This window comes from Plectropomus leopardus, chromosome 11, assembly GCF_008729295.1.
Source record: "Plectropomus leopardus isolate mb chromosome 11, YSFRI_Pleo_2.0, whole genome shotgun sequence".
In the NCBI taxonomy this organism is placed as follows: Eukaryota; Metazoa; Chordata; class Actinopteri; order Perciformes; family Serranidae; genus Plectropomus; species Plectropomus leopardus.
In genome coordinates, this window is record NC_056473.1 from 27,900,241 (window position 1) to 28,005,477 (window position 105,237).

A 105,237-nucleotide genomic window follows, 5' to 3' on the forward strand; every position below is an offset into this window, starting at 1 on the left:
TGGAAACGTGGTACAAATGTTAATACCACAAAAAAAATCCAAACTGCTGATTATACATCAGTACTAAGATTGTGCTGAAAAACTCTTGTTTTGATACAAAAACATTACAAATAGATAATCACAATCTTGAACTTTAGCAAAAAGAAAACTTAATCATTTGATATCTGAACAAATCACAGCAAGCACAAACATTTTCCAATATACACTGAATGAACAAAAGCAAGAATGTTACCGAAGCAAAAAATAATTAATTCCACCAAAATGCCAAAACATAACTAAGAAGTCTAAGTGTAACCACCACTGTGAAACTCTAACATTAAAAGTTTTGTGCAACAGACTTTCGCAGTTACACCCCTAGACTCAACATTAGAGGAGCTGCAGGCGAAGCGTCTCGATGTGAAATCCACTCATTCAGGTATTTATGATGTCTCTCTGGAGAGCCGGCTGATCCAACAGCATTACTTGGAAGGCATGTGGACCAACGGTGGCTAGTGAATACATTTTTACATATTTAGAATGAATTTCCTCCCACTTTGAAGATCATTTGGAGGCTGAAGTGGTGGTCTGTCTGCTGACAGTCACAGCTGATCTGTGAACCGATGCCAGCGGCTGGGCTAATATTAGCTTCGATTTGTATCATGATTTCATCCTCTCTGCCTCCCACAACTCGTCTTTACTCCTGATCCCTTGCTGGACATATCTTTATATCTTTTTTTTTTCAGTCATGATTTATATTTTTATCTTATCCCTCCTTAGTTGCTCTTTCTGAGGCTTCCACAGTTTTTTCCCTGATAAAGGGGATTTTTGGGTAAGTTTTTCCTTTTTCGCTGTAAGGGTCCAAGGACAGAGGGATGTCGAACATTTTAAAGCCCTCTGAGGCAAATTTTGATTTGTTATAATGGGCTTTCTAAATAAAATTGACTTGAGTTGAATTGACTTATACTTCCCATGACCTCAGAGGGATTTTATCGGCACTGAGCTCCTCTAAAACTGAGGCAAAAGGATTCCTGTTGGATCCTACCTAGCACAGGAGCTCCTCTTGTCACACAGACAGAGACACTGGAGGCAAAGAAAAACCCAGCGCTGCCCTGAGAGGTAACATCAGTCCACACTGGCTCTGTCCTTTGAGGCACTCGGAAAGAGAGAGGAGAGCAGCAGCTCTTGGAAACAACATTTAGTGCATTTTGGGAGCACCTGTCAAGTGATGAGTTCACTTTTCACTACACCACATTGCCTCTCCACGGTGTCTCCGAATAGAGCAGCACACATAATTAGACACACATAATTACACGTACACACACGCGGGCGCATATGGTCTCATCTGTAGTCTGGCTATGTTTTTACTGATTAGAAGAGGGGAGGTGAAATTAAGGGAGGATGGGAAGAGGAAACAAAAAGAGGTGGACTGAGAGAAGAGCTGCAGTCCTGAGAGAAAAATAAACTGTTAGAGCACTTAAGTTTGTTTTTTTTTCCGCTGTGTTTGAAATGGTACCAAGGGAAAGTTTCATGCCAGAGCAATTGTCTTCCGCTTTTTTTGTTTAGTCCAACTTGTTATTTTAATATGTGGAGGAACTGAGTGTGTACGTGTGAGAGTGTGCATGTGCATATCCAACAGTGTGCACATATGCTTTGTGTACACAGCACTTGTGGACATGCATAGAAAGCTATGGTTCTCTAGGTGTGTGTGTGTGTGTGTGTGTGTGTGTGTGTGTGTGTGTGTGTGTGTGTGTGAGAGAGAGAGAGATTTTTTAGTGTGGATTTGAGTATTATCCATAACACTGCAGGGCAATTTGAGTCCCTGAAGGGCACTCTGTGTTGTGAAAGAGCAGAAAAAGCTCTGCCATTGCCAAGCTCTCACCTGGACAGCTCTTCAAAGCACCCCTCTCAGAGCAGCCATCCTGGAGCGACTGGCATGGGCAGAAATAGCAGCATGATGGCCGGGAAGACATAGCCAGTACCAACCGAGGCATCCACTTCTTAAAAAAAGAAAGAAAAAGGAGGGGGCTGGTCATGTAATGGCAGAGCTATAGATTCATCCAGTGTCACTGTCTACTCTGGACGGAAGTTTTGGACATGATCCCAGACATTTTTAATTAATTTGTCCTAACTAAGCTTCCTGTTTATTTAAAGTTTGCTGTGCAACTGTCATGTTGCCATGTTGCAAATGGCAACATAGAAAAGAAGGGAGCGGGAATGGAGAATAATAATAAGGGAAGGAACAGGCAGAGGAGGTCTACTTCTGTTGAGAGGTTTGTAATTAGTGACTGTGATAATTAACTAAATGGGAAGATTAATGGACAGGGATGAAATGACTTCTGTGCTATTTAAAGCATACATGCACAAACAGATAACAAAATCTCACGCTAGATAATACTGATTAGGAAATATGCTAAAAACACATGTGGAAAGGTAGAAAACAACATCTCTGCGTAAACCAAAGCATGAGAAGGATGTAGAAGTTTCAGTGCTGCGCTGGTTTGGATGACTCTTGATATCTGGGGATGGATCACCTCATTAATGAAACATCATCTTTTATCAAATCGCAAAATTAAATATTAAAACGTGTGATAATGAACTGTTCTGCCTGCTTAACTGCTCTGAGTGTCAGGAGCCGAGACAGACAAGACACACTGGTATGAGCGCAGGCGTGCAAACACACACACACACACACACACACACACACGCACACACGCGCACACACGCACACACACGCACACACACACACACACACACACACACACACACACACACACACACACGCACACACACAAACATGCACATGCATACACACACCATCAGTTGATTTAAAGGGGTGAGCCTGCCCCCTATTCATCATCAAGCACCTCTGTGACTGGCCCCTGCCAAGTCCTGGCGAGTTTCATCAGCGCTGACAGTGGACATATCTCACTCTATTCTCTCTCTCTCTGATGAGCTCGTGCTCTCTCAGTTTGACTCCAGTAAGGAGACATCCCGCTCTTATTTTTGCAGCTAAATGACTGTCATTGCCCTAATTTTCACTACTTGAGTTTCAGCATAAGTACTGCATGCATGTGTGTGTGTGATTATGTGCACTGTGTCCTTTGTCTGTCTTGCAGATCCAATTTTAACATCTCAAAGAATGTTTTCAGTAGATGATGACTGAATCGCTAAGAAGCAGTAAAATTATTTGTCAAAATTACTTCTTTTTCACCAGCATGATTGAATCTGTTGTTAACAAACTTCAAAATATCAGCAACATTACAGTGACTATTCAGCACTTCTTCTGTCATTGTCAGTAAAGTTAAAACTTCATTTGTATTATCCTCACGCTTTGAACTGGCCTTGTCTCTTTTGAACGTCCAATAAGCTTAATGACAGATAACTTTAATGAAACTCTGTCTAACCACCTTCAATGAGAAATTCCATCACTCGGGATGCTTGAAGGCTTTTTAAGGGCCAAAAACAATCAACGATTTAATGTCATTAGAATCGGCCAATTTGATACCAAGCACAGATTGCTTTTGTTGTTAACGTGCACAAAGTACCAAAGAGACACTTACAATATATGTGCATTGTGTCTTTGCCTTGTGTTTGTTTTTAAATAGTTTCTGCCATTGAAAAATATAAACATAAAATATTAATCTATAGTACTTATTTCACAAGTGTTCCCATTCCTAGGAGCCGTGATTTATTACATTTTTAATTACATTGCACCCTCTGACATCATCAGCTGCATCCTTCCTAAAAGATAAATTATAATCATCAACCAAAAGCCAGTTTTCATTAGAAAGACAGTATCTGCGTTGGATTAGCGTGCTGTCACTTTCTCAAGGTCCACATGGACAGTCATAATCAGGACGTGGTGTACTGAAAGACAACAACATGTTGACCAGCATACAGGATGCACGCATGGTACATGTCAGGTCAGATGGGTCAACAAAACTTTGACATGAGAGACCAGTATTTACTACCTGTTTCCTGCAGACAGTTAGTATTGGTGTCTTTTAACCATGAGCACACCTATACCCAGGGTCTCCCGGGCCTTTACCTGCAAAATAACAGTCAAATTCACATATAACTACCAGTAAGAGATACAACAACAAAGAAACACAAAGGCCTATAAAAAGATGCAAAACAGCTGCAAAGAGACTCACAATGTTAATGAAATTGACAAAAATAAAAACTAGACACAAAAGTCTAAGAGATGCAAAGCAACTACAAAGACATTCAATACGACCACAAAGAAACAAAAAAAAAATCACAAAGAGACTGAAACAAGTACAAGAGATGCATAACAGCTGCAAAGACACACAAAATGACCAGAACAGAGTCAATATGACTACAGACGCAAACCCAGCTAGCAGGGAATGTTCCCACAACATGTTACTAATGTTATCCTACAAGCTGAAATAATATTTTAAAGAAAACATGTAATGTAACGGTCAAACTACATTTTAAGTTTGACTAATAATGTACTTGTAAGGTTAAATACTGACTAAGACATAACGTTTTAACTGCAACATTTTGAGGATGTTTTGGTGATGTTGAAAGGTGAGAACAAAGGAAGTACATTTTCAAAGCAACATTCAGAACATGTTATTAAGGTCTGAGATTACAGAACTTTTTTTAATGAAAATGTTAATGTAATGTGATATGTTAACAATACAAACAAACAACAACAAAAACATTTTTAACAGAAAACTTGCTGTGGAAAATGTTACTAAAACATTGCATTGGTTGCACTGTACCATTCTCAGAATGTTTTAAGAACCACACATTGCTAGCTGTGAAGCAATTAAGAGTTTCAAAATGAAAACAGACACAGAGTGACCATGAAAGACACAAAATGGCTACAGAAAGGGCCAAAACAACCACAAATAAACAAAAAAATACTTTTGCAGCAGTGATTTGTGGGGCGTTTAAAAGGCACTGACAAATGATATTGCCCTGGTGATAGGGAACAGTTCAATTCTTGGTTGAGGAGGTTGTGTACTCATCCTCCATCATCCTGCCTTTTTTGCCACAACCTTGCAACCCATCCACAATTTCACACAAAAACACACGAAGGCAAAAAAAAAAGAAAAGAAAAAAAGCTGCAAATACAACTGCAATATTCGGGCCGCAATAATCACAAAACCACACCACGAGCTCCTGTTGGGTCTGACAAACGGCAGAGTGTTTGCTCAAAGAAATTGGGTTAGCGTTCTGTCTAAAATGAGATACAGCATCAACCGACTGACACTGGCTCTAAAACTAAGATTGATAGAAATCTTTAGGAGCACAAAGGTGGTAACATTATTCTTCGACACCTTGTTCCAAATGAGGTTATCAGTCAATAAAATGGTATTTAAATTATTATGCACAGCACAGTATGTTTACACTTGCCAAAAAAGTATCTGCACTTGACCAGTGAGCGAAAGAGAGAGTGAGTGAGTGAGTGATCCTGTCTGTGTGTATGTGCACATGTATTTGTATATGCACGTGCACGTGCTTACATCTGTGTCATGTGCCAGGGCCTTTGCTCAGCGTCGCATTGATTCGGCCTTTCCTTCCTCTCATCCATGCACACTTATTGTCAGAATGCTGCTGCAGATCGCCTCATATCATTAATCAATTATTCACCACTAGCCTGTTAATGTTTAATGAGTGAGGCTGCTGCGGTCAATTACTAATGAATTGTGGTCGTGGTGAGAAAGCTCAGTGGAGAGGCCACATCAGATACTGTACACAGTCTGTGTGTGTATGTGTACATGTGTGCACACATATATATATATATACATATACAAACATTGGGATGTTTCTGTATTTGCATGTCTTAAGTATAATTTTATCACTTGCTATAATTGAAGCTCACTTTTTTTCACAGATTTTCACAAAACCGCAGTTTTGTTGTTTTTTTGTAGAGCATTGGCCTGCAGTAATTTTCAACCAATTACAAAAGGTTGTTGTGTTTGCTTTAACAAGTAACAGTTCTCTTGATACCAGACAGAATTGTCAACTTGTTAACAGTGATGGACAGGAACGAAGTACGTTTACTTAAGTACTGTACTAAAGTACTGTTTTTGAGCATCTGTACTTTATTTGAGTATTTTTTAAACTTATTACTTTGACTCCACTACATTTGAAAGACAAATATTGTACTTTTGACTCCAATAAATTTTTTATAAAGACTCTTGTACTGAATTACATTTGCTTTGAAGTCAGCTGAGTTTTTTTTCTTTTCTAAAATGCAAGTCAAGTCCATTAACTGTGATCATGCGCTTCTGTGGTGGTTTGTTTGTCAAAGTGGTGTTCCCGTACCTCTACTCCATGCATGTAAGTAAGTAAGTAAGTAAGTAAGTAAGTAAGTAAAGCTTTTATATATATATAGCACTTTTTAAAACATGCAGTTACAAAGTGCTTCACAAACACATGTACACACACTTAAATTAAATGAGTGAATGAATAAATTAACTCACTTTCAGTAAATTACAATAGGGAGCACAGTGCAATGAGGGACAGACAACATTTGAACAAAGAAAAAGATGGAGCTGCAATAGGAAGGCTTGCTGATAAAGGTGGGTTTTTTAGTGGACAGTTAAAAAAGCCGAAGGACTCAGCAAATCAGCCGGACTGGGGAAGATTGTTACAGAGGATAGGAGCTAAAACAGCAAATGCACGATAACCTTTAGTTTTGCTGCTTAGATTGGGCAGCTTATCGGTAGTGACAAGTGGAGAGCGGAGGTCAAGCTGTTTCACATTTCTGGCAATGCTGTGTAATAGAATTTGAAATAACGTATGTAGTCGCCATAGCAGATGACATGTTTTGGCTGATCGTTAAAAAGATTCTGCTGTGAATCCTGCAGTTGTTAATGTTTGTTTCAGTGTCAAGTTCTCTTCAGATTAAATAACATAAAATGATGAGAAAAACAAAAAGTTGAATTAAGCTAGCCTACAACTTGGGACTTGTTTACTTGCTTCTACAAGCGAGTCAGTGCATTTTTTAAGTTCTGTAAATGTATTCTGACAATATAACAATGTGTTGAAACAAATAAATTTTTTAAAAAAAGCACACTATATACTTAAGTTTTCTTAAAAGCAAGTATTCCAGTACTTTGACTCAACTAATAATTTGATGCAGCAACTTTCACAGGTATTGGAGTAAAATTTGACCAGGGGTATCCATATTTTGACTCAAGTAATAGGGTTGTGTAATTTGCTAACCACTCCTGATGACATTTCTTAAGATTGCATCTTCAGTCTGATATTACTTTCACTTGAACTGATTTCAGTGGGGGAGGGTTACATTTTCTCCAAACAATCACAAGAGACCAACGTATCATCCTGAATATTGCATAATTTCTAAGTCCACACTGATGTGTAGTCATGCCAATGTATGTCTTTTTCCAGGGTTTTAAGAGTGGAGTGGAGCGAAGAAAAAACATACTACAATGTTGGAGAATATTGAGAAGACATGTCGATTTGAAACAGCCTTGACAGCAGTGTCTTGCCATTGTCGTTATTACTCATCGTCATCATTCCAGCAACACAGTTTGACAAGATCTTTACAATTATGTTGGCCCTTCTGATGACACTGATCGAGTCCCACTGCAACGCTCATTGTTTATTTTTTATTTTAACCAAGAAAACACTGTTTTATGTCACGATGCCAGCCGAATGAGTCAACCCGAACTCAGTGGAGTGGGCAGATTCCAAGGTCTGGACCCAGGCAAACAGTTCTCTGCTGTTTACAGTAAATGTGATGCTTCTGCAACAAAAGCTCTGACAACACAACTTGTTAGTAAAGACAAAATTTAGGAAATGCAAATTAGTTCCTGATTTTGCACAAGTCCTTCAAAGAGAAAAGATAAGATGGTGACACAACCCGGCTCTTAGGATAGAAAAGCAGAGGAAGACACATTAACCAATAAAATAATGTATAAACTAAAAGTAAGCAAAATGAGCCAAACAAACTTCATAAAAAATGCAAAGGAGTGGTGAGGAGGTCTGGCAGCCAAAGACTGGCTGCTGCTGATGCTTCTATGTGCATGGGGCACACCATGACCAGGTGTGTCCAATAACACTGATTGAGCTAATCAAGTCTGCTGCACTGGAATAAAAAAAGCGCACCAGCACAGGAAGCAAGCAGAGGATCCTGGCAAGGGTTAAACTACAGAATATTTGTGTTACATTTTCTTTATGGCATTGTCATTTAGATTTTGGTATAATTATACAGTTTTAAATTAAAAGTTTACGTGTTTTTTGCATTCAAAATATGTCACAGTATGGAGAAAAGCTAAACTTTTATTTGTATTAAAAAAACAACAACAGTAAGTCGATATGATCCTACATTATAGCAAACAAGTTAAGGTGTAAAGCACTGTGGACAGAAGGTTATGTGAGGTGAGTCATAGCTCAATAACAAAGCCTTAATTTTTTGTGCATGCGCGCGCGTGTTTGTGTGTGTGTGTGTGTGTGTGTTGGACTGGCGAGCAGACGAACATGAGACAGGTCAGTGCACGTCCTGTGAGGAGTGTGTGGCCTGCAGTCTGTTGGCCATGCCTCTGTAACCAAGATAATTAGAGACCAACCCCCTGTTAGGAGCCATAAACAGCTCAAAACAACATTACCAACCATATGATACTCACACACACACAAACACACACGTTGTCAGTCAGCCATCTAAAACACATTTAGGGCAAATTTGATATGTGTCATACTTAACTTCCAAATTTAACGATAGTTTTCAACTGTGAGCCACACACTAACAGGAGGTCATTTCCCATTGTGGTGGTGAAATTCAGAGATTGGTTATGCAGCTCTCCTGAGACTTCAGCTCTCCTCCATCTGGAGTGTGCCCAAGAAAATATTTTCAAAAAGCCTTCAACCTTAAAACTTGACCTCAGATAATGAAATCAAAACAATTTTTGATTATTTTTTTGTTAGCTGCAGGTGCAGGAACCACATTTGGGATTTTTTTCTTCTTTTACCTAAGTCAAGCACGTTTTTTGTTTCCTAAATCTGGTTAATGACAGAAACAAAACACACACACACACACACACACACACACACACACACACACACGCACTCATCTCACAATAACTAAATATTTCACCCTTAATTTTCCATGGTGCACACTAACTACAGTTCAAGTGACGCTGCCTGTGCGCGCAGCTTGCGGATGCACTGTGTCAACACAGTCTCACTCTGAACTTGTCACATGGTGACGCTTGGTCAGTGACCTTCCACGTCAACCTATGACGTTGTATGGCGTATAATAACATCACTGGTTCTGTCCAGCCATGTGGACTCAAAAAGGTGGCTTTTGGCATTATGCTTGTACGCTGAGAGCACTGACAGAGCAGACGTATTTGACAAGTTTGGAATGAGAATGGGCTGGTTTATTTTGAGTCAGTGGTGGAGTATTGTTTGCTTCATTGGTCTGCCCACAGGAGGGGTGTAACACACTGCACTATTGGTGGATCATAAAGCAAATGCAAAAATACAACAAACCTAAAACAGTATTTTTGTCATCATAAAGAAGTCCTTTTGTCCACTTGGCCACCTCACAAATGACCACACCGAGCAAAGCAAATGGTTGTAACTGGCCCCGTTGTCTGACCAACACTGGGCACACTTCTAAACACACTCACTCCTCTGTGTGGAGCTCCATCAATCACGAGGCCAAGACAGGACAGAAGACCATGGGAAATGAAGCATGGCTAATTCTATTAGCGCAGGGACACAAACAATCTGTGGGGAATCAAAGGAGAAGGAAACATAATCCCAGTGGACCCACTTCCTGCTGCATGAGCTGGAGCAGTTCACCATGATAAGGCAAAACGCTAAATTCCTGCACACTGGCTTTTCATACACACACACATACACCAGTGCACACATACTCTTGTCCTAATGCCTGAAGATGGTTTTATATAGTGAGGTTTAAGTTGTCCATATTTACCCTCTATGACATTGGTATCTCCCTCATTTTTTCTTTCTTTCTCTCTTTCTTTCTTTCCTTCTCTCTTTCTTTCTTTCTTTCTCCCTTTCTTCCTTTCGGCTTTTCGGCTGTGCTGTGCCTCTAGAGGCCGGGCACAAAGCTCTCTCGCTGAGGGACCCTTATGGGACAAAGCTGGCTTTCTGGGCCTTCTGCATATATGCATGCCATGCAGACAATGAGGCCTTTATTAGAGTGGCCAGCATCTCCGAGCTGGAACGGCAGGGATGAGGGATGAAGTTCGGGAGAGCTGTGACTGACACTGGGCACTAGTGTGTGTGTGTGTGTGTGTGTGTGTGTGTGCGCGCGCGCACTTCCCACCTCATGCCTGTGCTTGCTTGTGTGTCACAGAGGTGTGAAGTGGATGCTCTTACCCTTACTTCTCCAGTCAGCTAATCAATCTCTGCCCATCCGAAGCTCACCCTCAGAGACAGCTTTTTTTTCTGCCATATGGTGTCACACAGTAGATACATGGAAAACATATGAGCCAGTCAGAAACTTCAGCCTCCTGTCGTCATACATCTGCATATAAAACAGGCAAAACAACGCCCTGTGGCCTGTAGCCGCAATCAGAAAACTGCTTTAAGCAAGCTCTCAGACAGTGTATCTCTATGCACTTGACTAACTTTACAATACTGAAATCAGGCCTCTAGACCGAGTGCCCCTGTGTGTGTGCAAGTGCATGTAGCGTGCATTTGTGTGTGTGTTTGTGTTGCGTGGAGAGAGGACGCTCTGTGACTCAATCATGCGTGAAGAGGATTTTCTGTTCAATAGGAGCTGCACACTTGCATACTTGCATTCTAATGACTCTATGTGCATAATCATACAAACAAGTACAGATGCACAGATGTGTGTGTATGTGTGTGTGTGTGTGTGTGTGTGTGTGTGTGTGTAAGTGTGTGTGTGTGTGTGTGCCTGCACTCACCCGGGTGCAAATAAACCACTGAGTGCCACCGTTCCTGCTCTCATGATGTTTAAAAAAAGAGAAAAACGATGAAAGACAGACACCTAACTTATGGAAAATAGAGTGTATATGTCGTAAGGTTGCCATATATCATGCATACTGTTAGTGTGATGTATGATAAAGGCTTCGGATTTAGACTTTGAGTCAAGCTCTGAGGGTGCTTGTTTCGATGTGCTGTATCTCTATCACTGAACCATGCAGCCAATGCTGTTTTTTCATGTTTAGTGCTGCTCTCACAGTTTTTCTCTGCAACTGACATCATAGAGTGTAATACTGTGTTAAAACATTGATGGAGCTTGCATGGAATAGAAAAAAAGGAAGTCTTTTTCTCTGTTTCGAGTCAGGTTGCAAGGACAGATGAATGTAGATGAATTCTGTACGTCATTCTGCACCTCAAACACAAATGTAAAACATTCATGTGGGATCATCTCTCTCTCTCTTCTCTCTCACTCTCTCTCCCCCCTTTTCTTTCTTCACTCAGTAAAGCCAGAGTTGTTGTTCTGAGTGGTAAACATGTGCTAAGGGGGGTGAATGGCTAAGTTTTCTTTTTATCCAATAAAAATGTCTCCTTGCCAGATCGATTGTTGTTGCTAGGAGACTGAAGCATCCTTTGGCAAGGGGCTACAGCTCTCCACGTCTGTTGTTTCTCCCTCTCTCTCTCTCTCTCTCTCTGACATGCACGCGCACCGTCACACACACACACACACACACACACACACATCCACGGAGCTGGCGCGCAGAGCAGTGGCGCCCATCCTCTCTCTCAGTGCGACTCCTCCGAGGGATCAGGAGTAGACTAAGTCAAACTTCCAGCGGCTGGAGATTTGTGCGCAACCTTTGAAGGATCCAAGTCGTCAAGGTAGGTCAAATATAACATATTCCTTTTCCGGTGGGCAAATGTGTTGCAGTGCTAGATTTCAGGTTAGGCGACAGAGTGCAGAGAAAAATTGTCAGTCCGGGACCGTTCGAGCGCGCGTCAGCCAATCCTACGGTGGGGAACAATTTGCTTTGAACTTTGCGCAGGATTTAAACACCCAGTTGTGCTGCATAAATGTGGTTCCTGTGTATTTTAATCAGATGCTTGTGCTGATCGCGTTTTGTGATATAGAAAAAAAAGCCCGGGCTGCTAATCTCTGCAGCAGATGCATGATAAAGATCCAGAAGGTGAAACAAAGAGTATCTGCAGTTGCGTATTTTACGCTGCGTGGAGAAGTTATTTGGGTTCAGACAGACCGCAACAAGGCATGTCCCGCGGCTTGAAGCTTCCTGGGAGAAGGATGGGCGGGTAGTGCGTCTCTGGAAACAGGCATACAGGTGGATCTGATAACCGTCTGTGGTCACTGTGTGTCAGTGAAATGACTTTCTGTTCGCTTCTCAACAACCACCCCACACCTTGCGCCAGAGGAGAGGCGCGTGGACCTGTACTACAGCAGGACCAAAATACCTATATCCACACCAGATGTTATACACAGACTTTAGACAAAGACTTTTTACTGATGCATTAACAGTTTTATGGTTTTCTCAGACAGACGAGCTCTTAGGTGTCACAGAACTTCTCTCCTCTCTAAAATGATTTTACCATGTGAGCTTATAGTGACCTCACATTTTGTACATAGTGTTCAATTATTTCCTATTATTATAAAACATATACATTCGTTTAGTTATGCTTATATATTAAGTGTTACAGTATATTTCTCTCTGGTGATCACATTGGCGTGAATTGTGTGCACACTTCAGATGGTGTTAATACACCATATTTCCTACCAAACACCACCCACAATGAAGTGTATTCATCGATAACTTTTTCTGGTGTTCTCTTTTTATAAATCAAAAGATATAACTTTGCTGTAATAGTGTGCAGCCGACAACATCATGTTCCCGTTGTATCAGAGTCAAATATTTTCATGGAGTGCTAATACTAGAATTATATGTTACAAGATTTTACAAAATAATGGTGCAGTTTCATTCTGTGATAATTACTTACTTTGTAACTGTATAAAAATTGCAATATCTACATCAGAAGACAGGCTTACAGTGAGAGTAACGAGAATTTTAAATCAACTCTTGTATGCTATATTAGAGAGGAATGAAAGAATAAAAGATTTACTCAGAAGAGAGGTGGATAGTACCTGTACTGCTAGGTATCTTAGAGGAATTGTCTCAGTGGCAGATATATAAATTATACTATTAATAGTAATAATAATGATAATGCATTTGTTGTGCAGAGAAAAAAAAGGTATTTAGTGAATGAAGAACTTGCAGGATTTTGTCTTTTTTTAGGGGAGGGGTCAACAAGTTAAATATATTTTACAGTTTTGAAATCTCTGCACATTATGTTGGTTCTGACTCAACATGTTTGCGTGTATATCCAGATTTCATGTGTTTGTGCCCAAGTGGGTGTGCAACCTGTTGCGTAATGAAGTGTAATTTCGTACATGTGTTAACTAACACATGCGCAATAAGTAGAGTTTGAACACTGATGAGTGTCTGTGTGTGTTTGTGTGCATTGGAGGTTCAAACACCGTGTAGGAGGGGGTCGCCAGTGTGAGTGGACAATTTGGTGACATTAAAAAAACATGCTTACATACTTCATTATAAATATGTTTGTGTCCATGTGTGAGTCAGGGGACAATAATGTGTCAGTGAAAAGATTTGGTTGCGAATTTCAGCTTTTTTTGTGCAGGTGAATGTGCACACATGAGCTTGAGATTGTGCATCTTTGTGTGTGTGTGTGTGTGTGTGTGTGTACAAATGGCCTTGTAGCTTCCACACAGCACCACTCACTGGACTGCATGCAGTACAGATCCTCATCATTAGTAGTGTACTAGCACAGTGCATAGGAAAAGGAAGCCCCTGCACCACTGATGTCCTCTCATCTTATTGGATTTGTGAATTGGCAGAGGTGTTATGTGTGGATGTAAGTGTGTGATGTGACATAGATTTTGGAAGCACAAGCAGTGCTGATTGTAGAAAATCACAGGTTTATGGGCTTCCTGTGATTGATTTGATGTGTTTGGTAAATACAGCATCTGGTGACTTGCTTCAACATCACACAGTAAGCTAAACTCAGTGATGTCTTATTGACTCCATACAGCCCAAATGTAAATCCTGTGAGCATAGAGTTAAGGTTGGAAAAAGACTTCAGCCAGCTCTGGGGTAATGCCATAAAAATGTCTATGTAAAGGCCACATGTTTCTGTGCAAGACAGCACTCTGGACCCAGCCATTTACATAATACTCTGTCCAGTACCAGAAACTCTGCTCCTATAAACCCCAAAAGGTACCTGTAAAAACACTGTTGTTTTATCATTCATGAAGGACGTTTGAGTAAAACGTATCTGAATATCTATAGAATTTTCTGAAATTACACCTGCAGCTTAGTCCACTTTTCTGCTCTCCATCTATAGTAGTGGTTGTCTGATATTGGTTTTTAGGGCTGATACTGATACCGCATATTAGTAGCTAATGAGGCCCATAACGGATATTTGGGACCGATATACATTTACAAAAAAAAATGAAAATCTTTTTGTCAATATTTAGAATACGGAATATAACAAGCTCCAACACAAAACTGTTTAAATGCCTTTAGTAAATACTTAATCAAAACTGAGATTTTTAACATCATATACAGCAAGTTCCCAGCAACTTTATTATAAAGACAAGTGAAAATTTAAATAGAAAATGAATAAATAAAATTGCACCCTGGGGTTTTACAAAATAAAAGTTCCGCCCACGCTGACACTTTCTTTGCACTTTTTAATTAAATGTTTTTATCACTGATCAGCAAAATACAATGCCATTACAGATAATCGGCAAAATGCCAAATATCGGCCCTAATAATTGGCCAAAGGCTCTGTAAGGCAATCTGACATATATAAACACACCACCTCATAATATGCATTAGGACTGAAATGTGTGTGTTTAATCATTTATTCTGTGTCTGGAGCATACAGTATGCACTGAATGTATGGGTAGACTGCAGAAGTGTGGATAATGCTGCAAGAGTGCTTTCTAAGGACACTTTGTCACTATTGGAATTAACTGTATCCATTACTCGCTGACCACAGCCTCCATGCTGCATGAAGGACAAAACCTTTTACTTTTCAAGCCTACAGGGTGTGATTTATATGTCCAAAAAAACAAAAAACTTGGATGGAGTACTTAATAATAGATCAGCCCTACAAAATCTAACATCTGTTTTTGCACTTAGATTACTAAATATTGAAAGTAAAAGTACAAGTAAATGTTGTTAATAAAAAAAGCAAGTGGTCAGAGTTTATTTCTTCATAACGCACACCATCTTAAAAATGGTGCCTGCATTGCAATTGAAGAACAAGGTCATTTTATAATTTAAAGGATTTGAAGAACAAAATTCAGTTTTTTCTTCCTTTCTTCTTTTTTAATTATCCGTCTCTCCATTCCTTTCCTCCTCCCTTCGTTCCCTATTTTGTTGTAAATAACCATAATCTATAGTCAAGTGGCCCATCTTCTGAGCCACCTGACACCCCACTCCCAAGCATACTTAAGTATCGTAACTAAGTATTTGATACTTTGTTACATTACACCACTGCACATATCCCCAGAGCTAATCGCCGCCACTGTGCACTGCACTCATACAGTGCTTATTGTGACACTGCAAAAGCATAGTGCCCACCCTCCAGTCCCCCTCATGTGGACACTGTTAGCTCTGTTAGCACTGTTGTTAGCATTGTTCACACTGTTATCACCATTAGCTGCTGGATGCCAGCTCATCCACCTCCAAGTTTGTACTTCTTGTCACTACCTTTCGAGTTTGTAAACAAAGTAGTCACATGTTTGACAATTTCTGTTGCTTTATGCTTTTAATGTTTGTAATTATTTTTTCTATCTGTCTGCTTGTTTGTATGATCATTTCTCTTTTTTCATTCTTTGCATGTTCAAAATAAATTTCCAAAATCAAATCAAACCATGTGCAGTCTGCCTGAATCAGACGATGAAATATAAATACGCTCAGATTGCAATAGAGAGCTCCTTTAGCTCTGCAGGTGTTCCTGTGAACGACATGTAAGAGCGTCTTTGTGTTGCTATCCTTGGTGCTGAATAATTTTAAACTAACATGACTGATTTAACTCTTTGTTAGCTGTCTTTGTCAGCTGTTTTAACAATCAAAGAAAAATGAACATTACATTAAACTCGATGGTCAGACTGAATACATTGTAATAAAAAAGAATGATAAATTGTCCTCTTTCACTTTATTCTTTCTCTTTCTGGTTTCATGTGTTTTTTAGGAGATGGAAACATGGGATCTAATCTCAGTAGGGTCAAGAGGAGTCTAATACACTGATGAAACAGGTAGGTAACTCAAAATCAGTGTCTGGTTTTGTGATTTTATGGAACCAAGTATCAACAAATATATAAACTGAAAACATGAAATGCCATAACTTTCTTAAAATGTGGAAAAACAAAAACTCACCTCTAAGGTAATTCTAAATTTGTTTGCAGAGTATGAAAAAATTCAGGTAAGAAAATACTGATGAATACCAGATTTCTTGTAAAATGTTCGAATGAGGCCCATTGTTATAACCTGTCGGTAAATCTGCAAAAATAGTTTTGGGTTACGTTATTTTGACAAGGCTTTATCATAAAATATAAACCTTTGTTACATACAGCTGATTTTTCGGGTAGTAACAGGTGTATAGGAGCTGAGGAAGCCATAATGCAGCTATGTTAATCACAATTCTGAGATCTGTTTTTAGATTAACATTCACCAAAAAAATCAATTGAGATTCGAAAGAATTAATATAATAAGTGGGTCCTTCATTCTGGTCCTGAGGGCCTCCTAAAGTTTTTGGCTTTTTAAGTTGTTTTTTTTCTTTTTTTCTTTACTACAGTTGCTCCGCTCCACATATTTCTTCCACTGTTATGCTCTGGTGAGAAAACAGGGAAGAGTTTGGAAATCACTGCTGCTTCCCACAGCTCACCTCTCATCAGCAACAGCAGTCGCAACACACACTGAGCCACACACACACACACACACACACACACACACAAACACACACACACACACACACACATCTGCGCACACACACACGTAGAGCTTTAGCACTGCACTGTCTGTTCACTGACATCCATCCATCCTACATGCACAGACGTTCACACACACACACACACACACACACACACACACACACACATACATTCACTCAGGGGATGAGGCAGTGAAAGGGCAGTGGGATGTACAGCTGTGATGGTGTGTCTCAGAGAGGGATCAGACTCTTTAATAAATGATGAGCTTGAGGATGGAATCAGTGTGTGTGTGTGTGTGTGTGTGTGTGTATGTGTGTGTGTGTGTGTGATGAAAAGTGAAAGGTGGCTTACTGGTCATGCAGTGGCTATATCTATACAAAGTGCCATTCTGAGTTCAGGTAACTTAACAGCGACACTCTGAGATGCTCATGTCTGTTAAAATGATAGTTTGCCTTCTATATCAGGTATCAGCTGTTTTAAGTGACTCGGTGCAACAATTGGGATATCGTATAATTCAAAGTTTTGTCAGCTCAGTATGATAAAATCCGGACAAAGATGCAAAATTGGGTCAGTGTTTGAGATGAGCAACCTTAAATTGGAAACTAACAATACAAATCTATACCTATGTGAGTGTGTTATTTGGTGGTGGTGGAGCTTTTTTCACTTGTAAGCGTATGTGTGATATTGCACCAAACAAACAGCTCCCATTTGGTATATTTCTGATCCACTGCTTCAGCCCCGAGGCACTCCACTAAAACAGTAAATCGCGCACATACTATCCATGTGGAGTTCTACGTCCTTAGGTCAGATGTCACATGTAAAATTATTTTATCCATATTAGTTGTTAACTGTTGCATGTGTGCATGAATGAATTTGTTTATTTGTGTGTCATAACCATAGAAAATGGCCAACAACACAAGGGATCACATAAAAATACATAACATCCAATACAAATAAAGCCTTCCGCTTCACATTCAGTACCACATGTGGTCTCAATTAGAGGAAAAAAACAGTAAACATGTGTTATGCATAAACAAAATAGACATTTAAATGAAAAAAAAATGGTTCTCATGAATTTCCCTTATAATCTGACAATAGAAAGTTCTCTGTCACACAGTGTCTTGCAGCTATTTAAATAACCTCTTACGATTACATTACACATCTAATAACCTTGTCAATCTTCCTCCACTATTGCATCAGGTTTTGTAACTAAATTCACTCCTGATGCTCAGGTTAAACCCTCTCAGTCCGACCACACAGCTTTTCCCAGCTCACTGCTGTGTGAGCATCTGCCACACACCTGAGAGCTACATGTCAGCTGTGAATGTCACAGTGGAATAATCAATACTATACAGCAGTCTGCAAAACATTTGCATTTTTTGTTTTTTGTTATCATTTTTTTATTATTATTTCTCATATTCAGACTATCTTGGGATTTAGCATTGCAAACAATGATCAGTAAGTTATCAAATGTACACAAACTGCAATTGATACATGAAATACTATTGCTATTTTTTCTGTTTTTTGCAAAGCATGAACTAAAAAATTAAACTGAAGAAGTTTGCTGAACATAAGTTCTCTTACAATATGCATTTCATAATTTATAACTGCCAAACATGTATCCATTTACATAAAAGTAAGGAGAGTGAGACAGATGTCTGTGCTTAAGTGCCAAGCATAACTCTGAGCAAATTGGCTTGATTTATTTCAAAAGCATGGGAGGCAAGGCAAGAAGGCAAGAAATAACAAAAAAAAAAAAGCAAGAAATTAGTAAAAGGTTACAAAAAATTACCTGAAAATAGTTAACAATTCTTTCTTTAAAAAAAGAATAAAGAAAATTACCTTAAGAAAGTACTAAAATATATCTAGATATGTTTTTATGTAACATAAAATTTTAAAATCTATGAAAAAAAATTGTTCCCTGGACATTTTCCCCTAGTTTTTCGATAACATCTCCCTCCCAGGTAATTTTCAGGTAATTTCCCTGTTACTTTGTCCTATTTTTTGGCAAATTGTAGAGCATTTTGTGACAAGATTAACCATTGCCTTTTTTTCCTCAGGTTCTTAAAATAAATAAAACCAATTTTCTTAGGTTTCAGAGGTTAAAAAAACTTGTGAAAGGCATCTGAATGCAGCGAAGGAAACTGATGTCAATCCAAGTGTCAAAGGTTTAAAAGCAGACATATCGAACTTGTATAAAGCACTTTAATACAACATAAATGTGTGAACATAAGTCGTGTAAACTTTGACCATTGGTCTATCTTACACAGGCTCTGCCTGCTAATGAAACTCAGCATAAGCTCATTCAGGAAGACTTTCTTCATGCTTCATTCATTCACGATTCTCTGTCCATCTCACTCCCACTGCTTCCTCCTATCAGCTGATTATACTCTCAGCTGACGCAGAAGGTGGCTCTTGGCATCACGCTCATACGCTGAAAGCACTGACAGAACAGACGTATTTGATGTCATCTAAATGAGAACAGTCTGGCCCACCACAACGCTCCCTGTTTTTTTTCTCTCTTGCGACGATGATCTGCGCGCTGATTGTCTTTCGAGGCCATGGCTCCACCAAGTTTGGTTGGATACCACCTGGTGCACTTACCGGACTCTGTATGTTCCTTTTTGAAAATCCCAATTAGACAGTCTTGTAACTTTGACAGTTGAAGTACTGTTGTCAGTGTTTCAAAACAATAGGTTGAGCTGCAATTAGTCTCCCAATTATGATAAATCCAAGGCTAATGTAGGAGAGCAAATCAAAAAGTTACTACATCACCTAAATTAGGATAATTAGTGAGGAATGACTGCAGTAATTGGTTTTACACATCACCACCTAACCTGAATCAACCAACATTATTTCTACTTAAGGGTCTTGTGTCTCTGTCCAAACCAATTATATTTATTCTTCAAACTGTCAGAGCTATACCGTGGTCAATACTCTCCATTACTCTCTACCTGTCCATTGTAACGCTCTGTACACCTCATGTATCGACCGCAGTGACGACAGACTGGTGGGGTGTGAGCATGAATTAAGTAGGATGCAGCAGCAGCAGTGTCATAAGGAGGTTGACTGATGCTCCATGATGACTCCCAGGGTCATTACATGACAGTTAAGTTGATAGATGTCATCCACAGAGAGGTAATTCTCCTCCTGACAGGCCCGCCGTCCTCTACAGTGATGGAATGCGGATCTGATGAATGCCTTCACGCATTTTCCAATCCCGGTCTGTTTTTAGGCTGAACAGCCATTTTTAATCAGGCCATGTCAGACGAGCCGTGGACCACCAAAACACACTGAGGCAATGAAGACAGAAACAACTGACTGAAACTCAATAGTAGGCTTGCAGCTGACAATTTTTATATACTTTATATTAAGGATATGCAGGATTTTCATTCCAAAAAATGTAATGTATAGCCTCGTACAGAAATAATCCCTCTCAATCATCACTTTGGGGCTTCATTTTCTGCAGAGACTTTGCCCTCTGCCTAGGACTTTTTCTTTTCTTTTCATATTTTGTGTTTGGGACGTGGTATGGTGAGGTTGGGGCTTTATAAAAAGGAATCAACCACATGGCAGACCTTAAGAAGTCGATGTCCAAGAGACACAGCACTGAAAAAAACCCTCCTCAAATATAATGAGGTGAAACAACCAATGAGAGTCAATTTGGGGTTGGCTTTAACTCTCACTTTTATTCAGGAGCATGTTTATGAACAGTAATTAACTCGCCCGCATAGCATTAACTTAATCTTTTGGTCTATAAAATGATGGAAAAACCATTTTCCAGAACCCAACTGGATTTATTCAGTTGCTTGTTTTGTGCAACCAACAGTCCAAAATGTCCTGAACATATTCAATTTTCAATGATAATAACAGGAAAAAGCAAAAAATCCTGATATTTGAGATGCCGGAACCAACAGAACCAACATATTTATATATGTAAAATTGAATCCAAATTATTGATTCATTTTCTGTCATTTACGGCAACAGTTCTTTTGATCCAAACCATTTTTGGTGGTCATATTGTAGTAAAATGCATTGCATGGGCAAATTAATTGCAGAGCACTCCTGCTGCAGAGTTTGTGTGCTGCTTAAAGGTTAAAAGCTCTTTTAGTGAAGAATCCCTTTGGAGTACGCACTGCACATGAGAGCACAGTTTAGTAGAGTGTGTGCCCCTGAAGCACACTACTTCTTGTATGGGTTAATCCAATTTTCATTGTAAATGTACCTCTTTATCTATTACAGCCTGTGGATTGTGTGCTACAAAACGTGGAGCCACAGTTCTTCTGTTTGGCGAAGATTAATGGTTTTGCAGTTCATTTATTTATTTAAAAAAAAATTCAGCTGTTTGCAACGTCAAGGAAATCCATTTCTATGTTTCCAACATGATATGCCCTTTACCCTTTGAACCTAATGTACATAATTGACTGTTAATCAATACAGGAGGCTGGTTTCTATCTGACTGTGTGAACAGAACATCAATAGTCATCTGAGATCTGAGTACTTGATTATTGATTTTGATTGGTAATTGATAATATAGGTAGTTTAACACAAGTTATTGTCACCCTGCACAGGTGTTTTATCCAACATTTCTGGACTCTGTTTTCACTGAATGGATTTTTTTTTGTACGATGTGGATTGGTGTGCTTGCTTTAAGGGGATTGAGGGATGTGCATCATATCTGACTGGATGTTTGGCTGTTGTGTTTTGTGATAGCTTTCTGTCCTATTTATGGATCATCAGTCTTCCCTGCCTAAAACGCACTTTGTAAATAATTCATGGTCACAGCCCATTGCAGCCGTTATAACTGTCAGAAGTCTGGGACACCATGCCTACACACACGTTTATTGTTATGTGAGGGTCAAAATAAAAGTAGTGCTCTTTTCACACATTTCTAAAAGGACTACACACACACACACACACACTGACTCAAACAATTCATGAGATTTCAATTTCACATTCCCTCAGCACTAAAGACTGTACTTGTTTGGCATTAGAGAGTGAGGTATAGAAGAAGAAAGAGATGTGAGTAAGTGGATAAATTAACTGATATACTTATGATAGTGTGTACATCTAATAAGGGATCTGTCGTTCTGTAATAACAGATAACTTCTGATACCCCAATTCCCAGCTAACAGGGAACAGCATTGTCTAATGTTACCTACAAGTTGCAATAATGTTTTTAAGGAAATATCTTAATCTAATGTTCAAAGAATGTTTTAAGGACTTTTATCATTTCAAATAATGTCCCTATAAGGTTTAATGTTGATGATGATTTGGTGATGTTGAGAGATGACAGATCACAGAATGTCTTTTTTTTTATCAAACGATCCCACAGTGTTACATGAGAGCAAAGGAAGAACATTTTCAAAACAACTGAGATCACAGACCATTTTTTAATGAAAATGTAATGTAATGTTTTGTGTTGACAATAAAAAAACAACATTTTTTCATGTTTATAGACAATGTTACCCTAACTTAAAGAAGAATGTTCTGGGAAGTAAAAGAAAACTTGCCATTAAAAACGTTACTAAAACATTGCATTGGTTGCATTGTACCATGCTCAGAATGTTTTTATAACCAAAAATTGCTAGATGGATTCTCTCTCTTAAAAATGTACAAAAATTCATGCAGCGTTTGCCCATACATGTGAGTTTCACGTTGATGTTGCAGCTATGGGTCCTATAAGGTATATTATAGACAGATAAACAAACATACACATGCACACAAAGGGAAAAAACACAGAAAACACACACAAAGAGAGGGCTGGTTTGAGGGGCTCTCCTCTCAGTATACTGCGGTCCATCGACCCTGCATGGCTGCTCTCAGCTGGATACGTGTCATCCACAGCAGCCCTGCCTGTTAGGGGGAGAGCGAGGGCTGCGGAGGGTGTAAGGGAGGTGGAAATAAATGTCGAGTGGAGAGGAGCACCAGCGAGGATAGGGTGGGAGAGGATGCAGGGGGCGAAACAGGGGATGAAACATGAGAAACAAAAGAGGAGTGCAGTGATGTGTATGCAGCCTACTGACTGACTTTAGATTTGAACAGGGTCAGAGGTGAAATGGGGTTGTCTGTCAGATGTTACTCTGCATCATAGCTCTCAGGGAGAAAGGTCACTAGTCAGCCTCCTCCTTTATCTGATCCTCTCTCCTCTTCTTCTTCTTCTGTTGTCAGTCAGGTTGTTTTCTGGCGGCTCTTTACTCACCTGGTGTGTCCTCCATGTCTCTTTAATAGGTGTCTGTGGTGATGTTGCCATGTGCCAGCTGCCAACTGCTCTTATCCTTCGTTATTCAGGTAAGACATTTAAATCTTGTATGTGGTATGTATAAACTGTAACAAATTGCTGTGAAAATATGGAAAAATTCTTGTAATAATGTACATTTTTTTTGGGGGGGGGGGGTAAAGCACTGTAAAGCACTGTAAATCTACACTGTAAACTTCACATTCTACTGTACAATTCTGTAATAAATTTAACGATAACATACTGATGACATCATTTGTGGTGGTGACCATGTAAAATTACGGTAAGGAAGCTGGCAACCACAGCTGCAAGTAGCTGACCATAATTTTACAGGAAAATTTGTTACAGTGTGTGTAGGCTAATAAATATGTATGTATATCTTTTTCTTTTTTTGATAGAATTTACTGGTGGGATATAAAAGTACAACTCTTAAAAGAAATAGTTAAACCATTGGGGAAATATGTTTATTCCTTTTACGCCTAGAGTTAGAGAGTAGAGTGGCACACTGTGAAATCTGATAATAAATTGATCTTACTTAAAATAATCTAGGAAACTGACTGCCTTGAAACATGTAAGTAAATATAACTATTTATCCTAAATAATGTTTACTTTATATCTAAATAGTGTGCTTAAAATGCAGTTATATTTACTTAATTTTGTGAAGTTACTTAAAAATAACCTTGTCACTGATGAGTTTGGATGAGGATCCAAATGCAGAACAAAAAAGTAGAGGCAGGTGTACAAACAAACAGCAAGATTTTAATGCTGATGAATATGTCCAAAAAACAAAAAAAACAGGTCGCCAAAAACACAAAGTAGGAAGAACACAGACATTAGCAAACACAATGGACACAGCAGGGAGGATAACAGACAGACTGACAAGGAACAAGGGGAAACACACAGTATACACAGGGTACTAATCAGGACAACGACACACAGCTGAGGTGGGTGAACACAGGGAAAAGGAGGGAAACACAGGGAAAGGCAGGGAGAGCTAAGAACACAGGGAAATCATGAGGGAAAGTGAGAACAGGTGAACCTAATCAGGAAAACACAAGGGCTGGAAAACACAGAAAGACAGGGAGTAAAACCACACGTGACACATGAGGACAGATACTACAAAATGAAACCAGAAACAGAACATGAGTCACAGAAACAAGGAAAATACAAACAGAAAATCCCAAAACAAAGTTCACACTATAACACTGACCTAAAATCACAAAAGACCTGTTTAATTAATCTTAAGTTTTAGCAACTTCAGTAAACCAAGTTTACTGTGCTGTATAACATGTAACAGAACTCTGCTCTTTGTCATGATCTATAAAAGTCAGATTAACTTGGTTTATTGAAGTTAAGGACACTTAGAAAGAACAAGGTCATTCCACTTGTCATTTTTAAGTTGCAACAACTTCAGACTAACCCTAACCCTAACCCAAGGCAATCATTTTCCAAGATTATTTTAAGTCAGATCAACTTGTCAGATTTTGCAGTCTAGCATAAAAACTGGAAATGGGAAAGCAGCTCGCCAGGCCAAAGGTAATAAAAGCTGCCTATCAAAACCCGAAGATCAAGCAAACGGCCACAACGCAACAGGCTGAAACGTACAGTAGTGATGCAAGTTAACCATAAGCACCACATCAGCCTGATCTCACTTCCTAAGCATCAAAATACACCAGCAGTACTGTAATCATGGCAGGGACATTGTTTTGCATCCGTGTCAAGGCTCTTACACACTAAGTCCGCTTCGAGTGGGTGGGAGTCAAGGGGGATAGGTAAAAAAAAACCGCCACAAATTTGACTTTGGAGAGTGGTGTATGAGACCAGCAAACAACATCACTTGAGGCGTTTACCGTGTGTTTTGTTGCGACACATAGCCGCCTTTTTGGCTGCATTTATGCATCTTAAAGTATTTTTTAACAACACTCGTGATCTTTTCCCAAACAGAACCAAGTATTTTTATTGTTCCAGTCCCTGATCTCTTACATTAATTGCCTAAAGTGACTAATGTCAACTGCGATCTTTTCCAAAACACAAAAGGCTGCACCCAGCTTTATTTTAGTATGTCCTTGGGCTTCTGTCCAAGTGGTAAAATATGACAATAAGATCATTTTGACCACAGAACAAACAATGTGCCGGTAACGACTAAGGCAGCACTAATTCTCCAGTTGTCTTCAAGGTAGGAAGCTCTGACATTTGAGGTTTAAGAGCTGTCCGCCAAACGGAAACTTTTCAAGGTTGTTCCAATGTCACATTCTGCGTTTGATTTCCAGACTGCACAGCTTGTGAATGTGACGGTGTTTGTGAGCCAAACCTCAACCTCATCTCACCTTTTTAAATGCTCCTTCTCTGAAAAAACAAAGACTATATGTCCACTTTGGTGTATTGTGTGTCTTGAGCAGTCTGTTTTCCGTACTCCGTGACCTCACATGATCTGTAATCAATGGCTGCCCTTTCTAACAAAGCGGCTAAAACGCACAAAAATACTATGAGCCTTAAAATGGCTGCAATATATTCTGTCCTGTATCAGTGTGCTTGGTCCTGCAATATTTTTGATAATAAAAAAGAAGGGACAAGAAATGAAATACTTTCTGTTTCACACTGTGTGCTTTGCTTGCTCAGTTGCTCTTGGGACAGGAAGCTGGGTTTGGTCACTTTCCAAGAGGTTATAATGAAGCAAACATTCAATTTCAGTGGACACCGTGACAGCGGTGTAAAAATGCTGGGAGATATTATTTGGCACATTTCTGGGAAATTGACTTCAAGAGACACCAATTACATTAAAGCATATCGTCAAAGTAAAGCGTCGAGTGAAACTGTTGTTGGAGTCTCAGCTCCATAAATACACAATTTTATATGCCACAACACACACATCCATGCATGTGCACTTGTACACAGATGCACGCACACTCAAAACAAACACGCAGCCACATCTGCAGCCTTGGTGCAGTGTTGTCCTCAAAAACTGAGCTCATTACAAAGTTCCCCTTTGTGTTAGTTTAAAAAGTGGCCTCTAATAATGATGTAAGTTTGTTTAAGGAGTTTATTTCCAGGAACAGATATTTCACTCGAATACTGGAAATTATTCAAAGGGGTTCTGCACTTTTTCCCTCAATGCACAAACACACATACTATGGACACACAAACACACACACACACACACACACACACACACACACACACACACACACACACACACACACACACACATCTAGCATGTGTGACAGCTTGAAGAATGGATATAAATCTTTCATAGATGCCATCAATTTCCTTTCCAAAAAGAACAGGCATTAAGTTGAATTATATATTTATCAAATACATGTCAGGTAGTCTCCTGTGGGATTGTGACAGAAAACAACTTTTTCAAAAAAACTCGTCGGGTAAAAGAGTGACAAGACCATATCGGAGAACATCGTACAATTTTAATTGCGGTTCAAATGAGGTAGTCTGTTATCTGTAACAATCATTCTGTGCGTCTCCAACATCTTTCCTCAACACAATAATCCAGATCTCTGCTGTTTGAGAGCGAAGGGAGCTAAGACATAGAAATAGTCCGCTTTTAGGTCAACCCCTCAGAGAAGCAGAGGTGTGTGTTTGTGCATGTGTGTCTGTGTGTGCGTGTGTGGGTGGGTGTTTGTCTGGGCTTGTGTGTTTGTCTGTGCGTGTGTGTCATATTACAGAGCAGAGTGGTAAAGTTATGGCAGCCGCCTGCAGAAAAATCTGAGCTGCCTGCATCTAAGGGAAGCTTTCATCCTCCTACCTGCCCACCAAAGAGGGGAGGCATACACTTTCTCTCTCTCTCTCTCTCTCTCTCTTTCACACACACACACACACACACACATGCATGCACAAACCAGGGTTTAGTCCGGAGATGCCAGCAATCAACAGAAATTTCACTACAAGCTCACTCCTTGGTCTAGATTGATTTTCATAGTGAAAACATCAACCTCCAGCTTCTGTCTTATCTCTCCTGAGGACTGGAGGGAGACATGAGAGACAGAACTTAAAAGAAAAATGCTATTTCCTTCTTAGGGCTTTTACTGACTTTGCATTAGGTAAATAGTTTAAAAGATATAAACACAGACAGAGAGAGAGAGAGAGATAGAGAGGGAGACTAGAGTAAGAACAGGTTATTTATTATATCTTTCAGCTGAATCTTGGAATCCTTGGACATCTAGTATTCAACATTTGCATAAATCTGTAGCTCTTGCTAGAAAAGAAAGGTCAAAATCAATGCAGTGGGGACTTGGATATGCTGACTTTAATACCCTGTTTTGACCTGGTATTAATGTGTGATATATAACTTGATATCTGAATAAGCCGAGCGCATTGCAATCAGAATGCTATCAGATGAGCCGGACCACATCTGGAAGTGGTATTATGACCGGATCTCTTAAACGTTTAAATATGCAAATCTGTATTTTCCCACATTCTTAAGAAGACCAGCAGCCTTCTGCACCAGCTGTGCATAAGTTCTTTCTTAAGTTAGGATGCAAAGTCTACACTAAGCACTACACTGAAAGTAGTTAGTTTGATACTAAAGCTGTATGGATGTTTGGTTGCACCACGGAGACATAAGGTTCAGCTTAGTTACATTGATGTTAAGTCCACACTAACCGAAATATTATTGCAGCAAATGATATTTTGGCTTTCTGTAACCAATCGAGGAAAAGCACTATTCTTGATGTGGTGTTTCTTAGTTGATTTTTACTTTACAAATTCATCCCTTTGTATTTTTGGTCATGTTTAAGCTGATATAAGGTCTGCAGCCAGTTATTTGTTGTATCTGCTTGGCAAAATTGAAATCAGAAGTGCATATTAACATCATTATAAATAGTAAAAGCATGTAGTCTGTCATGCAGAATGCACAGCTGGGGAAAATGAGGAAGAAATTGGTCATCGTCATCATCAAAAACCCACTCTCCTAAAAATGTAGCTGTTATGTCATTGGTGAGTTAGGAACGACTTTACACCTAGTAGGGGGTAGGCTTAAATTTTAATTTACATCTTAGTAGTATGTCAGAACTAGCTTGTATGGTGCAAACTCCGAAATTAAGTTATAGCGTAAATCATTATAACTTAAGCTACATTATGTGAATTTACACACATCTGGTGCAACAAGCTACAGGAATATACAGCGAGCGACTCTAGGACCCTGTACTGCTTCAAACTAAATGCTAAATTCGCCATGCTAACGTACTAGCAAAGACCATCCTAACACACTGATTTTTAGCAGACATAATATTAACACTCTTATATTAGCATGTTGCCATGAACATTTGCTAATTAGCTTGAATTTAAAGCAGATGAAAGTGTTAAGTGTTAAAAAGTGTTATGTGCCCATACATGCCTAAAAGAATCAAGCCCATATAAGCAGAGAAAAATTTAGTGTAGAAGAATAATAAAAGAACAAAATCTTGAATTTAAAGCAGATAAAAGTGTAAAATATAACAAAGTGCATATATTATGGTGACATGGGGATACTAAAACAAAACCACTAGAAAATAAAATGACAATAAATCCGCCTCTGTTCATGATTATTACAATGATTAGTGAATTGAATTTGACATAAAAAATCGCCGTAATGCCACTTTAAAAAGAAGCGCAAACCCCTTTATATTATTTCTTGTAATAGCTGAGGCAGAAAGTGTGCATGGTGAATGTGAACAAGACAGTCAAAACACACAGTGATGGCTCTAATTGAGTTGTAAGCTGTTATAAGTAGCATCAGCTGTTGTTGGCCTCATTGTTGTCAGTTAGCTTCTTCATGGTGAAATGCATTCAATCCTCACACTGTAATTATGCAGAGGAGAGGGGGAGCAATAAATCTGATAACACACGCACACACACACGCGCACGCACGCACGCACACACACGCACATATACTTCGGGGTATAAACTCATGGACGAGCGGAGAATTGTTGGAACAGAGATCAGATTAGAGAAGCTTTTCTGATCTGTGGCATGAGAAGGCTGGGCTCATGTATCAACCAGCCATCTAAGCTGGCTTATCCCGATACAACCAGGGGCAAACACACACACACACACGCACACACTTACAAGAAGAAAGTTGGGTGATGTAAGGAAGGGTGGAGGCGTTGGAGAACATTGGGGTACAATCTCCAAACAATTCTATATCCCTTTTAGTCATGGCCTGGCTCTGGCTGTGAAGCGGAAACGACTTTGAGCCCTTGTTAACAGTGTCCCCAAACTTCACTAAAGGTCTACTGTGCTGTTTTTTATACTTTATAGTAACTTACCAAAGTATCTCAGTGTGCAGCTCCTGACAGTTTTTCTGGTTTGTCCTGTGGCACGTGGATGACTTAGGTTATGTCTCCTTTTCGTCTCCAAACAGGACTGATGTCCAGATGGTGTGCCCCTCCATGTGTGGTCCCGTTCAGCTCTCCCTGACCGTTTCATGGGCCACAAACCGACCCAAACATCCACGGCTGCTGCTTGACTCAACCCCGCCGCGCACCACCCTTAACCCCTCGTCCCTAACCTTCACCCTCAGCCCCCCGCCTCCCTCTGCCTCACTCTCGGTCAAGCCTCTCCTCACATTTTGACAATCCTCGCCCTCCTTGAGCCCAACATGGTGGCCTGCATTCCCGCTCTAATCTTGGTCATGATGTGCCGGGGCGTCTTGCTCTCTGTCGGAGACCCGCCTCAGTCCCGTCGGGAGATCCGCATCGAGGGAGATCTAGTGCTCGGTGGTCTGTTCCCAGTGCACGAGAAAGGTGCTGGGATGGAGGAGTGTGGGCGTGTGAACGAGGACAGAGGGATCCAGAGGCTGGAGGCCATGCTGTTTGCGATTGACAGGATCAATAACGACAACACTTTGTTGCCTGGGGTGTCTCTTGGGGTCCACATCCTGGACACCTGCTCCAGAGACACCTATGCACTGGAACAGGTGGGTTAGCAGGGTCACTGTCCATAAAATACATGTTTCTCAATAGAAAATGATCCCAGACAGTATTTAAATACATTTAATTAGTTAAAGGCCATGCACTTAAAACACTTGGCGGGTTTCTATTACAGATTTGCGCAAACTTAAGCGATATTTTCAAAATGTCAATAAAACACAGTTGTGAGATGACTGCGTTTTTGAGGTGTTTCCATTAGGCTTATTTTATATTCCCAAATTCATTTTGCGCAATTTGAGGATTAGTGGAAACCACACTATTGTCCACATGCATATAGAGTATAGCAGATGTTAATCAAATCACTTTACCCCCAAAATGACCATTTGCATATGAGTTACTCAGCATGTGTTATGTTGAATTCATGAAGAAAACTTTGTTTTTCTTGCATGCCTCCACAGTGAATGAAGAATCCAAAAAAGGCTAACTATCTGTATAAGCTGAGGTAATTGGGGACCACATTCAAGAGCAAAACTTAATCAATCCATTTTCACACAACTTGTGCAGTATAATCCAAATCGTATTTATCCACTTGTATGATAAGTGCTTCCCAAACACATGCATTTTCACTGAAACATAAGAATATCAAATACCTCAGCGGAACGTTTTGGCGAAAACACACGTGTTTGGGAAGTACAAAATAAACTTTTAACTTAAAAAATTTAGTGTTCAGGCTGCCTTAAATTTTCAAGTTGACCGAAGTGATGAAGCTAAAAAAAATAGTTACAGTTGTAGTTATTTTTACAGTATACTGAGCATATTGTGTGTGAGTTGTGTGAGCGTTTGTAAGAAAGGACACAGCGATGTAGTTTTTTTGCTGTTAAACACAGCCCAATTCAATTCATGATGAAGGCCCACCTTTTTTTCTCTTTTTTTTTGAATCTTCGTTCACCGTGTAGGCATACAAGAAAAACAAAGTTTTCTTTACAAATTCAATGTAACACATGGTTTGTAGTTAATAAACAAATGTTCATTTTGCAGGTGAAGTATTCTTTAAGCTTTCACTTAGACAAGATGCTGCTGACTTTAAAACTCAAATATATAATGATATATCATTAGTAATTTACCAAATTACAAAAAAACAACTTTGAAAGCTAGTTTTGTGCTCTTTGAACTGTATCTCTTGCTGCTCTTGCATTTGTTTCACTACTAATATTATAAATACAACTATTATCTGCTATGCACAGTATATATGATACTGTTGAAAGAAATGAAATCCTCAACAAAAGTAAGACCACGTCACATTAGCACATTGCTGAAATAACAGCTCAGTTAGAGCATTTATTCTCCAAGACAGTCACCTATTTTTGAGTTGTACAGTGTTGAGTTGTCTCTGCTCTTCCCTGTGAATGCTGATACAACTTTTTAGATACAGCAAAGTTGAGATACAGTTTGTTTAATTAGCTGTCTGTTCTCTTGTGCTGCCGGGCGACTTGAACTTTTGCTAGATTTTATATTTAAAAAGTTGCTCCGCAAAGTAAGTTGTGGTGTTAGAAATAAAAAGTGCAGTGTTACCAGTTTAAATGGAGTAAAAAAAAAGAAAAGGTCTCATTAAAAGGTGATATTCAGGTAGAGTAAATGTACCTCGAAATTCTATTTTATCCATGACAGGTAAAGGATCTTGCCTCAAATGATAACAGCAAATCCTTGATGAGAAATAGAGATCGAAGCTATTTGCGATGAGTGAAATGAGCCGGATATAAAAAATGAAAAAGGCATTTCCCCTCAGGGATTGTTATCTTCAAACAATATATTGTAGCTTATTGCTGAGCTATTTGGGGATGATGCATCCAGTGATCTTATACAATGAGCTCTTTGACTGATTGCATAAACCCTGGATTTTTGACATTTGGTTTTCCTATGTGGGTTGCAGGTTCATTGCCTGTTTGTCCACAAACCAGCAATATATTTTGGTCTCAGGAGAGTTCATTTGCAACTTTGGACCCTGATCTAAAAGCATTTAAGAGCCCGAGTGTAAAGCAATCAACTTTTATAGTACCTTTATAAAGATAGTAATAATTATAACATTATTAAAAAGTATCATTAGTCTTTTTAAAATAACATATTTCAAACTGTGTCAAGCTGATTAAGAATAAATAGATAATGTAGACCATATGGTATCCCGTATGTTGGACAGCATTTGATATGAATATCCGTGTGTGTGTGTGTGTGTGTGTGTGTGTGTGTGTGTGTGTTTCCCAGGCTCTGGAGTTTGTAAGAGCCTCCCTCACCAAGGTGGATGACACAGAGTTCATCTGTCCAGACGGATCTTACGCTCTGCAGGACGACAGCCCACTCGCAATTGCTGGCGTCATAGGCGGATCCTTCAGCAGCGTCTCCATACAGGTAACACACAGCATGCACTTTCAGCAGTATTTATGCAAACACGTTTTACCACTGTCAACTTTCTTGGTGGCCTCCCCTCTCATCTTTAACTCATGACCGAGCATGCAGGAGCTGACTCCCAGCAAAATGCCAGTACAAGTCCATGTGTGTTGCTGTGTGTGTGTGTGTGTGTGTGTGTGTGTGTGTGTTTGTGTGTGTACTCCTTTCTCAGAATCAAGTTTTCTATTGGTGTGTTCTTGTGTGTCTCCTCGGCTCTTGTAGCTCTTGTCACAGAGCTGGCTAATTTGCATAGTTTAGCATAAAACCTCCTTCTCCCTTACTCCTCTGTGACTGCACAAAAGCATCCTCCTATCAGTCCTTAAATCCCTAATCTCTGCAACTGTCTCTCTGTCTTCTTACCCTCTTTTACTCTCTCTCATTTTATGTATTTCTCCCTTTTTTTCCTGTCCCTTAAATCTTTGCTCTCTTCCTTCTCATCACTGCCTACTTCTCTTTTTTTCTCCTTCTTTATATGCACTCAGAGGCATCCCTCGCGGCTATTTGGGGAGAGCTCAGTGTATGCTGACCTCAGCCCCCTTCTTCTCCTCCTCCTCCTTCCTGGGGCGGCCATTGTTAACACATCTGCTCTGTCTCTTGTCCTTCATCACACATAATTATCCCTTGTTTTCTCGCAGCTCATCCCTGTTGCCCTTTGTTTCCGTTGCTGTTGTTTTTACCTGTCTTTTCTGAGGGCAGCACTGTTTACGAGACCCGAGCTGCGCTCTGCTTTCTGATCTCTTGCCAGTGAAGCTAATCCAGCTACTCCTTCATGCCTCTCTCTACTTGGCCGCTCTGTCTGTTGCTTCTAAATGAAGTAATAGGGAATTATTTTATGTTTAACCATGCACAACTAAACTCCAATGTTTTGAGGGCATTTACATAGCGGGCATCATTTCTCCCCTCCGTTCGCACACGTGTGTGTATGTGTCTGTGTGTGTCTGTGTGCGCGTGTGTGACTTGCATTCCAAGCAGAAAACACACAGCAGCCCTCCACTGCAGCAATTTTTTCCCCCTTCCCTTTCATTTTTTTTCCTACTCGTCTCTCATATTCAACTCATTCCTATAGTACATCTCCCTTCGCTCTCGCTCTCTCTCAAACACAGGAAGGGAGCAGCTTTCACTAACAGAGTAAACCCTCCATGTCCCTACAGACAGGCCTCTTAGCTAGCTGTAGTCATTGTTCAGTGGCAGGTAATGGAGCAATGCGGTTACATTTTGCAGCGTGACCTTCCCTGACATTTAAGTCAACTGCCATCTTAAAACCATAAAAACCTGCCTGAAGTACTATATGCAGCCATCTGTGTGTGTGTGTGTGTGTGTGTGTGTGTGTCTTTGTCAGTGCAGGCGTTTGTGTATGTCCCCACCTGCACTTGTGCACAGCAGTGTATATATATGAGTGTGTTTTCTAATCTTCTACATTATTAGTCTAATGAGATTCTGACACGTTGTCAAAACAGCTCATCAACTGAGCTATGAATGAAATATAGAAAAGCCCAGAATGATGCGCTCTAAAAGGATTAAACTGAGGCGAGAACAGAATGGCTGTGTATTTTCTGTTTATTTGCGTGTGTGTGCATGTTTGAGTGTGTATGTTTGCATACACACTGTATGTCTTTGTGAGTATGAGAATGTGTAGCAATTATATGTCCACTGTTTGTGTTGGCGTCTGTGACTAAAATTGTAATGAAGAGAACATGACCGAACCCCAATCAACAGTAAAAGGGAATATTATATGGACATCAGTAGACCCCAGATGATGTCCATCACTAATGCATGAGTCAGTGATTTATTGAACTTCTCTGTGCGTGTGTGTATGCATGCATGTGTGTGTGCGTGCATGTGTGCTATTTTGTGTTTCTCCATGTGCATGTATGCCAACACTTGCTGCATTGTCTTTTATCTTCAAATAATCACATTATGCATGAAGCATTTCCTATCAGCAGTAACCCTCTAAATACGTTCTAATTTTTCCTTTGATGAAAAAAATAAATAATTCCAATTATTTTTGTGGGTCTTATTTCCAAGTTTTTGTCAATTTGCCAATCGTTTTTGGTCAAAGATTTATGACGTGGCTGTAGACGGTAGACCTTGACGCACATGGATATCTGCTCTTCAACACAGACCACTTGGTCAAAGGGAAAATAAAATTTAAAAAAACCTCAAACAAAACAACTCTACCCCTGCAGTTGCTGCATGCCTGTGAATAGCTGTGGATGAGCAGTTTTATTGCAGTTAATAGTATTGTACTTGATGTGTTTTGACATTATTCACACTCACATTTTCTCTGCTGGCAGACAGTCCTTAGGCAGACATCTTCACTTGCAAGCTACCAAAAAAATATATATTTTACAGAGATCTTTTTCAGTCTCACTTTGCCTCACTGGAGCATATTTGTCATGATCCTGTGTTTTTGTTTATATCTGTTGTCTTTAAGACTTTGTTTTGGGGTTTTCTGTTTGTGTTTTTGTTTGCTTTATGTATTTATCATGGTCAGTCTGTGTCCTGTTTCATTTTGTAGGTCATCTCCTTATATGTAATGTTTTGTGTTACTTCCTGCCTTCATCTGTTTCCCGCCTGTTTTCTGTCACACCTGTCTTACATCAGCCTCATTAACATAGACTCACAATATTCCAGACTCTAGCAGCAGTAAATGTGCTTTGCTGTCTTAATACATGCACACACAAGCTTCATTGCATGCCAAAAAAAAAGTGTCCGGACCACAGTGAACAGTCAGTATTTCAGGTACGTGCCGATTTCAACTCATGATATTCTGGACAGCAGGCATTTCTAATGCTCTAGTATTTTAAAAGTATTTTAAAATCAAGTTTTAGTCATTAAATAAAGTTTGTTATTTAAAAACACTTACACATAGTTTTTCTCAGTTTTTGACAGCGATTGGTCATGTCTGGCAGAGTAACCTCTAAACTTGATTTTTTTTATAATATAAGGGGGAGTTTACAAAAGGAGAGACCTAAAGCATTTTGTGGTTATTTAACTTTGTTTTTTAAATTTAGCTTAATCATGATTGAAATCACCTTGGAAATAGCAGTAGCGTAGTTGACACAGACTTCCCGTCAGTAGAGCTTCCGTAAGTCCTCCCCCCTGCCTTGTTTGTACAGCGGTGGGTCACGTTGGAAACTCACCCGGATTTCTCTCTAATGAACGAAGTTTACTCTTCATTGATGGTCAAAAGTTTACAAGGGGTTTCTCCCAACCGTCTACACACCTGTCCTGTATCATCCTTGTTAGTCCTCCCTGCTCCAGTTTTTCCCAGCCAGTCAGTTCCCTGCCCGCTCTTCTGCCTCATCACCTTATTCCCTTCACCTTAGCTTCTCCACCTGCACTTCAATCACTTCAGTGATTTTTTTTTAGTTTCTGCTGCCTGCCATCTCCAGCATTTGTGTCCACCTGCTCTGCATTACTTGACAACATTAGAGACAGAAGCTCCCTACAAACCTAAACAATAGTTTATTGTGTGTGATATCCAGTAACGATCAGATATTTTTGTTTAAATCAGATCTCAAATCTGAGTATCTATTGTAAACAATGTGATCTCACAGACCATGACCTCTGAACACCATATTACCTCGTGGGAGCATATTGGCTTTAAGTCGTAACTTATCGGCCTTTCAAAATAGGCTCCCATTTCCAGGTCCAAGCCTCATATTGTTTAAAATGCCACAGTGCTGTGTTCCCCATTGTACAGGGACAATGCTGGGTTGTTGGATGTTTCAACAAACACTGGACTTTCACCTGGGAGACCTCTGTTTGTGTTCTGTGTGAAACTAAAAGTCAACATTGACTTCTTTATGGACTTTCTCGTGCTTTATACTACCTGTGGGGTTGTAACATTAGCCACTGCCAATGCAGTGATGTTAGTGAACCAGGGATTTGTATTGCACCAAATGGAACTCATGAATTTATGTTTACAACATGGAAAGTCATCTACACAAGTCATAAACTTGGAGCCCTCAGAAAACCTCCGCTCCTAACATGGTTAGTACTGTATCACGGGGTGTTTATACGGTCACTTCTCATGAAAATGGTAAACACGATCCCATCTGAATGCAGCAAATGTCCACCACGGATCTTAAATGACTTTCCATTTTCCGATTTCCATTTTCCAGATTCCGTGATGGCACTTAATTTCAACACAATACATGAAACCACCATGTAATGCTATGTTAAGAGATTGTGGTCATTTCACGCATTTCTGTGAGACCAGGCTGGTTGTGAAATTTTAGTTGCACCTTTCAAGCAATTCTAGGAGCTTAACTCATTCTTTGTAGTTGTATGTAGATACCAGAGAAAGGGTTCATTCTATTAGCTCAGTGAAATCCACATTTTACATTTTTTACTGAGAGCTTTGTCATACAATGTAAAACAAACACACACGTTTTTGTTTTTGAGATGCTTCACCTCTTCTTCAGCGTATCCTCCAGTTTGCTGCTCTCTATCTCTACTGCTTTCAAGTGCCCCATTAAATTAATTGTACATTAATTGGCTTTGTTGCTGCCACCATTCAAAACATTTGCATTGTAAACACTACAAGTAGCTGCTTGAATAGATTCTGTCGAGTTTAACACAGAGGACAAATTTGAGTTGCACTGCTTATCAAATTACAGTGTTCACACAAGACAACAAAACAAAACTGTGATCAAAATCAATGAGACATTTTAAATCGGACTCAAACTATATGAAATCAAAAGGAAAAATTTAGATGAATTTTGGGAATCACCTTTAATTTCGTATGTAGATAATGTTGACAGTCTCTGAAACATATCTGAAAGATGTGTGTTCATTCTGATACACAATCAGTAGCCAAAAATTACTTTTTCATTTCATATTCCTATGTGCTTGAGAATACATAAAAAAGAGTTATCAGTCACTCAATCTTAAGTTTGGACAATTCATTAAAAAGTTGTGACAGTTTAATTTTACAAGGGTAAATTAGGAATAATTTCGGCTGATTTATGTCTCATTTTACTGTATCTCTCCCCACAGGTTGCCAATCTCCTCAGGCTCTTTCAGATTCCTCAGATAAGCTATGCTTCGACCAGTGCCAAGCTCAGTGATAAGACTCGCTACGATTACTTCGCCCGCACAGTGCCCCCTGACTTCTACCAGGCGAAAGCCATGGCCGAGATCCTGCGGTCCTTCAACTGGACGTACGTCTCCACTGTGGCATCAGAGGGTGATTATGGTGAAACCGGTATAGAGGCCTTCGAACAAGAGGCACGCATGAGGAACATCTGTATTGCCACTTCAGAGAAGGTAAAGCATCAGACAGAATGCAACAGAACAGAAGTTTATTTCTGCGTGAATGTAAAGCAGCCATCGCTCAAAGCAAGATACCAAAAACCCCGAACTTTAATCAGCAGTGTCACACTGATGTATGGCCTGAAGCTGCACCACTAACAATGAACAGGGCACTGAATTTGTGAGCTCATAAAAGTTTGTCTCCATGTCTTATCTTGTCTTACACACAAATGGAGTTTATATTACACTAGTGTTATCAGTTGTGAACCAGAAAATGAAAGCTTATCTCCAAGAACTCATTCTGGGTACTTTCACAGTCACATTTTTCATCTCATTTGCTACGGAGTTGCATCATGTGGAGAAGTACAGACAGCAGTTTTTGCTTGTTTCTTGCTTTGAATGATGGCGGTCACAAACAGGGGCCAAAAACCTATTTGGAACAAGCACTTACAGTACATCTGATATTACAATAATGTCCTCTGTCTGTCCAGGTGGGGCGTTCTAATGCGAAGAAGTCCTATGAAGCTGTCATCCGTCAGCTCCTCCAGAAGCCCAACGCCCGTGTGGCCGTGCTCTTCCTGCGTAGCGACGATGCCAGAGAGCTGCTGGCAGCTGCTGCCAGGCTGAACACCTCCTTCATCTGGGTGGCCAGTGATGGCTGGGGTGCACAGGAGAGCATTACCAAGGGAAATGAGGTGACCGCTGAAGGAGCCATTACACTTGAGCTGGCGGCCAATCCCGTGCCAGAATTTAACCGCTACTTTCTCAGTTTGAACCCAGTCAAAAACCATCGCAATCCTTGGTACAGGGAATTCTGGGAGCAGCGGTTCCAGTGCTCCTTAGGTGGTGGTGGAGGAGCAGGAGGAGCAGGAGGAGTTGTCGGACCAGGAGAGACGTCTCTCCCACCGTGTGACATGGACTTGTCAATGGACAAGAGTAACTTTGAACCAGAGTCTAAGATCATGTTTGTGGTGAACGCAGTGTACGCCATGGCTCATGCCCTCCATCATATGCAGCGGAGCCTGTGCTTCAACACCACCAAACTGTGCGACAGCATGAAGGCTCTGGATGGGCGCAGACTCTACAGGGATTACATCCTTAATGTCAGCTTCACAGGTAAGAGAGCCAGAGCATGGCGAGGAGAGTGAAGAGTCCTAGATAAGGTGTTCAAGGTGGATGAAGAGCGGAGAGAAGTGAATGTTGGAGAGAAGGTTGGGGAGAAAAGGGCAAAGATAGCCAGACAGGAATGTGAGTGTGGTGCCTAGTTAGCAGTCCGCTCATGAACGTGTCGTCCTTCTCCTCAGCCAAAACAGCCGAACCACAGAACATGAAAAGTACTGAGACAAATCCGCTTAATTGCTGTGTATTGTCAGAGCCAGCCATGCCATTGACACCTATTACCCATGCGTAATTGATACGACACTACAAAGTTGCTTTGAGGAATGAGAGCTGCAGTTAATCCGTCAGCCATATTCTTCTCTCTCGCGCTAATGAGATTGTGTGTGTTATAATAGCTCCTATAGCACGCTGCCTGTCTGTCTGTCAGTCTCTGTAGAGTTGTGAGAGAAGAGACAGAGGATTGGCTTGACTGACAGATGGCGTACAAAGGCAGCGTTATAAATAAACTGCTGTGTCTCGGGGACTGACACAGGTTTAGAGGTGCTTATTCCTCCACCAACCGTGACCAGGAGCAGACATCAAAACAGCCTAACAAACAGCGCTAACACGGCAGCTTTGCCACAAGACGCTGGGGAGAGAGTGAGGAGGGATGGATGGAGGACGAAAGAATGGCATCACATACGGAGGGAGGGGGAAAGGAAGCTTACAGATAAGACTGACAGGCAGACGAAAATGAGAGAAGAGAGTTTGGGGTAAGGTAAAAGGGGGTAAGACAGAAAAAGAGATAAGGAGGGAAGGAGGGAAGGAACAAGGGAGCACTGAGGCAATGCCGGAGTGGGACAGCGTGCGTCAGCAGAAGAAGAGGATTCTCTTTGAAATTCCCCATCTTCATTTCTGCTACAAATCAAAGGACTTGGAGCATTTCTGCATGAGAGGAGGGAGACAGAAAGAGGGAAAGGGAGAGAAAGAGTGTGAGTAAGATAGTGAAGGAAGGAGAGGAAACAGTCGCAGCCTCCGGTTGGCACAGATGATAACCACTCCCTTATAGCATGCATACAGAGGAGGGTGGAACAGATATGCAGATTCACACATAAAAAGTTAAAAAATGTGTGTAGTAAGTTGGAGAGGAGGTGTGAATCCCACTGTGACTCCCCAACATCTCTATGTCTGATCATCTTTCTCCCTAACATTCCCCTCTCCTGCTCCCCCTCCCTTCTGCTTGCCACTGATGTATGTCCATGAGGCGCATGTGAAGAGAGTAACAGCATGCACAAGGATCTTTAGTTCTTTACAGCTCAGTGTCGACAGTGACAGCATGGCAAACAGCTTTATCTGTGAAAAAAAAATGTATTCAAAAAGTCTGCGCTGATAAGACGATGTGGATGTTGACGGTGGCGGCGCAGTTTAACTGGGAACTGTGGCGGGAGGCGTTTGCTCTGGGTTGTTGGTTTAAGCCCCAGAATGACGCACTCACACTGCTGTACATATACATCTTTCCATCGACAGTATGTACGGAAAGGAGCTGAGGTGAGCTGAGGTTGAATGTGGGGTATAAATACTGCAGCATCACCATCCGCAGTGCTCTCAGTCTGAACTGTAGCAGACGGAAAACCAACACTTTTCTCTCTATCTCTCTGCCACCTCCTTCTCTTACACACATGTGTGATCAGTATACACACTTTACATTGCACCAAAGTTTGATCTCACTTAAGTCGACACTAAATTAATATCCCCTGTTGTTGACTTTACAACAACACAGCGGATTGTGTCTGTAACTGTGATAGGACTGTTTTTGTTGTGTGTTACTCACAGCGTATGTGGTGCACTGAGGCAGTATGCTGTGTGGTTAGGAATGTGTTTTCACATGCCGCTCTGTTCATCTAGTTTCATCTCGCTAGTTGCTATGGTAATGAAGCCGACACTATTGCCAATTGTTGAAGTGATCTGGTAGATCATGGGAACTGCTCCATACCATCTAGTAATAGATACAGGGGCAGCATTTGTGCATTTTTATGAGGCCTTGCTACATAGTCTGATCACAAAAACACACACACAAGAGACACAAAAGCATGCAACAGTCAGCTTTTTTTCTTCTTTTTTTTATAAAGAGACAGCTTGAAATGCTCGTTGTTTTTTGTTTTTTTTTCACCAGCATGAAATTGCAGACACCCCCAACCCACACACTTCTCAAAGCCATCATTCAACTCCCACCCACCCACCTCCCTGATCTGCAGCAAACATATCAGTATATACACACATGCACGCAGTCTTCTGTTCAAATAGTGGTGATAGATGTGATATTCCCCCTTCTCTCTGCGCTCTTGCATGTGTGTGTGTGTGTGTGTGTGTGTGTGTGTGATATGTCTGTGTTAGCAGAGGCGGTGTGCCTTCAGGGCCATATTGAGCAGCGAGCTTACTGCAACGTTTAGATGCTAGAGAACAACCTTCACTCCTTCTCTCCCTCATTTTCTATCTGCACTCTTTCCCTCCGTCTCTCTGCCTCTGTCACTCCCTGTCTCTCTCCGTCTTTCTGTCTCTCTTTCTCTCACTCTTCCTTACTCCCTCTCTCTATATCTCTCTCTCCGTGTCTCCATTTCTCACCCAGAAAGTGTCCTACTCTCTCTCTACATTCAAAAACAGCACATCCCACTCAGACTTCACAAGGTTGCCTCTCCTGCCTCCAACGCCTCTCTGCGCCGGTCTGTTCCTCCACTCCTTCACTCTGCTCATCCCTCGATCCATCCTTCACCTTTTCTCTATTGATTCCTCCGTCTAAAGGCTTTCCTCCGTCCACCTATATCTCTGCTGCCGTCACACCAGCTTCTTGCTTTTCTCTCTTGCTATCTCCTCTCTGTTTTTTCTCTTATTCTTCTCCCCTGTCACTTCCCTCTTTTCTTTGCCCTTATCTTGTCTCTTGGCTCATCCTTCCTCCCAGCACCTCCTGCTTTTGGCCTGTTCTTTTGTCTCTTCTATCTCACCACCTTTCTTGCAGTCAAGCCTCAACTCTCTTCTATACATTTCTCCTCCTTGTTATAGACTTCCTTCTCACCAACCTATCTGTCCTCCATTCCCCTGTGGCCTGTTGGTCCGCGGCCCAGGCAGCGCCTCCGTCCCCCGTGACCGAATCTGCAGGGAGAACAAATATAGCTAATGTGATATGTCTGTGTGTGCTTTTGTGACATGTGAGTGCATCCCTGTGTCCGTATCTCTACATGCTCAGGGATGTGTGTCTGTGTCTTTGTGGGGCACAGATGTGTAAGGTCATCAACTCTCTGGAGGAAGCAAAAAAAAAGGGACAAGAAAGGTTGGTCACACCATTAGCATGCAGAGCTGTTGTATTTTTATATTTTACCCGGAGCAGGTGTGCATTTGTGTGCGGACCTATATGCAGTGTTTACTTTGTCAAGCTTAAATCAGGATTAAATCAGGGATTCATATGAATTGACGCTTGGAAATACTATTCTCTATTCCCTCGCCAACAACTAATCAACAGCCAGCTTTTGAATTTTTAGTCATACACTCACACAAAGAAAAGATTCGCCCTCTTTCTATGAGTCTGCATACCTCTCTCTCCCGTTCTCTCCACTTTCAGATTACTTATTCCTACTTATTCCTCCCAAGCCCCTTTGCCTCCCCTCTCTCTCCCTGCCTTTAATACCCACAATCCCCCTTGGGCTTCGCTTTAGCCCGACATGGCCGAGAACATAATTAATTTCACAGCTTCTGAATGAAAAGCCTGTTTTCACCATGCTTCTAATTAAGCTAGAATAATAAGGTGTTTCTCGAGTTAGTGGGAATGGTAAAAAAGTGTCTTACAAAAATTAGGGATCTGGTTAGGCTGTGTTATAATCGCAGTTTGTTTCCCCCAACTTTATCGGCTTTTTTTTTTTTTTTTTGTTACTTTATATGCTGTGGCCCCGGCTGTTTTATTAAGAAGATGAGTAGGTTTTGGTTTGCAATTCAATAAATTCTCTCACATAAACAGCAGTATATTCACAGTTGGTCTGCGCAATGGGCACTTTGTTTTGTTGAGTCTATAAAAATCATGATACACAGTGTACCTCAGCTACACAACCTGAATGATTTGGGGAGAATGTCGCTGAGAAGGCATGGTCCGCCTTTGGGTGCTGGCGACACTTCGTAGGGATGGAAAGTTACTCAAAGCAGCGTGTAGTGCTGAGAGCTGAGCCTGCTGTGGGTCTCAGCTGGACTGGACTGGGCCAGCGGGAGGTATTATATGGATGAGGTCACACAGAATAATCAATCATCACTGTTTCAGGACTGAAGTCGTGTTATAGTTTGTGTTAAGACACCGCAAGAAAGCCCACAAGCTGCTGTTAGGAAGCAGTCACCACATTCAATTCTTCAAATGATGAAATTGGTTCAGCTCACGGTCCATCAAAGTTACATCACACAGAAACACGCTGCAGAAAGGTAGCTGAGGGACAAACTTCCTTTCAGCTGCTCTACCCACCACTTGTGAATCTGACGAAATCCAAATGCTTTTTAGTCATGCTAGTGGCACGGCTGTATGGATGGCAATGTCAGTCTGTCGGTCCACCACGTTGGTTTAGACTGAAATATTTCAACACCTATTAGATGAGTGGTACCCAACTGGTCCAGCCACAGGGTCCAGATTTCTCTTTAATCATTAGTTTAGATCATGATCCACCAATTGGGAACCACTGTATTAGATGCATTGTTGTAAAACTGTGTGTCATAGATCTCCAGGTATGAATGCTTCTTTATTCAGTGATTCTGTCACATTTTTCACTGATACTGTAAATTATCTTAACATCTACCTGATGAATTGGCAACAAATTTTGCAGAGACATTAGGCTGTTCTCATGCACTGTTTGCAAATATATCTATAAAATAAAAGTAACGCACCTCATTTCATGTAATCATGAGCCAGTAATTTTTATATACCTCGCCAAATCAGGAAGGTTGTGAACATGTGAATAATCCACTGATGGGGGTAAAGAACAAAGTTATATTTATTAATAAATTCATTTATTTATTTCGTTTAAAGACATCAAGTCCATGTGAGAAATTTTAAGGTGGTAGATCTGTCAAACAACACAGGACTTTCCCTCAGGAGACCAGTATCCGGAAGCATGTGAAACCAAGTAAACTTTAAATTATTTTAATGCAGGTTGTCACCATGTTTCTTTTCCTAAACCTAACCTGTGTAACTTTACTTTACTAAATCTTACGTAAATATATAAAGTCATTTGTGAGGTGCTAATTCAATAAATATCATACAGACCACTGTATGAAGAAATGTTCAGACATACATAGTACCCAGAGGAAGAAGCCTAAGACTTTGGTAATCTTCTGACTTTTCCTCTTGTACCAACTATTGGACAAACCACCTTGAAATTTGGTAGAGTCATTCACGTTCCCCTCGGGATGAGTTGGTATGACTTTGATGGTCCCTTAATTTTTAAACGTCATCACAGGTGCATGTCCAAAATTACAGTGATGAGAATCAAGCATGGCAAAGGCTGGCTGGGCTTGCACATATTGCACAACAAACCACTCAATCATGATTCATATACTTACACACAACGCGAAAAATGCAAATATTCAAAAAAACAAAAGTGATGTCCCCCCCGTCTCAAGTCTAAATCAAGTCTCAAGTCATAAATACAAAGTCAAAATCAACTCGAGTTTTTTAACTATGTTTGTCCATCACGCTCTCAGATCAACCTGTCACATGGTGCCACTCTGTCAGTGACATCTACTCAGTTGTTTCTGGGACCCATCTACCCCCTCCTACTCGCCCTATAAGCGAACTCATGCTCCTCATATTACATTGTCACCAGCAGCATTGTTACATGACGCCGTCCCTCTGTGTGTCATGTGCATGCAACAGGTTCGGTCAGGTGCCATTTTCAAGTGATGCCGCCCATATGCCTATCATGTTGATGCGCCCGATGCTGTCCGGTTGTCCGCCAGCATATAATAACAACACCACCTGCTCTGTCTGGTTGCATTCTCAGCTGACGCCGTCCATACGTTCCAGATGGACGCAGAGTGGGACTTCATGCTCGTATGCCAAAAGCACTGACAGAACAGATTAATTGAAGAGAAATTTCAGAATGAGAACAAGCTGGTTAGTCAAGTGTATCTGACGTCCTCAAATTTGTGAATCTGAATCAAGTTAAGTCAAGTGTGACCCTAGTCCTCTACCTCTAACAAATACCTGTTTGGTGCTAATTAGCAGAAGTTAGTATGTTAAGAAGCTAAACTAAGATGGTGAACATGGCAAACATTTCATCTGCTAAACATCAGCATGGTAGAACTGTCATTGTGAGGGAGTTAACACGCTAAAGTGCAACCTCACATTGTTGCATGGCTGTCAACTCTTAGTCTTGTTTAGAAAGAACCACAAAATCTTTTAGCCGCTGGTACTCTGAGCTCACCTGATTTTTTAAATTTAGCCGAGGACAGTGCTGAGGGAAGAGATGGGTGTCCATCAGTCAAGGACCTGGGCTGCCTGTCTCAGCTCTCTGCAGTCACCAGAGTCTTGGTGGCCTTCGCCAGCTCTAACTTGCACCCTCATACACTTTTCCTGATAAGCCGCTCTGTCACGTCAGCAAGGTCGCTGGTGTTGGTTATAGGGAGGAATCACCAGTCCTCTGAGTGTATTGCTCTCTGACTGTGATCTGTTAGAGTGAAGTCAAGGACACACAGCACACTCAAATGGGTCTGTAGGCTAATGCCGTTATCGCTTCAGTCTGTATTACATGTAATTACCACATACAGCTAATTAGGCTTCAGCACACATCTAGGTCCTAATAAGGTGCAGTTATGATAATTAGCTTGTGGTAAAGTGTTTCTGCGGGTGTGTATGGGTGTCCAGGAGGAGGAGGCCCGGCTTGTCTTATTGCTCTGTGTTATTAGCAGACTTTATTATCTGCCAACTTGCAATTTAATGGTTTCATATCTCTTCTTCGTCTGAAGATATTATCACCATCTTATTGAAATCATTTTCATTTAGCTGTCACCTAAACATTTAGGACCCAAATCCAAAGAAGACTTGACACTTAGAATTTCCTGTGACAGAGAGAGCAGAGAAAGATAGAGGGTTGTGCTGTCTCTGTGATTTATGGATTTCATAAACCCTAACCCCCTCTGCTGCCATCTGACACGCCATTCTTCTCTGAACACACCGAGCTCTCACAACAATAGCACAGCTTTAGCCCTTGTCAATGTTGCATGCACGCACACGCGCATACACACACACACACACACACACGCATGCACGCCACTAACAGCAGGGTCAGGGCTTTGGTTCTGTCAGCACAGCCTCCCACGGCGCACAGAGCAATACCTTAACCATCATACTGTAAAGTTAAACCTAATGGAGCTTCCACGAGCGCGTGTGCACGTACATCCTCACATGCACACACACACACACGCAATCTGTATTTTGATTCATTCCACTGATCCCAAGCTGTATGTTTGGCCCGTGATTTCTTCACTTACCCAATGACAGAGAGATATGAGAAAGGCAGCGCCGTATCATCAATGCTGCTGCGCACTGAAGACCGAGAGCCTTGTTATACGTTGAAGAGTGATGCCTTATAAACCCAGCGTGCGCTGCACTATCCCCAGCCACATCATCATTTGACAGGGGAGGCAGCAGCGTATAGCACTCAGCCCTGTGCAGTGTGTCAGCAGCACAGAGTTGATTGCTCCGCTGTAAGGACAGAAGAGGCCCTGTAGGAGTGACATATACTTTGACTGTGTCAGAACGACCAAGTGTCAGCATTGTCAGGTCCAACGCTGCCTGCAACACATCAAGAACTTTTTTTGCCCCCCACTCAATAGCCGCTTTTCTCCTTGGTTGTTTTTTAATGGTTTCAGCATCCTGCCAATTTTACAATCTCTTCTGTTCCCACATCCTCAGGGTAGATGGTAATCCTTTCATAACAACTTGTATACAAACCAATTTGGCAGTTTCAGCAGTGTACCTCCCTCACATAAGAGACCCAGAGGCTAATTCTATCAATGTGTGGGTAGCTACAGCACTGCCCAGGGATTCAGTCCTCTGCCGTCATGCCTATATGACTTTATGGGCAGTTTGTTAATGATGCATTTGGTAATAAACTTTGTCAGATCACGAATTTAGAGCAGTGTTTTGTCCCTATGTGACCTCAGGGAAGGATGAGAGGCCATTGATACACAGAGACATCGCCAAGTATACCCGGCATTTATAGCCTCTTAGCAAATACTTTGGTAACTGGCTGGGCCTCAGTAATGAAAACACTGTTGTAATGCCCTTCACTTTCTGTTCTGGACTCCTGAGGCTTAACTGACCATGGCTTATTGTCTCTGTCCTCACTATGGCTTTTAAGAGGCATCACTAAAGACATCAATGGGATGATTGTTTGCAATTGTTTAGCTTTAATCTCCTTTTTCTACTCGTCTTATCAATTTCTTCCCCAATCTTTGTCTCCTCTCACACCCTGCAGCCCCTTTCTCTCCTCCAGGCACTGAGACAGCGGTGAAGTTTGATTCCCAGGGGGACGGCATGGGCCGTTATAACATCTTCAGCTACCAGCGCTCTGCCGATCGTTACAGCTATGTGCCAGTAGGTGAATGGGCAGAGAGTCTGAGTCTGAGCAGCGACCTGATCCGCTGGCCACGAGAAGTGGTGCCCACCTCGCAGTGCAGCGACCCCTGTGAACGCAATGAGATGAAGAAAATGCAGGCAGGTAGGAGACAGAATTTCAACAATGTTCTTCTTTGTCACAGTGACATGCTATACCAAGCAGCTGTGCCTTTTGAAAAATCTCAGACTGTCACATTCTGCTGTTCATATTCCTGTTTCCCAGGTGAGTACTGCTGCTGGATCTGTACAGCCTGTGAGCCTCACGAATACCTGGCTGATGAGTTCACCTGCTCACCCTGCGCTCCTGGCCAGTGGCCCACTGATGACCTAACGGCCTGTTACGACCTTCCTGAGGACTATATCATGTGGGAAGACGCCTGGGCCATTGGTCCAATCACCATCGCCTGTGTGGGGTGAGTGATAAAGGCCTGTCAACATGATGACAGTTTCTGACTGGTCCTGAGAGGGGAATGTGAGTGTGTGCACTTGAATCAATGTTGCAGATGTCATTCCCGGGGACCACGTTCTTGTATTAGCCAACCTAGAAGCTAACTTTGCCCAGGTTCCCTCGTCAAAAAGCCTATAGGATTTTTCCATTGGATTTTGGATCATTGCAGAAAATAAGCTCTGTGGCAAACAAACGTATACTCATATGTTTTGTTCAGCGACATAATCTTCACAGATTCACACCACTTTCAGGATTTTTGAAGCCTAAATGTAACCGCTAGAGGTAAAATGCTATTGTTAAGCTTAAACAAACAACACTACGGTCGAGGTACACGATATGCCCCTATAATAATATCACAATATTTCACGGTATTTATGCAAAAACGATATTCTTGATGACGTGACCAGATAATGAAAAATATAAAAGATACTTTCGTATTAATTACAAGAGCATACAATTGCAACAAAATACATACAAATAACAGTTTGTCTTCAGATATTCAATAAAAATGAACAAAATTATCATTTCTTTAGTTTGTTAAAAACAACAGTACCCGGTAGCAAATTTGATCTCAGCCATGCTTGTTGTTGACTCGCTCCACAGGTTCATGTGCACCGGTTTGGTGTTCTGGGTGTTCGTCAGACACAACCACACACCGCTGGTGAAAGCTTCAGGCAGAGAGCTATGTTATATCCTCCTCTCGGGGGTCTTCATGTCCTACGCCATGACTTTCCTCTTCTTGGCCAAACCCTCTCCTGCCATCTGTGCCCTTCGGCGCCTCGGACTGGGCACGTCGTTCGCTGTCTGTTACTCCGCCCTCCTCACCAAAACCAACAGAATTGCCAGGATTTTCAACGGCGTGAAAGACGGAGCGGGTGCAGTGAGGCCACGCTTCATTAGTCCTTCCTCTCAGGTGAGTGATTGCAGCATCACGTCCATCCATCTGCATCAGTCAGACGGATGGACAAACAGACAGTGGACCTTAATGACCTTACCTTCCTCTCCTCCCTTCTCCTGCAGGTGTTCATCTGTCTGAGTTTAATCTCCGTCCAGTTAGTGATGGTGTCAGTATGGCTGCTTCTGGAAGTTCCTGGGACACGGCGTTTCACGTTGCCGGAGCGACGACAGACTGTCATCCTCAAGTGTAATGTACGCGACTCCAGCATGCTGCTGTCACTGGGATATGACGTGCTCCTGGTCATCCTGTGTACTGTGTAAGTGAGTCACAGCTGGTTTGATTTGCTGTCATGGTTCATTCATAAAAAGTTCTTAAAGTTCTCCACCCTGGGACACTTGGTTCACTGTTTTAGTGCCATGTTAACTTTGTACAAATAAAACTACAAATTCCTACAACAACTGCGCTAGGCTCTTAGATACATTTTCGGGCTGTCAGTGTTAACACAATAATTGCGATGTGATGAAGGTTAATAATTGTTTTAATTTTTTTTAAATCGTGGTAATCATGTCATTAAGAGGCTGTGCCGGGCTGAGTTTTAAACCTACAGCGATGATACTGGTATCATATTAACAAGAAGATGTAAGGAATCCAGTACCGACCATGCTAGCTTCTCATTAAGGGTGCGGAATAACGCCACAAAGTTAGGCTAAAGTTTGGCAGTAGAAAAACAGCATGGTCATTACACAGGGATCCTTTAAACCTCTGACCTTATGATATCTACATGAAAATGGGTTCTGTGGGTACCCATGAGTCTCGCCTTTACAGACATGCCCACTTGATGCTAGTCCCATGCAATTTTTTGCAGTCATTTTATTCCTAATCAAGACAATCTGGTATGAAATGCTTTCCCTTGTTGATATGAACTTCAAAACTGTTTTGTCATGTAAGATAATGGAATTGAAAACGTGATTAAAAAATGTGATTAATTGCGATTAACTATAGAAATTATGCGATTAATCACGATTTGAGAAATTAATCATTTGATAGCCTTGATAAATTTAAAAGTCACAAATCAGTTTTTCTTTCAGTTTTTTTGTTTACATACCAGCAATCATTTCAGTTAAGTGAGTATATCATTTTTCCAGATGGTGTCTGATTAATCAGGTATATAATTATTTCCCTGCAGGTATGCCTTCAAGACCAGGAAGTGCCCAGAGAACTTCAACGAGGCCAAGTTTATTGGATTCACCATGTACACCACCTGTATCATTTGGCTGGCCTTTCTTCCCATCTTCTATGTTACATCCAGTGACTACAGGGTATATTCTTAAACACACACACACACACACACACACACACACACACACACACACACAGAGAGAGAGAAATACATACCAGCCATCTTCAAACCCCTCCATGACAACCTAAAAAGCATCCGATCTATTTGTTTTGAAAAGAACGAGACTTCTTTTGACAATTCGACTCCTGGTAAAAAAAAACTCCCAAACATCTGGATCTTTATCAGAGAAAAAGGTGAGCACAGAGCAGCCGATGCTGGGCTAGCAGCCTGTCTTCAGCAAACCAGACAAACGTCGGCGAAACACTGACTTGTGACATCCTCCCGTGCAATGACTCATTTCACGATCAAGATTTAATCCATTCAGTTTGATAACATTTGGAAAGTCTCAAAGAGCTTTTTTTTAACCGCAATTCCAGCTAGCTAAGCGCTAAACAGGAAGTCAGTTGATATGCCAAAGGAAGTTACCCGCTCTGGCACACTCGTGAGTCTCTAGTGTGTATGCCGTATGGGCCAGGTAATAAAGAGGATCTGGGTGCTGTCATCCCGCGGAAATATTGTGTTTTTTGCTTCATGCTTTACTGAGCAGCTCTCATAGGAATGAACTAGGCCCCGCCTGCATGCTGTATCCAGATCTTCTTAATACATCTATGTTTGTTACCACTTACGTCTGTACAAACGGCTTACATCTGTAAATATAAAGCGACTACCAGCAGCGAGTGTACAAATGACAATTAGCCGTTTGATAGGGGTTTTATGTACCCATCTTGTGCCTCGCAAGTTTGTGCTCAGGTAGTCTGTTGGCTGTAGCTTCGCATTCACTGTACATACATGCGACTGATATTAATCTTCTCATTAACTTGTAGCAAGAAAGTACATGTACCAAAATGTCAGATTAGTCCTTATTTACCTTCTGGGGACCTGTTTTTATTTTTACTTGCTTTTTTTCAGTCTTTAAACAAAAATTGGGGTCCCTATGATGGAACTTTTTGAGCAGTTTTGCTGTCCCCTCAATGAGGTTAATACAAGCACACAGGTCACAAAAGAGTGAATCCTGCTGGCAAGTGTCCCAGCTCTGCAGTATTGGCATGACAAACAGACAGGCTCTGTCAAACTGCTGACACATGTCCAGATTTAACAGCAAAGGGGAGTGTGTGTTCACTTGATCCATACAAATCTTAAGCACACACGCACACACACCTTAAGCGCACGCTTCGATAAACACACAGGCACACTGTGCACTGTATCAAAGGGCATAAGAGAGGAGTGCTGATGCCAGGGCTGCTCATTTGATCCCTATAAAAAAACAGCTCACTTTCTCACTACCCCCTCTCTCCCTCTCTCTCTGGAAATAAGCATTTCTTTGGCCTTGTAATCTGACTTTAAGATTAGTCAGGTAGAGGCACAACATCACCAACATGCACAACCACCCACTCATACACACACACGAGTATGAACACACACAGCGGAGATGTTTGATAACTAATGTGCTTCTCTGCACACTATTGAGATTCTACTGTGAGTTGCTGTTATTTAACCCTGCAACACTTTTCTGCCACACAAAGTTAGACACAGCAATGATACGGTAGCCTAAAAAGGACATGCACCATACACCAGAACCTACCTACAGTTGTATTTAGCATTGATTTTTTACAATAAATCGTAGAGAATGAAGTTAGAGCTGAGATAGTGTTAAGTTTGGCCTCTGTGCTGTGTGTTGATTGTCTTTCATTGATCCATCCTGTAATTGTTATCCTCTGAACTGTTGCAAGGTAACACACTGCCAATAAATACTTACACTCACAATTTACAGGCCTCATTGGCTCTGTGTGCATATAGAGATTGGTTAATGACTTGAGGCATTTTAAATTTATCTATCTGATTCATTATTGTTTTATTTTCCGTTAAAAGACTTTGTAATATTCATTCAAAAGGTGCCTTTGAAAAATGTTCCTTATTACAGATTATTATCATCAAATTAAGTTTAACAGCAATTACATTAGCATAAGATATATCCATCAAAGTCTGCCAACTAATTAATGTCTTTTCCTCTTTTCTCCGCAGGTTCAGACCACCACCATGTGTATCTCAGTCAGCCTGAGTGGCTTCGTGGTCCTGGGCTGTATGTTTGCTCCCAAGGTCCACATCATCATGTTCCAGCCCCAGAAAAATGTGACCAGTCACAGGCTCAACCTCAATCGCTTCAGTGTCAGCGGGGCTGCCACCACGTACGCATCTCATGGTAGGTTACATGCAGTTACCTCATTTTTAAAGAGACAGGGGTTTAGAGCTGCACTCTTTTCAGCTCTTTTATTACAATGTCTCTGTCAAATGGATGTCTTCAGCATTTAATATTCAGCTCAGGACAGCCAAGTGCTCCACTTTTCTACTGGGGATACAAAATCTTGAATTATAAACCATCTACACTCTAAGAAATAAGGGTTCTTTCTGATGATATACCAAGAACCATTTGCCTCTGAAGAACCCTATAACGGTTCATTGGTAGCCAAAGAATTAGGTGAAGGAGGATATCCAGGCACAGGTTAGACGGAGGAAGGTTTAATATAATTCATCTTCACATACTACCTACAGTGTTTTGATACAAAGACGATTTTTGTAGGTTTTTGGGCTTTAGGTACTGTTGCTGGATAATGTGTGTAATTATGTGGCCATGTATGTAACTGTTTAGATCTCCAGTGCAGTTTTAACATAATACCGAACACCTCTTTATGATCAAAATGTCAATCAAATCATGTACATCTTTGAAAATTGTGTTTTGTTTTGTTTTTTTCTCTTCCTTTTCTTTATTAGTTTTTTTTAAATTTAATTTGTCTATCTTGTCTCGTACACAAAAAAAATATTATTTATTTATCTATTTATTTTAATTTTTTTTACAGGGTAGAGGGAGGTTATTGGGGGTGGGCTTGGGTGGGTAGAGGAAAGTGGGCATAATTTGAATGATGAACCGTCATCTGTCAAATAAATCACCAAAAAATATGTACAATGTAATATGCAATAATGCATAATGCACAACTGAAGCAAACAGTAGTAGTTTGTTCTGTTATTTAGATATTTGTTTAAGCAAAAAAATGCATAGAAAATATATTGATCAGATCGTCTCTTTAGTTGCCTTCTCCGTCCTTTCTATTAACCTGTAGAATATGACACTGATGTTGTCAGGATTGGCACATCAGGTCAAGAAAAAAAAAATGTTTGAAAAACCTTTTCACTGAAGGATTAAACAGCTTTTATCTCAACTGTATGGGAAAATAAACCCATGTGATAAGAAAAGCAGCTGCCCCCCGGGTGTTTTTCACATGATCTAATCTGGCCTTCATTAAACAAAAAAAAAAATGTTTGGAAACCCCTGACCTATGGGGACAAGCTGAGGAACCAAATATGGCTGTAATTATAGGCTTTATTTTTAAGAATGTAGATGTCTGTTTTCTGTATTCTTCTGTTTTATGTTTTGATAGAACAGCTTAGTTATAACACCAAAGGTGTTTTATGTCAAAGTACATCTGCAAGTTTTAATTTTGAGATAAGCAGAGCTGTAGTGTTTGTCATGATTCTGGGTTTTTGTTCATATTCTGTTGTTGGACTTCGTTTTAAGGTTTTCTGTTTGTGTTTTTCCTTGTTTCATGTATTAATCATGGTCAGTCTGTGTCCTGGTTTATTTTGTAGGTTCTCTCCTTATGTGTTAGGTGTTGTGTTTTCTGTCACACCTGTCTTACATCAGCCTCGTTAGTCCTTCTCTGCTCCTCAGTTTCTCCCTGCCTGTTCTTCGGCCTCATCACCTTATTCCCCTCACCTGAGCTTCTCCGCCCTTTTTCTCCAGCTGCACTTCATCCCCTCATCAGACTAGTTTGTATTTAAGTCCTGGTTTTCAGTTCAGTCTTTGTTGGATCCTTAATTTGTTTGTGCGTTGTTAAGCTACTGTGACTTATGTGATCTTTTTGAGCTCCTGTTACCTGTCGTCTCCTGTATTTGGGTCCACCTGCTCCACATAAAAAATAGGCTTGTTTTAGCTAAACTGTGCTTCACCTGGAAGGCTGTAGCAAGTCAGACAGTTTTCTGACTTTTCTAGTGACCTTTAATCTGTGCAGGAGGTCACAGAAGCACCCACATCCTGTTTCATTTAATTCCCATTCATTAAAATCTTATCAGATATCAGTTTGTTCAGTCTTCAGTTATTGTAGTTAAGACATAGCAGCCTATTAAAAAACATTATACAGGCAAGCGTCCTATCAGTTTGCTGCTGTATATAAATCTGCTGAGCGTACCTGTCCTCCTTAAACACTTAAATATATAAAAAACATGAGTGTTAAACACACAACAGCTTTCAGCGCAGATCAGTCAGAGAGCCTATAACTAAGGCTTCAAATCTGTTCAGATGTCGTATTAATGTTTCTCACATCCCACTCAGTCTACTTACCACAAGTCTCTGTGTTGTTAAGTAGTCCTATTTAATAAAAAAAAAATTAAAACAGTCTAGTGTTAATATACAATGGACTGTATAGTTCATGATGAATGTATGTATTCTCTGACAACTAAACTTCACCATCAGTCACAACATCTACTCTGTTAACAGAAAAAAACTGAAACAAAAGATGAAATAAAATCTATGAAATTTAACAAAAATATATTATTTGACTTGTCATATTATTGAGTCAACATCTAAACCAATCAGCGGTTTGATCAGCTGAGAGCCCGGCGTTTTCCATCATGCCCTGGTCTTACAGTCTGAGGAGAACAACTGCAGCGCCTAAAATCTGTGTCGCCTTATCGATAGATATTATCATGGTCCACTTATGCATGACGTCAGAGCAAATTGGGATGAGGTCAGACACAAATCTAACTGGCATGCATTGCATGTTGATTGCTGGAGATCGATTTTATGTAGGACTGGCTCATCTCGAATGAGTTTAATGTTGAGCAGTACAAAGAGATGCAGAGAAAGAAATATGCCTCTAAGAAGGAATCTGAAGGTTTTCCAAATTTCCCTGTAAATTGGCAGTGATACTTTATCATATTATACATTTTTCATCCACTTGGCAGCAAAAATCATCGACCGAGGAAGGCTTTTAAGAACGATTATATGCACAAATCTAATGTCTAAGAATGCTTGATTTCTGCCTTTCTGTGCAATTATCTTCTATTTTCTTCTTCTCGTCCTCTCTCTCTCTTTCTAGCTTCTGTCAGCGCCCACCACGTCCCAACCGTGTGCAACGGGAGAGAAATTGTCGACTCCACCACTTCCTCTCTGTGACCACATCCAGTCCACCTTCTAAACCTGCCCCTGCGACTGTTAGCCAATCCATGAACATTATCCCCCGTCCACCGTCATTCCCCGCCTCACACACACACTGTATACACTCAAAAAACACACACATACACACATACATGTGCGCATACGCGCATACACACATACACACGTGCACAAACACGACCTTCCTTGTGGACTAGAACTGTATTGTTTTAAAAATGTAGAAAGTGTGTAACTATAATTAAATTATTTTCTAGGGATGTACATACATGGAATCGACATTGTTGTAAGTAGAGAAACAAAAGAACAAAAAAAGTTTTTAGGAGGAATTTTTGGAGCCTTTGTTTTTGATAGCTTTGTTATGATGCGGTGTAAATAGACATGCGCTTAATCATGGTAGGAGGGTGTGTGTCCCTCAGTCTGGATGCACATTTGTGGCTCTGCTTGCCTCACCTGCAATATCCCACGGACTTTTTATTCTCATGCTTTTTTGTAGGTCTCATTGTAATAACCGATGATGTATGCATTTCTATTGTGTATCTGTACATTTGTATATTATACTACTGATGGTTCAAACAGCACAATGTTGACAGTCTCGTAACCCTAGAATGAATGTGGACAAAAGCATAAAACTGGAGGGTGAAGGACAGCTGGAACGGACATGTACAAAAATCCACCAACTCACTGTAACACTGTGCCATAAACACAATTTTCAGTTTGAGAATTCATCTCCTCACATCTTGATGGATTTGCTTTGCATCCTCGATCGGTATAAAGAAACCATTGTGGCTGTTTTTCTTGCAAGAAAAAAATATGTTTTGCTTTTGATACAAATGCTCATTTTTCTATTTCTAATCATGGAATCCCTTTATCTGAACGGCCACAGTTGCAGACATGTGTTCACCAAGGCCTCACTCCCACACTCAAACTGCCTCTTTCTTTAGAGGATTGCTGTAATGGATTGCTAATAACAACTAATAGCAAGGCTGAAAAGATACAGTGCATCAAAAGCATTTCTTTTGCCTCAAAACCGACAACACAGAGAGTGCTGCGATAGATATGTAAACAAACACAAATTGGTGTCTTACCCGGTAATTATGAATATGTGCTCAATAGACTCAAACGCTAATGGAGAGAAACTCTGCTTTGCTGAACACATGTTGAATTTTTCCATCTACAGGGGAGTGGTAGCTCATGTCTGTGTGCCCCATACCTACAGTATGTGGTGATGTTTTGAATATGGCTATGTGCCTTAATGTGTGTTTGATAGATTGAGAAGAGGTCAGATTTAAATTGCCAGCTGCAAATCCATATTTGGTAAATGTAAAAGTGATATAGAAAACATGTTTCAGGGCAACACGATGCCAGTTAGTTTTATTCCTTGTCAAGCCTTCTGTCATTGATTGTTTACCTAACTGAGGAGTCTTTGGGTTGAAATGACTTTCTCTACCCCCTTTCTTTCTCCAGTCTGTGATTAAAAAAACATGAAATGGATATTTCTGATAGACACCTATGACGGTGATTTCACTTTGCATTTTTTGCAGCTTAGTGGCTCCGATAAAAAGAAGAAAGGGGGAGAGAAAAAAACGCTCATATACCATTAAGGTGAAGTCATCGAATTGTCGACTTATTGAAGTGTGCGGTTTACATGTCTGTGTTAAATGTGTTGATGTTGAGAGGCACAGTGGAGCAGCTGGCTTCGGCAGTCCCAGAGAGGCTCACGAGAGGAAGCAGAGCACACAATGTCAGCTGCTGGCAGATCCCGCCATCTAACAAAAGGATGTTAGAGTAGATCTCATATGCAGAACATACATAACATTTATCAAAAACATCCCATCAAACTCTCTGTTTGTGGCTGGAAGTATGACAGACTCTCTGCTCGGTGACGGTGGAGTCTTTTTTTTTTATAAGAAAATCTAAGTAGCCTAAATTAGTGGACTAATTTAGCATCATATTTTATTTTAAAGAGTGGCCTCTCATGCAAGAATGTATTGCATTTAGGAATAGTAGTAAATTATTAATAAACTGATCTTAATATATGCTGTCTAAAACAAAGTGTGACTGTTATATTTGATCTTTCTAACAAAATATGTGATCGGAATCACTTATTTGCTTCCCCAGACAAGCATTTTAAATGTGCTTTCTCTTTTAAATGCATACAGTATGTGTGGGCAGAACTGTTGAACACTCATCTCTTGACCGCCTGGTCTGCACCTTTGCACCACTGGTGTCAAACAGCACCCTGTGATTATCACGCTGAATGATAGATTGGGAGAATTTGATAGAGGTGCGCCAAGACGAGCCGACCTACATTGGGGTGTGTGTGTTTAGGTGCAGAGAGCAGGAGGAGAGAGCGATGTGGCAGAGCAGAGGGGAGCTGCTGCTGGATTATGTAAAGCACTCCCACAGCCCAGAAGTCACAGCGCTTCTATGGAAGCTCAAAGCATCTCAGAGATTCACAGTCTTTGTTAGCAGAAGGCTTAGCCATTCACTCAGTGGTCCTGCTCCCACAAGATACACCCCGCATGGCAGGTTGCTATGGACAACCACCACCACATCCGCTGCTGGAATGTCTATTTGTCTGCACGGAGAGGAGGGTGGGAGGAGAGGGCGAAAGAAGAGGAACAGAAAGAGGAAAAACGGGTTGCTGGTTGTGATTCAAATTGGCAGTGACTGATGAGATTTGGCTCAGCGAGGCCCAGTACTCTACTCCCAGCTTTTAATGGCCACACAAATAGAGCACTTAACCCTGATTCGCCTCTCATTTAGTCCAGGGGACTACTCTCGGACAACGGTCCCACACTCTTCCTCTGACCCTCTCTCTCTAAACCCACCTCACCCTTCCGACCTTTCCCCCGCCACCTTGTGTTCGCCTCGTCCCTGCTCTGTGTGTGAAACTTGCTGCTGAGCCACTCTCAGCCAAGACCACCTAAAGCTAACAGATTGGTAGCCCACACTTAAAGGGAAGCACTCAGATCTGGGTGCCCGCTGCAACGCATGCCAGCGAGGCGGCCTCGGGGAGGTTGGAGAAAGGATGAGTGGATGGTAGATAAAGGAGAGTGTGTGAGAAAAATTGGGACTCACATGTGACGATAATGCATCAGTTTGAAATATATATCACCTTTCTCACTCTACTGTACTCAGTTTTTCATCTCATGTACCCGCTGACTCTCTGTGGAAGCTTCTTTAATTGGCTTTACTCATGAATATCCCTTTCAAACCAGCTAGTCATCCACCACAGACATTGTTCCTCTGTTCAGTCTCTGCCAACTGCCGTGTGCTCTCCAGAGGTCTCTGTGCTGTCGCCCCCTGCTATACAACAGAATGTGTCCTTGGCCTCAGCGAGACTTTGAAACAAGACAAGATCTCTGCGGCTAAATGAAGCCGAGGTCAAGCTGAACTGGTCAGTCAAAGCAATAGTTCCCGTGTTTATGATACGTGCAATAAAGAGGCTGTGATGACATCATAATAAATAACAACAAGCAAACAGCTGGCGTCGTCTGCTCGTCCTTCTGTGTCCAATCTGAGGGGGAAAAAAAAGTGGTTCAGTATGTCCGTGTCTATAAATCTCAGCTGAAATCTAAACATTGGATGCAAGCGTAGATAGATTTATCTCTGCGGCGACATTAACAGCCCCTCACCGGCACTTTCACACACACATGCTCTATTCATAGCGTGTGCTGGCAAATGTTGAAAGACGTCTTTAACACTCTTGCCTAATCTGTTCCCAAAGTGATGGCACTCCAATTAAAGCATCTACTGGAGTGCTCACTGCCTTAGGACAATGCACTCCAGTGTGTAGGCTCGATCGGCTCAAAAAGACTGAAAGACAAAAATAAATAAAAAGAAACAGGGTGACGTTTGTCAGTAGTTTTCTGTCCTTCACTGTCAGGTGACTCATTTTATCAAAATTGGGAGATATTGCAGGTACAAAATGTTCTCAGGCCTTTCCTGTCTTCCTGTCTCTCATTTCTGGCTCCATCATGCTGCCTACAGATCCAACAACTACATGTTGAGTGTGTTCTTGTAGTCGGGTAATGACCGCCCTCTGATGGCAGGCTCAGGTCATTACACAAATAACACTCATACATGGACTTTACTCCACAGTAAGGAATCTCAGTAACACTTTCTGTGAAGACCACATCTATAATGAGAGCATTCAAAGTGAATTATAATGCATTCATAATGCTTTATTACTACATTCATAAACACACAAAATGCTTACTGATACATTATATCAACAGTCATAAATCATTATAGATGTGACATAATGAATTATAAGTTTCAAGTGTGTTGCTGTTCTTTACTACATATAAACTAGAGGTTGACTGATGGAGCTTATAATGTCCACCGTACTCGGTTCGAGGACTTTAATCTGTGCAAAATCCCCACAAACTGAGCTATAACGATTACATCCCACCAGCTGTCTAAAATTTCACCGTTGGTGGTTTAAACTGTTCAGATTTTCCATCCGATTCCAATGGACATAACTTTCCTAGACTGTCTAAATCTATAATAATTGTAAATCACCTCCACCTAAACTCACAGATGTATTTGATGGGATGTCTGTAAGCCAATCACAGTGCTCCATGTCATCTAAAGTGGACTGCCGACCATGAGGAAAGGAGGAAGTGTACGGCACGTTTTAGTCTGTAATTCATACAGATAAAATACATAATTTGTGTTTAAACAACATTTAAAGTAAACATGAGATCTTATATTATTTATACATGTTTTTATTCAGGATTTTTATTGAAATATCCGTTTATTAGAACAGACAGTGAATCTGAATGTCAACAGAAAATAATTAAGAAAAATAAAGTTAATATCAGGCAATACTGTCCAGATTTGATTTTCTAATGATACAGTCAGCTTTTATTGCATCTTGTTGATTATGTTCACAGAATATTAATCTCTGGAGGTTTTCCACATACTATTTTCAAGAGATATTTTGCCCAAAAAAGGTCATTTTTACTTTTAGGCGATTTCTAATTCTTCCACCATTGGAATGGACAGAAAAAAATCACATAAAAAAGTATCCCACAAAAAAATGCTAATGATTTATTAGTGCATTTAGAGAAGAAATCCATCATTATAATACTTTTTTGTGTGTTTGGAGCGTAATTGGGTTATGAACGGGTTAATACAGATGAGCAATGTGGCATTTCACTGTTGAGCATTTAGAGTGACAAGAAAAATTAGAGGGTTTGTGAGATAAATATGGGTGTCGGGGGAAATGCAAAGTACTGCTACACAAATTTGTAGTCATTTTTTGGACTTTTGGTCTTTAATCTTCAGTTTTTAGTAAAATATTGGTCGCTTTTACTTTTACTTGTTTGGACCTCGACCACAGGAGAAATTTATGGAGAAAATCACTCTTTTTTCACTTAGGTGGTTAATTTTTTTGACCATAAATTCTATGTTTATTATTTGGTGTACTTCTGGATTTGTTTTGTTCTGTGGGTCTTTGGTTTGTGTTCTTGTTTTCAAAGATAGGGATTAGTCAGGCCTAGTTTTGTTATATTGATTTCTATTTGTTTGGCACAAAAGCTTTGTCCCGTCCTCCCCCACATCTTGAGAACCTTGTTATGTTTGCTGAGTTGAAAATAAATCATTTTATTTTTCACTTCTACTCTTGACACCTTCAAATTTTTGGCTGTTGTTATCTTCTCCTTTCCCCTTCTGTTTTCAGTTCAGATTTAACACTGTTAACAATGCATAGTACTTATGAGACTTTCTATGTTATTTCAGAAAAATCTTAATCTGAAATGTAATGTGTAACTGTATCTGTCAGATAAATGCAGAGGAAGAAGTATCAGTTACAATGTAACAGAAATACTCAAGTAAAGTACAAGCACTGCAATGCTGTATTTAAGTACAGTGCCTGAGTAAATGTACTGAGTGACTTTCCACCACTGTTTGCCAGAAGCAGTTCAGTTAACACATTTCTAATGTCTGCTTACAAGGAAGCAACAAAACAGTCAGTTTTTCTTCTGTTTTCCACTGCCCTCTACAGGAGAGTCACTGCAGGCCAGTGAAGAGCTGAGGAAAGTGAAGTCTTAGAGCCACAGGGGCTTAATCTCATAACAGTTCACACATATATATATATATATATATATATATATATATATATATATATATATATATATATATATTATAAGAATCCCCAAAACAAGACAATTTGATCCTGAAACTTAATTTAAGATAAGCTGAAGTCATGGCATGGTGAGGGTCAAAATAGCTACACACCGTTTTGACCCTTAAATCTGACCTCTTCTCAACAAATTTCTTGTGATTTGTGATTTTTGCCACTGATTCTTGAACAAATCTTCTAAATTTTCACACTTAAAGTGCTGAGTGAGGTGAGAACCAGAAATTTGTTCAGTCAGAGAATAATTTTTCTTCTCATTTTACTGTTCAAATGTGAAGTTGATTGTGCAGTGAAAACTTTTTTGTTGTATGATTTTGCTGTCTTTGGGACGTTTAGGATTTCTGTTTGTGCTTTCCTTGTTTTATTTGTTCATCGTGGTCTGTCTGTGTCCTGATTAAGTTTGTAGTTTATCTCCTTGTGTGTCTCAGTGGTGGGCAGTAAGAAAACACATTTATTTAAGTACTGTGCTAAGCAGAGGTTTTGAGTGTGTGTGCTTTAGTTTTTAAAACGTATTTCTTTGACTTCAATACATTTGAAAGACAAATATTTATTGTACTTTAACTCTATAAAGGCTCTTTTTACTCGTCACATTTGCTTTAAAGTCTGTGGAGGATTTTTTTCTTTTTCTTGTCTAAAATGCAAAAGTCCAGAAACTGTGATCATGAAGTTGCGCATGTGATTTGTTTGTTGAAGTGGTGTTCCCGTATCTCTGGGCGAGAAAAAATAAATAAATCATAATTTAAAAAAAGACAGCAGTGGTCCTTTGGTAAATCTGTGTTTTTGTGGGCATCAATACAGGCTTTGCTCAGCTGGAGGCCAGTAAGCTTGTTAAATTCAGACGTAAAGCTACTGGCCAAGGTCCTGGCATGTCATTTGGATCCTTGTTTTTCAGATATAATTTCAGATGATCAAACTGGATTTTAGAGAGGACGGACATTATCATCTAATGTTGTAAGACCTTTGTATATTGTGCTTTCTTCTGACATCTCTCAGGCTGCTGAAATTGTTATATCATTGGAGGCAGAGATTGATTTTTAGATACAACTTTTATACTTTGCTCCCAATGCTTGTGAGACAACTAATTTACAGAGGTCTGACTATTGGGTTCTATAAATATATTGTGGCAATATCATTTTTAAGTACTTTGAATACTTAAATATTTTTAGAAGCAAGCACTCCAGTATTTTAACTCAGGTAATAATTTGACTCTGCAATTTTTAATTGTACTGGAGGAATATTTGACTAGGAGGATCTATATTTTGACTCAAGTAATAGAGGTGTGTACTTTGTCCACCACTGTGTCATGTCTTGTGTTTTTTTTGTGTGTGTGTTTCCCAGCTATTCTCTGTCACACCTGTCTTACATCGGTCCTGTTAGTCCCTCACTGCTCCCAGAGTCTCTGCACAGCTGTTCAGTGTTACTCTCATTTGCTCCGTGTCCACCTTCTCCAGCTGTGTCTTGTTCGACTGATTAGCTCCCCGTGTACATATACCGGTGTCTTCCTTTGTCAGTCCGTCTGTGATCATCCCTGTTTGTCCCTGCCATTGTGTTGTTCTCCGCTCAGTTGCTCCGCTTTCTACTTTGAGCTTGTCGCCTGCCCTTAGTTTTAACCACCTGCCAGCCTGGTCTTCTGTATTTCTGCCCTTATTTAACCCTCTGAAACCTGGAATGACTTTAGTTTTCTGGTGCTGCATTCAGATGCCTTTCACATGCACTTAAACATTTGAAACTTGAGTGATTTGGTTTCTTTTTCATTGGGAAACATGGAAAAAAGGCTGTGAGCTACTTGGCAAGAGATTAAAAAAAAATAGGAAATGAAAAGGCCTAAAAATGATTTTAAAAGAGAGAAAAAGTATGAAGTATATACAATATTCGCCTGATTTTTTTAAGATTGTTTGATGGATTATTTGTTCCGAACATAAGCCCAAAATTTCAGCTAAGTGCTACAGTCAAAATCATTCAATCAATCATTATTTTTCACCCACAATGCCACTTAGACCCCTCTGTCTCTGAGCCATTCGGAGGGTTTCTCAAAAGAATCAGTCAACAATGAAATCAATCAAACTGGGTCCATTTATACATAAATACATCATAATTTATTTGACGTACATAGACAGTCAACACCACAACCTCATCCACATAATATGACCTTCATTTTTTCAATGAGTCCGCGAAACACTTCTCCTCATTACAATAATTTCAACAAAGCAAAAGAACAAACAGATGAGGAGACGGATATGGCCAGATTACAGCAGTGTGTGTGAATGGGAGATGGACACACACTCATCATTGGTGATTCTGCTGGCAAAGTCCATCATGGCTGTCTAAAGAGACATTAGACACCACGCAGACTAAAATAATTATGAAGAGAACATCAATCAGTTAGGTCCTTGCCTTACCCTGAGCTCCTCTAACAGCCTTTCTGACATCAGTTTGGATCAGAAGATCACCAGGAAGTGTCTATCACACACACCTGCTTCACAGTACTATGCTTCGAGTTGGACAGCTTTGTCGTACCGAGCTTTAAGGCCACCGTGTTCGTGTGACTTCTCTGAACCTGGCTCTAGGTGCATGATGTGTGTGTGTAGATGTGTGTTTGTACACACGGTTGGTATTCCAGGTACCAGAGCTCATAAAGGGGTGATTGGTTAAAGGGGTCGTTCAGTGGAAAGTCTCTTGAGGGTCTGATCTCTTCCCTCACTTCACCACCTCTCTAGCTCCACACCAACGCTTTCGAATGAGACGAGTTGAGCTGCACGTGTTCATAGTGCTCTCCGTTTCCCTGAAATCAAACACAAACACGCTCTCTTTGCAATAGTTTTTAAAAGACTTTTCACCATCTTATACTTTAAAAGTAAAATGGTGCTGTGACTCTCACCTTGGATGCTATGGCTTTGAGTTTGCCAAGCAGAGAAGGTTTTGTGTACACGATTTCATCCTCCATGTCTCCCTCGTTCTCCCCCTCCATCACAGCACAGCTGTCAGCTCCTGGCATCTCGCACTCCTTATTGGCAGACATCACCAGCCGCGAGTACTTGTACTCCAGCCTAGCAAAGAGACAAGTGACAGAATCAATACTGTTGGAAAAAACACTAATGTTGTCCTCATGAATATTGACAAAAACTGCCATGTGACAAGGAAAGAATGGCAGGAGGGAGAGGATCAAATGACAGGAGTTTTGGAGGAGAGTAAATAGGAAAGAAAGAAAGAAAGAAAGCTTGCGGCAAAGAGTGAGAAAGAAAAGAAATGAGGGTGCATTTCATCATGCTAACATTTCTCCTCGCTTCCTTTGCTCACATCTTACTCCTGTTAATGGGAGATGCAAACAGCAGAGACGAGGAGGAAAAGCAAGGACAGAGGAGCTGAAAGCTGCCAAATGTGTAAGCCTTGGTTCCACAGCGTTGTCAGTTAAGGCTTGCTGCACAGCTGAATCACCTGTCAAACTGACTGGTATGAATGTCCAAAGAACGCTTTAAAAAATCATTTCAAAACCTCAAATATCTTCCACTGTAGATAGATAGAAGTCATGCCACTTTATTAGACACTTTAATGGAGCAAACACCTGTCTCTCCTTACTCTAAGTTCCTGTAGAAGCGTCCTGTCTCGTCTTCTCGAGCAGCATATAAGGTGTTGGAAGATCTTTTATGATGGTGAAGACGAATCAATTTGAGGGACACAGGAGGAGAGGAGGAAAGGGGGGCAACTAGATGACTAGATATACCGCCACGCGGTTGTATGCCTCCAAAGACCAGTCAAATTGCACTTACAGTTTACATCCATGTCTGTGAAAACATGTATGCTTCACAATCAGCACAGTTTCAAGGTGGTGAACAAAAACATTACGTATGAGGTAACCAAGACCTTGACCTTTGACCTTTGACCATCGACCATCAGATTTTAATCAGTTTATTCTTAAGTCCAATTGGACTTTTGTACCAAGTTTGAGGAAACTCAAACATATTACGACGGAAGGACGTTTGTGTCAACTTTGAAGTAATTCCCTTAAGGTGTTCTTGAGATATCACGTTGACAAGAATGAGACAAATGAGGTCACTGTGACATTGAACTTTGACTTATGACCACCAAAATCTGATCGGTTTATCCTTGAGTCCAAGTGGACGTTTGTAGTAAATTTGAATAAATTCCCTTCAGGCGTTCTTAAGATTTCACATCTACAAGGAGTGGCCAGACGGGCGGAAAACCTGAAACGTAATGCCTCTGGTCTCGGCTGTTATCTGTGCTGAGGCATAAAAAGCACCCCTACGCATAAAAGAAGAAAAAAAGAAGTAACACTGAGTAGGGAGGTGGAAAAGAAGGCAAAACAAAGGAAGGACAGAATGAAAAAAGCAGAGACGATTATGAGAAGGAATAGGGAAAGAATAAAAAGATAAGCAGGGATCAAGTTAAGAAAGAATACAAGGCGGAAGAAGAGGAGCAAGAAAAGGAAAATAAAAGTCAAGAAATATGAAAGGAGAATAAAAACAGGGAATCGTACCTTTTGTTCTTCTTCCAGAAGTAGCAGGTGAGAGAGACGAGCAGCACTGCGGTGAAAGCTCCCAGCCCTGCACCGAGCCGTACCCAGAACTCCATACCCTCACATGGCAACGTTTTCTTTTCAGGCAGGGTCACACCTCCCATACACAGCTTCGGTTCAGTCCACACATACAGCAGGTCCTGAAGAAGAATACACACACATACAGCATTAAAAACATTCAGAACATTCACTCAGTTTTGTATAAACACTTGAAAATGGAGCAGCTTAACTCCAGCACTCTGCATTTCGACTGAAACAAAGACTTTGAGGGTGTTAGCATCCATATTGGCTGAACAGTGTTGGAACGGGAGAATAAAATAGGCTCTAAATTCTACACAGTCAACAGGATGTGGGTGTAAACACCCTCAAATTAAAGCTGTCAGCTCTTTGTTTCATTTCAAATCCAATGTGCTACACTCAAGAACCAAAACAAATCTGTTCCATCGATAACTCTGTGTCCACACGCACCTGGTGCCCTCCTTTGCAAGCTCCCTCGATTTGATGGTAGTCTCTCGCCGTGCATGTCGGACAAGCTCCCGAGCTCTCCCATAAAAAATGAAAGGTGCAGCCGTCACATGTTCCTGCAGGGCACTGACTGTAAAAGCCAAACACACGCTGTCACTTCTGCACCACATCACTGCACAGATAAGGGTTACATGTGATATTAGACAAGGGAACGGTGAAACAGTGACAGGGATGTAGCACCTGGGAACCGAGAGCTCTCCTTTAGTGCTTTTTTCTGGGTTACAGCGAAGTGTCACCACTGCGCTTCGACCTGACTCACAAGATGAGGTCGGCTCCAAGGACCTGAGCAACAGAAAAGCGAGACAGAAACTTAGAGTTCTACTTTTTTTGACATAGAAAAAAAATATCTGACCTGATAGAGGTACCTGTAATAGAAGTTGACATCAGGGACTTTCTTGGAGGTCTGGGGGTACAGCTCTGGTCTCGCCCTTATTCCATCAAGTGTATTATCTACCGTCACTCCTGTTATTTATAGACAAAGGAGGGTTGATTTAATTTGTGCATGAACAATGAATGTGTCTTTGGTTGTCTCTCTTCTGTAACATAAAATTGCCATTATTGTTGTTTTTCCATACACGTGCTGGCTTGGTTTGGCTCGGTTTGACGAGGCTCTTCAGCCCAGCACGGCAGGGGTTTATGTGACAATTACAACTTGCTGAAGGTGTGTCTGCTGCTAACTGTCTTGAGTCGATGAGATTTAAAAGAAGCAGGGATGATCTATGGCTAAAGTTGCCGCTTTATTCTCTTGCATTTTTCCATCTAACAGCACAGCAGGTAAAATAAAAGTATCTGTTGTTGGTTTCCTGTTGTGTGCAGCTCTTCATCTACCGTCTCACTGTGGCTGTTTCTGTTTGTACTCCTCCTCTCTGCACACTTGTTTTTCTTGAAAAATAGTCATCAAACAAGTTATATCAGTCCACTGTTACACATTTGACTGCCTGCATATTCTTCAAAATAAAGCCCCCCGTTATTTTGTAAATTAAAAGCTTTTATTATGAAGCAGCTAAATAATGAAAAGTGTAGTTTTCAGCAGCAGTAACTTAACACGACTTCTATATGGAGAACCCCAGTAATGAGTCTTAAAAACCGGAAATGACTTAGCACCTCAGGTTCCTTCAACTCAAAGTCAATATGTTTTTTCAATGTGTTTTTTGTTAGAAGCCTGAAATAAAGTCTGTGGTTAACACAACCATAACCCTAACCCTTAAGAGACTTTCACGTCTTGTACTACGACATAAAATGCATTAGTAAATACTCCACCTGCAAACACTGAAGCTTTTATGTGTCTTAAAAAAGACGATTGCGAACAAGTGGCTAAATAAGACTAAAGAACATCATCATGACGATCCGCATCGAACACGGCTTTACAACCTCATATTGGTGGCAACCTGACCATAGTTCTCGCAATAGCTTTTTACTTTGGGCGACTGCATTGTGGCTTCAAAAATCCTGAAAAGATTATCTGGCTGAATAAAATATGAAAGTCTCAAATGTTTGTTTACCACACAGCTTATTTTCTGCAATGATCCAGAATCCAATAAAAAAAAATCCCACAGGCCTTTTGATGAGGGAACCAGGGTGATGTTAGCGTCCAGGTTGGCCAACAGAAAAACATCGTCCCTGGAGCCCTCTATGGCTCAAAGGCAACATGACACCATAAAATAAAGCAGATGAGCGCAGGTGAAAAGAGAGCTGAACACAACAAGGTTTTTAAAAAAACCTCCATCTCTCTGCTCTCCTGCACTGACTTGAGTTGAGTACAGCAGTATTAACACACCAAATGTAACTCGCAGCACCACTGTCTGCGTCTAACGCTCACTAACCGAGTAATGTGTCAGCCAGGTTAATGGACTGCGAGGCGAGCGCTGTGTGGAAGCCTCGTCCAGTCGCTGGGATTATGGTTGACTGACAGATGAAGGTCTTGACAGCACTGGCTCCTTCACCCATCTCCCTCTGGGAGTCGGTGATGGATAGGTCTGTTACATTGTCTGTGCATACTGCCAACTGACCCTGAAATGAAGAAAAAGAGCAAATAACAAGGGCACTGCATTCATACACACAAACTTTTGAGTGAATTTTCTCTGCATGTGTGTGTGTCCTCTTCACACCTTTCCTCCACACAGGCTGATGTTAAAGTGGTGGAAGTACTTGGTTCCTTTGGAGGTGAAGCTCGGGCCGTTCATTAGAGATCCTACAGAGCCAATGAGGCTGAAGTCATAAGTCAGAGTGACATTTCCCTCTGTGTGGGTGAAGTGACAGTCGCTGTAACATAAACTGTGGTCCTGTAAAATAAAAACAAAACAACAAAAAAAAAATCAGGTATACAGTTGTGTAAAAGTGCCACGAAAACAACTTATAAGAGCTTGATTCCTCTCCGCAACACAAACAAACCTTGTCACTCTTGCTGGCTGGTCCACAGGGTTTGCAGGCGTCTGGGCCCGGCGTGGCGTGAGAAGCGAGGTATGTGTTATGCGGACACTCTGTGCACTGACTGGTGAGCGTGTCTATGTAGTGTCCAGGTGAGCACGGCACACACGTTGAGCTGGAGGGTTGGGTGCTGAGGGCACAAGCGCGACACCCAGAAGACACCCCATCAACAGCATTACTCACTGTGATTGAGTATATTCGCGCCACATCGTTGACATATCGCCGTACCTGAGAGAGACAAACATGGAAAGAAATATGCTGCTAATATTTGCTGTGGTGGTTTAAGAGGTTTATACAAAAACTAGATATACCGCCAAGCAGTTCTATGCCTCCGTGTAATCAGTTCATTCTTGAGTCCAAGTGGACGTTTTTGCCAAATTTGAGGAAACTTCCTGAAGGCCATCTTCAGATATTGCGCTCATGAAAACGAGACGGATGCAAGGTCATAGTGACCTTTCTTGAGACATCACTTTCACAGGAATGTGATGAATGTAAGGTCACTGTGACCTCTGACAGCCAAGATCTAGTCAGCTCATCTTTGAGTCTACTCAAATGTTTGTGCCAAATTTGAAGTAATTCCCTCAGGTGTTGTTGAGATATTGCATTCACAAGAATGAAAGAGACGAGGTCACAGTGACCTTGAACGTTGACTTATGACAAACAAAATCTAATCAGCTCATCCTGGAGTCAAAGTGGATGTCTGTGCGGACAGACAACCTAAAACATAATGCCTCCAGCCACGGCTGTTGATGGTGCTCGAACACAAAGCCCTACAAAAACAATGGATCACAAAGCACAGTCTGGGTGTTTTATACAAGGTGTAGTTCTGCTCTCACTTATAATGCCCTCATTCCTGCAAAACAGGTAATTTAAAAGAACAGGTTAATGATTCAAGCTTCGCCTGAGCAAGCCCAGTGATAAAGTAGTCTGTTTGATTTGTGGTTTGGTTTAAACACTGACACCACCTCAGACAGTATCTTTGATACCCCACAGAAGGGAGTGTTAGGTGTACCAAGTGTGGAGTGGATTTACAGGAATAAAGGCTGTCCCAGCTGTTATTTGAACTTGCTGCATTAGGAGCTCTGAAAACTGTCAGGAAGTCTGTCAGAGCTGCCTTGTTTCTTGACATAAGACGCTGAATATGAAGGTTGAACCACAAGACACTAGGCCAGGTTTCCTGACTGTTTGAAGGACCAGTTGGTTAAGTCCTAACCTGACCTCCACAGCTGAACTCGGGGTTTCATTGTGGACATGCACAATGAAACAAAATGTTATTATATATGTTAACTTGCTGGGCGATCTTTTTTAAAGGAATACCTCTCCCCTCAAATGACCATTTTATATCACTTGTTGATGAATTCATAAAGAAATTCAATGTTAGATTCATCATTCACCTTGATGAATTGAAATAAAAGGTCTGCATTTAACAACAGAACAGCTATATCAAAACGTCTCACAACTCATGCAGTATAATCAGAGTCTCATTTATCCAGCCATATGCTTAGTGGTCCCCAAAAGTAAAGCTGTTTCAGACAGAAAATGTAGCTCTCTTTCAAGCCAAACTCCATTAGAAGAAAAGTAATTTTAATCTGGAGTTTGTTTGTGTGACTTTGGTGAATCTAAACTAACCCATTAAAACACCAAAGTCACAAAATAACACAAACAAACCTGTGGCAAGCCAGAAAAACATTTTCTTAATGAATTCAACGTAACACTTTGTGAATGATTGATATATAAATGGTCATTTGAGGGTGATGTATTCCTCTAGGAAATCATTTCAAGGGGAAATTATTGAACAACTGCCTAATTATTGATTGAAAGAAGGAAACTGAGACAAAATAAAATCACACAAAACAATAATAAAGGTATATTGTAAAAAAGAAAGCACTACAGATTGCTAGCTCCAATGTGAATATAAATAAAAGACGTTAACTTGTACTTACATCCGAAGGCTGGTTAGTCCTCTGAAAAGCCCATGTGTAAGACACTGAGGCATTCTTTGTCATGACGTGTGTGTAGGTCTGTCTTGTTTTTGTTCGCTCCCACGATTCCACCACCGTAGTGCTCTTCCTGTTTACATCCTAAATAAAAAAAAAAAACCATGCACTTAAGTCACATCATCTATACAATAACAATGTTTGTCAGCAAACATTTGTCAGGAGCTGTTCTCACCATCATGAAGTAGAGTTCACAGTCAGCTACACACACTGTTTCAAACTCAAATGTGATGCGACCAAACTCCGTCCCAGAGTGGCTCGACATAGACGTAGGGAGCCTGGTGGCAGATGCAAACAGAGACGAGCAAAATCAGCCACAACAAAAGAAACAGACAACTCAATGCTTAGAGTGATGGAGAGTGAAAAACGCAACATGGTTGTACTCACTTGAAGCCAGGGACGTGGATGTTGAGGATGAGGTAATCATTATCTGAACTTCCTGCTCCACTCTGAATATGATCACCTGCCACCTCCCAGCCTGAAGGGCAGATCAAATCCACATTACTCAGTTATTTAAAGATAAATATACAGCTAGATAACATGGAACTCTGGTCGATCTACATGAAAGGAATACATCTACTCTCATTCTTGCTGAGAGTAAGTTGCAAAGATTGATACCATCTTTACGTTTTTACAACAAAATGAGGCCAATCACACCAAGACACAACCACTCCAAAAACGCCTTAGAAGTGCATCTGGAAAAACAGCTAGAAGCCTGTGGAGTGGGGCCAAAAGTGACAATTGGGAGCGGTGTGACTCTGTGCCTTGAGCTGGAAAGTTGAAAATAGTTTAACTTTTATGTGCACCCGAAAACTGCCAGACAAACAGCATCAAGAGCGGAGTGCCCGACAGGCGTGGTGTAACATAGGGAAACAATGGTTTTGCTGGCAACGCTTTTCTACCGAGTCAGAAGCCAGATAGCTTAACTCAGCACAATTTTTTCACACCAGCCAAATATTGGAATTACAACTTCCTGGTTCATCATGTGAAACCATTTGGCCAAAGGATGAAATTAAAAAAATTGGTCTCTTGGCTCACAAAAGTCTGTAGTGCGCTTGCTCTATGTGCCCAATGAAGCAGAAGATCTGGGTAATTTTATACCCCAGAAAACGACCTTTTTTGGCTTCATGCCCAACTGAGAAACTTTAATAGGACTGAAAGGGGCCCGGCCTCAAACACTGTATCCAGTTCTCTTTGTACATCCATGGAGGAGACTCCAGAAGTAACTGCCTCTGGCAAATAAATTGTCCAAGATATAATGTGTAATCAGTGAGCCTAAGAAGTGATGTTAGGTGGACTTTGTTACCTTTGGACAGAGCCAGAGGAGCTTTGTACTCTTATTTCCAGTCTTTGTGCTAAACTAGGGTAACCATCTCTTGGCTTCAGTTTCATATTTACCATATAGATATGAGTTGCATCAATCTTTTCAGCTTACTGCAGCAAGAAAGCAAATAAGCACATGTCCCACAATGTTGACATAGTCCTTTAACACTTTGAAACCCGAGAAAACTTGCTTGATTTCTTTTTAAAAAAGTAAAGAAAGTAATGAGCAACTTAACAAGAAATGACCCAAAAAATTTGTATTAGTATTAGTACATTAGTAACAAGAAACTTACCTTAAATTATTAAAAAAACGAATAAAAATAGGAAAAGAACCTGGAAAAAGTGCTTAAATAAAATATAAATAATTAACAATAAAATAATAATAAATAACAATATTTTTTCTGTAATCAAAGTTTAAATATATAATTACAAATATGGTTTTCTAATATTTTTTCCTAGTTCATTTTCTAATGGTTCTCTCTTTTCTAGCTAAATTTCAGATTATTTCGGGCACTACTGGACATATCTTGCCAAAAATACCCACCATTCATGGTGTCACATTTGGAGTTGCCCACATTGAAACAGGAGGTCTTCATGTTTGCAGGAAGAATATTCCACCACTTATACTCATAACCCAAGGTGGGCTCGGTGCCCGCTGGACACTGCATACATGCTGTGGGATGAACACAATAAAAAAAACACACAATAAGCAAAAATTCAAGGGAAGGAAAATGGCACCATGGAATTAAATATAAATCAAGTTTCCAGTACGTTTCATCCCATCAGAATAGGTCCCTGGTGGGCACGGTGAGCAGGTGGCTGTGTCATTGTTATAGAAACCAGGGTTGCAGGGGGGGCAGGGCTCCCTCTCTCCACTTGGAGGCAGCGACTCAGCTCCAGATACGCCCTCCAGACAGATCTTAGGTTCAATCCACTTATATATGACCTGCGTCTGCAATGACACAGAGATGGAGCGTGATGGACTGGAACTGAAACTGTGATTACAAAAATTTGACAGGTATTTAATCTAGAGGTGGCATCTTTTATCTCACCTTGCCTTCGTGGTCACATGCCGTGTGAATCCGGAAATAGTCCTTCTTGGAACACGGAGGTCTGTCCTTACACACAGCAGATCCCTCAGCTTGGAAAATAAATGTTGTGATAAGGCAAAAGAAAAGTGGCTATCATTTAAAAAGAGCAACTGCAGAAATCATTTCAGAATTTACACTGAACATCACTAATACTGTAGCAAACCGCAAAATATCCCTCTAACGTCCTGCTCACATGTTTGGTAGAGTATATTTTGAGTCAACATATCTTGATGAAAAATGTGTTGAACTGAACTAAACCTGATTGAGCCATCTCTACCATTCAGTTTAAATTTGTTATGCTAAAAAATCCACTAGATGTTGCTTTGCTTTTTATTAAAAAATCTAATAATGGTCAAATAACTTTTTAAAAACACGCTCTACCAAACCGTCTATTTACCCTTTGGTGGTAAAGGTAAGGAAGTTAAGCTACCAACTATTTGCTAAATATAAAAATGAACTTCTCATCTTTCATTGTTGTTAAATGATACATTAAATGTTATCCATTATATATGCAGTGAAAAAATTCCTTCAGTACGATTTTTTTACTGTCTAAAACCATGTTTTACCGAACAGTTGAGTTGGCCTTTTATGATAAAAGTAGATATATTTAATGTTAGTCCATGATATGTTTGGTGAAAAGAAATCACATCAGTTTGATTTTTTGCACAATTTCTGAGACGTCAGTAATGCTAAATATGCATGGAAATAATATTAGTACTGGTAATACTACTAAAGGACATAAAAAATGCAAAGAGTTTTTTTTTCATCGCTTTTTTTGTGAGGACTGAGGAATATGTTACACAAGTTGTGAATGCAGATGAGGCACAGAAAAATAGACGGAATAACGTGCCTTTGAGGAGGAACATTTTAGCATGATATTTTGCTAAAAACACAGCAGTGAAGCTAAGGGGTCATGCAATATGCATAAAGAGGTGTACTGAATTAAAAATGTAATACGTTCAGAATACTCTAACCTTCTTACAGTCACGTCTGTGTGACTTTACTAAACACGACACACATTCACAGCCTCATATGAAAAAACCTTAAACCTGTCAAAGTGAAGATTCTTTATATCAAAGTAAATTATAAAAGGAGGTACAATATTACATATGATTAAAACTATCAGGTCAGTCTGACAGATTTCTCTTATCATGACTAATATTTTACCAAAATTCTCTCAAGGGGGTTCTAGTACAGTGACTGCCTTACATGTGAAATGTTTTTGAGTAAAAAAAAAAAATCCTGGTTGAGAATCACATTATAATAGAGCATGGGGCATATCACTTTTATCCTTAGAAATAGCGTATCAGAAAACAAAATTATTTAAATGGAAATAATATAGGAGTTTTATGAAAAATACAAGAACCTTCTTGCTACATCGTCTACCAAAAATCTGCGACTCCCTTGCGATCACACAAGCCCCCCCGCACTGAACTAACAAGCATGTCTCTTCTTCAGAAGTTTGACCAATGTGGCTGAAAATAGGACAAGCTGTCTTTCTATGCTTTGGCGGTGTTACGTGCTTCTGTGAGCAGCACTGATAGCAATCAGGCTACACTGAATACTGCACTGCAGTTTCATTATTTGGCTCCAGAGATTCAACATTAGTGCAGGTTTGAGACGCTGAACATCTGCAAACCTTTTTCTGTGTGTGAGAGTGTGTTCCTACCTGCATACTGAGTGGTCGTGTTACAGGGAGTGCAGGAGCTGGCGCCGTGGCCAGCATAGGTGTCCCGAGGACAGGGCTCACATGTGGAGGAGCCTGGGGCTCGGCTGAATGTCCCCAGCTTACAGGGGAAACACTCTGATGTGTAGGCGACTCCTGGTAGAAGGAAAAATGACAAATACAGAATTAAAAGGAAAATATTTAACTGTATCGATAATTTATTGATTACAGTGAGAAGTGTGGAAAACAGAAATGTGTTACTGACCCTCTATTTGAACATTTTTCAGCAAAACAGGTTTCACCCCTTTGGTCCCCATCAGGACCCCACCCGTTCTCCAGTACAGGATGTTGGTGCCAGATTTCAGGTTAACCTAAAGCACACAATTTAATGTATTATCTGTCAAGCTGTGGCAGGAACACAGCAGAGAGCAGCATAGACAAACAGTCTGGCTGTGGTTTGTGTAACTCCAATTAATGAGACATGCCATCCTAAAATTACTGTCCACGATCAGCCCAGATGCGAGAACTGAGCCCTCACTGCATATGATCATTTAATTTAAATGGAAATAAAGCACAAAGTTGCACGATGAATATTTTGAAAACAATCAGTAGTACATTTTAAGCATTAAATTCATGCACACAAAGCACTTTATTTTACATCAGAATTACATTATATAACTAAAGGAAAATGTTCAACTTCAGATGGTTTAATTTAATAATTCAAAGTGCATCATTGGGAGGGATGAGAATAAAGAACCAGTTCCAGTTGAGAAACTCAACTGCAACTCATCAATTCCTTTTATTGATGCCGGCATGTTTTTCTGACAGTTGCACATTGCAAAACAATAATGTCAAAATCGTGCTGAAAACCTGCAACATGAAGGACTCTTTGTAGATGAAGGAAATGTTCCAAAGTGTTGCTTCATTTCACTACAAAAAATGACATTACAGCTACTTGTAATGTCTGAAAAATGATTTTAAGGTAAACACCAGAAATATGCTAAAGCATCTTTCTATACATTACTGGCATAAATTCCACCATAATGTATTTGGCGCTCTACGCAGGAGTGCCACTGTTTCCAAACCAAGCAGCACATCCTTTACATATCCAAAGTCATAATGACATTAGCGCCATGCAGCACCACATGCATCACTCTGTTTTCTGAACTGTGTCAAAACAGTTGTATTGACACTGAAAACCTGTGCAGGCCTACTTTTCTCAATTCACAAAACTGATCAGGAATCAATAAGAGAATAATGAATCAGACCAATAAACAGAATCAATAATCGCATGGTATCAGTAAAATCGTATCAATTCCCATCCCCAATCATTGATGCAATGAGGTCACTAATTTGATCGTGTAAAGCATGTACATTAAACTTACAAAAAACTATGCAGCCATAACATGTGCTACTTATGCAAACTTAACTGCTAAATTTCATTTAATCAATCAAACTGTGAACACATTTTCTTGGTTTAATTAAATCTAAAGAAAACTGTACCACGTTTGTACCATATAAATATTAATGTAATTAAATCTGACCTCTAGCTAAAGGAGAAAAGCTCTAAAATATTCTTAGGAGGACAAACACACTGCTCACGACATTACAGCTACTTGCCAATTTTTACTCACAGTTCAAAGACTGAAACTCATTTTACAGTGTGACTGGAAAATTACTGGAGACAACAACAAGTGATGCAAGCCTCCTCTGTGTTACTAACAGGCTTCCTGCTTGTACCCACCCATTTCTTGCGGTTCCATCTGAGTTCAACACATTTAATTTCCAGAGAACAAGGCCAGCTGCCAAAGACGTGTCCTCCGCAGCTATTGTTCATCTTAGAGCGTGCAACACTTACCGTATGGGTCGCCCATTCACCATGATTGGTGAGCTTGAGCCACTTTGTATCAGCAGACTGATCCAGCTCCTGACACTGGTCGTTCTGGATCTAAACACACACAAATCATCATCAGCTGAAACTCTCACCTCTTTTATGGTAGTGCTTTATAACTACATTATTCATTATAGACACAGTAAAAAACAAATATTGATGTGAATTTTTATCTCTATGAGGAACTGTGTGTTTGTGAAAGCATCTGTCTGTCATCATGAAAAAATAAATGTTAAAAAATGTTAAAATCCGAACTTTATTACAGATCACCAAGATGCAATTAATTTCAAATCTTGATCTCTACAGCACACCTGCCTTTAATTAAGCACTAATTAAGAGACTCATCATTTGACTTGCCATAGCGGACAAAAGCACAGGTGCCACTGATAACATTAATTAATGCTCCGTTCTATTTAAGGGCCTCAGCAGTGAGCCACGTCAGTGAGCCATGCAGCATGCACAATAGCAGGGCTCTGGAATTGGCTTTTCCTGCTATTATATTATGCTGCTATCGTTATATTCCCACAGTATAGTATGTTGTTTGATGCATGCATCTCATTAGAGGTCTCCCTGACAATGATCTGGGGCTATTTTTAACTAAATCGGACATTTTTTCGCCATTGTATTAACATGAGAATACGTTTTCAGGTCATTTATGATGACTGAATTGCTTGATTTATTTAACCAGAAGGTCCCTTAAGATGGAAATTTCTTTAGCAGGGGAGACCTGGCCAAGACAGCACAGGTTAAAATTTAAATAGAAATAAAACAAAATGGACAGGACTGGACACATGATGATCAAACACACAGAAGAGACTGACAACAGCTCAAATGAAGAAATTGCATTTCTCAGTTAAACTGACTTTTTTCCAAGGCGACTAGATTTTAACAAAACTACTGTGAAAAAATATACTGAACTGTATAAAAAACACACACACAGCATGCACTTAGACAAACCAGACACCCCACAAAGACTAGGGTGACAGATACCCCCAAACAGCCCAACAGTGACCAGCGGCTGGTGATTAGCTTGGTGTGTCAGGGCCATCAGAAGAATAGATAAAGTTTCCCTAAAAGTTTAAAATAAATAAATAAACTCACAAAGAACTCGAACAGCAGGTTGTTGTCTGGATACTGGTACTCAAAGATGACCGAGCCCTGTTTCTTCAGATGGACAGCATAGATGAGAGAGACTGTGCATTCATCTCTGTTGGACTCAAGATAGTTTCCTTGAGGCACCCAGGATGAACTAAAAGAAAAAAAAGGATAAAAAATTAATTTTACAACGTAACTATTTGAATTCTAGTTTATCTCGTGTCCTACTCACACACCTGTTGCAGGTGAGCCCGTCATCTCCGCGTGGACTGTTTTCTAGCGAGGTTGCCAGGCTACTGAATCCAGCAGGCATTGAATCCCACTGGTCGAAGCGGATGCCGCTGCCGAGAGAGTAGCTTCCTGCCGCACACTGGGTACACTCCTGAGCCGACATCTCGAGGAACTCGCCTGCCTTGCACGAGAAAGCTGGAGGACACAGAGACCGGGCACAGAGGGGAGGAAAGATGAAGAGTATCACATTGGTTAAGTCATTTTTCCAACCGTCTTTGCAAAAATCATACACACTTTATAGAATCACACAGACTGAGGATAACAGAGAAATATTCATGCATATCACTGCTGCATTCAGCATAATGTAGCCCTGCTGATCTTAATCCTTACATCCTGTTACACACTGTGTCTGTCTGCGCTTTTTGTCCACACTAAGTCATCACGTTGTCTGCATCTGCCAATGTTTTGACAGTGCCAGCTTTTCCTCATACCTGAGCTGGTCAAATGTAATTATGATGCCTCTGTGCTTCACAGCAACCCTTGCAAAAAATGCTAAATGGGTGTGTGGGTAGGCTTTGTGTAGCACACTGTCTAAGGGGAAGTAGTGTGTGTAAATGTGTGCAGCAGAAGGTGCTTGTGGGTGTGATTTGATTTAAGGGCAGTTTGCTGCGACACTCATTTTCATGGTGACATAATTAATTGCTGACAGTATTAAGTAGGTCTCTTGCAATGCATTATGCTGCATAATGGATGGCATCAGCTTATGCAAGATAGTTTAACAGATATGAGGAAACAAGTATCCGGTGTTCTTCCAGTGATATATGTAGAAGTTTGAACAGGAAGAAGGAAACAAAAAAAAAAGTTTAAAATAACAAAAAGTGTTAAGAGTTTAACCTTTACCAAGTATGCAACATGAAGATGCAGATGTTTGCAAGAAATATGGGAGGAACATTCCTCAGGACAAGCCTTCTCATCTCACAATGATCCATTAATATCATTAGAGTAGTTTTCACTGGATGCAGTTTACTCATTTGTAAAATATCTAAAGTCTCACTGTCCATTCACGTGCACCCTGCTGTGTGAGTGACCTTTTAATTGCACACAGATCTCACCAATGATAAGCTGAGCCGAGCCACTGGTGAGATGGTGTTGTGACAGCGCAGGGAAAACCTGTTCTGAGAAGGTCTAACAAAGAACAAACTTGCATGACCACCTCACAGAACACCGGTGTCCTTTTACACAATAAAAGTCTGTCTTCCTGGCTCCATGTTGATAAGGCGCCATTCACCACAACTGAGATGTTTGTGAGGAGCCCCCCCTTCAACAAAGACAGGAATTTAACACTCGCCGTGACTCACTAAATCATTGCCACCAAACCAAACTGCAAACTTTGTCTATTCATTCATTTGTAAGAAGCTCAATTTGGACAAGTTTTAACCCTGTGAAACCTGGAGCATCATCACTTTTATTTTTCATACACTTTTCACAAGTATTTAACCCTTTGAACCTTGAGGAAATTGGTGCAATTTCTTTCAAAAACATGGGGGAGGGGGGCAATTAGCATTTTGGTTAAAAAAAAAAAATCACAAATTACAAAAGAATTATTTTTTAAAAGTGAGGGAAAAGGTCTAGGTGGAAAAATCTAAGGAGGAAATGTATTTATAATGATCATGATTTTATATTTAAAAATATATTATAAGATTATTATAATTTTACGTACAATTAAGCCTATATTTAAATTTTAATTTTACATCTTTTTAAATTTTTTAAAATAAATTTCTTGTAATTTCCTTGGAAGTTTTTACAATTTTTGGTAATTTCTTCTTTCATTGCTCATTGCCTTCTTTCATGTTTCAAGACTGAGACCAAGCACAGACCAGTTTAAGTCCTGCGCCGCATGACACACTTATGGTAAAATGTGGAAACATGCAAACCATAGGCACTCCTCACATTGGGCCACATTTACTAATATATGCATAGAAACACTAAAACTCTGCGCATTAAATAAGAGCACTTGCAAAACTACCGTTGAACTCATGACACGTGCACACCAGATGATTCTGTTCTTACCACCGTGCGTATGTTGGTGAATCACTCATTATAAAGTGACAGGAGCGTGCTCGCTGTCTGCCATGCCCCCTATTTCACTGTATAAGGAAATCTGTTTGCCCAGAGGCGTATCATGGAGAATTTTTTATTTATTTATTTTATTAAACCTTAATTTAACCAGAAAAAACTCTTGTGATTAAAAATCTCTGTCTCGGGATGGAACAAAAATACAAAATCAAAATATACAACTCCAAAAGAACAATATGAAAGACAAAAAAAAAATCAACCACAAAAATAAAGTTACTACAAGGAAGGGCTTAAAAGTATGTTAATAAAACTCTGTGAGTGGACTATAAAAAACAAGACAATTAAAAGACCAGCTAAAAACAAAAGTTAGTGAAAAAAAATTAAAAAAATAAGGACTGAGGTTATCCAAACAGGGTCAGTCAGGTTTGTAGTGGTGGAAATTCCAGGCTAATGATAAGGTTGAGATATGCACAACAACTTTTTATTATCTCACACACACACACACACACACATACTTACTACACTCGGTGCCGCGCACTGGCTCTGGTAGTCCGGTGCAGGCCCCGGGGCTCTGCGGGATGGCCACTCTCCACCGAGATCCTGTGCTGTCACACTCTGTGTACTCATAGTAGTAGTCCGTCTGCCAATTATACACACACACAAAACATCTGCATTAGAGATCTGTCGCCCTAACAGTCTTAGACCCAAACAATGAGCGAATGTAGGCCAGGTCAGTAAACATCACACCACAAGAGGCCTCCACCCACACCAGAGCCCTGAGTCACTCAGTCTGAGTGAGAACGCATCGAAGAGTGAATGGCTGATGATACTGCATTAGCAACCAGCACTGAAATTAACTTGCGTATCCAGCTGCTCGGGGCTTTTTAAAACATGACCCGCCTGTTTACGCTGTGTTATCTCTCAAGCCACAGCCACTCTCTTCTGCCCTGGATACACAACATACCATCTCCATGGCGATGAGAAAAGGGGGGAGATGGCAGCAGGCGAAGGGAATTTACCAGCAGCTTTTCACATTTTCAGGATGAACACGAGACATTTTCTCATTTTTAATCTGTGGTCTGGAGTAAATACCATGATGAGCTTGATGTTCTCGCCTCCACAGAGCTTCTCTCCATCTTCCTGCTACAGAGGAGGGTGGCCTAATTTCTGACAGTTTACATAATGTTGCTCCTTGAGCCAAACCAGATTTTGACACCGCAGCACATGCAGGCTGCTGTGTGTGGAATGATTTTTACGGTGTCTGCAGGGTCTGGAGATAGAGCTCAGTCACGCTGAAGATAAAGAGAAAATAGGGGCCAAATCAAGCTTAATTTCTTTCCAAACTCAAAGATTTCACATTACATCTGCACTAAGAATAGGTTTTTATTCTGCTGCAGTAAAATCACCTACCTTGTGAGCTGTGGTCACTTTCAATACTCATCGCAGACCATCATTCAGCATTTGAGTCTCTGCTCCTGAATGCATTTCATGAGATTTAAAGGAGCAGTGTGCCAATTTTTAGTAGATTTAGTCCCATCTCGCAGTGAGATTGTAGAAACTTAAGGTACGTCTCATAACGTTCTCATGATGTTTGTTCAAGTGGTCGTTTTTTATGATCAGTTTGGTTTTAATGAGTTATTTAATTCCACAAAAAAGGCGATTTTCCATCTTGATTGACAGCTGTGTGTGCTAATCCGAGGACTCACGTTCAAGTGGCGCTGCAATTCATCAGACTTCTCCACCACGCAAATCTCTACTGCGCAGACGCCGGCTCTGAATGACATCACCAGAGCAAGACGGCAGCAGCTGTATCCGGGATGTTCTGGCTTCACTTATGCATAGCGGGGGTAAGTGGGGTCGTGTCGTCCATCTTATACATACAGCGTATGATCTCCAGATTTTTGTTTAAGTAGAAGCTATGAGATATAACCTCAGGTATTAAGTTATTTCTTGTTTTATTTATTTATTAGGTTAGGTAGTACTCTGTCACTTAATCGTACACTGCTGGACCTGTGTTACTGGTTTTTTCTTTCATATGTCAACATGTAAATGAAACTTCAATTAAATCTTTGAAAACTGTTTTTTTTTTTTGTCTTTCCCTTTTCATTATTTATTTATTTTTTAGATGTGTTTATTTTGTCTCTTATAACTAACTACTTATTAGAATTATTATTATCATTTTCTTTTAATTTATTGTGCGCCACGGGGTAGAGGGTGGTTATGAAGGGCTTGAGTGGGCATAGAGGAAAGTGTGCATAATTGGATAATTAACTGTCATCTGTCTATTCCTGGAAAATCAAATAAAACACACAAAAAAATGAAAAACATGGCTCATTCTAAGGTATAATATATATATATATATATATATATATATATACATATACACACATACACACACACACACACACACACATAATATATATATATATATATATATATATAGAATATATATATATATATATATTGCCCATATATCCCCCAGTATTCTACTTTTAAACCAAGATATCAACCCTGATGTCACACTGAGTTATCCCAAAATTTTTAGCAGCACACAGCCCTTCACTGGAGAGCTGCAGTAATCTCTTAACCAGTGTGAAAAGAGAGATTGAGCCAATAATTTAAAGGAATGTTGCTCCACTATCTTGGGACTGTGTGACTGAGCTGCCAGCCTGGACTGAGGAGGTGTTGAGCTGAGCCAGACCAGTGGGAAGGAAAGGCCGGTCCATGCAGGAAACTGATAACAGCCTTAAACAGCACTCCAGTGGTGAAGTTCAACATGAACCAGACCTCAGCAGAGATTTGCTCAAACTTATTATCTTAACAAAAACAGCTACAATTTAAAGGTGCATTCACCTTTCAACCTGCTGAAAATGATATGGAAAAAAAGCATACAATAAATCTACCCGGAAATGTGTCATCAATTTTTAATCGTATTCGATGTGGTTACACTGGATTACCAACTGTCAGCGCGTGCAGCTATAGCAACCCCAATCTGTGCGTTTTTTATTTTATTTACACAAATCCCCGTCGGTGAGCTCATTCACAATAAATGCAGAGAAACAAGATGATATCGATCGACTGTGGCTTCTCTCACCTCGCTACACTGCCGCTGTCCTTTGGCCCCGTCAATCAACCGGAGCGTCAGAGGATGAGAAGCGCAATTGGCGACGAACCAAGCCGAGGACCGCATCGTGGATCATCGAGGAGGAGAACAAAAACAACGATCCTGGGTGGATGATTGTATTATAACCTGAGCTGGATTAAAGCTGGAGTCGGACACAAATCGACACCTGCTTCTGTCGCCCCTAGTCGGCAGATCGCCACCCTCACTACCTGCGATTATCCTCAGACTGAGCGCTCCAGGGCTGCTTCATCTACCGTCAAGCCGGGCAGAGCCAAAAGGGTACTTTAGGTTTAGTTTTTTCAAAGTAAAAACTCGTGACGCATGTATGAGCTAACAATTGGTCACAACTTATTTTTTAATGCTTATTTTTTCCTAGTTGTTAAGACTGAATTTTGTTTTTATTTAACTGTATGCTCATTGCCTTCATTTTTCAAAGATTATTCATTGTGTAATTTTATTTTGAAGGCAAAAATATAATACGTGTTCTATTTTTCTGGTTGTAACTGGTAACTTGACGCAGCTGTGTGTGCGTGCCTTCAATCACCGGCTCTGACGCTTCTGTGACGTCGTTCAGGAAAAAATAATATTTTTTTATCATGTAGCTGAGAAAGACTAGAACATTTTGTCGACTAACACAATTGTCATTATGGCCAAATGCTATATGCAAAATATACACTATAACGCCAAAAGTAAATTCATGAAAACACCACCCAACTTTAAAGCTCTCTACAATGAATTCTTGGTCGTGCTGCAAATCCTTAAAATATATTAAATCTATTCCCATGTTCAAATGAACTGCTCAACTGTGTAGAAATTTGCATAATATATAATAACAGAGAGTAGAAAATAATGTGTTTACCTTTAAATGAAGACTAATTACTTCTGTTCTGTATTATTTGTTTATTATATATATATTATATATATATATTTATTTTATTTTTTATTAGTAGTATTTTCCATGAAGTATAAAAAAAAAAAAAAAAAAAAAAAAAAAAAAAAAAAAAAAACTTATTTTTTTATTTATTTATTTTTCCTTTATTTATTTTAGCTGACGATTCCTTCCTCCATTTTCATTAGCTTTCTATTCTGATTCATGCCCATATACTTTGGTAATATGGTTTACCTGCCTTATTTACCTGCCTTATTGTTGTATTTTTTTCAATTTTTTCAATAAAATTATTGAAATAAAGTTATAAGGCTCTGACAAAACAATGAAGAAATTGTAGCAATATAATCTTTAATCTATGTGTTTGTTTTGAAGAAATACAATAGAATCAAAAAGCATTAAGGGCCAGCTGATTGTCTCCATCGAGGTCATTGTTGCAGTTTTGTTTGGGCTAGTGTGAATATACATTTTGAAATAACCAAACCGCATTTTGCCCTTATGTTAAAACAGCTTCAGTTAAAGATGCAGTGTTTTGTTTTTAAATTCCAACCATTGCAGTTCCCATCACTGACCGCCAGATGGCAGCCAATCTCTGCAACCCGTCATCATTAATGCAGAATAGATCACATAAGCTGTTTGTGTCTGCCTGTAATGAGAATATTGAGTTTGCATTTTCGTGCCTGAATGGAATAATTTTCATAAATGACTTATTTGTATCTATGGAGGTCATGTTTAGTGAGCAGAATTTACTCAGCTGCAAAGCACAGGTCCTGATGCTGTGGAAAAGGAGAAACTGTAGCTTTAGAGCAGTCAGTTTTATACCACTCTATGCTAATTGTTACTCAATTCCACCCAAATGCACAGACTTATTTGATGAGATGTCTGTGAGGAAAGGAGTAAGTGTGAGTAAGTCTCAGTCTGTAAATCATGTTGTTATAATACATCATTTGTGTTAAAACAGCTTTAAAAATAAACATCATATTTCTTATAAATGTCAAAAATCACATATGAGATTTATAGTTTTTATTCAGGATTTTTTTAAAAAATAACGGTCCTTTGGAATGGACGGTGAATCTGAATTTCAACAGAAAATGTATAGGAGAAATAAAATGTATATGGAAATATGACACTGTTCAGATTTGATTTTCTGATGATGCAACAAGCTTATAATACATTTTATTGATTATGTCTAACCCTAACCCTAACCCTGGAAGTTTTCCACATACTTCATTTTTACATTGAGTCAAAGTACAGTAAATACAATATGGGTGTAAGCTGTGTATTGAGAGGTCCTCCCAGAATTCCTGTTTAAGATAGTTAGCATTTTCAAAAAAGGTGTATTCAAACATCGAACACCCTGTTTAGTGTAGTTCAGTGGTGGTTCCTCAGTAGTGTCAGGTGGTAAGTCACCATTGTTCTATGTCTTAAAGGAAATCCCAATAAATCCTTAATTGGTCCGTATAAATGTCGGCAGTTCTTCCATCACTCCTTTTAGGTTGCTATCGCACGAGCATGATATTATACAGCTTCAAGTTCTACCCTCAAACTCAACAAGCTCAAACAATGCATATATTCCAAAGCATTACAGAAAGTCATCACTTTGTATTTGTATTAAATACTCTTGCAACTCTACCCCCTCTAAGTTTCTAAATAGTTTGTGAAAACTATATCTCTGTTTACGTTCTGAGACTAAAGAGCTCCTGCATATTTCATGAGCTCACCCTGTTTCAATTTGTCAGGGTGTGTTAGGCTCACAACACAGAGCTGCCTAAACAGACAGTATGTGGGAGACACAGAGCTGTGTGTTCACAACAGATTTAGCTTGTTTTAATGAGCAAGAGGGGAAAACACAAATTGTGAATGTTTACATACAGGCTTACTGGAACACCTCTTCAGAGGACAGAGATTATGATTGAGGTCTATTACCTAAATGATATTTACTCTTCAGTAAATGAAAGCAAGAATATATTTTATTAATAATATTATTATTCCAGGGCCTGCAGACAACCTGCATGTATGTCTGCCAGCATATCAGTTAACTGCATGTCTTAATGCATGCATTAAGTTAAACTATCTTTGCTCCACATTAGTAACATTATTTGATGTGATTGTTGTTGTGTCCAGTGTGTCTTCAAACAAAACATCAAAAACTACAAGACTCCTGCAACTATCAGACCTTAAAAAGTGTACCACAATTTTCCCAACCAGCAGGAACAGATCACTGTTCAGGAGAAGTCGCTTGTTGTGCAACAAGGTCACATCACCATGTGACCAAAATATAATAATAATAATATTATTAATAATAATAATAATAAGAAGAAGAAGAAGAAGAAGAAGAAAAAGAATGATAAACTAGAGTTACTAAGTGCTTCACAATACAATACCACACAACATAAGAAAACAAAGTAGTAAAGGAACATAGTTTGCAGAAAATGCAATTAAATATAACAAACACACATATATATATACATATATATACACACATAAACACACGTATACATACATATGCAAATACATACATATACACATGTACATGTGTATTATGAAAAGTTATACAAATGTACAAATGTGGGGTTACAGATTTGAGTGGGCAGATTACTGTATTTGAGAGTTTGAGCTGTGTTTTTGCTTTTGGTTTTACGTACACTCATTAAAAAAAACTCAAACAGCTGAATACAACAGCACTACAATAAATCCTACTTTTATGAAGGTTTCAATGTTTTATTTCAGACTGTTTTAGAAACAGTTTTAATTGAAATTTGTGGTGAGCTTTTGGGGCATGTAACTTGTCGTATGATTGGGTTGCATTAAAACGAGAGGTGTTTCTAAATTTTGTAGTAATAATAATCTGGTTAGAGAGCAAATCATATAGTCAATACAATCTATCTACTTTCCTGTCGAGCTCATGTGGATAATTAATGACATAATGAATTAAAGTGTATCGTCACAATCGCTGTCCAAGGTGCTGATCCTGAAACCAGAGCTACATAAACTGTCGATGTGACGTCCCTTTATAGATACACTCTGACAGACGGGATTTTTTTGTAATTACAGGATGGCATTTTAAGTGAGGAATCTGATAGAATTCACCCTCTCAGATACTGATTTTCTTGTGCAAAATTTAGCTTAAATTCTACCATTTTTCTGGACTGTACTGTTTCTGGGCACCAACAGTGTTTTATATCTTTCCTGATATAATAATAACATTTATTTCAGCTCAATAAAGTCACTTATCTCAAGCAAAATTACATAAAGTTTATTTTTCCTTATCATTTTAGGAGCTGGGTTTTTAGCTGTGGATGTTTCTTTGTTGAAGGTATTTTTTATGGTTTCTTGCATCTTTTTCTTGCATTGACCAGGGCCCATATTCACAAATATTCTGAGAATACTCTTAAGGTGCTCCCAATTTAGCCTAATAATTTCTAGCAAAGAGTCCTACCATAGGACTGATTTAGGAAAATTCTCAGAGCAACTGTGACCAAAGAAGAGAAAGAAAATTTAATCACAGGGAGAAGGTGTGGTTGATCCCGTTGCTAGATATGATGCAGTCTTTTAACAGATGTGATTGGTTGTCACAGACATGCCTTTTTGTGAGCCAACAAGATGTGGACATCCAGTGGAAATGAAATGAACTGTATTCAGTATGAGACTATGACAGAGCTGTTTGTGTAATCACATCACACTGCTATTCTGTGATATCTTTGCAGTTGCGAAACAGCGTAGTGCTGTGATCACTTTATTTCTGGCATCTGGGGCGCCGCCACGCTGCCAGTCCCCCTTGGCCTTGAGGGAAAATAATAATGAAATAATAATTTTCTATGCCCAATGGCGCCCTCACGTAGTGTTTTCTGTCTAGAAAAAATATATATATTAACATTACAAGTAAATAAACAGTGACATGTTCCTAAATTATGTGTGAGCACGTGATGTGTCGTTATTGGGTGCGGAGGTGCAGGTTAGGGTTAGGGCACCTAGGGCACCAAATTGGGTCGAGCCTGCCTTGCGTGAAGGTGTCTTGTAATCCCATGTGGAATGGGCCACTTACTAACCAACTAACTTTTTTAGAAATCTTAATACTAGGAAACTTTGTGAATATGGCTTCAGGAGTACTGCTCCTAATTTTATCATATACTGTACAATGGCAGCATTTGAACTTTGAACGTCACCTTATGTATGAGTTGGACTAAAAATATTCCTGTAAATAATCTTTAAGAACAGTTGTGCATGATATTTGATTCTCCTGTAAGCATAGATTTAAAGACCCTTTTTATTTTATTGAACTGCAGGGCTTTCATGACTGTGACCCCCATCAATCATATCTCTAATGCCCAAGACATACTGTTGTATTACGTATATATTGTCCTTCCTGGGTGTGTTTAAAGGTAGACTATTTATTATGAAGCTTGGATGATGAATTGGTTGTTTGCAATGGAGATCTTGTTTTTTCAAAAGCTGTTGGCAGCCCACCTGCTACCACACAGACCCTCAGCTGTGTTTTATGGCACGTATAATGGCATGGCATGTGTTTTCAATCAATTTACTCAATAACGGTCTATACCGAAACAGTGTCTGCTGTACTCAACAACCACTAAGATTCTCTGTATTTCTTCCATAAAAAACTATGCTTGATTTGTCCTGTGAAAGATATGTGAAGTACTGATGCAAGTCTGCTTTATGTGATTGTATGAATATTTAAGTAGCCGTCACCCAAGGGCAGCTGGGTTTCTCCCATCTCGCCCAGTCTGTGTGAAGGTCGGTCTCTCTCTCTCCTCCTTTCTCTTTCTCATCGGAGGCCTATCGCTTACGGTGTTTGCCTGTAACTTGAACTCTCATATTCAACCATCTGTAACACTCCAATAACCTTTACACTCCAGGCAGCTGCTCCGTGATCAGATGAGTTCATTAATTAATAGTAGAGAAGTGTAGGGCAAGTGTATTAGTAACTGACCCTGAATCAGATGGTAACCAGAGTCCCTGTGGCCCAACCCCTGCCTCCAAACTCACAACAGACCAGGGACTACCCGGTCAAGTAATTAGACACCCAGCAATGACACACTGCAACTCAAACACACACCCAAAAACCCTGAGATGCTCACACACACATACAGGCTGAGAGGGAACGATGAAGGGCTGAAGAGAGACTCACCCTCACCTGTTAGGAGTGGTTAAAGCCACTTTGAAGCAGCCTGGCTGGGAATCTTTTTTTCTGTGAGAGAAAGAGAGAATGATGTGATGACGGATTGGCCTACTGACCGAGAAATGATCAACGCAGTCTGGACTTTTAAGGTCAAGTCTGGGATAAAGTGATGATTCACTGATGCAGCTGCTGCTGGACAACTGGACAACATATGCTGCTATGACATAAGAAGGCACAGTGAAATGGAGGACAACAAAAGAGGATATTCGTTGGTTCAAACTGAATGTTATCTCTGGATGATAATGTACCTATTTCATTTTTCCCTACACAAGTGTGGAAACGGTATGCTCACTCTTTTGTAATGCATTTGCATTTATCACACTTAAAGAAAAGGATGTATATTAATTACTAGTTATTGTTCATACACCACCTCAGTGTTTGATGATGCACAAGAAGCTACTTCAGGCTAACTGGCCCAACTCACTGGAAAACCCCTGATGTCAGAGCACTTTACTTTTACTTTTTATCATTTCTGAGTCCCCCAGCATGCATGGACTACCCTGTTCCTCTCTGGGCCATTGTTTTGGTAATCCATCTGATGTTAACACTGATCCAGCGCCTGCTCAGGAGCCAAGGACCTCCAGAAGAAGCACAAACAACCACGGACTCCAAGCAGAAGACCCAGTTGTATCCCAACCAGAAGCCTCACCATGCAGCCCACAGCAGCAGCAGCAGCAGCACAAACACTCCCAGAGGACAGTCAGCTGCATCTCCCACCACTCCACCAGAACCATTAAAGTAAATGGTACCAACTCTATCTGCCACCTGCAGGATGCAGACAATGACCCATGCTCTGAGCCACCTCCGGCCTGTCGAAGCCTCTCCCAGAGCTCAGAGGAGGATGAGCTGGAGTTTAGTCCTGAGCTGGAGTTGAAATATCCTCAAATTCCCCGACCCTCCATTATTATCAGACAACCCAAGGTATAGTAAGAATGTGGTTAGCTGATGTATTAAATCATAATCAATATAGTTATTCAGCATAATTTTGACACGACGCAAATGAAATATGGAGTACCAGTTTACTGTAGTTAATTGTACATTTGATGCAACACATTACATCACCACAAGGGGGGTGTAGAACCCAAATGAAGTTATTCATACACAGAGAGGCTGATCTCCTTCTCTCAGGATTTAATTCATTCACGACTCACCAGGATGCTACAAAATCTTCTTATCAATGGGATGCAAAGCTCAGAAACACACATGCACACTAACACACCAACTTTGCGGTCAGAGTGCTCAGTGACTGCAGATAGGATGTCAGTGAAACATGTCCTGAGCTCCTGTTCAACATGATCTCTGTCCGAGTGTGTGAGAGTGTGCCCTTTAGTCGTGACTAAAACTGGTCAACCACAATGTTTTTTGCACAAGTTTTCTTCAATATTGATCTGCCCTTGTAAGTTTCAGGCAAACCGCCCTGATATATGTTTGGTATTTTGCTATGATTTTGGTATTCTGCTTGCAAAAAAAGCCCCCACAAGGTTACTCCCTTAACTCACAATACAGGAGTGGATAGATATAGTAAATTATTTTTATTTTATGGAAAAGTTTACTTTCTCTCCTCACCTTCAGAAAAGTGTGTTCACTGAACTATAGACCAAGTGGGTGAAATATGTAAGACCTGTACAGCCAGATTTTGTGGAGGTATTGGATAAATGACCTTAATATGCAGTTTTATTCTGGCTGCTTTTCTATTTTTTTCCTCAAATCTCCTCCTGACATATTTACAGAGCTTTTTATGTGTACGATTTTTCTCTCCCATATTAAACAAAGCTGTTCAATTTTGGATTTTTTTTACAGCAGGGGAAATTAAACTATGTCCATTTTGATATATATTTTGTTACATAAACTTTTGTCAAAAAAAAAGAGAATTAACAAAAAAAAAGGTTTTCCTCCCTGTTCTGGGAAGAGGATGACACATTATGCTGTGACTCTGATCAATAATGCAGATCAGCAGTGGAAACTGACGAGGAATGAGAGGGAGGAGGGGCAAGTTTTAGGAGGAATCCTGGAATTTACACTGCTGATTACTTAATCCGGTGGGAGACATCTCATCAGCAGATGTTAGAACATCTGTTGGGTTGATTGTTTTAGACCAGATTGTCACTTTTGATACGGTCAAGTTAACCCATTCAGATCCTCTGTCCATTCTTATGGACATAACTTTTCAAGGATGTTTAGATCTATAATAACTATCCACCCAAACGCACAGACTTATTTGGGATGTCTGTAAACCAATCACAGTGTTCCACATCATCTAAAGTGGACTGCAGTACAGCTGTACCCCTTTTTTTAACGTGCATGGCAGACCATGAGGAAAGGAGGAAGCGCAAGGCAAGTTTTAGTCTATAAATCATGTTGTTGAAATACATACTTGTAAACATCACATGTAATAATTCTTATACGTGTCAAAAAACCATATAAAAGACTTACAGCTTTTATTCAGGATTTTTTAAATATATCCATCTATTGAAATGGACAGTGGATCAGCGGAAAATGTTTAGGATTATGTAGGGAAATACTGCTCAGATTTGATTTTCTAATGATACAGTAAGCATTTATTGTATCTTACTATGATAAAAGAATATTCATCTCTGGATGTATTCCCCACGCTATTTTAAGGAGATACTTCACAAATTGAGGATATTTTTGAGTGACAATGACAAAATTAAAAATCTATATACAATATATGTACTGTCTTTTAAAACATCACTTTATTCATTGATGTGAGTTAATTGTTGAATGAAAAACATATAATATCACATTTTTGTCCCCAAAAAAAGCTCTGTGGAGACCATTTATTGTAATTTTCACTTTTTGGAAATTTCAGTGTTAAGATTCTTTGCCCATTGGATCATACAAAAAAAAACCACACATAAAATATCCTAATTTTATTTATTTGCTAATGATTTGTGAGTGCATTTGGTGCAAGAATTTCATCATAAGAATATTTGTTTGTTTGTTTTGTCTGTATGTGTGTGTATGTGTGTGTTTGTGTGTGTGTGTGTGTGTGTGTGTGTGTGTGTTTGGATCATTTTTGGGCTCTAAACAGGCTAAGTAATGTACTGTGAAAGTATTAAACATGCTGCGGCAGTCGGACACAAGCTTGGTCTAAGAAATTGAAACATTAAGCCAACTGCTGCTCATTGGCCAACAGCACAATACATGGCAGACACCTCCCACCATAAATGTACACAACCGTGCCCTCCCCCAACATGGCCATTATTGTGCTGCATCAGAATGAGTTGCAAAACGGTGTTTCGCAACATATTTTCTTCACCTTCTGTAGAAACAGGAAAGTGATTTTGCAATGTTTACTTTAGCAATGCAAATACTAAGCATGTGCAACACCTGGGGTTGCATCCTCATTGAACTGCGATCTTGACAGCAGGATCAAAAAATTGATCCAGTGAAGCACAAGCATGATCTGAGCATGTGCATTAACCCTCAGAGCGCTCCACCCCCTCACAAATTACAGCCAAAAAGCCTCAATGATTCCTCCCCTCGAGGTGCTAATTAATGCCCCCTCTGTTAAAGAGCTCAAGGGACTGAATGTGAAAATACTGGCAGTTAATGACAGGCATATTGTGAGAGGACTATACAGTATGTCCAGAGAGAGAAATGAGTGGGAGTGTGTGAGCATGACTAACAGAAAGTGACTTTTGGGTTATTATGTGCCATTCCAGTTTCCACAATGTGTTACTCCTCTGACTTAGTCATTAGTGTCTTTGTTAAGATATCCAGCGCAGCAACAGATGTAGCTTTGATCTCCTGAACCCTGAGGCTTTATCTGTGTGCGCGTACATCCCTGTGTGAGCGTGTCCTTATCAGTGTGTGATAACACTGTTGCTGCATTTATCTCTGACCTGTCCTTTTAAGCCGGACATGTTTATGGGACACTTCCAATATCCAGAGCAGATACTCTGTTCATATCTGAGCATTCAGCACAACACAGGAACAATGATTATATGGTTCATAAAAGAATGTTCAACTATTAACAATCATAAAGATTCCTCAGTATCACTCTGCTTCACACACACGCACATACAGAGCCGCGCATAGAAGTGAAAGATTACTGTTATTATGCAAATGGAGTGGGTGGTTTGAACAAGACGCGCAAAGAACATGAACATTCCCTTATAAACAATCACTGTCCATCCCAGCGCTGGCTTCAGACTGTATCTGTCTGTAATTTCGTTTTGTGTTGCATACAAACATTTAACAGTCGATAAAAGGGTGATAAGTTCTGAATTCCCGTTTGTTGGTTGTTAATTTCTGTGGCCATCTACACTGTAAAATCTGACTTTAATTTAACAGAACAAAACCGATTGCCTTGAAAAATGGAAGTAAACATAACTATAAAGTGTTTCATTGATATTCCGTTGCTGTGGCAACAGCTTTGGTTCCTGTTTACTTCCTGTCAGCTACAGCGTTAACAAACTCCCAAACAGGAAATACCCTTGTACCCACTTCAGATGTTTATGTTGTAATGTTTGAAACGGTCTATTGGTATTAATTCATGTTTACATTACACTTTGCATCTAAAGTAAATTTAACTATAAATCTTAATTTATGTTTACTTTTTATCTAATAGTTAATCTTACTTAAAATATTGTTATATTTACTAAATTTTATTAAGTTATTGCAAATTAAAAATGACAAGTTTATTTAAATCAGTTTTGGCAACTGTAGTAAACCAAGTTTACTGTGCTGTATATCTGTATTCTGCCGGGTGATAACTAGTCAGTTGTATTTGTATTTTCTTAACCATGTGTGAAGAAAACTCACAGATCTCCTCACTTCATCAATGGCAATGATGACCAAGTTAAATAAGACTAACTTGGCTTACTGAAGCTGCAAACACTTAGAAAGAATTAGATATTTTAAATTGTCACTTTTAAGTTGCAACAACTTTAAGATTTAATGTATAACAATATTAAGTAATTACACCTTAACAGTTACATGTAAAGTGAACACAAATAAAGATTAAAAGTTACATTTAAATTCCTTTTTCAAGGTAATCAGTTTTCAAGATTATTTTAAGTCAAATCAACTTGTCAGATTTTACAGTGTGCAGGTTTTTACTGACATTTGATCAAATCAAGACAGTCTGATAAGAATTGCTTCACCATGTAAATATGGACTTGGAAAACTGTTCTGTAATGCAAAATAATGGAATTGAAAACAAGCGATTAATCATGATTAACTATTCAAGTTCTGCAATTAATCATGATTTGAAAAATTATTTGTTTGACAGTACTAACTTTTACAATAACAAGGTTTAAAATAATATGAAAACAATGTGAAAGGAGTCGGCATTAGTGATCTAGCAGCAAGTTGCAGAGCTGGAAAATGAAGCCATTGCTGAAGTGCCATAAACTGCAGTTCATCTAATGGCCATTTGAGGCTCCAGAAGCGAGTCAATCCTTTCGTCCTCCCATGTTATAATGCCCAACTTTACAGCAGAAACAAACATGTTTACTGCCCGGTGCACAAAAGGTTTTGGTCTCTACTGCTAGTTTCCCTGCTCATATGGGGATAAATGCTTACATAACCAGCCTGTCTATAAAATGAATATACCTCCTCTTGGTATTATGAATTGCAATAAGTGTTATATTCTGTCTAGCAGTGTTTTTATCTCAAATTGGTCATTGTGTTAAGGTTCTTGGCCTTAACTGTTTATTGCTCCATAATTACACCTTGCTTTTTTCGGCCTCCTGCAGACACGTACTTATTGATGTGTGACTTTCCGATTAGACTGATGTGTTTGTTATTCAGTGATGGCCTTACAGTGACTGACAGTATCCCTTTGTGTTCACTTCCCACACATACTCCCCTCAGGAATCAGACTTCCAGGAAACGGCGTCTGACAGGTCGGACGGTAGGGAGGATGGAGGGTTATCAGGTACGGAAAACAACACCAGCTTCCTCCTCCTTTCTCTCCCCTCTCCACCTCCTGCTCTTGCATGCTGGAGTTGTCAGGCACTGATTTGATCATGGAAAAAGTTCTGGCTGAATCTGTCCTTCGCTGATGGAAAAAACAAGCTAGATTTTTATGTGGAGAGGAACATATTTGTGAAAAGAATTACTCTGCGTGTGAGGAAATGATCGGGGCCACACAGTTGTGCCCCCAATGTGTCAACGTGTCTTCATGAAAGAATTTTTGTTCCATAACTTGTCTGCTCATGAGCGATTAGGGAGACTTTTCTTTGTCTGTCTGTTGTAAATAGGGATCCAGAGGAAAGGACGGACATTCAGTGTGTATGACTTTGTGTGTGTGTATGTGTGCAGTGCGTGTTCACTCACCTTGCCAGGATGTCTGGGAGGAGCTGAGTGCTGGCGGTTACCTTGGCAATGAGTCTTGGGGCAAAGCACTGGGAGGGGTTCAGGGCTACAAATGGGTAAAAGGATGGAGTTGAGTGGATGATTAATAATGTGATTGAGTGTGTACATTGTGTGTCTACATGTGTGGCTATAGTGTGAGTGTTGTAGTGTGTGTCAGTAGACCTACAGGAGAGAATGTGTAACAAACCTTAGCATGCACAACCCCAAGGCTGCCCCATCTGCAGTCAATCTCTGAGTCCTTTGTTATTTAACCCCATGTGATAACATTACAAAGAATGGATTTTGGAGGGTGGGGGCTGGGAGATAAAAACAGCTCAGATAATAATGCAGTTCACTGCAAAAACTAAACTACAGCCTCAAAATGGCAATATGAAAATATGATGCAACAAAAATCTGATTTTGAAAGTTTTACAAAGAGATACACATACACACACACACATAAATACATTTGCATATACATATACATATACTAGAGCTTTTGTCATTGTTTAAGTGTTAATTGTGATGCGATTAAGGTTAATAATTAACACATTAATGTTTTTTAATGAATTATTTGCCAGCCGACATTCCTGTATGTAAGAAGCTGTACCAGGATGAGTTTAAAGCTTAAGTGATAATACTGGTATATTATAAAACATAAAGAATCCAATGGTAAAAATCATGACATGCTAGCTTCCCTGTAAGGGGGGTGGAATAACACTAAATTTGGCTAAATTTTTTACCTCTGACCTCAGGATATATGAATGAAAATGGGTTCTGTTGGTACCCATGAGTCTCTCCTTTACAGACATGCCCACTTTATGTTAGTCCCATGCAGTATGTTTGCGGTCATTTGATTCCTAATCAAGACAGTCTGATAAGAATTTCTTTACCTTGTTAATACGGACTTCATAACTGCTCTGACAAACGTGATTTAAAAAATGTGATTAATTGCAATTAAAGAATTAATTGTTTGACATCCCTATTAGACATATACATACACACATACACACATACACATACACATACAAATGTAGAGACTTTAGATCCCATGCCCTCCATGAGGTATTTTGAGGGCATTGGGCCATTTTGGTCTCAGGATATGACTGTTGTGGAAATTACATTTTGATACATTAAAAAAAACTCAGGATATTTCAGCTTGCTAATGTCTGTTTGGCATTAGCATCAAATAAACACAAAATACACAATATAAAATAATGCTTTGCTTAAATTTGTCCCAGCCAACATTTGTAGGGTAACAAATTAGCTGAAAAATGGGTGTTAAATAATATTATCCACGGGTTCAATAATGGCTCATTGCCATTTGCCCATATGGGTGGGTTCACCTGTAAGCCCCAGATGCCAGTTTTGGTCCCAAAACTACCTGGTACCCAGACAACCCTATATCGTCACCCAAAATTAAAAATAGGAAATGTGCTTGTTTCTGATGGTGACACAAATATCACGACAGCTGAAGAATCACCTGTACATCACATGTATTTCGGTAATAAAACCAGGCTCTCGCTTCCTGTTCGAGGGTGGAACAACAGGCAGAATACGTTAACCTGAACTACACTTCCATTAATGCTTTACTAACCCAGCACATTTTAAGGTGCTTTTAAAGGATTAACGTCTTTAACTATGCCTCTGTGCCACCAGCACACACTAAAAGAGAAACAAGAGAACATCTGCTACATGAGGTTCTCTAAGAGTTGTTATATCCACACAAAGAGCATAGAAAGCCTGACAATTGGGCTCTCTTTCCTCCAGTGAGAGATATTTAAACAATACAAGCACACTTTTGTCCCCCCCTGCACTGGGGATAAAATGGGAGAGATTATGATGCACCAGGGGGTAATGTAAGTAAAGAACCTCCTCTGTGTCTCACTCCAATACACACACGCACAATTGTCACACTGACCTTGATTTCCTGCAGTCATATTGTGTGTGCGTGTTGTTGGAAGGGCCTTCCTGCTCTCTGTGCTGGAGATCCTGCTTATTCAGCTTATTCACACAAACAGAGAGACAGACGGAAGAGTGGACGGACAGACAGTGGGACACATTGGTCTCCTGGGCCTCCTGTAGGAGTTTATCCAGGCCTGCTCACCACCCACTTTCAAACTTAATTCTCTGTGTCTGTTTTGTTTCAACATAGTTTATGATGAACTTGGACACTGCAAAAAAAAAAAAGATTCTGTTGTTTTAACCAAAAAAAAAAAAAAAAAATGTCTGCCGTGGTTTTACAGAATTCTGTAAAAATACTGTAAAGATGAAAACAACTTTACAGAACAACCTGTAACTTGTACTTTATACAATTGTTGTAGTTCAACTGTAGAAATGCTGTAATTACAACATTTTTTTACTATAAAGTTGACACTATCCATTTGGAAGACAAAAATAAAATTTCTGCAATTCCATCAACAGTCACCTCTTGTAAAAACCCTTAAATTTAATTAATAAGTACAAATCTACACATCATAAAATCTTAATATTTTTTATCTTAAATAGCTGTTATGGGCAGGTAAAATAACCTTTTTTGTCAGTGTCCTACTATTTATGCCAAAAACATTTTGTTATTCAATTTTTACAGTGAACAGTTCAACTTTTAAGGAACATTCAAATGTTATACTCAAATGTTTTAAAATCCATTGTAAAATCAATTTGTAGGCTACATATTTATCTGTAAATCATAACATATGTATTTGTAAAATGTAACTTGTTTTCCTTTTTTTAAAAAAAATCTACCTGACAAAAACCTCCATTTTAACACTGTCATGGTTTAATTTTACAGAATTGTACTTTATTTAATTTGAGGTTTATTGTGTTTGGACTACCGTAAACTGTAAATTCTATAAAGAAATGTCATTATGTCAACATATTCTTACTTTAAAATTAACAGTTTTGTTTGGTTCAGTGCTTTACAAAATATTACTGTAAACTGACCATTGTTTTTCTATTTACAGTTTTATGATGTCATGTTTTTACAGCGCTTCGCTGTTAATTTTACAGACAATATTTACAGTGTATGGGTGGCACACAAAGATCCACATAACCTGTTAGCTCTTGGCAGTGCCGTGAGCGAGTACTTGAGTTTGTTTGCACTGTATATGTGCACATTCCCAAGAATAATGCCCGCATTTAGAAATAGTACAATGAGTAATGAATGACTTTATTTGTGTTTCAGTGAAAAAAGTGAGTGCTCTTAGTAGTTTGAACACTGTAGTTTGTGTGGTGTATCCATTCATAAGTGTCCAGCAAGAATTTATACACCACACACATTAAAACTGTATCTGTGGTCTGAGTGAAAAAACAGAAGTATATTGGGCACTTTTGTCCAACTCTGTGGATATTTCAGCGTACTGTAACACAGCCATCTGCTGTCATTCCTGTTGGCAGTCATTAGGCTAAGTGGAAAGGCTCTGTACAGTAAAGCTCGATAAATCTGGGTGGCTTGACCAGTAATAACAGTCTCTGCGACAACATCCAATGCTTGTAGTTAAATCATGATGTTTTTGCATGTGCCCAGTGGCATAACATGCAAACATGAGACATGCATGACATGCAAACACGGACACACACAGGCATGCAAATAAAGGAAATGGCATGTAATTTTCTCATCTGCTACGCTCGAGCGAATTGTATTTCCTTTGAATAGAGGGAATTTGTTGTGCAAGTTTGCCTCGTATGGCTGGTATGAATGTGTGGTAACAAAGAGACAAAAGGAAAAGAAAAGCTATAATGAATAATAACAAGACCGTGTCTAATGCCATCTTTGATTTAATAAACAACAATGGACTACAATGAAGGAAAAGTGTTAATGTGTGTAATGAGTAGGGCTGTCAAACAATAAAGTTTTTAAGTCACAATTAATTGCAGAATTTCTATACTTACTTGTGATTAATCACGTTTTTTAATGCATTGTTTAAATTCTGCTATTTTGTATTACAAAACAATTTTGTAGTCCATACTGACAAGAAAAAGCAATTCTTACCAGATGTCTTGATTAGGAATCAAATGAAAGCAAAAAACTGCATTGGACAAACTGGACGTATCTGTAAAGAGGAGACTTATGGGTACCTACAGAACCTATTTTCATTCAGATATCTTGAGGTCAGAGGTCAAGGGACCCCTGTTAAATGGCAATGCCATTTTTCCATTGCCAAAATTTTGCCTAAATTTGGAGCGTTATTCAGCCCCCTTACTGAGAATCTAGCATTGCATGGTTGGTACCACTGGACTGCTCAGTAGTCCTCTAGTTTAAATGATACTACTATCATCACTCCAGCTTTAAATCTTAGGCCGGTACAGCCTCCTCAAGTCAGAAATTGACAACATTTTTTAAAAATGATTGTGTGATGTACAGATGTGTTAACACTGACAGCCTTGGTTTTCAGAAATATATTTTAACTTACTGTTTAACAGCAATTCAATTAAACTGGCACCTTTAAAAATCAGCTCGGTACAGCCGCTTAGAGACGGGAATGTCGGCTGACATTTTACATAATAAATTATTAACCTTAAATGCATCTCGATTAATGCTTTAACGCTTACAGCCTTAAAAATGGGATTTATTTGCCACATGAATTAATGTTTTTATGTGACTCTGCTATATATTTATGTCAAGTGAATTGGGTTGAAATTTAAAAGGGACATCAGTGCAGACAAGAAAAAAGTGAATGACCCAAAATATCATAATAGATAATAATATAATATAGAGAATGAAAAAGCGTGACAGTGCAGCAGCTGATAAAGACAGAGACAGGGAGAGTGGGTAATGAGGGAACAAGAGATTATTTCACGAGTGCGCTGAGAGGCTGACGCAGCACTGACCTCACAAACCTCATCCAGTCTGGCATCATGGTGCATGTGTTATGTGTGTCTGTGCATCTGTGCAGAAAGGGACACTGTGGTGTGAGTCATCCAGCAGTGATTGAATTAGCTGAACTTTGGCTGAAATCTCACAGGGGGAAAAAAGGGGACGGGCAGGAAAAGCAGAATGCATTACGTTACCCCAAGAACTGGTGAAGAGACAGACAGACAGGCTGACAGCAGGAGTGTCGCCCAGATTTTATTAAAAAATCAGTCAGTTTCATTAAAGCTACACAAACAGTCTGCACACACCCTCTTTGTAATGCACTCACAGTGACCTAATTGGCAATATCTTTCAAAACACATGTCATAGATGTGGAATATTACTTCAGCACAGGGTTTTATCTTGTGGTTTCTCCACCAGTGCACTGAGGTTATATTCCCAAACTGCTGCTGGGTCAGACATGAGGGAGAAAACAGAGTGGAAAGAATGCATTAAGTCTGTTCGGGACGAGCGAGAAAGAGAAGAAAATGGTGGTTCGGTGGTAAAAAAAAAAAAGGAAGGAGTGGTAATTTCAACAAGTATCTCAAATTTAACCAAAGGGCTCTTGAACATACTTCAGCATATGGTGGGTGTCCTACTAGTGTAAACCTCCAGTCATCAAAGTAGGTCACACACGAGGGTGGTGTTTATGTACACTACAATTACAGGCAATTATTTACCATCCTCTCCTTTCCTGTGCTGGTGCGATGTTAAGTGTGGCTTTACATTCCTCACAATAGCAATGAATACTTTCAACTTGTGCAAATCCTAATATATGTATATTCGTTTTTTAAGTATTTTATTTTTCTATTTTTCAGTTTTACTAAAAGTTAACAAAACCAGCATGTTCATACAAACAGTTTATGTATAACAGAAAGCAAGTAGCGAACAACCCCATAAAAAAAGAAAGGAAATAAAAAATAATTAAAACAAAAAAAAACACATCTCTCAGAGGACACAGATCCAAGCCCTCAAGCCATTATACGCATACTTACAATTTGCAATTGTATTTCCTTTTAAATAGTAAATGAATGTTTTAGTAAACTTATTGGCCAAATTATCCCTATGAAAACATATTCTCTACATCTGTATTATTACAACCACCTAATTTAGTAATTTCCAGAATCAGAGAGGGGTGGATGATTTCCAGTCCAAAAGATTTTTTTTCTGCAACCATCCCAAGCATCAAAGCCGTTGGTCTCCATTTCCATAAAATCCTAAAAGTACAAGCTGGTCAGGTCAGGCTCAATGAATTTTCCAAAGATCTGGGAAAACATTTCAAATATCTGACCAAATATCATATAGGAGAGAACAGAGCCAAAAAAAGATTTGTCCAGCTGACAACTGTCTCATAATGGAGTAATTGTCGGATAAATTTATCTCAGTTTAGTCTTTGTGTAGTGCATTCTATGCTGACATTATATTGTATCAGTAAAGATTGCCCCAGGGTTGATGTTTGTAGGCCAGTCCAGAAGCTTAAAAGACTTGTTTTGTTCTATGACATAAAATACGTCAGTAAGTACCCCACTCACAAACTTTGAAGCTTTCATGTGTCTTAAAACGCAACAAGTGGCTAAATGAGACAACTGAATGTCACCACGCTTTACAGCCTCGTAGCAGCGGCGACGCGACCGTAGTGTAGTTTATATGGCCTAGTATTAGCTTTATACTTCTGCCGATTACATTTAGGCTTCAAAAATCCTGAAAGTGGTGCGAATTTGTCAAGATTATCTTGCTGAACCAAACCTTTAAGTATCATAAATGTTTGTTTACCACAGAGCTTATTTTCTGCAATAATCCAGAATCCAATGGAAAAATCCCATAGGCTTTTTGATAAGGGAACGAGGGCGACGTTAGCCTCTGTGTCTTGCCAAGAAAACAATATCTCCAACCTTTTTCAACAGAGATTCACTATTATCAGTTCTGAGACCTGCCCTTGCTCACAGGAAGGCCTCTTCGTCACCAGAGTTTCAGATAACTGTCATATCCTGTTTAAAGTGGAGGCCCTCGGAGGCCTGACATAGAAAAAACAAGGGGCCTCACATGCAAACCAACATACACACGTGTATACACAAAAACGGTGGGAAATGCTGAGATGATAAGAGAAACATCTGTCCCAGAAATCAGACTTTAGATTCCAGCAGTGTGTGACAGAGAGGAGGGGACTGTGAAGCTTCCAGGCAGTGATGCCGAGCGAGTAAACCCCGTATTTACTGTCCACACAGGATGAGGTAACAGCATGATCATCAGGGTCAAACCTGTCCGCTTCATCCAATAAGCCTTTATTTATGTCCACACAGCTCCGTCAGTCACATTGTGTAAATGCATAACAAAAACAACATAGGTATACGTGGTAAAGAACACAGTAGTTTTAAGTTGAATTTTCTGTCTCTCTTAGAGCAGTTAAAAAAGCGTTTTCAAACCGCTATTTGGGCGTTTCCGAGCACTATAACTGTCCTGCTCAATCTCTTCATCTCACTTGTGGTTTATAGAAGGAAGAAGTATAAAACTTCAACGGAAACCACTGACAGATGTAATACCTCTACTGATCACAGCAGAAGTTGCTTTAGTAAAACAGGCACATTGCCATAGCAGAGAGGAAGTGCTTTCTTCCTATATTGGTACAGAGGTTTTAAATTCAACATAACTTGGGTTTAAATAGCAGTGAAAGGGTTTACTTTAGTTAAACAGTCTAAAGTAGAAAAAAAACAGAGAAGTATGGTGTCCTATAACACACCTAGTAAAGCAGGTGCCTCATGTGCAAAGGCTGTGTCCTTGCTGCAGCAGCCGTGGATTCAGTTCCTCCCTTTTCCCTTTGCTGCATGTCATCCCCTCTCTCTCCCCACTTTCACTCCAGAGCTATCCTGTCAAATAAAGGCGAAAAACAAACAAAAAAGAAAAAGCTGTAGAAATACATGTGAAATGTCATGGTGAAGGTGAACTATAACACTAGTGATAAGCCGGGGTTTCCATGAACCCCTTGAATTGCACAAATTGAAATTGTGAATATAAAAAAAGCCTAATGTAAATATGTTGATTTCGGAAAAAAAACCTTCCACTTTATCGCAAAAAAAGTTCTTGCGCTTGCATGAGGTGGTATTGCAGGCGATTCGAAAAAGTCATATTTCGCACATTGCAATGGAAACCCTTTTTGGCTTTTTAGGTCACATGATGCTGTGGCTTTGCGCTTGTCTGTAGGAACTTGCTCCCTCAGCATGATGCTGCAGGCGCGATAATAGGTGTTATTGCATCACATAACTCTTCAAAAGTTGAGTAGATCATCCGCAAGTTTTAACTTCACAATTCCTTTGTAAAATTGTGGACGACCACCATCCAGAAATCCCTCATGTGTGTCCACTTCCACAGATAAGGGGCTTGTCTTTCCATTATCACTAACATAACACGCCTATGTCGCCTTCGCTTGGATGACATCTAGTGTGATGGCTGCAATAGAAATAAACCTGCTAATGTTTTGAACATCCACGCCTCTTGGAACAACAACATCACTCAATGGCAACAATTGTCCTGCAGTTGTGTTTTACCAACATTTCAAAAATATCATTTAAGTTTTGTGCAAATCTGTAATGGAAACCCACCTAAAGTTGTGGCTCTCACTCTTACTCTCTATATTCTCATTCAACTTTTTCTCTTTCTCTCACACAACCACATGCACACACACTTACATACACGACATACACATCTGTTTCCCGCGTGGCGGGAGCTCTGAGTTTGGTGGTCACCGGAGGGAGTGTCCCCTCTGTCAGAAGCGACCCTCTCATGACTCATCCTATTGTTCAGCTCAACACTCTTAGTCACCCCTCTCCTAAATTATGAGAAGGTCCTTAGGAATGTTTTACTTCTTAGACGCCCCCTCCTCCCACATGTTTGGATTTCAAAACCCAACCCTTGGGTCATTTTCTGTTCTGTTTCTGGTCGTTTCCAGGAAGCCTGCGCCAGTAATTGTTCAGTAACTTTGATCTTTATACAACAGAGATTGAACCCAAAGAGTTACAGTCAAGAAGGATATCTATGCCCCCTTAGATAAGCAGGACAACCAACACCATGAAACTAGGGGTTTCAGTGAGCCGATTTAACAGAAGGGTGGTGGATAAGCAGATCCTCTGGCCCTTCATCAGTAAGCAGATTACTCTTCATCACAAAGAATGCCTCGGATATTCAGTCTGCGACAATAACAGACAGCAGACTGATCTGTCTTAATCAAAGTAGAGAATGATCAAGCAGACTATGACTTACTGTTTGGTGCTGAATGAACAGCAGGTTTATCAGAGCTGTCTGACTGATAACAGCTGCAGCTGGAGATGCTGGTCATGAGAGCAATGAGAGTCAACCCAAAAGCTGTGGGCCAGAAAACCCCAAAAAATGAGCTGAGATGTTAAAACACAGTAGAGCTGTGAAGAAAAGCAGCTGTGTGATAACTAGCTGTGGGTTTTCCATGAGGAGAGACCTTTTTCA

General features: G+C 40.0%; 2 protein-coding genes across 2 annotated transcripts; one reads left to right on the top strand and one right to left on the bottom strand.

The window, feature by feature from the left end:
* Positions 1-11,711: 11,711 nt before the first annotated feature.
* Positions 11,712-55,500, top strand: grm3 (glutamate receptor, metabotropic 3). Its single transcript, XM_042496303.1, has 14 exons — positions 11,712-11,778; positions 16,186-16,249; positions 23,156-23,215; positions 29,515-30,069; positions 32,282-32,425; positions 37,469-37,738; positions 38,215-38,839; positions 47,326-47,568; positions 47,689-47,878; positions 48,517-48,826; positions 48,934-49,127; positions 49,998-50,130; positions 52,173-52,350; positions 55,301-55,500. Exons 4-14 carry the CDS (start codon positions 29,752-29,754, stop codon positions 55,375-55,377), a joined length of 2,682 nt encoding a protein of 893 aa, XP_042352237.1. The 5' UTR covers positions 11,712-11,778; positions 16,186-16,249; positions 23,156-23,215; positions 29,515-29,751; the 3' UTR covers positions 55,378-55,500.
* An 8,102-nt stretch (positions 55,501-63,602) lies between these two features.
* On the bottom strand, positions 63,603-83,571 carry elapor2a (endosome-lysosome associated apoptosis and autophagy regulator family member 2a). Its single transcript, XM_042496724.1, has 22 exons — positions 83,476-83,571; positions 80,901-81,021; positions 78,311-78,500; positions 78,081-78,228; positions 76,947-77,036; positions 75,354-75,459; positions 75,092-75,244; positions 73,384-73,472; positions 73,103-73,283; positions 72,876-73,004; positions 71,396-71,486; positions 71,184-71,286; positions 70,955-71,092; positions 68,976-69,239; positions 68,693-68,866; positions 68,408-68,594; positions 66,950-67,046; positions 66,765-66,866; positions 66,528-66,654; positions 66,021-66,199; positions 64,404-64,572; positions 63,603-64,307 (listed from the first exon to the last, which is right to left on the bottom strand). Exons 1-22 carry the CDS (start codon positions 83,569-83,571, stop codon positions 64,239-64,241), a joined length of 3,003 nt encoding a protein of 1,000 aa, XP_042352658.1. The 3' UTR covers positions 63,603-64,238.
* Between the last annotated feature and the right edge of the window lie 21,666 nt (positions 83,572-105,237).

What these genes read in the sequence shown, in the direction of transcription:
- elapor2a (XM_042496724.1), bottom strand. Translation starts at nt 83,571, where the DNA reads ATGCGGTCCTCGGCTTGGTTCGTCGCCAATTGCGCTTCTCATCCTCTG. An exon ending in GACAGCGGCAGTGTAGCGAG is followed by an intron (nt 81,022 to 83,475) that starts GTGAGAGAAGCC and finishes TATAATTGGCAG; the next exon opens with ACGGACTACTACTATGAGTA. An exon ending in CAGCCAGCAAGAGTGACAAG is followed by an intron (nt 68,867 to 68,975) that starts GTTTGTTTGTGT and finishes TTTATTTTACAG; the next exon opens with GACCACAGTTTATGTTACAG.
- grm3 (XM_042496303.1), top strand. Translation starts at nt 29,752, where the DNA reads ATGGTGGCCTGCATTCCCGCTCTAATCTTGGTCATGATGTGCCGGGGC. An exon ending in TCAGCAGCGTCTCCATACAG is followed by an intron (nt 32,426 to 37,468) that starts GTAACACACAGC and finishes CTCTCCCCACAG; the next exon opens with GTTGCCAATCTCCTCAGGCT. An exon ending in ATCACCATCGCCTGTGTGGG is followed by an intron (nt 47,879 to 48,516) that starts GTGAGTGATAAA and finishes CTCGCTCCACAG; the next exon opens with GTTCATGTGCACCGGTTTGG.